Genomic DNA, 125,075 nt, shown 5'->3' with positions numbered 1-125,075 from the left:
AAGTGTTTGCTCTTTCATTATTATTATTATTATCATCATTAATATTATGAATATTATTATTATTATTATTAATACTATTATTATAAAATCTTATTATTTCTCTCAGTGCAGGCGTCAACGTTCGGGTAGAGCGTTTGAGAAGCTATTATTCGTCCATGCACATTTAACGCTATTGCCTTCTTCAATTTTATTGAATATTACATACTTGGTATTCATCATTGCCTCAATTTCACGTCATTCACTCATTCGACTTCATTAACTTTTTAATTACTGCGATATTTTTCGCCATTATCTTTATCGAGTTTGGTTCTTATCGTTGGCTCATTTAAAACTACATATAGTGACATTTACATTATTACTATATTACTGTATTTTATGCAATGTTAAACGCATTACTATATTTAACGTATTACTATATTCAACGCCATCAACCTTACCGCAATTCGACGCTCATCACTACATTTTTATTAGCTTAAATTATTGCGCGTCTATTTGCCCATTATTGTGTTCAAAACGCCGTAACTCTCAATCATCTTACATATGTCCCACTATTGATAAATATCCATGAAAAGATGATAACAAATTCACTCTATACGGCCGAGTTATTTCACAAATCAATTATGAACTCTACTACTCTTATCTCGTGTCAATATTGCTGCAATGAATTCCGTATCAATTTACGTAGCGAGCACGGCAGCATGAGCTGGCCACTGCAAGTTACACTAACGCTGCTTGCTATCTTGCAGTTTTCGCGTCTAGTTTTCACAATAATATAAAGAAATTCTGAGTAAGGATTCGTGCTGTGGATAGTTTTATTGTCCAAATTATTTTTTCTATTTACTATTATTTATTTTTTCACGAAATAGAGCAGTCATTATATTCCTTACTTTGATCGAAATGTTTGGACAACAATTGGACGCCTCAAGACAAGGTTAGTGAGAATCATTGAATATGAATTCATTGTGAAATTATCGTGGCAAAATTAAGGTGGCAGTGTCTCAAATATCCTTCATTTTATACGTTTTGGTGATTGTTGAACGTTTTTAACGTTTTTCGTTCATCATCAATGCTACTACGAAGCCTCAGACATATAAAAACAATTCGCAGGATTTCCTTTTTACCTGGAGGCTAGAATCCGAAAAATTGAATGGATGGAACTAGACCAAATCATACTGTCGCATTTTTTTACAGTGAAATCACTAGGATGACATCTAATTTTTGTGGGAACATGCTAAATAAATCAGTTATCTTTTCATTGAATGATTATTCAAAATTAGATCATATTGGTTTATGTATAACGTACGTGGCTAACACTCAAAGTAGCCAAAAAGAAAATTAAGCGTAAAACTTTATTTTGATTTATTTATTCACTGATACTTTTCAGCTACTTTGTGTATTTTAATCTTAAGCGCTTACCCACAACGTCCTTCCTTCCTTCAGACGCCATTTCTTTTTCTATTCTCCGGAGATAATATCCTCCTTCAGTTCCTTTCTTTTGGAAATCGAGTAACCTCTCCGCAGTCGTCATGTTCACTATTTCTTAAGCTTTTTATAGATTTCTAGCTTATATAACTATGACCATATACTTCAATGTTATTTCTATGTATGTCACGAGTGGTAAACTTTTCGCTTGAATGTTCCGCGGATATATTTTTGGGTCTCAGCTGTTTCATCAAAATATGCAACTTGACCGCATATTTTAATTCATTCCATGGGCCAATCTGAGACTAATTCTATAGATGGAAAACACAGAGCCGCGCCTTACATAGACGCAGTAATTTTGAATTAGCCCAAATAAATCCTTACTTTTGTACGACTATTCACTCACTCCATTTGAACTGAATACGTGAGCAAAATTATTGTCTTTAACCAAGATAGCCGTATTCAAGACTAGAATTACCAGAGATTGTTTATGTACGAAAATCGTGTTCAACGTTAGCAACTGTTGAGGTAGCTGTGAAATCACTAAGCTCTGCAATGATTCACAGCAGTTTTTCATCGTTTAATTGAGTCAGACGTGTATGACGACACATCACTCATCTCTCAGGATAAAACTGTAGACAACACTTCACTCAGCTGTTGGCATGAACAATGATCATCAGTATTCATTAGATGCAGTATTAGCAACACATTCTCATAAATACAAAATCAGGAACCTGGTGTCACGAAAACAGTTGCAGTGATTCGGTGTCGGCAATACAGTTAGTCACTGATGCAGTCAGGTAAGCTGTGTCGCTCATGCTGTGTTGGGAATAGAGTGCCGGTGATTTCGTTTCTGCAATGTACCATTTCTGACACAGTTTTCTTAATATATTGTCAGCTATGTACGCAATATAAAATTCACTGCCATTCTTTCAGTATCAGCGGCTACTTGAACGCTACGCAGGTTACTGAGCTCTGAAGCTTCACTGCAGAGTTCGAGGCTGTGGAACGCAAAACAGCTCTGCACGCCTGAGGTTTCTCGACCCTGCAGGATTACTGCGAGGTCGATGGCAGTAAGTGCATGTCTTGTGTTTCTTTTATGACGGCTGCTTTGAATCATTCATTATATTGCCCTGTTCTTATTGTTCTCTTGAATATAGTATAGAAATTTCGGCGTTGAAGAATTGGCCAAGTTTGGTCTGTTGCTGAAATTTATTATGCTCGTGACTTGTCTCCTCGAGATCTGAGAACTGGTCCTTTGACCAGATCTACCCAAAACTGACGTTGACGCTACGTAGCTGTTGAACATCCACCAATTTGTGAAGCGGGAGGCGTTTCTAGTCGAAACATATATAATTATACATTTGTCTGCATGGCAATGAACAAAAACAAAAAAAAAATGAACAAAAAAAAGTGAACTGTTAACTGTGATCGCAAACGAGAGTATAGACATTATTTGTATTACAGAAACACTTCCTAAAAATCACGGGGGGAAAATTGTACACGGTGGAAGTCTAGTAGCTTCTTCAAACTATCGCCAGTCATGAAAAGATCCGGTCAAATGACACGAGTTTAGATCTATGAACAAGGCACGAAATGGAAAAGAATCGGCGACAGGCCACATCAGGCCTACACTTCAGAGCCGACATCACTATGTTATGTTATGTTATGTTATGGCATTGTCAAGCCTGTTCTTGAACGCATTCGTACTCTGAGCGTCATATGCCATTTTCAAGTTTTTGGGAGTGTTTTATTCTCGTACTCAGTCGGCCTTTTAAGTCGATATTTTACCTTATAAAACAACTCCCATTTAAGCCTAATTTTATAATAAACTATTGAATTTCGTAATTATTTGAATTGCCGTTTTATTCCCCGTAGCTCTAAATTATCATTATGAAGGCTCTATTGAAAATCTCGACATACGAGGAATTCTGTCTGTGTAATTATGACTCATTAATTGATTGCAATTATTTGTGTTGAATTGCAAACTATTAACAGGAGCTTTCAGTTTGTTTTTGAACATGCAGAAGGAAGACCACAATTATATTTTTATTGATGCTACTAAAGTGGTCGATGACGGGATTGAATAATTGCGATTTTATATTTTTTATTTCTCTCAATAATCCAGCACTCTCGCCGACGTGGTATTTCTTATGTTTATGTTTTTAATATCCACGCGAAATACTAATAAAATTTAGATTTAATCTCAACACATTTTTATGCCGAAAAATAAAGACATTGGACATCTTACCTGAGGCTGGAGAATCCAGAAAACACGAATCATCATCATGTATCCTACGTTCCATGGTGGCCAACGATAAGAAAGTTTGAGTTTAATAAAAATCCATTAACACTAAGTGCACATGAATTTCTCTCCACGTCATACTCTGATGATTTCACATAGGCTTGTAAACATCGAACAACTGAAATTTAACGAGGAAAAATCCATTTGTTTCATTTTTTAAGGTTATTAGCGCATGTTCATACCTCACGAAGCAGTGCACTTGACCGAAGAATGTAATTATTTAGATCACTCTCGATCGAAGCTGGTTTGTCTAGCTCAAGCTCACAAATTCGGTTGATTTACCAAATTTCATTATTGCTGGTGCTGATGGCGGACGACGTGTAAAAATAAAATGTTTAAAATACGAGCTGAACTACTACGTTTGCGGTGGGAATGATTTGAAGTTTCTTGACTCCAATAAAATTTCATAAAGCATTAGCTCCTTGAAAATGGGTTTTCACGACTTCTTGATTGGATCACTTAACGGCAAAATTACTAGCTTCAACTTGACTCATTTTGCTTGACTCACTTAGGATCCAAGCCTGACGCTTCACAGCTAACGAGTGCCACGCGGCTTGTCAAGACTATGGCGTCTGAGAGCATGCGAACTGGAAGCCATACTATGTACTCTGTCATGGCTATGTCTAATAGCAGGTTATCGGTCAGAACATGCATTGCCCATTCGACAAATAGATTATTTTAGCGATATTAAATTTCAAGCCTTAGAATGAGTTTTATTTTTGAATTGTTATATGAATATGCGAAGTTTATTTTATTTTTGAACAAGGTTTCATCTCAGATTTGTTCTGTCAATCATTCAATAATTATAAAGGGCAAGAGACATTTTTCAGTAACCAAAAAAGTTTCAATATTGCTTTTTCTACTGGAAATTTTGAGCATACAAATTTTATAAGCGGTTGCGTCTGAGCAATAAGTTTGTACATGAGCCCCAATGAATTTTTATTATGATCACTGACGAAAAAGATCTGCTGATATAAATACGCCAGGGGATGATAAATTGATTTATGGTTATTTTTCAACAAAATTATTCCGGGCACATCTTATTGTTGCTCGAACATGTCCTCCGCAAAAATTTCCGCAATACCGTAACTCCGCGTTGTCATGGCAACGCCCAATGTAAACAATGGAATCTGAAGAGGAAGACGCATGCTGGGTTGCAGATGCCATTAAGACTATATCTATACTGTATACTGGCTGGAACAGTGGCTGCAGGCACACAGTGATTTTGGCTAATAGCTGTTGCTAATTGGTATGGCTTGTGGTGTTTCTAGCTTGGTCTCCAACTTTGTAGCTCCAAGTCAAACTGCCAAAGTAGCTGAGCATCTTTATACAGAGCTACAAGGCTTCTTTAAGAGTTAAATTTCTGACCGAAGGCTGTACACTTGTGAAATGACTAAAATTATTTCTGGATTTAAACAAGTAAGAGATTTATTTGCTCAGTATCAGGGTTTGGTATTCTTGTCTCCGATGCTCATTGTGGTAATTTATTTGATTTTGATGTAGAAAATGAGTAGAATTAGATCTTTAATTCAATAAAATAAAAAAATCAATTCAAATGCTTGAGAGTTAATGAGAAGATTGAAAACATGGGAATGTCTAAATTTTAAATTTTGAAGAGCCTACTCAATAGTTAGTACTCTGGACTTTGAGCCTGTAGAGTAGGTAGTTTAGTTTAGAGTACCTACTAAGGAGTAAAGACTACCTGAAGTACACTATGGCCTACCTAGCTAAAAATTTAATCCATTAATGAGATTGAAAAATTTTACTGAAACCTACAATCTATCAATTCCTAAAATATTTACCAAATTGTTTTGACATTTTTCAAGCAGTATCTTGTCATTAATCTTTTTACAGAAATTTTTAATTTGTGGCTCAGAGAAACTGAGTCACTGAGACGGTAGATGTTTTCTATACTATTTTAATTTTGAATATATAAGGGATAAGCCTTGTCTATGTCTAATAGAACAGTAGAACTGCAGGAAAGCTTGAAATAATTGATCTTGTTTTATTACAACTTGTATAAATGTTAAATTATATTCTTATAATGCACTAAGTAGTGCTTGTATGAAGTGATTGCATTAGTTTTGCAAAAACCAAACAAGATATCAGTCTTTATGTTAAACACAAAGAGCTTAGTTTTTGTAGCAAATTCAGCCTGAAAATATATTACCCTGTTACTGTATACTGTACTTGTAGGTACATGCAGTTTCTAGGAAGTAGGAAGAGAAAGCAGTTACTAAGGCCTACTACATTGATTTAAGAAGTTAGCATCTTTCAATAGAATTTCTTTCAATTGAATAGTGCTCTTTGTACTTATTGCTAATAGCTTGGTACCTAAAAGCTAATTCCCAAAGAATTGAGCTAATTTCATTGGCTGTGTCCATATATTGATTGACATTTATTTCTATCTCTTGGTTTTGAAATTGACTGAAATTTTTAATCAAAATTCAACTAACTTTCTCATGTAAAAATAATTGCTCATCACTAGGTACCATAAATTTTGACATATTATTCATCACCTACCAGAAATTTTGACATCTTATTCATCAGTAATGTGATTTTTACAACTCAATTAAATTATTTTCTTTTGGCTACCTAAATTTTTGAAAATTCTTTTGGTGGATATATTCATATTCTGTGATAAATCTGGCCCCATAAGAACTATCAATAGATAGCTGAAGGTCATTTCCAAATTGAAGTGTTATCAAGCCTAAATTTTGAAAACCTTACTTGCTCAGCATTTATTTTTAGAATGCTTGCCTTGAACTCCCTACTATGTTACTAATAATTGAATAATTATGTTCTTGAATGTCTCAGTATTAAGAAAGGCTTAAAAAGCCCTGAATTAAATACTTTTTCGGGGGACATTGTGTATTGTACAATGATATGTTTTGTTTGGTAATGGCAACAGTTAATGAAAATTGCCATCAAAATAATCATACGTAATTCAAAGTTGCAGTGTAAAAGATCTTGAGCGCTTTAAAGTTTTTCCTCATTCAAATTATTGAAGCCAGCATGCCACTGCGTTGGTTTGGTCGAAGTTTTTCACCAGGCAAGGGTCCTCCTCAACGCAGCAGCTCCCTCAGTGCTCTTAATAGAAGCCCTGCCCAGTTGCCTGCTACACTTGCTCAGGATTATAACAGGTATATGGAAATTACAGTCATTTAAACTGATGAAATTTTTAAGCTGTATTTCTCCCTTCATTTTTTCTTTGTTTTTCAAATTTGTGCACATTACAATCATACTACAAATATTTCCGTTGCAATTCACTCAAATTCTAAGTGCAAATTACTCTAATGTATTTAGGTATTTAGTTTGCGAGGCAAGAAATGAGCAACATACATATATATATATATATGTTCTAACACGTTGACTCTGATTGCTTCATATTGTACAATTATTAAATTTTTTGGTACTATTGTGGAACTATCACTGCGTCCTGGAGAAATACATTTCGTGGTACACATATGTACCACTTTGGAGTCACCATGTTAAGTATCCCATAGATTGCCAATACTATTGCGCAAGAATTTAGTTTGAGCAATCATTTCTGACATATGAAGGCGATATTGAGAATTGTGCAGTATACTGCACATTGCACAAGTTTCTCAAAATATCACCTCATGTGCACATTGCGCCTGAAATTGTAACATGCAAATAAATCACACACCTAATGTTGTGATTATTTTTGAGAATACGTTAGTAAGTTGTGATTGAGATCTATATTATTCGTTTCAAATTATGATAGAATGAAAATTTTCTTTGGGTCATGGTGCACTTGAGTAGAAACTTTTTCTCGATGTTGATTGCGCATCTGAATATGGTTTAACTCGTCTGGTGTGAAGCATCTCTGCATTGGAATTTTTTGCTTGAAATGACGCTTTCCAATCCCAATTTTTCAAATGATTGACAGCGCTATTACATTAAAAAGTTTTTTTATGGAATTATCTCCCGATTTGTCGCATTATGTGCGTACAATCCGTAGACTATTTTAAGCATAAGTTTGAAAGAACCCCTATGGGATTTTAATCTATTTGCGAATTTTCTACCGAAAGCTATACTGTGTGTCTCGAATCTATCGTTTGCCGTTTTTATCAGTTATTCTGTTCGAGCGATTGCCACGTATATAATTTGGACAGCCGAAATTTTGAATTTTTTCACCATTTTTTTCAACAGTACGCGCGATGAGTACTAATACAGCAAATAACGATTAATTAATTGTGGCATCTTGGTATTTTGCATTCAATTTGTCTTTAGAGTGACTTAAACGAACTGAAATCACACGAGTTCGGAACTTCAGCCGAAGACCACACAATACGGTATTGTATTAAATCTTGTATAATCCCATATGATTTTATTGTTCAATATGTTTGCATTAATTTAATTTACTTCATCATATGCTTTTATTATTCTACTCCAGAATAGACATGCGACTGTCCAAGGACCAGTTGGCAACTTTCGAGGACGGGACTTGGAGGTTGTCAGGTTCGTGAAGAGTTTTCAGCTCTTCATATCGCTTTTCTCTTGGTAAATCCCTAGAGTTTTGCATGATTGGCAAGATGGAGGCAATAATCAAACATTTACTGGGCATTATTCTCGCTCAAGTTTCCACGTTAAGAAGGAAATTCACAGTTTACTTACCATTGATGAACTGCATATTATCTGAAAAGCTGCTTATGTATGATTTCTGTAATTTTTAATTTATTTTAAAAGATCGATTGTGTAAGATTGTATACATAGGTCTTCAAATATATGTATAGATCCCAATGTGACCCAAAGCCCCGACGGGTTCCCAACCCTTTCTCCAACCATAAACAAACCCCAATCACATATAACCGACCGAATCATGCGTAATGCGCCTTTTCATCTCCTGCTGTCTTTCCCATTTCTCCTTCCTCTTTCCATGGCCACTCAGCGCCACCTCTTGTTTGTTCTCTTCCACTCTTTCCTAGTGGCACCGCAACAACAACAACGGGCTGATGACAAAAACAATCTAGCTTTCTATACCATAAGGAGCTTTTGCTGTCGTAATTGCCCATACTGGTAGTGACGACCAGGGAGAGGTGATAGGTCAGTTATTCAGAGCACTAAGGCCACACTACAACCATCGCTGGGCCGCTTACCAGCCATAACCATTTTGTTTGCATTACACAGCACACTGGACAAGCCAGGTATTCTTTATCAACCAGAATTAGATGAATAACTGAGTTGGCCATGAGCTAAACTCGTCACAACTTATTATTATTATATTGTGTTCATGTGTATTAATTGTTTAATAGCGGCCGCGCAAAGTTCATTAGCTTCTAAACGACATTTCGAGCGCCATTCTCCAGTTGCCGAAATTCTCAGCTGAAGCAAAAAATGAAAATAAGTCTTCTAATCACACCGAGTTTGTCCTGGAACAGATTAGCCACATTTGACATTTGATTTGCCCTTGCCAAGGATGATTTTTTCGAAATTGTGGTGAAAATTTTCGAATGCAGTGAAATTCATGTGTTGACTTAAATATCTTTTTAAAATAACATGAACTCAGTTCAACAATTTTTAAGGACCTTTTTGGGTCAAGTTTCATAAAATTTAATGCCATTTTTCAAAAATTGCCTCATTTTCTCACTTTAACAACTTGAAGTAGCATTCATATGAAATGATGAACTAAACGAATGATCGTAAAAAGAAGCAAAAATGGGCTGCTTCCTGGAAACAAAACCTATTCAGAAAACAAGCAATCAAACTAAGAACTAACCAAGTATACTCATTTAACAAGTCGAATCTGACATTTTAATTTTGTTCTTTAACAACTGTTCTAGTTTAATTATGTTCTTTAACGACGGTTCTCACTGAAGGCGTAACTGTTGTAACAGGACGAGGAGATGTCGCGGACCGGATCGTGCACCGCGCCGACCAGAAGCTACTCGACACCATAGAAAAACTCCAGGCAGAAAACAGAGAATTGAAACTGAAAACCGAGCTGCTTCTCGACATGGTAAGTCGTACGGAAAACTTTATTTCAGTTCAGGTATATGTTGCCAAGTGCAACGTTGGAACACTGCCTTGTTTTGACCTCTGAAATGCTCGCTGCCTAAGATTTTCCCAGCATTTTATGACCCTACAAATTCAGGATAAACAAAATTTTATCAACAATACTATGAATAGTACCGAATTTTTCCTAATATTCTCTGAGAATATCAGAGTATATATAATTTTCTAGATAAACTTGTGGATTAGAAATAATTGATGGTTCCTGTTTGTTTGGCGTGATCAAAGTGTGAACAAATTTGTAGCCTGTAATTATTCACTACGTACGTAATTTCAGCTGCGTTCTTGCTGTTCACTTGCTCTCAAGTAGGAAGTAATCTCAGGAATATATTTGCCTCTCAGCTAACAGAGAAATCTGCTGAGCATCAGATAGCGGAACAAGCTTTGAAGAAACTGCAGGCCAAGACCAGAAGTTAAGGAAGCGACGATGGGGAGCTCGACCCTCGTTGGGGTCCGCTGATTGGGGGCTTGACTCCCGATTACCCAATGGGTAGCTCGGCCCAGTATTGGCATGATGGCTATCTCGTCATCTATTTATTGGCATGATGGCTATCTCGCCATCTATTTATTGGCATGATGGCTATCTCGCCATCTATTTATTGGCATGATGGCTATCTTGCCATCTATTTATTGGCATGATGACTATCTCGCCATCTATTTATTGGCATGATGACTATCTCGCCATCTATTTATTGGCATGATGGCTATCTCACCATCTATTTATTGGCATGATGGATATCTCGCCATCTATTTATTGGTATGATGGCTATCTCGCCATCTATTTATTGGCATGATGACTATCTCGCCATCTGATTATTGACATGAAGGCTATCTCGCCATATTAGCATGATGGCTTTCTTGCCCCGCTTCAGCTCTCAATTCTCGAGACGTTTACACTTCGTATGATAGGTAAAAAGATCGAGCAATTTACAATGTTTTACTATTTATTCAATCTTGAATCGTAGGACGTCCGCAGTAAGTAACAAAGTTCACATGATATAACCCTTAACCACGAGTCTGTTCTAGAGCGCTAAATATAATACATCTTATTGTCGAGACAGAATCTAAGTAGAAGTGTACAACCAAATATTCATAGGTCGGAACTACAGAAGAATATGTTCAAGGACCATCGCTGGAAACTTCCATAAAGAGAAATAAATAGCTATCGTTTAGAGGTGCTAATGACAGTACAAGTAATCTAAAATTTTTTATCATTAGATTAACCGTTCCCTCACAAATAACTTCAACTTAGGCGTTTGAGATTAAAAAAGTGAACTACTTTTTCACATCCTATGAAAGTACAAAAGGTTAATCGTGTCGTCCATACACCAACATATTTACCTCTACGCAATTCAACAGGACGGCTCTCCCGCCAGTGAGCAAAAAATAGTAATATAAACTGCAACATTATTTCGTTTGATGAGACACTGCCAGATAATCCTAATGAAAATACGGTTTACAAGATATCGTTAAAGAACGACGAAAACTTCCAGTGTGACGAACGTCAGGCAGATGTGTCTGCACAAACAGGGGGCAACTAAACAGCGAAGAGCACATCCGTTGTACAGAGAAGAGGTTGACTGAGAGACTTGACTCAAATGTCACGGAGAGCATAAACTTCTATGTACAAACAATTCTAAGCAACTAATGACTTGACTGTTTTGGTCTAGATTTGCTACTCTAAGTAGTCAACATCTGCAGCTGTAAATAAATTAATCAACTGTACAACCATAAAGTAACAAGTCCTTTGCAATAAAGCGAAACTCTTGTTTTATGCATAGGCGCATACGTTTGAGAAAATATAAAACTGCAAGGAAAAGGAGGCAAAGTTAAGTTTGCCAACCGTTTGAATTTAGAACGAAACGAATACGTATAATGGACCGTCTCTATACACTGATGATAATCTCAACATTGTATTACCGAAGATATTAATCTAGTCACCGATATGAAAATAAACCAGCATGTCTGTTTTTTTACGACATTTGCCTTCAATGCAACGTGAATATCTTCACAATACCGGACAAGCTTTCTATAGCCGTGGAGGGAGCAGATAACAGCAAGGGTTACAAGCTAAAATAATACACATGCTCCGGTAACAGAGGAAACGGTGGCACGTATCTAGTAGATACTATACAGCAATATGTACACATGATTCATTGGAAGGATAGCTCATCACCCATGTCACAATGGAGGAAAGTTCACAAGTTCCACTACTTTGATTTTGGTCAGAGACTCATTATATTTTTTATTCATTGAATTAATCAAGGTTTCAAAGTTCAGGAAAAATTGAACTGTGAAGTCTAAGTGCTGTTCACCAATGACAATTACTGAACAACTGTGCGACAGGTCATGTTTTTGTCGTGTTATACGAGCCACTACATTGCACTTATATTCAATAAAGCGATTTAATTCAAAGAAGCGCCGGAATGATGTGAAGAAGCTCAAGGCAGCAACGCATTATTTCATACGTGAACAGACACTCGCGCAACGCAACTTAAGTAAGAAGGCACTAACATTTTTCTGGATCGGCAAGCAAAGCATGAAAGAAGCCCTTAATACAAGTTTAAGGCTAATTAGGCTATAATATTATCACTAATTACAAGAGGTTAGCAGAAAAATTTCGGGTCTCTAAGATATGTAAGCTATAACGTGGATAAACGGGAACGCTGCACTGTTCTCAATAGTATTCAAACAGGAACGGTTTGCAATAAAACTATGGCTCCAGTGTTGGTTTTGATTAGAATTCGATTTATTATGTAAATTTTGACTGATTGGCGTAATGTTAAGTGAATTCAACAGCAAGTACTTAGTTTCGCCAGAGATTCTGTAAAGGTGCTGCCGCTTATCGTCCAACAATGAAACATTGAATTTGTTCTGACGATTTGAGATCAATTCATCACTTTAAGATACAACTATGCAGCTAGTGAGCTCTAATTATGCTTAAGCGAGAGACGTATTCCGTCAACGTGTACACAATCTATTAGTCCTTGTGCTGAAGCCTTAACCACTCCTGATCCCTAAGCCACAACTTCAATATACATTATTGCAGAAGTTCGATCATTCGGTGATAGATAAGGTAGAAACACAGAGCGGCAAGACATCACAAAAGCATACAAATATCAGCTAATCTCAAGTCTCGATTCACTGGAACAGAAGCAAATAGTCCATTAACTGTATTTGTTCATGATCAAAGATCCATTAGAAGCAACAGAAGTAGGCACCAGCTAGGTTAAGAAAGGAGTTTGCCCAACACGCGCACACAGCAACAATAAAAAACATACAACTGACTTTGATGCGCCAGCTAAATATTGGTCACCACTAGTTTCCTCTATTATTCTCCGTTACTAGAATGTTAAAGAGACCCGCAACGATTACTGTGCAATATAGGTACTGTGTTGGACAAAGATTGACCTAACAATTTCCCCGTTTAAGGGAATTTTTTCTTCATTTTACCGGTTATGTGAACGTTACTTTGAGCAACCTTTATAAATGTTCTTTTTTCTTCATAAAGTATGCGTGTTTCCGGCTTAGAAATTGCTGATATATTGCAGAATAAATCGAAAAAAAAACATTGACGCATGTATAAAGAATAAATGAATTCACTTCTGTGAACTGCAAATAACGTCTACCTTCTGTAACAATTAAGAAAATATAGTACATAAAATTTCGTTACAGTAGAAAACACTAATTTTCTACAATATTCTAACTAGTAATCTACTCCTGAGAATTGAGCGGAGAACAATGATCGGGGAATCACACATGATAAGTAAAAGACGGCAAAGATGCTCGGAAATATTATTCAAAAGATCCTACTCACGCGAGCTCGGAGCAATCAGCCAGACAAAATCATTTCAAAATCGAGTAAGTCACTTCGATAATTAGGTCATTGGTTGACAGGTACTGACAATGTTGCCACAATGGCGATCAGTAAAAAAGTTCGGGATGAAAGTTGAGGACTCCCTGAGAAGTTGTGTACAGTTTAGAACAAGATTATCTTGGAAGTCACTTACAATGTTTTCTAGTCAACATGAATTCAGTCTCACGTAAACAAGTGTTAGATGATAGACAGTCTCATCATTCAGGATAAACACGAGTAATAAAAAATCAAACGCAATATTCTGTCATTTTCCAACGCAATGGCTCAACTCTTCCAATCTTTGGACTAGAACGGGCGGAACTTTTCCTCTATATTTTGTACAGGTTCACAGTAAATCAGTTTAGTACTGCAAGCCAAGGAATCTCGAAGTCTAGCAGTAATTTACTTGTGGAAAATGAACGTAAATCGTTATAGGTAATGACATCGAAAAGCGAACACAGCAGAGCTCGGACGGAGTATTGTAAGCAACAATGTAATGCAAAAAAAAACACACATAAAAGCAATCAGAGCTTGGCTGTGAAACTGTGTTAATATTGAATTTGTCGCATTAGCTTCCGCGAATTTCAATCTATCCCAGAAAACGTGGGTGAAAAGCAAAATGAGAAAAGAAAAAGAATCTGTATAGATAGCAGGAAATTAGACTTTTTTCAATAAGAATATATGAGAAAACACGCAATAGTAGATAGAGCGCTCGTAAACAATCGGTTTACCGCAGTCAAACCGATGATACTGCGTCCTGCGCCTGCTAAACTCTTGCATGGCTTATGCCGGTTATATTACAAACCAAAAGCGAGCAAGAAAAACTTTTGTATGATCAAAGTAATAACGTATTAAGTAGCGAAAATAAAACATTTAGTCCCGTTACATAGACAACAGTAAATAAATCAGTTGAAATTAATCCGAAAATATCTCAAACGTTGATATCGCGAACGTCCCTTTTCCAAACAGTTACACAGATAACATAAACTGATCTCATAATTTCTGGAACAAAAATAATAATATTACGAGGATATAATCTTTGAGAAAAAAAACATAGTCCCGGAAAAGAAATAAAGAAAGTGACTTGTGAAAGTGGTAATGAAACACAAAAGCAGGAGTGTAAAGAAGTATTAGATAATATAACCTCGAATAATCATATTCAAAATACAAGCAGCGCAGATAAGTTTATAAGCCACAAAGAAACAAACACGAAATTCGTGGATTCGGCAGCAGTCAGAAAATTGAGTGCGGCAATGCCCTCAATAAAAATAAATATTCAAGACATTCCGGAGGTGGTAAAGAGCTACAGTTAGTGAACACGAGGTGCCGATCTGTCGTCAATTTGTTTGGTTTGCCTAAGCTTTGCGCCTTTCCTGATTTGTTCCATTAAACCCTCGCGCAACTGATCGTTGACGGGAACGATAGAGACCCTGGCAGAGGCATCATCTAGAGCGACGCCAAAATGGTTACTATTAGGAGTAATAGCCGACTTAGGTTTGGACGAGGCCAGAGAAAGAACTGCAGTCTCTCGAGATTGGCCGTTGCTGGACGTATTACGACTGTTAGATATCAACTGACGGAACTTAAACTTATCACTTGACGATGATCCCGTACGTGACAACCGCGACATAGGTTGGGAGCTGCTGCTCAAGTTTGGCTGAGGAATCGACGACGCGCCTGCAGGTGAGTTCGTTCGCGAAGCTGTGCCCATGACAATTGAACGTTTGGGTTTATTAACTTTAGGGCCAGACTGAGAGGTTCGTAAGGGAGTCTTATTGGAGCCTATCAGGCGACTGGATGGGGAGGGAGTGGAGAGCTGGGTCTTGAGCTGAGGTTTTGGGACTGGAGAATTGGCTGCGTTAGCTCTGAGTTGTTGGCTCTTCTGGGGCGGTGACGGACGTTGCGATAAAGCAGAATTGAGCGTGGCTAAAAATGCTCGAGATTCCGGTTTTGTTATGAGAGGTTGGGCAGTTGCTGCGGGTGGCTGTTGCTGCAGTTGCTTAAAATGTTTCTCATGCAGTAATTGCTGCTGGTGCAGAAGATGTTGCTGCTGTTGTTGAAGCTGCTCCAGATGCTGGTCTTGCGATAAAGTGTGTGTGTTCGCGTTAGGACTGCTGTTAGGATGCATAACTTGAGTGTTATGATTAGGAGAATTTAAACAGAGCTGGCGCGATTCGGTTTGCTGCTGCAGGACTTGCTGCATCACCTCTTCTTGATGGAGTTTCATAGGTAAAGGCTGAGTGTACGGGTCGTACTGGCTGTTGGTCCTTGCTGCGTTGGATGCTTTGTTGTTCACAGATTCAGGTTGCGAATTCATTTTCGAGTTCAAAGTTGAAATAATTGAAGCACGAGCTGCATCCATCCGGTTGTTGTGTGACGCGTCGTTACTAGTACGGTTGTCAGGATTTGTAACTTCGTCAATTCTATTCGCTTCGTGAACTTCGGAATTGTTGCCCCGTGCAGTAGCTTGTGACACGACTTTTCTCGTAGCTCCTGGGCTGGGGGGCTGATGTTTGGTCTCCTGTAAGCTGCGTACCGCCTCGCTGACGCTTACACGTCGCTTCGAAAGCCCTTCGTCTTGTATGGGATCAGGAGGACCAAACAATGAGTAACCCTTCACCAGCTCCTGGGGTGACGTGTGAGGAGATGGAGAGGAGGTGGAGGAAAAGTTAACAGGAGGGCAGGGGGAAGGAGGACATGGCGAGGGAGGTGACGGGTGATCATCGTCAAGTAAAGGAGACAGTTGGTCTAATGAAGAAGGGGACGAATTTTGGCTTGTCTGACTTGAACTTGTATTGCCTCCCAAGTTCAGTTGAGTTGACGGTGCCCGCAGCTTATTTTGGTAGAGAGGAGCCAGCTGCTTCGCGACCTCCAAACATAACTCTTCAGGGGACAACGATGAGTTCGTCCCGTCCCCGCCTCCCGAGATCACAGGTAAGCCAGGGTTAGGAGGTACCGTCCCACTACCGACAAGTATGTCGTGGCCAGCGGGTGGAGGTTCGACATCTTCGCTACCATCACCAACGCTGTGTTTGCCTTCAGTAAAGCTCCTCGAAAAGTCGTCCTGCAACAGAAAATCTGGTGGAGGTGGGAAATTTTCCAAAGAGCCACGCGGTGTGTTAGTATCTCCATCACTGTCTGCCGCGCCGTCACCATTACAACGGACGGACGAAGGAGGCACGTCGGTAACAGGCGGTGCCAAGTCTGGAGAAACAGATGCATCACCATTCAGAGTCATGACGCTGCCACTGCACCCATTGTCTCCGCCGCTGAGTGTCATGACACTGCCATTGTTGCTGCTGCTGTTACTGTAGTCGTGATTCTGTAAACTGGGACCAGCGGCACCGTTCCCTAAACTTATTGAGGACGTGGAGCTGTGGAAGTTGTTTTGGAGGCTGCTGGTAGAGTTAGACGAATTATGTAGATGAGTTAAACTAGAAGATGATGGATTCTGTGGCAAGCTGGTTGATGAAGCAGCGTGACATAATTCAGCGGATGACAGATGTTGAGGTAAGCTCGAAGAAGAGGAAGAATGGATGAGACCAGCTGTAGGGGTATTTCTGAGACTAGATGATGAGAGCGTGTGCTGGAGAGGCGGAGGAGCAGCACTGGAGCGACCATTGCTTGGATCCTCAGTGCTACTTGTCGCAATAGGCGCCGAGTTCAGCGAAGAAGATGACGTGGAGATGGAGGCGGTGCGACGGATGGGAGGTGGAGGTTTACCATTCAGGGCTCGACGTAAAGACCCTGTACTACGAACGCCTGCGCAGATATGGGTTACTTCAAGCGATGCACATAAATTTCACTGTTACTTCATGTTTAAATGCAATGTATTGAAACTAAACCAAGCTCACGTACAAATGCGACGTATTAGAACTAATCGTATTTAAAGGGAATTTAAGCATAAAGAAATTAATAGCATTCTTGAAATGAAATGTTCTGTTTAGAGACCAGATTGTTTTAAAATTATCATCGATTTATCACCAGGTAAATCAAAGAAGAGCCTCAATTCATTCTAAAAAAATTCTGCTATCTAATTTTTTGATAAATTATTCAATAAATGAAACACCGATTCTAGAACAACCCTATAATATAATTTAGAATTGACCGCAGTCATGGTAGGTATAGTACGTATATCGTTGTCATGCGTTAAGAAGAACTGCATCTCAATATGCACTAACTCACCTGATCATGCAAAACGTCATGCAACGATCCACTCCACGAGGGCGTGCATAATCGAAACATAATAAAAGTGATGCAGAAAAGAGATATTCTCGAGATCTGAAAGTCCAACGCTAGTACCAAGATGTCATTCTGTTAAGGATGCTAAAATGTGTGGGACAAACTTGGTGCCAAACTGAAGTCATGCATCATCTCATTCGTGATGATAGAAAACGTGCACATTAAAGACCAGAACTCACTTTTGCATGTTCAATTTAATGGTGAAAAAAGAAAGTAAAGAATTGCGTAGTGCAGAAAGGAACACAAAGAAAAAGATAAGCTATAAATGCAACGTGAAGAAGAAGAGACGAGATTCAAGAGTTACTATTTGACAAATGAAGACCGCAGGTCGCTGTGATGAAGTGCATTGTTAGGGGGGATGAGAACTGTTGAGTGTTAGTATGGACGAGGTAAGCTGGCATGTCAAGAGCTACGTGAATTTGAAAAAAATGGAAGATATTTATATTGAATTTGATAACGGGTGAGAAAATTTAAAACCAAGAACCAACAATGTTAAAAAATGTTAGTGGCACGCAACAAAGCCAGCGATGTTAGGTTCTAAACGATTTCAGTTAATGCAAAATTGCAAGGCATAACATGCAATTTAAAAAGCCTTAACATTTTCACGCATGGTAAATAATGTTTTAGTGAAAGCGATTGAACACATTACATTAATTATAATTTTGACGCATAATAAAACAATTAAGAGCACCACCACGACATGCTCGTCCATAATTGTACAAAGTGCATGTGTAATATGTTACGACGAAACCAAATCCAGATCAAACTCCAGCCCAAGTGTAGTTAGTCGAGTTGCACGAACAGAGAAAATGAAGACTTGACACGAGTTATTGTGCACGTGCTACAACCTCCGCGGCGGATAAGTCGTGTTCCACACCGTACCTTGAGACGCTCTCCTTAGTTCCACTCCTGGGAAACTCTGCCCATCGACGCCAGGCAGTTTCGCTGCCTCAGGGGGCGCGGGGTGCGCAGGGTGCTGACGCTGTTGCTGCAGCAGCAACTCGTGCTGATGAGCCTGTAGCTGTTGCTGCATTTCATACGACATCGAGGGCATTGACAAGCGTCCAGAACGATATTGCGATGAATGTTGTACTTGATGTTGAGGGTAATAATGTTGCTGTTGCTGGTGTTCAGTTTGTTGCTGCTGTTGATGCTGATAGTACTGTTGATAATAATGCTGTTGTTGCTGTTGTACTTGGTAAGCAGAGAGCGAGTGGGGGATGAGGCTCCTGTGAGCGCCGTCTGTTGGGGTGCTGGGCGCAGTGAGGGACCCACGTAAGGGCATGTGACTCCTGCCGAAGTGGCTGCAGTCCTCAGCCAAGTCTTCGCCGCGGTGCTCTAAGATTGTGGACACGGGCGTCCTTAGTCTGTATCCATCCGCGTTGACGGAATGTCGGAGGTGCAGGTGAGTTGGCACTTCAGGAACAACTGGCACGTAGCGAGAACAGTGGGATGCAGAGGGAGGAGGACATTCTAAACAAAAAGAAAATACAAAACTAAAAAACTGGGAATTTGGAACTCGGGCATTTAGCTCCGAGTTTGCTCGTAGATGAAAAGTAAATATGAACAATGACAAAGACTAGTTAACTAAGTAACACAAAATAGGGTCGGGGTTTTGAATTGAAGGGTTTGTGTAAAAAAATATTCGGATTCATCATGCTCACGAACATACAGAACATTTCCGAGATAAATACACTGAAAAAGAAAATTGTCTATCTGGGGTATAATTATGAGAAAATTCAGGGATGCAGCCAATGACTACTTAAGATCGTTGATGACACTGAAACTTTACTGCCTCGGTTTGCCATGAAAATGGCACTCGATTTTCGATAACATATTTGAACTGAAAATATCGTTTTCAAAAGGCTTTAGCTGAAGACTTCGAGAAATAAGAAGTAATTCTTTATTTCCGCTATTTCCGTGAGAGCAGAATTTTTTATTTATTTTTATCTGAGCAAAATAATTGTCTGTGTAATTTCAGTGGCAACAACGACTCCACGAACTAAGTAGCAACGCTGGCGACTAAGATGCCTAGCAAGAGATCGCTGAAAGCACCTAAAAATTATCACCTAAGTAAAAAGAACCACATTTGAAAAAGATCTTTATGCATTAACAAATAATTGATACCAGGTTCTCATTTTTTGACAAAAGTACGATCTTACATGCAAAATAAGTCAGGATGTTTTACTTATAAAAAATTACATCTTTAAAAAATTACTTAATTCTACTTCAATTCAAATTATTGTAACATTTGAACAAAATCAAGAGATCGCCTGATGGCCGATATTACACTTAACTGGCCAAGCCTTCAACTGGGATGAAGGCGTAGTGGCCATTTGCTTCTGAATTATGTTCCATAATGAAATCTTGAACGCTGGCAAGATATAGACTTATACTTTACGGGATGAACATCGAATTATGCGTCCATGCGTCCTAGAAGCCTAACACTAGGCGGTGTAGATCTAGAATGATCTAGATTCTAGAGGTATATTTATGCCATTCCTGCGTTCACAGAAATCATCTAGAGAGCACAGGAATGTTTTAACGTGCACAGGAATATCATAGCACATATGAGATACAAAAATTAAAGAAATGTTTACGGGATGAAGGTAAGTTTGAAGGGATGTTTCAGGGATGAAGTGAAGTCAACACCCACCTTCTAGAGTCGGCAGGTCATCGTTGGTGCGGACGTTGGGCTGAGAGCCGTAGCCACTAGACCCCAGAGAGCCGTGGGGGGAGTTTTCCCCCTCAATACAGTCACCCCCGCCATTCCCCAACTCCGACATGTTGCTGTAGACCGGCTGAGGCACGACTGTAGGAACAAACATAGTTAATTAAACAGATCAAACTTCAGACACAAAAATAAATAATGTTGTAGCAACGATAATCTGTACCACTCATGAAAAATTTTACGCATGTTAAAACTTTAAAAAGAAATCATAAATAATACTAGATTTACTCGGCTAATGAGGTCAAAATTTAATTTTCTGTTCCAAAATTCTGTTCTGTTCCACAAGCGAAGGTAGTAATTAGGTAACATTACATGATAAATTATCATATAAAAATTGAGCTGAGAAAATTAAAAATATTTCATAGGCGATATTAAGTTAAAAAGCTCAAAGATTGCAAAGGATGTAATTAAAGGCGTCAAGACATCGAGGCGCTCACTCATGTCGGGCGGCGCCTTGTTGAAGTCCGGCACCGACGGGGGCTCCAGAGGCTCGCTAGAGCCCTCCTGTCCGCTGCTCTTGTTCTGCGGCACAACAAAAATTAACGTGGAACCTAACGTTAAGTAAAAAGATCTTCTAGAAACTATTCATTTTGAAACAAATTCTAAAAGTTACTAGTACCTCTGCAGATACGAATCTGCGACACGTGAATTCCAGAACTAATTAATTTTAACTGATGAACTTATAGTAATGAGCACATCAGTAGTTTAAAAACTGTGGCACATGGAAATAACGGAAATGAAATAGCCGTACATGTGATGAGTGCACTAGTCTCGCACGTAGCTTGACCAAATTGAGTGCAGAAGCTGCAACATTACTGCTTTTGAGTCGCCATACAAATATTATTATTATTATTATAAACGACTTGGACGTTATGATAGTAAGCCAGAGGTGCAGGAGGTGGCGCAGAGATTAAAATTTCATTATTGTACAATTATTAACGGCCACATTGTACATGTAACATTGTTGGCCACATTGTATTGTTCAACGGCCACATGGCATCGCTGACCTGGTGGTGGTGATGAAGAAGATGGTGCAGAGGGAGACGTTGCCTGAAGCTGCTGCTGCTGCTGCTGGAGGGCTTCTTCTCGGGCAGCGCCGGACGTTCCAGCGACGAGCAGCGACTCGGCAGCGGAGGTTTGCTGCGCACGCCACTCGCGCAGCTCGACTGAAATAAAATTGACAATAACACACGGCACAAGAACACATTATAATAGGGCCCAATAACACACGGCACAATTACACAAGACACATTATAATAGGGCCCAATAACACACGGCACAAGAACACAAGACACATTATAATAGGGCCCAATAACACACGGCACAATTACACAAGACACATTATAATAGGGCCCAATAACACACGGCACAATTACACAGGTTACATTATAATAGGGCCCAATAACATGCAGCACAATAACATATAAAAAATTATAACAAGGCCTAATAACATACAGCACAACATATTATTACAGATAACAAGGACGGAATGTTACAAATGACACAAGACACAATAAGACAAAGTACACTATGGGTTCAGCTAGCAATTGATTTATATCAATGTCTGTATATTGGTACATGCAAATCCTAGTCACACGGTGTAATAAATCATGTGACAATGGTAGGAACCGATGGTCTTGGTGATTTTTTAGTTTTTAGAACCTTCATGACCTAATTTCAAGATGAAGAATTTGAAGTTATTTTAAAAACAAAAGGCTGACGAATTGCTCAATTGTTGATGTGAACAAACTTATTTACAAAGTATAAAAGCGCTCATTTGGGCAGAGCCTTGGGCTGAACAAAGAGATATTTCTTCGTATCAAGTCTGCATCAAGTCTCAGACAAATTGAGACTGGTGCATGATAAGAATCGGGTTGACGTGAAAACCTGCATGGCACCTGCAAGCAAGCTTATAGGCGCCTGTGAAGACTGTATGGCATACACGTTACCTATAAGCACCTCTTCAAATGAGTTCAAGTATAAGCACCAGTAAGGCACCTATGAGCACCAGTACAGCACCTATAAGCACCAGTACAGTACCTGTAAGTACCAGTACGTACGACAACAATTAGCACCAGTAAGGCATATGTACGCAAAAGTAAGGCACCTAAGCACCAGTAAGGCACCTAAAAGCACCACTAAGGCACCAATTAGCACCAGTAAGGCACCTATAAGCACCACTAAGGCACCTATAAGCACCAGTAGGGCACCTATAAGCACCAGTAAAGCACCTATGAGCACCAGTAAGGCACCTATTAGCACCAGTAAGGCACCTATAAGCACCACTAAGGCACCTATAAGCACCAGTAAGGCACCTATAAGCACCAGTAAGGCACCTATAAGCACCACTAAGGCGCCAATTAGCACCACTAAGGCACCTATAAGCACCAGTAAAACACCTATAAGCACCAGTAAAACACCTATAAGCACCAGTAAGGCACCAATAAGCACCAGTAAGGCACCATAAGTACCAGTAAGGCACCTATAAGCACCAGTAAGGCACCTATAAGCACCAGTAAGGCACCTATTAGCACCACTAAGGCACCTATAAGCACCAGTAAGGCACCAATTAGCACCAGTAGGGCACCTGACTGTTGATGCTCTCTTGGCTGTTGGAGTTGGAGTGATGGAAGTGGAGGAGGGACGAGCGAGACGACCTCCTGCTGATGGTGGCTGTGTGCTGCTGTGCCTGCTGACTGTTGCTGCTGCTGCTGACACCAGCGCTCACTGGACTTCTGTCTCCATTATTGTTGCCCCCATCAAGACCATCAACAGCCCCCACGTGTCCCCGGATGCCCCCCGTAGTCGACGGGTTTGGCAGGGTGAAGGTGTTGGGACCCAGGGCTGGACGCTCCCTTACGTGTGACTTCTCGTAAGCTGCACAGAGAATCTCTTAATCAATTCTTAAGCTCTTCTTAATTAATAAATCTAAATTATGGCCTAAAGATTAGAAAAATATACGCAATCAAACAACACAGCAATTATTACATACTGGTAAGTTATTGCTATGTTATTAACTTATTACTTAGTAACAACTATGTCAGTTGACTGTTACTGAGTACTAATCACGTGAAATGTAATAAATTAATTTTACAGAAACGCGCTGACAATTTTACCTGGCAAATAGCTCACCAGATGTCCGCAAATAATAAAAAATAGTCGACCCTTTCATTAACAAATCTCCATAGCATAAAAACAAATCCACTAGGTAATTCGTAGACAGTAGATTACGCGAGTTCGTCAGTAAACCTCGCCTAAATCGCAATTAAGTGAGGGTAAACATATTGAAATATACCCCTGAACAACGGGACAGTAAACCTCGCCTATTTCGCAATCAAGTGAGGTTAAACATATTGAAATATACCCCTGGACAACGGGACAGTAAACCTCGCCTATTTCGCAATCAAATGAGAGTAAACATATTGAAGTCCACCCCTGGACAACGGGACAGTAAACCTGGCCTATTTCGCAATCAAGTGAGGTTAAACATATTGAAATATACCCCTGGACANTCATAACTAAGATACAGAATAGTATGATGATCATAAAAACTAAGATACAGAATAGTATGATGATCATAACTAAGATACAGAATAGTATGATGATCATAACTAAGATACAGAATAGTATGATGATCATAATAACTAAGATAGGTACAGAATAGTATGATGATCATGATAACTAAGATAGGTACAGAATAGTATGATGATCATAATAAATAATTGCAGAACAAAAGCGGCAGATTAAAATATCAATTATTCAGTAAAAAATGATCTCAAATTCTCAACATGTGCCCGTAACACGCATTATTTGAAGAAAACTAGAACTTGTTAGCTTATTTGATAATGAATTAATGATTGAGCTTCTTTGACAATGATTTGTTAGAGAGGGCACGTAGCTTGAAAAGGATTCATTTACATTTATTAGGCAAGTATCAATTTTAATTTATCACATATTGATTTATTTTCATTTATTAGGCAATAATTAATTGTAATCAATGATATTTAAGAGGAGACTCGTAGCTTCTTACCAGCGAGGTGGTGGTGCTTGGGTGGGGGCGCATGTACCCCGTCGGTGGGGGGGGAGGACAGGTCCGTGGGGGCGGGGTGGGGAGGGAGGCTGGCTGGTCCGTCATTGCTGCTCAGGCTGGACGGCTGAGATAGGCTCGAGATATCTGACACCCGCGAGGCCTGTACATCACAAAAATTTTAATATTAAAAAGGAAAAATATTAAGCAATCCAGTAGGCAAAAATTAAAATAATGAAGTAAGTAGAAATAAAGTAAATGAAAACGAAATATAAGTAAGCAAAAATTAAGTAATCAGGGGAGTAACATTTGAGTAATCAAGTAAGCAAAAATTAAGAAGCCAAGAAGCGCATATTGAGTATATTATGAAACTTTTTTCTGGCGATTCCTTGTCTTCAGTTCCGTTTCAATCGGTCAAAGATGTAGTATATCTTTTCAAGTCAATTTGATATATTGCTTATCTTAAAAGAGCGACTATCTCGAGTGCTGAAGGCATGCATAAACGCATATTCAATTCAATTTGTCCTCGTTACATTTATTTCGAGTAAGATTACTCCATACTTCTTTCATGACAAAGCTACTTTGCCATAGCTCTCTCTTACCTGTTCTCAGATCTGTCAGAAACTTGAGATAACCTAAGCTTTTGTTCCTAACAACATTTTGGCATCTTACCCTTTGGACCTGTACGCAAAAGATACATTATGTGAAGCTTTGCGTCCTGTAGACATAAAAGACTCGAGTTTCGAGCTCAATAAAGCTCATTGAGTTGAAGAATCTGAACCTAAGTACTGATAGGTTCAAATCCCCGCGCGAGACAGCGAAATCAATCTGCGAAATGAGGTCTGACAATAAGGGGTATCTGAAGTAGATTCTAAGTGCCCTGAAGGGGGTCTAGTAGTAAGTGAAGGGGGTCTGCCAGTAACTGCAGGGAAGTCTTGCAGTGCCTGAAGGGGGCCTGGCATTAAGTAATTTGTGGTCTTGCAGTACCTGGAGGGGGTCTGGCAGCACCTGAAGGGGGTCTGACAGTTACTGCAAGGGGGTCTTGCAGTACCTGTAGGGGGTCTTGCAGTACCTGTAGGGAGGTGAGACGGTACCTGAAGGGCAGTAGCGAGGGAAGAACCCGAGATGGTGTGGCGGTGAAGAGCGTCTTGTGAAGTGAAGCCAGAGTCTTGAGAGCGAACGCTCACCAGACCACCGCTCTACACAACCATACACAACATCAACACAGGTGCGTACAACATCAACAAAGGTGGGTATAACTTCAAAACACGTGGGTACAACATCAACTAGGAATCACAGGTGGGCACAAAATAAATAAAAGTAGAGGTGGGCATAAAATTACTCAAGCCTGGATATATATGCATTTGCAAGAACATGCAAGAATGTGATAAGAACAGCTAAACATCAACCAAGTGACGTGCCTAAAAGATTTGGTGCAACAAATAAAAAAGGACAAAATTTAATCAAAATAATTTGGTACGAAACAAATACGAGTGCCGAATGAACTCAACCAGGCTTTCATGTCAAAAGTACACGAGAATTGAAATTATCAGGCATTTCTGAATAATAAATGCTTGAGTGCATTTATTTTGCAACTCAAGTTGACTAACTGTGTAACTAACTCTGTGAACCAAAATAAAAAGTAAGCAAGCAACATTTATGAAAACACAAAATTCTAAATGATGTCACTAAAACACAAACAAAAATAATAAAATAAATTGGTGGAGATAATTAAAAATGGACCAGTATATACAGAGGATAGACAAAATAAGGGAAACACTTGAGCAATCCTCAAAATATATTATACTTTCTGATTTAGCTCAACTTTTTGCGGCAATTACAGCCTCAATTCTCCGAGGTATTGATTCATACAATTTGTGAATTGTATTCGAAGGGATTTCAATCCATTCTTCCGATGAAATTCCCTCCAGCTCTTTTAAAGACTATGGCGGCAGGAATTGACTTCTGACTTGTATCTCCAAAATCAAAGATATATGCTCGATAATATTCAGGTTTTGTGATTGTGTTGGCCAAATGAGATGCTCAACTTCATTAAATTGTTCCTCGAGCCATTTTTTAACAATTCCAGCTGTATGGACCGGGGCATTATCATCTTGAAAGATGGCGTTCCCCTCCGTAAACAGAGCTTGAACCGTTGAATGAACTTGGTCCTCCAAAATTCCTAAATATTCACGGCTGTTGATTCTTCCGTAAAGAGAAATCATTGGCCCGCCGGATTTCCAAGAAATAGTACCCAGATTATTACAGATCCCTCGCCAGTTTTACGGTTGAGAGGAGGCAGTCGGGATTAAATGACTCCTTTGGCTGTCTCCGAGCGTAAACAAGCTTTTAAAGCTTGTTTACGGGTTGTGTTGTTTTAAGCTTTTAAACTATTTTCCTTCCTAGAACACATCAGTTCCTAATAAATGAAAAAAAAAATATTGAAAATAACATAAGCAAAACATATATTCGACATGTAATATAAACATAAGCGAACAAAAAATAACGATCATCTAAAGGCAAATTGTTTACTTGAAGGCATTCGTGCGAGTTGCGACAGACATCAATTGTGCAATACACTTACCATTCTCAGAGATCAGAAGCTGTCGGCCTAAATCTTGCTACCGTACACCTAAATTATTCATACGACAACATAAAAGTGAAGCTACAAATCAAGAACCTATCATAAACTGACTAGCGGCATTAAGTGATAATCAAAAACTTCATTTTCCCACCAGAATTTCGAGAGGGATTGGGATGCATATAAACAATTATTGTGCTGGGGGATGTATATAAACTTATGTAAAGAAACAATTAATTTTTCACTCGCTTCTTTTTACTAAACTTGACAAAGAAGCGCAAAAGCATGACGGACTTAGGTGATCTCACGTCAGCATTTGACGGGCGATAATTGAAAAAACAAATAACCAACAGCAAAAGCTTGACGAACTTTGGTTATCTCAAGTCAGCATTTGACGGGCGATAATTGAAAAACAATAACTAATAAATAAAATAATAATAACCAGTAAATAATTACCTGCAAAAAATAATTAAATAATTGCAAGCTGACCTGACTCGCTGAGCGACTGCGGCCGTGGTGAGACGGAGACCCCCCGAGACCGAGCAGACCTCCGGCGTGAGGGAGGTGAGAGGCGGCGGCGCTGGAGGTGATGGAGGTGAGGGAGGAGCGATGGGACCCAGACAGTGATGAGGGAGATGATGGCGGCGTCTGCCACGACACGCCTGCCTCAGATGACGCGTCTTTGGCACCCAGCAGCAGCTGCACGCACAAATATGCCTTTGACGCAAACAATTCATTCACTGCGATAAGAGAAAACACAACCTAATCAAGAGTTACATATCAAGAAAGTTCGACCCATAAGTTAGGAAGGAAAAAACTGTGCTTAATATTAATCAATTAATCAAACTAATCAATTGAGCTTAATTTAGTGACAATCCTTCACTAAAGCCTAACTCTTAAATTTCACGACTAGTTCACTGATTTCCCAATACCTACGTTAACGGTTAAGTAAACTGATCTTCAAATGACAATGCTGATGATGCATTTAGTGTAACGGCGCATTTTATTTAAACCCATGGTTTTAAACCATGAAAAATCCTTATATAATGGTTTTTAAATGGTTTAATGCATTTAACGAGTTTAAAGTATAGACTGTGTTACAGCTCTGATATTGGAGTCAGAGTGACACTGCATCACGCATCAGCGGCCTAACTGAAAAACCCCCAATTTGTCATAATATTGCACTGCAACACAGTTGATGCACAATATCACACAACATATAGACTAATAACAGTGAAGCCTGCGTTAAAAGTCTCAAAAAAAGTCTCACCTGTTCCGACGTCGGGGGCAAGACGCCGCGGTCGTCGACGTGTTTCTTGAGCTGCTGCAGCACGTCCTGCACCTGCGTCAGCACCCCCACCAGGCCCACCTCCTCCCGCTGGTGCATACATGATAGTGAAGAATACATTAGAATTAAATTGATGTAGGTACTTACTTAATAACTCAAGGAAATGAGAGTAAAACCGAATTTAGGAACTTTCATATTAAAAAAAAATAATTCTTATTACCACAATTCATGTACATATAATATTTGGGTGGAATTTGTTCTTCAAGTATCAAAAAATTATGAAATGAAGCGTTTAGGGAGCGCATGTGCAAGTACACCAGCAGCAGCACTCCACACAGCACCCTGGGCACCCTCCAGCAGCACCCTGGGCACCCTCCAGCAGCACCCTGGGCACCCTCCAGCAGCACCCTGGGAACCCTCCAGCAGCACCACCCTGGGCACCCTCCAGCACCCTGGGCACCCTCCAGCAGCACCCTGGGCACCCTCCAGCAGCACTCTGGGCACCCTCCAGCACCCTGGGCACCCTCCAGCAGCACCCTGGGCACCCTCCAGCACCCACCAGGACGGGCGTGATGGCAGCGGCCAAGAGGCAGTAGCGGCCCCGCTCCTCCAGCAGGACGCGCTTGAGGGCCGCGCGCTCTGCGTTCCTGAGGGCCGTGAAGCCCGACACGACCTCCTCCACCCCCGCCGCCAGGATCTGCGGCAACCGGCAGTGAGAATCTTCTAATATAATCTTAGGATCTTCTAATATAACATTAGGATTCTCTAATATAACCTCAGGACCATATAACATATCCCTATGATCATCTAACATAATCTTAGGATATTCTAACATAACCTAGGATATTCTAACATAACACTATTATCTTCAAACATATCCTAATGATCATCTAACATAATCCTACGGTCATCGAACATAATCCATCCATCCCTCTGATCATCTAACATAACCCTATTATCTTCTACCATAATTACCTTACAACAACAACATAACACTACATCCTAAAGGCCCACCGCCATGTTCCCACACACCGCCACCGGTGTTTGGAGACGCTAATTTTCCTATACAATTAATTATTAAGGAAATAACACGTCACCAGGACATCAAAAAATGCAAATTCTAGTCCTTTAAAGGGGCAGTTAGTGGGCACTCACTTTGTTTGTCTGAGGTTTGTTGGACTTCTTGGCCTTCTTGTGCAGACGGCTGACCATGTCCGTCTTCTTCTTGAGCTCCGACCTCACCTTCTTGTACTCTGCAACACAATAAAAATATTAATATAATATAATATAATAATAATAATACATTTCTTATATATATATGTATTTATATAATAATATATAAATAATTTATTATGTAAGCCTAAAGATGCATTGCAACTCATTAGAGATATACGTAGATAGAATGCATACACAATGAATATTGTGTGAACCAAAGTGCAACATTGTTGGTTCAAATGTGGTACCTTTAGTGTGGTCACGGTCCAGCACGGCTGTAGTACCTTTAGTGTGGTCACGGTCCAGCACGGCTGTGGTACCTTTAGTGTGGTCACGGTCCAGCACGGCTGTGCTACCTTTAGTGTGGTCACGGTCCAGCACGGCTGTGGTACCTTTAGTGTGGTCACGGTCCAGCACGGCTGTAGTCTTCTTCCAGTCGTCCAGCCGTGCCTGTAGAGGCTGGACCGTTGAGTCCAGGAGGCAGGCAGTGAGGGCCCAGACGCGCGCCATGAGCTCCTTGTGCCGCATGCAGAGCCGCGTCAGCGTCGCGCCGACGTCGCTGCTGGCGCCTGTAACACAAGTAAACAAGAACTTTAATCATCAATAACAGCATAACTGTCCTAAACAGCATAACTGTTATTGATAACAGTTATGCTGCTATTGATAACTTAGGATAACAGTTAATAACAGCAAAACTCCCATTAGATCTGTACACGTCGCTCTTAGCGCCTGTAACACCACAAAACCAGATCAGCCGCTAAACTTTTTTTTTACTTTTTTTTTCTTTTTCTCTCTTCTTCTTCTTGCCACACATTTCCTACGACACACAGCAATCCCCCAATTGTGGCCTTTTCCTGTGTGTATCATTAGTGTTACTATCTTACAAAACAATCTTACATTAGTAACAAATTACATTAGTCAAAACAATCTTACATTAGTAACAATCAAAACAATCTTAAATTAGTTTTACCTAGCCAAAAAACCCTAACCTAACCGAACTGAACACAGCCTAACATATCCTAACCTAACCGAACTGAACACAGCCTAACATATCCTAACCTAACCTATCCTAACCTAATCCTACCTCACCTAACCCTACTTCACCTAACCTTACCTTGCCTAACCTTACATAACCCAACAAGAACTAACCTAACTTAACCTATCCTAACCTTTCCTAACCTAACCTGAACTAACTTTGCCTTACCCTAATCAACCCTAACCTAACCACCCTATGTGATTGTCGCCATAGGAACTTGTTCCTGGCTTGAACCTAACCTCAGCAAATGACGTATAATAGCAGAAGTACCATTAGTTCTGTACACGGTGCTGCAAGCGCCTGTAACACCACAAGAAAAACTTTACTCATCAATAACAGCATAACGCATGTTCTAGTTCATCATTTAATGAGATGCAATCAGTTCTGTACACGTTGCTGCTAGTCCCTGTAAAACAACACAATAGGAACTTCACTCATCCTGAACTCTAGTTCCTAGTTCTAGTTCATCATTTAGAGAAAGGCTATCAGTTCTGCCAACGTTGTCTCTGCTCGCCTGCAGTGCAGACAGTCAGACACTAGGATTAGTACTTAACTTATCAAGACCAGTACGAACATACAAACATATTTGGACGGTAGAATTAGCTAGCTTAAACTAAAGAAATTAAAATTTAAATCGATGGATCCTATGGTCATTATTCGTCCTAGTAACAAGATAGGTACGTATGAATGATGCTTTGGTGTCAATTTTTGGAGACCCACTTGGTTCAAGCGTAACGTAGAGCGAATTGTTTAATACATGAATACACAAGTAACACAACATATACCATAAAAGAATTAATCATCATGTAATAAAACTCGTCCAGATACGCTTGCACTGCTCGTGCCTGGTATAGGTTTCAATATCATGGACTTTTTAATATTATTAATAATAAAGTAATAACAGATTCTCTAGCCTAATAACTAGTGATAGAACATCTGTCTATTAAGTTGATGTGTAGCGTCTCATTGCTCCATTAAAATGCACCGGTATAAATTCTTTGTAACTTAAGCATGGCGCTGCTGGTCAAGACAACTCAGCTGCTAGAATCAGCCGGGAGTTAACGTATCTGCTGATCGATTTAATCTAAAATTTAGAACAACATGGAACTATAAATAACTTTGAACCGAATGTAAACCACATTAAAAGGCGAGAAAGACATCGAACCAAAGCACGAGCACGTCACCACGTCTCAGCACGACTTTAAGGCACGGGAGACCCTGACTTTAAGGCACGGGAGGCCCTGACTTTAAGGCACGGGAGGCCCTGACTTTAAGGCACGGGAGGCCCTGACTTTAAGGCACGGGAGGCCCTGACTTTAAGGCACGCGAGGCCCTGACTCTACGGCACGGGAGGCCCTGACTTTAAGGTACGCGAGGCCCAGACTTTAAGGTACGCGAGGCCCTGACTTTAAGGCACGCGAGGCCCTGACTTTAATGCACAGGTGGCCCAGACTTTAAAGCACGCGAGGCCCTGACTCTACGGCACGGGAGGCCCTGACTTTGAGGCACGAGAGGCCCTGACTTCAAGGCACGGGAGGCCCTGACTTTAAGGCAAGAGAGGCCCTGACTTTAAGGCACGGGAGGCCCTGGCTTTAACGCACGGGAAGCGCACCATTACCGTGCGCACGCAATACGCATCGAGCGCACCATTGCCGTACACACGCAATCACGCACTTCGTCTCCACCGAGCACAGCATAATTGTTAATTATTTCCCTACTGCCAGTCGTCATACGAGCGAAGTCACCGCAGAACTCTCATCGGACTCTGTTGCACTTGCAAATAGCTAAGTCACAAATAAGTTAATTCCCTTTATAGGTAAACACTTGAATTGCCGCTGAATAACTCACAGTGTACAGAGTGTACTGGGATGCCATGAGGTAAGAATCATTCAAAATCTTTTGACAGCAAATGAAAAGAATGGAGATTACTTCGATCATGTTCGATGGTTTTTGTTTTAAGTTTTAATTCAATCGGCATCCAAAATGCTTTACGCTTGAGGCTTCCGCGGTACTAAAGGTGTAATTTCTTTGAGAATCTTGAAAAATCCCATGAAAACTATTCGCAAAGAGAAGTTACGCCTAGCTTGTTTTGCATTAAGCACTAATTGTAACAGAGATATTGGGTTCACAGTATAGATTTAGAAGTTGCTATAAACGCGATCGCTCTACAGAATATTTATGTGTTCACTGGGAAGCACATCCCGTTGTTTAGAGAACAGGCTGAACAGCCAACAACCTTAAAGCGCAACCAATAAATTAAATCAAGAGTGTTTTTCTCACAACGAACAGAAGCAAGGAGTGGAAGAGAGAGAGAGAGGTAGTTGGATGATGAGGGGGGCGGTAAGAAAACAGTGTAAGGGGAGGAGGGTGGATGACAGTCTGCCTGATATAGTCGCACTTGACTATAAGGGATGCGGCAGACAGCTCGGCGGCGATCGCAAGCGTTCGTCTAAGTAACAGCTGTCGCTTCTGCCGGCTTGGCTGCCGCTCTCCTTGCGACGTTCTAGTAAATTCTACTCATAAACCCCCTCCTCCTCCTCCCCCTCCTTCTCCTCCTCCTCCTCTACTTAGCTTCAACTACCCGTTTCTTTTATTAGATTGGCAGCGCTCGTGTCGGAGCAAGAAGGCAAGGCGACGCAGAATGAATCCCAGAAATGGGGCATTTGGTGTCGTCATTCTCATATCTCCATTCCATCTCTGTGAGTTATTGCTGCGACAAGGCTACTTCGTTTATTGGAGTTGTTTTTTTCTGGTTATTGTTCATTAGGTTATTTACGCTGCTGATGTTGATACTCGAGCAGTTTGTGCGCGGCAGATGCTGCTGTTTCTATGGCGGTCGCGGTTCTTGTTGCTAGGCAACAGAGAACAGGCATACACAACGCGCTTATAACGGCAGTCAATAGATTGCGTCGTCCATTCATTCACTACAGAGTACTGCCTACCAAAATAAATAATGAATGAAGCAACTATGACTGGTACCCAAAGCACACACCCTAATGACAAATATTTTCCGTTGTTGCTCTTTATTGTTTTAAAATGCGTTATTGAAATTCTTTCAAGAATTAAACTTTGAGCTTAATAATGTAGTTAATGTCCCGGATTTATCTGGATTTTGACGTAACAGTGAACCGCCGCAGCAATTGAGACGACGAATCGACGAATCAAAAAAGGCCTGCGACGAATCAAAAAGGGCACATCAAAGGCCTGCTCACTAAATATTGCAAAACAATAATTATCCATGGATAGGGAAAAGGCAATGCATCATTAAGCGTTTGTTGATGTCGAATGAAGTCCAAACAACAGAACCTGAAATTCTGTGTAATGTCTTATGATGATTCAAGTACATTTTACAGCCGCGAAAACGAAGTGAATTAGGCGGCCGCAAAAATTTTATAGCATTCGAATCAATACGTAGCAAATTTCTATCAGCATGAATACTCGTAGTTACAAATTCACGCGAAAGTATATACTTCGCGGTTGCTGGTGAAGAAAATGTTTACATTTATTTCGTCCAATATTAACTTCACAGTCTTCACTCTTATTAAATATTATAGATTAAAGTGCACTCTTTTTAGCGCATTTTCTCATTCATGGAAAAATGCACTATTGTGCTCGCCATGTCCGTCTGTCTGTCTGTCTGTCCGTCCGTGACCTCAAGTTTTCGTCGACGAGAAAATGCGCTCTCTGTCACTCACTGCGCAGTGAGTACTGAGTTATATTTTTATAATATATTTTGGGTTAAAGAAGGTTTAGAATGGCTTATGATGCTCGAAATCCCTCGAAACAAATGACGATAAATATGATATAAATCACATTAGTAAGTGTGACGTGTGATATCGAAAGTGAACGGCTGACCAATGGTCTATTGGTCAGCCTCGATCGTAAAGAGAACTAATTTTCTCACACATCAGTTAACTATTGTTCAATATTTCTCAACGTCAGACATTACCACAGCAATGCCATTCTAAGGTGAGAATAGACATTAAATTAAAGGTCAATTTCCTACCGTTGCACAGAGTAGGCCGCAATTGTAAGGCGGCGATATTAAGCGCCACCTGACTGATTAATTATAGTTTATATCTGAGGACAGGAATTCCTTGACTAATGGAGTGAGGGATAAGTAAGACACCATCTGTCAAGAGTTATCTTGACAGATGGCTATCGTGTATCAACACCGTCAAGAGTTATCTTGATACGGGGTGTTGATACACGAGAGATACAGTACAGGTATATATATATAGTTAAGTCGCCGACCGTTAGGTCGGAGTAACTCAATTGTTACATGGCGACGTGCTAGTTAGTTACTGGGGGCCTTACGAAGGTTCCCAGCCCTTTTATAGAATCACGACTTCCGCCCACTACTGAGGTCTTGATTGGATGATGTGTCACGTGTTGTCCATGCTGGCTCAGGGTCTAGTACTTTTCCATCAATCTCTACCACGTCTAGTGAATAAAACGTCTCAATTGCAGATTATCTAATCTTAGAATATAATTATAATGAATAGAATGAGACGCCTGATTGGCACCGGACACAATAAAACAATTTGAGATTCGTAGGTTCTATGGTCATTAACATCGCACGCTCCTAGGTCATCATGAGTAGCTGCATGCAATTGATTTGACTCAAGTGCATGCATTCTTTACGAAGTTGAAGCCGTTTTAGGTCGACCTTCAACAAGTTACGTGTTCCCATGAGCATCCTGTTGAACAACGTACGGGGCAGCAACTGCAGTGTATGGGTGTGTGGGAACCCGAGACTCGAGTATAATTTTTGCATCGAATTATCGACGGAGATAAGTGACTCAACCGTGGCTTGACCTTCACTCATCTCTCTTCCTCTTGTGACTATCGATGAATTGGCATGTTTCTTCTTGTTTGCATGCTGTATTATTTTCATGTACCTCAAAGACTCGTGCACTGCAGGACTTAGTTAAACTTCCTTTGTCAGTAGCCCAACTTGGGGCCATACTTTCAAAATTCGCTAAGTGAACGTAAGTACTTGCGCTCTATTTTCTTGTCTATTATTGGTGGATTTTGCTTGAAAGGCCGTCAATGATTGGCTGATGAACTTACGATCTCTTTTGGAGCGTAAAAATTAGAGCAAGAAGAATATAACAAAATTAACAATTAAATTCAAAAGCTTTTATTATTCCCACTATTATTAAGGTAAAAAAAATCAAGCAAATGATCGAATGCTGGAACTTACGATCACTGTACCTCTGAGCACTGGGCCTTCTAAAGTTTTGGGCCGTACGCCGCCGCATCTAAAATAAGGCTTCATCGCGAGCTTCGATGAGCAAAAATGGCGTGATCTCGTGCCCTCCGTCGATGATTGCAGCTTTTGGTTCAGTTTTTGCCGTTAAATCGCAATAACGCGAGACGAGGCGGAGGAAACTGAGAGCGAGCCATGAGAAGGTTTTACGTCTAGAGACCCGTTCACGTCGTGGACTAAATACTTTTAAAGATTGCAAAAACTCAATAGCAATTAGCGGATCTATGGAATAGCAATAGAATTAGTTGCAGATTTTAACGGTTCATAGATCTGTTAAATAGAAATTAAAGATTCATGCTGCCAAAAAAATTAGGAAAATAATATTGATAGAAGAAAAAAAACACACATAACACTTGACACTGATACATTAACATTTTTCACAAGTATTTAGTAGGTAAGAAATTTAAAGGTGGAAGGAATTAATTAAAAAAGAAAGAAAGCATGACCCATTTCAATAACTATAAAATTCACTAGTAAACACGTTGTAGGAGAACTACCTAAAGCCTGGCTTCTTGTGAGCTAAGTTCGCGTGCTCGCCTGGCGTGGGTTGCTCCGTAGCCGCATTGCCCGGCAACACGATGCGACTTCACACGACATGGCAGCACGATGCGGCGATAAAACATAACAAGACGCGGTTAAGAAACATGGCAGCATAATTCGGGTACGAAACGTAACAAGCGACGTTTCTTAAAAACGAGACATGGCAGCACGATGCGGCTATAAAACACAAGACGCAGTTACGAAACATGGCAGCATAATTCGGGACAAAACAAAACACGACGTGGTTACGAAACACGAGACAGCAGCACAATTCAGACACGAAAAAAAAACACGATGCGATTTCGTTTACGGTAACACGACGGCTATGAGGCGCGGTTACTAAACATGGCAGCACGATTCGGCTACACGACGTGGCTGCAAAATACGGCAACACAAAGCGGCTAAAAAAGACCCGGCTACGCGAGCACGCACTACACGACGTGGCTGCAAAATACAGCAACACAAAGCGGCTAAAAAATACCAGGCTACGCAAGCACGCTCTGAGCGAGCGCAATCTTCACGCGTATTCGTTGCGTTCAAGTTTGCGGCGGGCGAATAAAAAGGGAAGGCGGCCGAGCCTCGCATGCACAAGCGTGGTACCGCCAACCTCAACGGCAAACAGAGCTCAATTCAACCGAGTGTTTCTACCCTCTCCTTCTACACTCTACTCTTTCTAACCTGTATATTTTCTCTCGGCACTTTTTAGTTCTTCTTTCATTCTTTACCACTTCTTTCTGCACATTAATCGTCCTTCTTCATCCTTATCTCTTTCCTCAATGCTATTTACATCGTCCTTCTACATACCGTCCTTCTTTGTCCTTTATCTTTTCTCTCTGCACCTCTTAACCACTCTCTTTCGTCATTTTTTTTTGCTCCTCAATTATCGCATCCACTTCCAAGTCTACAAATATTTCATACAATATTAAGGAAACTCAAAATATTGCAAATTGTTTCTTATTTTGGAATACTGTGCGAGAACCTCAATTTCCGAGACCTTCTAAGGACAAAAACATAACGGTAGATATGAAATAAAACTGTCCCTCTGAACTTGATATCAAAATGAAAAATCTTTCACAATTTACACGCTGGATTTGCCACCAAGAATGTAGTCTAAACATCACAAGGGCGGTGAAAGCATTCTTCCTGCCCAGCTCTTTCCTCACGAACGAACGCCTGTTACGCAGCCATGTCAGTGGCTCGTTCGCAACAGCTGTTGCCGTTCTCGGCTGGGCTAGCGCCGGTAAAAAGCAACACAAAATAAAGAGGAACAGAGCGTCGCTACATGTGTCGGTAATACGAGGGGCGCCAAAACTAACACAACAACCGGGCCCCGCGAGCACAACTTACTGAGATAAGAAAAACAATTGTACGGAGCCTCAACTAGGGAGCACTCTTGACGCGCGTCTGCTTTGCATCTAGAGTCGAATCAAGGAAATAGAACGTTAATCTTAGTTGAAAATGTAGCATAAGGCTCGTATTTTGATCAAGATAGTAGCTGTACTAAAAACCCTTTCCGGGTTTACACTAAAAGCTGAATTAATTAGAGCAGCATACAAAGGCGAGAAAGAGGCAGAGTCGAGCAATACCGCTGCGTATAGGACGTTGAAAGCGAAGTAATTTGTAGAGGAGGCGAGTAATGGAGAGCGGCGCTGTAAAATGTATGCTGAATGGACGATTCACGCGGCGCATGCTGCTGCCGAGTTAGAGGATTGGAGAGATGGCAGGCCAAGGGAGAGTTGGGAAGCGAAATGAGATATTACAGGCGAGGGGAAATGGGCCAGGCAAGATAGAGGGAGAAAGCAGACGAGAGCGAAGGTGGCAGACGAGAGTATGGGCTGAAGGCGAAAGAGATACTGTTAGACCAGATAGGAGATAACAGGGGAAGGATGAAATTCCGGTGAAAATGATAGAAGATAGCAGGCGTGACGATATACTGCAGCTTCCTGACAGGTAGATGGTTCTGATGTTGTCTGATGTTCATGCAGGTTCTAATGTTGTCGCTGCGTGACCATATCACAATACATGCACGTCATGAACGTATGCATGATAACTTATATACGAAAGTAAGTAAGAAAATATTAAAGAAAGTTATAATTTTACGAGCCTTGCAAGCATCAAAGCATTCGCAACAATAAACGTTTATTGACGATTTTAATTCATTTCTACAACGTTTGTTAAAATCATGACATTTGATAACTTGACGGTAGGAAAGAAGATTTGTAAACCTCTAGAAACATTTGTGACATATTTCTTCAAATATTAGGAACATGTAGCATAGTAGTGATGGCAGATATATCTGATGCGATGTAAGAAGTATCACGAAAAATTACATTCCAAGTCAATAAAGCGCTCCTGTTTCTCAACGCTATGCGATTTAAGAAATATCACCAAAAATTACATTCCAAGTCAATAAAGCGCTCTTGTTTCTCAACGCTATGCGATGTAAGAAGTATCACCAAAAATTATATTCCAAGTCAATAAAGCGCTCTTGTTTCTCAACGCTATAATCGATGCCTGCTGCTCATGGTTCCGTTGTGCGGGATTCGGGGGATTTTGTATGCATTTGACATGCACAATATACGGTATACGCAACGATGGGCTGCAATGATGTGACCAATAATCAAATAATGATACTATACGTGAAACCTTGTAACGAATTTGGTAATCGATACCGACAGACATAATACGAGACATAATACGGTAGCACAACTACTCAAATATGTGTCGTTTGAACACGGTGTTGATGGGATTGGCAGGGTCGATTTCGAGAAATTAATAAAAGTTGTTCTTTCTTCGTCAGTTGGAAAATGAAACGGTGCTATAGCGTCTTCCAAATTACCAAAATATTCTTACAGGTTTTTAATAATTTAACGATCAGGATATCTTCCATGAATAACCTAATATTGGAATGCATGGAATAAAATCACAACTTGATGAATTAAACGCACCGACATGAAGTTCGTTCCTCCGATCTAAGTTCCAAAACCGATGTGAATAATTATTTCGTCTTGAATACGTGATTATATGTTAACGTGTACGCATTATATGTGAAGTTCATTGCTAAAACGATGGACTACGTTCGTGGTATTTTAATTAAGCGAAAAGAGCGGCTAATTCTCTACTTTATGAAGGGATTTTCGAAAAGCGCGAGGCTGCACGGCTCACTTCAGAGCGCCCATGCGCGTTTAATTTATCGAATACAAAATTAAATGGTTTTCGTCGTGATATTTGAATCATGGAAACATAGTACAATAGAAATGCTAAATAGTGAACTATAAGCAATTAGTTGCACATTAATAGCATAGTGCTATATTGCTGAATCCCATCAGCAAAAATAGAGGCCGAGTCGAGTCATTTCGTCAACTTGGCGAGTTTTACAACCGCCGCGGCACGAAGGGATATTTCGGGAGCCCGCGAAGCCAGGGCAAGCGCACCCCTTTAAAGCTTCCCGCCCCACCGTGTCTAACTGTGGCAAGACCCGAGCTCGGGACAAGGGGCGCAGGTCTGAGGCCCGGGACAAAGGTACAGGATCTTTAGCCCAAACAAGGGGTCCAGGATCCGTGTCCCGAAAAAAAGGTTGCAGAATCCGTCACCAAAACATGGGATGCAAGGTCTGCGTACCGTAGTTTGGTGAATGCCAGGAATTCCTTAGACGAAATAAATATGAAATAAAACATACGACAAAGAGAGGGATGCAAGCATGAAGCATCAGTAATGAAACCTCGCTATAACCTCTTAAGAGTCAAAAGATACGTAAGATAGTCCCGCAATCGCCAATCAAAATGCATTCATCCCAGGCGCTCGTCTTGCATTAACAAAAACATTACCAGCCTCCTGACCCAAATGCAGAATAAATATGCCAGGCTTAACGGTGCTTGCATTATAAAACTTAACCCTCCTCCTGACCGAGGCAAACTTCGTGCGCCTGCAGGCTCAGGCCCCAAGCAGTCTACAAAACAAGACTTGCCTCCTGGCATCGCAGGCAGTCCACAGCGGACATGTGTCGCCACGTCGCCGCCACGTCGCCCGGTTTGTTTTGGTGCAGCAGCCTCGGTAGGACCTGTTAGTGCCTCACTGTAAACAAACGTCTTCTGCACCGGCATCTTCGTTTAGGGAGCACGCCTCCTACACCGGCACCTAAAGGATTAGCTGCAAATCTCGGCTCCGAAAAATAACAATTTAGAAAATTATTTTTCACGGATACACTGCTACAGTAAAATGCGTACCTACACTGTAGGATTAGCTCTATTCTCGGTTCAGTAAAATAACAATTTGGAACGTTATTTTTCACGGATAAACGTCCTTCGTTCAGTTTTGTGAGCATACATTTCCATGCCCAAACCCAAAAATTTAATCCGTAGACAACGTTTTGCTGTTTTTTTTATTTATCGAGCGAGTTACATTAAAACGGAAACCATAGAAATGAGACAAGTCTCAGTGCTGCCCTAACAATTTTATAAATGAACCCATCCCTGCCTAAGCAAACGATATTTGCAGGATCGCTAGAATGCCACGGTATTATAAATTAAATTACCCAACAACCATATATCAATTCACGCCGCACGTTATGGATCACAAATTCACGTTTAGCCGCTACACAGCTCCTTTTGTAATAGGAGTGGCCGCGAAGAGATGTTGCATGATAACATTAGCGAAGCTATGTTTATATGAATAGAATCTCAACCATTTCAATCAAGAAGAATCCATTGAATTATCCAGTATAATGAAGCATTGCGTCTGCATCACGCATCGCTCGAATTTATGGGAAACTGCAATACTGATACATGAATCCAACTTCCAATTAAGATAAGCTTATTTACGTGGCCTAATTTTCCTCTTGAACTGATGTAGTTGTTCACCACCCCGTTTTGTAGGCTCTATACTTCCGCCGGCGACACCAGCCTCTTAAAATACGAGCCTAACTTCAGGACTTGGCCGGGAAGGAGTTAAGCTGAAAGGACTTTCGGCCTCGCTAGGAGCTCGGGATATAAGATAGGCTAAGTTGTGCCATCTGCGTCCGCAATTATGAAGTGGATCAAAGTATAGGAGGAAACAACCGTCAACAAATTGATATAAATTGTGTGTTGTAATGCGGTTACTACCGTAGTAACCGCGTAGTGCTGCTGCCGAGCGCCGGAGAGAAAAGAAAGTCAACAAGAATAATGGCAGCAATAGGATATGTGATACGACACTCGCGCAGTGCCGCTGTCCCTGAGCTACACGCTAATTAAAACACTCGAGGTGTTAACTACATCATTCGCTCGCCATGGCGCCACACGCTCGCCACTGTGGAGTGTGTCACAATTGTTATCATGAATTATTAATATGGTTAGTGGGGACTCTATAACTTTGCTCAAAGTTTTGTTACCAATACTTTTAGGAAATACAAATGCGAGTCCCGCTCGTAAAAGTCAAGGCCAGACCAGCATTAATATGGATTAATGCTGGCATTCAGTTAAGTTAAGCATACGACGCAGGCTGAATATTATGAGAAGTTATCGAGGCAAATATCCACTAGGCGAATAAAAGAGGCAAATGCGGCTCTCAGCAAACGTGCTTTATTCCAAAGCGAACGCACGACTGTCGTTCATACGCGAGTGGTGTGAGACTTAGTGCGCAGGCTTCAATAATGGCAGACGGCAGTGATTCTCTCCTGCAACATTAATTCTTTCAATGATCTTCTAGCCGATTTTGGCTTCTGATCTGTAACTGATAACGGGATCCAACAAATATAAAAGTGTATAATAGCCGAGTTATTCCTTGAATCCGAACCGCCATTCTCTGACTAAAATTTCACAACGACAATTTTTCACCAGAGCCAAGCTCTGGCATGGAACAAACCTCGTCTGCTGCGAACGCCGTTTTTCGAAAATACATAATTTCGTTAGCAGCGAGCGTCCGTCATGGCCTACAATTGACAGACTCGGAACAAGCACTGCGTCCACTGCAGAAGAAAAGCGGTCGACGCCTGGGCAGAGCAAAGGTCCATCAAGTTGTTATCGCTCTCTGCACGGCCTCGAAAATCTCATGAGCGTAAAATATAGCAATATTACGGGAACGTTTTAGGTTATATTAGACAAGTTGACGTTCACTAAAGAATTTGTGTTTACGAAAATTTTCGATGACCAAATTTTATTCACTCGAATGTTCTATTTGTTACAATTTTTTTATGCAATGTCAAAGGCCTAATGCAAATATCGTTGACATCATGTACATGAACGAAAGCAAAATGTACAGGAACGGAAGCAACATGAACAGGAACGAAGGAATCATGTACGGTTATACAGGGTCTGACGAACAGGATCTTAGGATCAGAGTTACGAGCTAAAGGATCAAGGAAGCACGGATATAACAGCAAGACAGCCGACGGCGCGGGTCAAAATAGCCCTGCATCCTTGGTATCCTCGGTATTTGTTTCGGACGTAGCAGTCCCAGGCCACGATGGATCGCCGCCTCCGAATCTCTGAGCATCTCCAGCCGGGAACTAGCAGAGTAAGTAATTTAAAATAAAACATGTCTATCAAATAGACTAGAGGTGAGGGCAACTATTCCCGAGCCACGGTAGGAGTAGGAAATGAAACGTGGAATAGATGATGTAACTGATCATCTTCAAAGTCAGAAAACACCGAGGAAATTTGATAAAATAAAAAATCTCCATCATTACAGAAAATATATCAGCTTTCGTACTTATTCATCCAACATAAAAAAACAGACAAAAAAATAAGGAAAAGTGAATTAAGCTGAGCCACACTGGACAGTTATGTCAGGCACGAGACGTTGAATGATTTCCTCCATTGCGAAACAGTGCGGCTTAAAATCCTCAGAATAACACTCAAGGGATTGTTAGCTTGACTACAGGCATTCATAAGCATACAGCTCTATACCAACCTCTCGGTATATTATAGTTCTGCATAAAGGGAATATTCTGAAACTTCCTCAAACTTGCGATGCAAATAATATACTGAAATATACAGTGCTACAGTAAAATGCGTACACCGTAGTGTACTATATACATTACACACACATTGGCATGGCAGCTGAGCGTCCTTGACACAGTAAACCTTAGCCGCAATGCAAGAGTTTTGCACCCCACGTAACATTAAACGGGCGACATAGACAGGAACAGAGCATTCAAATCGACATTTATATCGTCAAAGAATAATGTTGTTAAGTTTTCCGAATGCCGCCTTCCTACATCACAGTTGCGCACTCGAGCCTAAATAAATGAATAATGTTGTAAAATGTTTCAATTGCCGGCTTCCTACAACACGATTCAGTTTCGCACTTGAGCCTAAATAAGCGTAAAAGTCCAGAAGGGAAGAACATGAAAGACCGAATGGCATCAATCTTATACGAACTCTACAGCGATGAGTTGTAGGATTCACGGCAGGACTCCTACGCACGGAGGATGCCACAACAAAGGGCAGCGTGGGCTGGTGTTACGGTACTAGCGTCCTAACCCCAACACGCCTCAGCTCAGGTTGCCTGCTTACATGTCTGCTCTATCATGACCACCACAACACTTTGGTGAAGAGCCACCATTATCACACGACATCACTATACAAAGACAAATTTTCTGTCTACGCTCTCGCGACTATCATAGCACTGTGGTAAAGAGCCACCATCATCACACGGCGATATTACAATAACAATCACATCGATGTGGCGATGACCACTACACACCATCACGTCACAATCAATATGTATTGCCAATAAAATCACCAGATAGAAAGATCGCCTAGCATGGAAAATACCCTCGACTTATGCACGCTAGGTTGGCTGAGTGTGCGTGAAGCTCAATATTTCCTCCAAAAAACTCTTTAGCGTTGGAATGCGACTAAATTACATGAACAAATTTGTACGGAGTAAACTGGTCATCAGTGAAGTAACAAATTCAGCACACTTAAAGATTTGCGACAGACAAATCAAACTCCATAGATAATTCGTATTTATTATCGAAATGGACAACGAGAAGATAGATTACTTGATGCTGCGGTCTAGTAAATTTACTCCACAATCTACGTTCTGGCGTCCAGATAAATCGTAGATTGGAGACCCTTATTCAAGATTACACGTACTAAAGATAATATTATTATAGTTCAGTGCAGCAGAGAAAAACAACAGAAACAGCATCAGAGAAGCGGCAACAACTATAGAAAAAGCATCAGAGAAGCAGCAGCAACAACAGAACCAGCAACAGCACATCAACAACAGCAACAGAAACAGCATCAGCGAAGCAGCAACAGAAACAGCTTCAGCAAAACAACAATCAGCAACAGCAGCAGCCCAACAGCAACTAGAGAAACAGCATTAGAGAAGCAACAACAGCAACAGAACCAGCAACAACTACAGAAACAGCAGCAGCCCAACAACACGAACAGAAACAGCATCAGCGAAGCAACAACAATCAGCAACAGCGAAGCAGTAACAACAACCAGTAACACAAAAGCATCAACAACAACAACTATCAACAGCAGCAGCCCAATAGCAACAAGAGAAACAGCAGCAGCAGCCCAACAACAACAAGCAGCAAAGCAACAGCACAGCACTAACAGCAACACCATCAGCTTAGCAACAGCAACAAAAACAGCAGCAGCTCAACAACACAAACAGAAACAGCAAAGCAACAACAACAATCAACAGCAGCAGCCCAACAACAACAAGAGCAACAGCAGCAGCAGCAGCAGCGGCGGCGTGAGGGTGGAGTAGCCAGGAAACGGTTGGCCGAGTGCCGGGGTCACCGAGTACGCAGAGTCTCGTGCTGTGTAGGCGCGTCTTATCGCTGTCAGGTGACCAACTAATGACAAGCACTGATATGGAAAGCCCATATAGGTCAGCTCACGGGGTATGGGCACAGAGCAAACATGTCCAAGAAATGCAAGTTTGAATACTGACCGAAGTTATTGGGAATTACGGACCTAAGTTAGTAATTCGCGAGGCCTGTATATTCTTCACAAGAAGTGAAGAAGTTTACTCATGTACGATAACATGCTATCATGAAACGTGCATAGCAGGAGCTGGTCAGATATTGGTCAAGCTTCTGTCAAAAAAAATAAAAAAAAAATACGAGATAAAACTTGGCAAGAGCACAGCAAAATAAAACCACCATAGACTGAACAGCACGTGTAAAATGTAAGCTATAGGCAAGACGACATTACCTAGAGCGGAAATTTAGAATACTCTGAAAATTTATAAGAATAAATCACACGCCGAATATTTTCGTCGTGGGAAGCTATGCCACATTTGTTTTCCGTCAGTTTTTTTATTGGCAGTACAATGTAACTCGAATGTTTTATATTCAGGTATTTAGTCACACAGCGTGGCATATTTTACAAACGAGAGCTAAAAAACAAACAAAGAACGGACTTCAAAGTGACAGTTTTATTACAAAAAAAACTTCACGTTAACAAGGAGCATTATTACGTTTTTCATCTTAACATGAGTTATTCAGAACCTACCTACCAGAAAAATCTGTCTAACTGGTCTATCAATTTCATCATTGTAAGAAGGCTAGAAAATACTGCGTTAAAAGAATTGCTGACGATGCCATAGTTTCTGAACAGATTTTCTGCAAGAAACAACATCAGACGCGATGGGTCATGCAGCACTGCGGCTCTCACTTCGTGTTCCAGTCAGCGCTCTGCGCCCATCAAACTTAAAGGCTTCCAGACTCGCTGAGACAAAGAAAACGCTCGTCGCAGTTGCTTTAAGGTTCGATAAACTGAACCGCTGTTCCGTGGTTCATTTGGGCAACGATGCAACTAAAGAGGATCGCGAAGAAAAAAAACCACGACACCGAAACTACTTTCCAGTGACGAAGGATTTCTCTGCAGTTTTTGGGCAATTTGGGAAGTGCGCTTGCAGAACGCGTCGCGGGAAATACTCCCAAGGCGATGACGAGAAACCGTCCGATGGAGACTAATTGGTGAAAATTTTATCTTCTATGCCGGCATTGAATGAAAAAAACTACCCTCGTTAAACATATGGCTTCTGCACCATAAAATATGGGACCGAACAACCCGTTTTTTTACATAAAAAACAATTGTGAGTATCCCCAGCAAAAGTTTCATTCGTCTTAGGTGATGACGAAGGTTGCGTTGACTCCGACAACATCAACAATTTCCGACATCATAGGGAATTCACTATTGAGGGGAAGAATTATTAAGGGTGTTTTACAAAAGAAAAAGTTACTAACCTTTTAATTCGTCATGTTCTTGTGACAAAACAAGTTTTACATCCATGGATAAAATGCAAGACACCACAGCTCCAGGCAAATGACATTGAAAAAATCTTGATTTCGACTAGATTTCGTTGAAACAACATTTAATCAAGGTCAGATGCTTTGTGGGATGGAAATGTCAGCAACAATTACGAAGGGCGGCAGTGCAGCAGGTCTGCGCATCATAACATTATAGCGGTACAACAACAGCGAGACTTCATGGCGTGGACAAAGGTCAGCGACAAGCGTCCGAGTTGCCAACTCTTCATCCATCGCTGCAAGCGCGTCTCATTTGGTGAGGGACAAACGTCAATATTGGCAAATTATAAACGAATAAAAGTTTACCGTTGCTCGAGGAGTGTAAACAATTCTTTAGAGGATTAGGTTTAAATCTAAATCAATATGTTGGTAACATGAAATGCAATATCTTGGTAACACGACTGACGCTGAACGAAACGAGCTCCAAGAGTGCCGCAGTGAAGACAAGCCTGCACACTTCGCCTCGCACACTGGGCGCTTCCTCGGGTCTCAAGAGGGACCATAGCGCTTTAAATTTCCAATAGGCTGCGTAGCATCAAACAATACATCTCTCTTGGATGCCAAATGGCTACAGTGACGATTATATTGCAATATAATAACAATCACGTATTGTACCTATAAGGAGCTTATAATTGCCGGACTGTACATGGAGTTAACAATTGCCAGATTGTACGTGGGTTTAAAAATTGCCGGATTATACTTGAAAGACCAGCGTTACTGACAGGTTTTACTGGCGATAAATAAATTATTTTGTGAGGCTTTCCTGAATGTCAACACGCGGTTATAAGAGGAATGATCGAACGACATATAAACAATTATATCGCTATAAGATACTTATTTAACATTAGAGATAAAATGTTCACATCAAACAGCTGCGAGGTGCACGCTCGAGAAAGAGATGGTGCCCGCCCGTTTATTGTCGTATATAAAGCAACAAAATAACTTCTCTACTTTTATATAATTGCTGTAAGGTAAACTGCGACGATACCTAGCTTTCGTTTCGGAATTTTCGCTAAATACTGGATTTTACAACCAGTGAGAATTAGCTACACATAATAGTCTTGACACAATGCTGCCGCCGTGCATGTCAACAAGGACAAAAAAAAACATTACACAAGTGCACACACATAATTATAAGACAACGCAAGCATAGTAGCAATATACGTGCAGGAATCGATTAAACGTATCCAGCACATATCCAGAAATCGACAAAGCGTATCCAGCACACGTACAGAAATCGACTAAGCGTATCCAGCACACGTGCAGAAATCGACTACACGTATCCAGCAAACGTCCAGAAATCTACTAAACGTATCCAGCACACGTCCAGAAATCGACTAAACGTATCCAGCACACGTCCAGAAATCGACTAAACGTATCCAGCACACGTCCAGAAATCGACTAAGCGTATCCAGCACACGTACAGAAATCGACTAAACGTTTCCAGCACACAGTCAGACACAAGAGGTGTCACGGCGAGCGCCCAGGTCAAAGATCCCACGCCTGCAACAAAAGATCTTTGTGCGATCCTCAGGATGAGCTAAGGATGCCAGTCACGCTCCTGTGCACCACCTGGGTTCTCAGGGCACCCGATGGCAACACTCTCGTAATGACTTGCACAAAATCCTGAGGGCAGGGAGTCAGCGCAAGATAAATTCAGGCGGAGCGTGATGTCATGATAAGTTTGTGCCTATTAATTAAGTGTATCATTTGTTTTACTCAAGTTTTCTTCATGCTGCTCTAAGATTTGAACCCATACTTCGAGCTTAAGTTGCCGATTTGATAGCTGGTCAAGTAGAAAACGATGGGTAAAGGACGCGGTGTGGGATCTGAGCTCAATTTATTCCAAAGACTGTTTCAAGTATCGCGACGCATTAAAAAATGTTTCTAAAATAAGCCGTCAATACGAAAAAGCTGTTGCCAGGTCACAAAAAATCTTTGAATAATTCAAAACTTCCCTCTTAGAACAAAATCTAGGGTTTAATTGAGTGAGAGAACAGTCGCTAAAGACCATAACAGCAATGCGGAGTCTGTTCAGACAGACGTGGTTTGCTCTCCTGTTCAAATACTAACATCAACCATAGAAAGGGAGCTGAGTAAACTGGGAACTTTTACCCGCCTAGATTACAATCTGGTTTGAAGGTTACTGTTTCGTTAGTAACCTCGAGTCCTCAATCTCGAAGGACCGACGTAAACAATTGAAAGCGAGCTTGGGAAGTAACAAGACATATCAGCACGGCTCATGTAAACGGTGACTATGACACTTCTTTTAATGCATGTCAATTGATGCAAAAGAATATGCGAGCAGGATTACACTAATTACGTCAAGCTATACGTACGAGCTTCAGTGTTTTATTTCCACTAGGTACCCTCGTGTCAAGGGTTTAAGGTTCCCTCGTGTCAAGGGTTGGAGGTTCCCTCGTGTCAAGGGTTGGAGGTTCCCTCGAGTCAAGGGTTGGAGGTTCCCTCGAGTCAAGGGTTGGAGGTTCCCTCGAGTCAAGGGTTGGAGGTTCCCTCGAGTAGCCCAAATGAGGGCAAATAGACGGAACACGTCCAACGTTACATCCGACGACGACTCGGAGACGGAGGACGACGAAGGCGGCGCATCAGCGTGACCTTGGACTACGACGTCCTAAACTCATCATAAGGTCATAAGGTCATAAGGTAAGGTGCCCTCGAGTCCAAGATTAGAGGTTCCCTCATGTCAAGGAACCAGCAACACCAGCGGCGTAGCGAGATCACCAACACTAGCGGCGTGGCTGGATCAACAACACCAGCTTCAACCACATCAGCTTAACGGAGTACACAACAATAAAGGTTATTGGCCGCCATGAGGAGTTGATTGTTGCTCAAGACCGCTACGCTCGCAGAGAAGAGCGAGGTGGCTGACGAGCGAGTACCGCCAGTGACTGGCACTATATAAGCTCGAAGTCTTGCAAGCAAAAACTCAGTTTATTTCCTCATTCAATTTGGAGATGCACTTATATTCCAATATTAAGCAGAGAAATTCGTCGGCAACTATTACAAACCGTCCATTATAAATTAGAAATTAAATTAGATTGGAAATAACTCTTTATTTTTCGGGTCATTATTACAAATACTTATCAGTAGAGAATTTGTCAAGCTTTTTTTACACCCGGTAAATGGTTTCTTAGTTCATGATTATTGGCATGATAGAAAATTCTTATGGCTGCTGTGAACTTTAATTATTCATGATCTCTAAAAATACGATAACGTAGATAACGTTTTTATTTTATAATATTATTTATTTCATTCATTAGGATGAGATAGAGCTGACAAATCAAATGTTAAAAATAAGAACTTTTTGTTTGTCACGCTTGCTATTATCTTGTGTATTGTTACTTATCAAAGGAAGACTGTTACTCGTAAAGGTAAGGAAGGCAGGCGGGATAAGGCGCTGCCATATATGCATGTGTCTGAGCCAGATAATGTGCCATGATATTCGCTGAACTCGTGCATCCCAATTATAGCGCTTCAGCCGCTGCACACAACTGTTAACAATTTCTTGTGTTCTATTGTTTACAACTCAAAACTTCAGCACATTTATTTTCTTGTTGTTTGATGGGGTCTTCTAACGACGTACACAATTGCATGTATCATTATACAAACAACATCCAGATTGAGATCAATTCTACAAACAAATAAATAACATATTCCATTTCATACATAATCCTTTGTTAAAAATGAAAGACCATTGCACTTGAATGCGTTTGAAGCGTTCATGTTATGCGGAAGCCAAGCAGGAGGTAATTCGTATCTTTTTGTAATCACAAGCAAAATATTCTATAACAAATAGTGCTATTTAATTGAAAAAAGTACATGAAATTTAATGCACGGCTGAATTTCCTTCAGATCAGGTGAATCGTGTTCATGGTCGCTGATGATGCAGTTTGCCTTTAACATATAGCCGAGCTGAATCCAAGAGAACACTCAGAAAATTGAAGCCGAAATTGTCCAAAAATTTATGCATTCTTTCTTCGAAAATTAATGCACTCTTTTCCCAAAAACTTATGCAATGTTTGTCCAAAAATTGATACACTTTTCCTCTCTGCGTAGGTCATCGCATCCTGACCCAGTTTGGCTCCGAAAAAAAGACGTATGAACACTATACGCACAGAACCAGTCTGACTATTCGGACAATATGACCAACTAATTTATACGAGTAAACCTATCTAAAAAATTCTTGATTCATCCTTAAGGAATACTTCAATATGGTTCAGATGATCACAATTAAACAATCGATTAGTATTATAGAGACAAACAATTGATGACACAGAATAATTGCGTCCCATAAATAATGAGTAAAAAAATAATTAGTAATTTATTGAACACAAGTTTCTGCAAGCAAGAAGTGAATTATGTTCAAAAGTGAGTCAAGCTCAGCAACAGCAGACGATGAGCGATCACGATAAATCAGGTTTGTAGCGTGGTCAATTAATATAGAGAATAAAATTCGACACAAGATTAGAAGCGATAGCTTATTCAACGACTTCGATTTGTTCGACTTGAGATAATAAGAGATTGGTCAATAGGTGGATATTGGTTTGAGTAATCTAACCGATTCTCACAATTCAGACATAATACGCATTCGGGGCTGAAATTAACTCATATATAAATACATGGAGATTACGCGGACACGAAGAACAATAATATAAATGAAATAAGAGGCAACAACGATCGCATAACAATAAAGTAACAAGAATAGACGCAGCCATCAACAACAATTTGCATCGGATGCTTAAAATGCTTAGATGCTTCCGTGCACTTCGAATGAAATGCGAAAATATATCAATGCACACGAGTTTATAAACATTTTGTTCAAGTAACTAAATCTTTTTCCATTCAAGTTGGGTCTACCTCACAACTAAGCGTCCTGAAAAAGACTTCTTGAACAATTTGCTCCTATTCACATTGAAATCTGTTATCGTATTTTTATTTGCCGTTTGAAGACTACAAGGTTTTGAAACGAATAATCACTACAGTCACAATTAGTATTTTAGACGAGATATCAATAAATAAAATGTCATCACAACTTGTCTCGACGGCAGCGTCTGAGCGGTCGTTCAGCTCGCTAAAAGCAATTCTAGTGGCCAGCAGCAGCAGCAGCAGCAGCAGCAGCAGCAGCCGCAGCAGCGAGGCCATAGATCACGGTTCTCTTTATCACCAGAGCCCATAACTTTAGACTACTTGACGTGCCCACACAACGCCGTGCACGACGCGCTTTATGGGGTACTTTACACACCAGAAAACTTGCAAGCAACTCGACACAGCGTTCGTCCCCCGCTCCCAAGATCTCAGTTCTAAAAGTTTATGCGACTTATGGGCCTTTTAATCCATACGACGTTTTGGGCCTTTTAAACCATACGACTGAGCCTTTTAACCGATGCGACTTATGGGCCTTTTAATCCATTAGACGCTTTGGGCCTTATAACCCATACGACTGAGCCTTTTAACCGATGCGACTTATGGGCCTTTTAATCCATTAGACGCTTTGGGCCTTATAACCCATACGACTGAGCCTTTTAACCGATGCGACTTATGGGCCTTTTAATCCATTAGACGCTTTGGGCCTTATAACCCATACGACTGAGCCTTCTAACCCATGCGACTTATGGGGCTTTTAATCCCTACGACTTATGAGCCTTTTAACCCATGCGACTTATGAACCTTTTAATCCATTCGACTAATGAGCCTTTTAATCCGTACGTTTTAAGTCTTATATAACCCATACGACTTATGAGCCTTTTAATCCCTACGACTTATGAGCCTTTTAACCAATACGTTTTATGAATCTTTTAACCCATGCGACTTGTGAGCCTTTTAACGCATAAAACTTGTGAGCCTTTTAACCCATACGACTAATGAGCCTTTTAATCCGTACGTTTTGGGTCTTATATAACCCATACGACTGAGCCTTTTAAAAAATATCACTTATAGGGCCTTGAACCAATAGTTTAATAAGAATTTTTGTTTTTTCTCGTGCAGTGTGAAGGAATGACATTGGAAATTGTTACCAAAACATGAGCATTATACTACCGCAGGCATATGCTCAAGAAGATTGCAGGCTTGCATTACAATTATTCTGAACTGGCATGAGAGATACAAAAAATCTATACGATGTTTTCGTGAAGACAACCAACTGAGTAAAAGCAATAAAAAAACATGATTAAAATATTCTCCGAGTTCATTACTCAGTTAAAATTAATGTGCAACAAGAGGGATTACCTCATTTTTTAATTGCCAGAAAAAAACATAGAAAAAATTGTTATAAGACGAATAGGTATGTTTTTTTTATAATGCACTTCCATGCAGTTTACATGGGACTGTCATGAAATAGCTGCTTCGCACCGCCGTGAAGAATTTTTTTCTCCAACAGTCGTTAAAAAACATAAAAAAATGCTTCCAATAATTTTGGCAGAATCGCAAAAATCCTAATACGGACCTTGGTTCGAAGGAGATATACGTTGTTATCTTTTTTATATTTCGCCGCATGTGAAATTTGCCCTGCATAAATGCAGAGCAAGGACTTTGTAGAGAATATTTATAATACTCATGATGTGTGTTTTTTTTTTCAAAGCAAAATTTGAGCATTTTTTCAAGGCCTGAAATTTATAGGATGACTGTCGCTTATTACAGGTTTGAAACGTTTAATTCAGGTACTTCACACAAGTTACCACAGCCATCAATGTAAGAATTGAAACAGGTTTGGAGGGCGTTTGACGTGTTAAAAAAAGTCACAAAAAGCACTTGAGGTGAAAAAACATCGCAAAATCGGGACTTCACTTACCGGTATACGTTTTAGGAGTACAAAAATTCTAGAAATGAATTTTTTTACAGGTAAGAAGCTACCTTTGAAGAATAGCTTCACCCGATGGATAGCTCTAGCTAGAATATAGCCTTAGTTCAGTAATAGACGCAGATAGCTCCAAAATGTAAATAGCTCCAGTTTGGAGTTGGAAGACAGCTCAAGTTGGGCTACTCAAGCCAATATTGGAGCGCTCCAACACCTCATTACCGCAACGCTTTCGTCCCTGAATCCTTGCTGTACTTTTTGCCGTGTCCAAAAAATTGATGACGCAAATGAGCGCCGGCAGAACGCGTAATTGAGGCTCTATTTCCAACTCCTGCTGCTGGTGATCCTGCAAGATTAGCATCTTATGATCAATACCACGAGTATTTTTTTTATTAATACTTAGTTTTTGTGGAAACATACTTCGAATGCATATGAAAACAAACTTTTTTTCTTCTTTACATAAAATAATTTGAAAGGGATTGTGTTTTGCGTGTTTTGCCTAGAACATACGTACTTTAAACGCCCCCCGGTCAGGGGTGGAGGCCCCTATCTAAGCTCCTTGAATACTGCCATGCACGGGCATAGCGCCCGGAGCAATGCGTATTATCCATGCAAACACTGCATATTTTCCCCACATAGTAGGCGAACTTCTGATAATTTTACGGCTAAGCTATTTTCCACTGTACTGGAAAATTCGAACAAGGCGCAGCTGCACAATGCAAACACTGCAATTCGTATTATCCATGCAAACACTGCATATTTTCCGCACATAGTAGGATAGCCTCTGATAATTTTACGGCTAAGCTATTCCACTGTACTGGAAAATTCGAACAAGGCGCAGCTGCACGCAACTCATCATGTGCCGTCACTGCACTCAGAGAGATCAAGGAGATTTTGTCCAAATAACAATACACATTATGTCCTTGTGTAGGGCACCCTGACACAGTTGGGCCCGACAGGTCTGCTTTTTGCTCGTACTGTGGTAAAGAATGGGTGTCACTATTTGGACAATATAATCCACTGATTTTGCTGAGTGTGGAAATACGTGAATCTTGTTCAGACTGGATTACCGACGGCCGAGCGCCGGCCAACCATCGGTTATTTATAAACCGACAGCACTAAGAAAAATTAATGGGTCACATTGTCCAACTAGTGCCTCACTTTCTCACACAAGCAGAGAGCACTGATACGGGTCAAACTGGACCAGGATTGGCCCACACAAGCGCAAAAAGTTGATAGCAATTTGGACAAATTCTCGCTCATTTCATTCAGTGCATATGGGCCAAAGATCACGCCAAATGCTCAGCTTGCACCCATTTCTGATTCCTCCAGGAAATGCATCATTAAAATTCCAGAACAGGTATAATGGAGGGAAGAAATAAATCATTATGGATGGCCTTGCACGCTCCAGAGGGCGATTCTGTACAGCTTGGAACGAAACGCTGCCAACTTCCTTATGACGAATTATCAAAAAACGTCGCTAATATCACACTCGTGGACAAAAATTATTATCCAATTAAATACACCAGTCTTCTTCGCAGAAATTGGATCTGATGTTTAATCAGGATCACATAAGGATTGATCAAATGTTACGCATTGATGACGTACAACCGAGTTCAATCAAGGCGTTAACCACTGTTGTTTTAAATGCATCAGTCAATTAACACAATCTGCACGTCAAGATGCAATCAGAATTGCAACGTCCTGAGCAGATTGTCCACGAGCTCAAAACCGTTCCCATGTCCACGTAACAGAGCCATCTGACTTAAGCGGATAAGAGTTTTAATCCCGCACGTCGCCTGTCCGAGAGCTTTAGAGTCTACATTGGAGACCTGCACCGAGTCCATTGGAAAATATATTGCCATTAACGGGCTAGCTAACGGTTAAGGATGAGAAACATATGTTGGGAACAGACCTTGAGTTAATTACTTAAATAATATAATATTATACGTAATAATAATTGAATAATATCAAAGACACAAAAGGAATGTGTATCTTAAGAACGTAGTGTCATCATTCATTTGTCACGCAAGCCGCACGGAATCCTTATCACGACTAAGATTAGAATCGCGATACGTCAAGATTAGAATGCAGTTAAAAAGATTAGAAAAGTCAGGCGACGCCAGCCCATAGGGCTCAGCGCCAGATCTCGCCTGAACGCAGGGTCTAACATCAACCCCGGCAGACCGCTGGGCTCAGTGTCAGACCTCGCCTGCTCGCAGGGTCTAACATCAACCCCGGCAGACCGCTGGGTGTCAGACCTCGCCTGCTCGCAGGGTCCAACGTCAACCCCGGCAGACCGCTGGGCTCAGTGTCAGACCTCGCCTGCTCGCAGGGTCTAACATCAACCCCGGCAGACCGCTGGGCTCAGTGTCAGACCTCGCCTGCTCGCAGGGTCCAACGTCAACCCCGGCAGACCGCTGGACTAAGTGCCAGACCTCGCCTGCTCGCAAGGTCTAACATCAACAGCGGCAGACCGCTGAACGTAACATTAGACCCCGGCAGACCGCTGGGCTTAGTGTCAGACCCCTGGGCTCTGTCAGACCCCGCCAGACCGCTGGGCTTAGTGTCAGACCCCGGCAGCCCGTAGGGTCCTCCAAGCAAGGGAAGTCATGCCATATCAGGAGTTTTACTCGCACGCACAGCAGGTCGAGGACGCTAAATTGCTGTAGAGATTCCCTCGCACGGACAGCTGGTGTCTGACCCAGCAAAAAAGGTCACATGGATTAGCGACGACCAAAAGTACTGGCCAGAGATAAACTATCTTTAATTTGACTATGAATGCAGATAATAAAATGGATAATGAAGCCACGAATCTTTTAATTCACGCTGATGTTTTCAGAAGCTGTTTAAGAGCAAACATGTGACAGGTTTCGATTGCAGAGCCTAATTCAAGTACTAGTACCCGATAGTAGCCAGAATGTTCAGGGACCTTCAGGCGCAGACTTGATGTTACAAATACAGTTATTTGTTAGCTTTTATGGAGATATTATATAATATAAGCCATAACTAAGCACGGTGGCAATTAACGGAGCTGCAACGACTAACAGTTAAGCTTGGTTGCTTCAGCTTTACGGGTGACCTCTAAGAGCTTGATATTAATTTCCCATATCCAGGTAAGAAAAAATTTATCTGGGATGAAGATTAAACTGCAGACGAGAACAGTAAACTGGCGAGAATTGTTAACTGTTACTCGATATAAATCATGAGCATCTGGTAAATTATCACCCGAAGCAGGCGAACAGAACGTCAATTATTGCGCTCAGCGACAGTTATAGACGATTAATGAACCAAAGATTAACCCATAATGATTACGATCAATCACTTGTACATAAATACAATTTAACGGAAAAGAATCGCCCGTAATAATGCCGATTAATCACCTGTATAAAAATAAAATACAATTTAATGGAAAAAGAATCAATGTTTTTCTTGGTGAACGGATACGAGGAAGAGCGTGACGACTGTAGCATGAGCCGACACGACGTAAATGAGCCGAGATACAATAGAGAAAAACAGAAGACGGCCGCGCACGGACGCGCACGCGACGTTAACTGCGAACCGCGCCGCGCGAACTGCAACGTTGGTGATAAGTGTGAGCATCAGGGCCTATACTTTAAAAAAAATAAGAGATCGTAAGTTCATCAGCCAATCATTGACGGCCTTTCAAGCAAAATCCACCAATCATAGACAAGAAAATAGAGCGTAAGTACTTACCTTCACTAAGCGAATTTTGACAATATGGCCCCAGGCTTCTTTTGAGTGTTAGGAGAAGAGAGTGAGAAGAGGCATGGCAGGAGGAGAGGATGAGAAGAGGCATGGCAGGAGGAGAGAGTGTGAGAAGAGGCGTGGCAGGAGGAGAGGGTGAGAAGAGGCATGGCAGGAGGAGAGGGTGAGAAGAGGCATGGCAGGAGAGGGTGAGAAGAGGCATGGCAGGAGGAGAGGGTGAGAAGAGGCATGGCAGGAGGAGAGGGTGAGAAGAGGCATGGCAGGAGGAGAGGGTGAGAAGAGGCGTGGTAGGAGGAGAGAATGAGAAGAGGCATGGCAGGAGGAGAGGGTGAGAAGAAGCATGGCAGGAGGAGAGTAAGAAGGATTAGCGAGATGCAGTAACGACTGCCGTTACGTTGGAGCCGCTACAATGAAAGGCTGCATCTTCAGCTTCGTTCCCATATAAACCGTTACTATTAAACCGTTACGGCAGCAGGCAAATAAACCGTTTTCCAACAGAAGTCAAGCAACTGGTTTTAGTTGCAGTGATGACCAGCTATAAATCCACCCCCACAGACCGTGAGTCGAAGAAATTTTATCATTCTGTTTTCAGTCTTATTCACTAGCACATTATTTACTATTATACGTTTCTTCTTCTTTCAACCAACATCCAATTTAAATTTCATGTTTCAAATGCAATCAACATAAATATCATTAAGATTACCCGTTCGTTCTCAAAGATTTTAATTTTTAATTTGAGATCCGGCAAGGGAGAACATATGTGGCAGTTGAAATTTTTTTTTTTTACTTATTTTTCAATTTGGGATTTTATTATTATTAGCGAATTGTAGAAACATGGACTTCAGGAATTAGGTCTGACGTCTACAGAGACAAATTGGAATTTTCGAGAAAAAAAATTAAAAAATCATTCATAGCATCACTCAAGTGAAGCAACATATTTGCCATCACAAACGAAATTGGACAAAACCACGAATGCTAATCATTTCGAGTGTCCGATAATTTTGAAAATAAATGTTTTAAATGTTAAATACCAGTTTTAATTTGATGCGGAGACGCACTAATTGTTAATTACATGGTAAAGGAGCCATGATGCATGTTCCAGGAGGCATGAGCATGATGTTAGAGGAGGCATGATATTACAGGAGGCATGATATTACAGGAGGCATGATGTTACAAGAGCCATGATGCATGATACAGGAGGCACGAGCATGATGTTACAGTAGACTCGATACACGAAGTTACAGGAGGCATGATGCATGCCATGATGTTACTGTACATGATGTAACAGGAGGCACGATATACGATGTTCTAGACGACACATAGCAGGCATGGTGTTCCAGGAGCCTGACGTTGCGACTACATTTCCCTCCCTGCAGCAGGTCTCTGCATAAAAGCCCTGGCATAATACAAGGGATTACAGCGCCACCGGAAGCTCGGTCCTCAATAGAAGCTCATCTTCCAGATCGGCAAGGAATGAGATTGGCCGTTCAAGAGCGCAGCGTTCAGCTGCAGGAATGTGATCGTTGTGATGTCATTGCTCATACCGTTCATACCTCAGATTACATTTCGATGGCGTTTCTCTAGCGTGCATAAATCGTATCAAATTTGTAAGCATGCATTGGGGGTATCTAAAATTCGGCACACTAAAGGACTGTTAAAATTAATTTTTTTTTACATACACGGAGGCATTAGTTCACCAGAGGTATGTTAAGTAATGCGGTCACTTAGAGAGTAACTTTTTTTAACTTATTGCGCCGTATTTCGATCTATTTACGCGGCTTATTTTTTTTTTTGTTCTGATTACGAAAAATCGTAGAATTGAAACACGCTCTCAAAGAATGGAACAATTATAAAGAATTATAATGGAACGCCCATTATAGGATCATTATTCATTATAACAACAACTGCTGTTCCAAGTTTGGCATAAGAATGATATTTACTTCCCACATCGATTAAATTATTTTGCAACTATTATTACTTCATTAAAAGACGAGATTGACATATTTCTTACATCGTAATGTCATGCAACGTTATTACAAACAGAACTTTTGTACTCACGACGCAACGCGCTTAGGTTGCACAGCACTAAACCTATTACCTTGAAGCTAGCAGAACAAACGAGCGACTTCCCCTTCCTAATTTAAACCGTAAATATTTAAGACAATAATAACTGAGACCACGCATTTGTGTCGTAAAAATAAGGAAAAAACGTTGGCGCTTCCCAACCATAACACCTGGAGGAATGGATTCACAGTACGTACATCAGATACAAACGACTAAAAAATCAACGATTTATTATGTGTCTGAATTTATTTTCCGTTTCCGTATTTCGTGGCGAAGAACTAATTTGTTAACTACCACATTTGTTTGATAATACATCCCTTTTCAGTTATTCTATAAATTTACAAGCACGGTCATCAATACCTATATTTAGAATATTTTGATCATCGCCATGACAGCTTAATGGCTGAATTAAAAAAAAAAAACATAGAAAACGTAAGATTTGGAGGGAAATTTCCAGACTGAAACGATGGCTATTTCCAGCAGCGCTCCAGAACCTAAAGGCCCCGTAGGGCCCTCCTTGTAAACCATAAAAGCTTCTCACTTTATACGACGAGCTCAGCTATTCCTGGGGCCATACTTTCAAAACTCCCTAAGTGAACGTAAATACTTACGCTATATTTTCTTGTCTATGATTGGTGGATTTTGCTTGAAAGGCCGTCTATGATTGGCTGATGAACTTGCGATCGCATAACTTTTTTTGAAAGTATAGGCCCAGGACACCCGAGAACCGCGGCACTTGGAGAAACGAATAACTCAATTTGTCCATATTCTGACACACTTTCTGCACGTAGCAATGATACGCAGTTTTACAGGGCAAAACAGGGTCAGAATGGCCCACTCATGGGCAAGAATTGTACCGCTATTGGAGAAACGAATAACTCATTTTGTCCATATTCTGACACACATTCTCCACGTAGCAATGATACGCAGTTTTGCCGACCAAAACAGGGTCAGAATGGCCCAGTCATGGGCAAGAATTGTCCCGCTATTTAATTGAAGTCTCTATTTTTCTAAGAGGCAGGTTGCCCGTCTCCCTTTTATGGAGCGCGACGCCGTTGCTTGTGCCATTTTCCCTGCGCTTGGTTCTGCTTGCTCGGGTGAGCAGATTGCTTCCTCGAGCTCATCGCTTCATTATAGCTCATTTTTGCTAGTTTTTTTTTAACCTGTGCCTCGTAACGGGCACCAATTCTGCTGGCATGTGATTAACCCATAACATCCGAGAAAAAAATGGTTTGGATTTACTTAAAATTTATATTATCTAATCTTAAGGATGTATTTAAATTTTTTATGGAGGCACAAAAAAATTTGAGACACGAGGCTAGGAGGATGCGACTAAAAATCTGACTTATTCAATATTGAAAGATACCAATTTAAAAATCGAAGAACTTTGACACTCCGACACATATGTAACCACGTGATGGATTTTGTCTCCAAGTGACCGGCTGAACATTATTATCAAATGTATACTACAATATAAAAAAAAATCGTTAAACGTTTCCTCGGAACATACCATTTCCGCAAAGCCAAAGCTTCTGCTATGTCAAGGGCTTCAAGTCACGGCGCCCATGCATATATAAGCAGAGCCAACATCTGCTTCGTATACACACCCTGAGACGATATCAAAAGGGACAATGGGAGGCACAGCAAAGCTAGTACACGAGTTGATTAACATGCGAGGTCTCGGTTATAAAGCAATTGTGGTTGAGCGAAGAATGACATTAAATCGGGGCAATGCAACGTCAGTCTCAATGGCAACTGGCAGAGCACAAGCGAGTGTACCACAATGCACAACACATTACATCACGACGGGAAGTTAGCTTTAATAAGTCACTGCTTTCGTTCCCCCTTGTCATAGCACCAAGCCTGCTACAACCATAGCTACTTTTGTTCCCACTTGTCGGAGCACCAAGTCTGCTACAACCATAGCTATACTTTTGTTCTCACTTGTTAGAGCAACAAGCTATTAGCACGACAGCTTCTGTTCACAGTGTGTGCAGAGAGGGGAGTGAAAACATTGGCTGTGACATCAGCAGAGCAGTTCGGGTATTGGATGCCACCACTGCAGAGCAGTTCAGGCATTAGATGCCGGCACTGCAGAGCAGTTCAGGCATTGGATGCCGGCAGTGCAGAGCAGTTCAGGCATTAGATGCCGCCACTGCAGAGGCAGCAGAGCAGTTCAGGCATTAGATGAGCACTGCAGAGCAGTTCAGGCATTGGATGCCGGCACTGCAGAGCAGTTCAGGCATTGGATGCCACCACTGCAGAGCAGTGAAGCACTTGACACCAGACGGTCGCGATAACGGAGCGGTGCAAGTAGCAGCACCAGCACGCTGTCATACATCAGTGTTTGTGCATACGTGAGATTTTGTTTGCTACTGGTTCTTGTAAATGTATTCGAATTGGCATTGGTTTCTGAGACTTTTAAGAGTATAGGTTTCTTCATCGTCGCTGTTGATGATTACTCGAGATTGTTTAGAGTTCCCATGAGTTATGATTCTTCTTTTCACTCCATGTTCAACACTCCACACGTCCCCCACTCCGCATTGCCCACTCCACGTCCCCCACTTCGCATCGCCCACTCCACGTCCCCCACTCCGCATTGCCCACTCCACGTCCCCCACTCCGTATATCCCACTCCACACTCCCCAGACATGGGCGCGAGATTGGGTGCGACGGTAGCAGGTTTACGAGAAGGTCGAGGCGCGTGATAAGCTCGCGTTCTACGCACTTGAAATTCAGCCCGTAGTTCCCGCCCTCTCACGCTAGGCTTGAGAGTCCTAAATTCTACTTTAACTTATACTGCTCTAAACTTGAGCCGTGCTAGGGGCGGTTTATAGACATTCATTGAGTGGCCACCGATACACCGCGCAATATTTTTATCCCAGTCTTCCCTGTTGAAATTTATGTACGAAAAAGCTTCGGCCGATCGCTGGTTATCCATAAAGTAAATGCATTTTTTAAAAGGGTTGCCGAAGCCTATAGTCAGCACTTCGGTAACACATAAACTGCCAGCGATAGACTATACTTAATCTTGAAGTTGATATTGAGTAAAAATTTCTGGGCTGAACTTGGTTTTAAATTTCAGGCGAGACTGCCATAACTTTGATTAAAAAAAAACACGTATAACCAAATTTGATATCCTAGTCAAAATTTGTCGCCGAGTTTGCGCGTAAGTTTGCTCGTGAATTTCTTGGTTGCTCTCGGTTATCTCGCTAAAATATTCGGCGCAAGTTTGAAGATGATTTGTCTTGTGCCACGGCGGATCGCATGGTATTCTCTACGCAAATTTAACGTTGAGGAAGAGTCTCTAGGTTTCGATAGAATGAAATATTCGCGGCAAGGAAGAAGCGTGTGTAGTGGGTTCAAATGCACCGAAAACTAAAACTACTAATTTATTGTAAATTGAGTAGCTTATAGACACAATAGATTAGAGATTGCGTTCAAACATGCATTGATGTTGATAAGAAACAAAAGGTGCTAGCGATAACTTACCATGAAAAAATCGGTAAAATATGTCTTAAGTCCAAAATTTGTTGTCGTATCATAGCAAATACCTTATGCTTAAAACTGCGCTCTGCATTGTTATTCAAGTAATTTGATCCTTGCGCACTCAGTTCAATATGGCAGAAATCTATCAACATCGCAACGCTTATTGTCGAGGTTTTCCCTGCCTATAATTTGAGGTGAATGAACCAAAAGAATCCTCAAGCTGCACAATAATAATATATAGTTTACTTTACCTTCATAGTTTATTATACCGTACCTAATTAATTCAGCGTGAACTGGATGCTAAAGTACGCACCAGGCAAAGGGAGTTGAAACAACGTTGGATTTAGGTCGATTCAACACAACGTTCATTTCAACGTTGATTCAATGTCTGATGTCTGGTGGGTTAATCAGCTATCAGTATACGGCATCAGTGGCATGCTTCTCATCATCCTGCTCTCTCTAGACTGTATGATAACTACAGTGTCGGCAACAACGTACGAATGACAGTACCTAGCGAGCCGTCAGTATATTGTGAACGTCAGTGTATGTCATATACATGATCGAACGTCAAAGTGTATTGTGAACGTATGTATATGTCATATACCGGTACATATAATCGGGATCCTTGAATTATTTCTGGCATCACAATTCAGGCGTTTGGCCTGCGCAACGTTACTATGTTCACCAAATCGTGAGCATTGTTCAATATTGGTACCTTTAGTGTACATAAAAATTTAATCACGTGATATATTCGTACGTGGAGAACGGCTTTGGCATAAACGGGTTAGACATTTATGATGCGTTGACATCAAGAGCAAGTCTGTATACCTGACAATTCACCAAGTATGTAATCCATCTTAGATTTATTTACGAATAGCGCAGTAAGGGATATTGGCGAGTCTGACTGAACTATAATGTCTAAGTTCAGTGCCCTTATCAATCCCAAGTTTTAGAGGTCATGAGAATTTAGGGACGGAAGTGAAGCTCTGGTCGTCATTATTGCCAGGACCGCTTTGCGGTAATGAGGTAAAAAATATTCAAATACTATAATATAATAACTGATCTTAGGAAAATAAGGTCAAAGGTTGTAGCCTTGATTGCAGTTACGATTGAAAAATAATGAAAGATAGTGGCAGCGATTTCGAGCAACAATTAAAATATTTAGGTCACTAACTTGCAGCGCGCAAGCCGCGCAGCCAGCATACTCAGTGTTAATTAATTGACACCTAATTAATTAGTCGTATAAAGTTAATTAATGGCCTTAAAAATGTAAATGTTGGTGCTGGCTCCAGTATCGATGAATTTAATCAATTCAAGCCACATAATAAATTATTTATTAAAAATCGCTACCAATTTCAGGCAGGTGATGAAGGAAACGCTTCACTGTTAGAAAAAACTGTGAAAAAACGGTCCCACCGGCGTTCTATAGTGGCCGGTCGCCCCGTGAAAATAAACTGTTTCGCCGTTTTTATCGATGTGTTACGGACTTCTAGTGTTAAATTAGAATAAAAACGGCAACACGGTGTTTCTTTTCACGTGCCGACCGGCCACTGAAACGCCGGTAATACCGTTAACGGTTAGTTTTCTAACAGTGTTGTGTTGACTCAACTGCAGTGAAAATCTCGTCACACTAACATCAATCATACTTGATTAATGATAATTAATGCCCAGGGGGACCAGAGCACAGGTGCATCATCGTGCAAGCGCATAAGCATACAGATGCTCAGGTGCAGTAGAATACACACGCACAGGTGTATTAGCGTCCACTGGATCCATCAAATTAGGTGCAGTGCTGGGTGAATCCAAGGGCGTAGTGCTGGGACCATTAAATAAAAAAACGGGGCAGCGATGGGTGAATTAAATCAATTGGTGCAGTGATGGGACCATTAAATAAAAAAACCGGGCAGTGATGGGTGAATTAAATCAATTGGTGCAGTGCTGGGACCATTCAATCAAAAAACGGGGCAGTGATGGGTGAATTAAATCAATTGGTGCAGTGCTGGGACCATTCAATCAAAAAACGGGGCAGTGATGTGTGAATTGAATCAATTGCCGCAGTGCTGGGACCATTAAATAAAAAACGGGGCAGTGATGGGTGAATCTAATCAATGGTTCCAGTGCTGACTCGTAGCCGCATTAACATACAAGTGCATTAGCGTACAGACGCCACGTAAGAAGTCCAGGTGAAGCTCTGACGCAGCGATGCGAGTGGCCCGCACGACGGTATATAATGAATATATCAGTGCGTTGTTCTCTTGTCATGCAAAACTCTCGTGATGTCGCGGTACTTCTTTGCAAACGCAAGTGTTCGAAGCAACAGTCAACAGTGTTCGATGCCTCGATCTCGTGAAGAGATCAAGGACGTTTTTACAGTCAATATAATGGGTTAAAAAATCAATAAAGTTTAATACGAATTAGGCGAGAAATAAAAGGAGTTAAACAATAAGAATGAAATTCTTAAAATTTAATAAAGCTTGAAACAAATTAAGCGATGTGTTGAATTGAGGTTACTCTACAAGGGCTACGAATGAAGGTTTTAAAGAGCGGGAGCTGCAGATCAATGATGGCAGTACGCAGTATACAGTATATTGTCGACATATAGGAGTATGACAACACTTTATTGCTGTTAATTAACATCGCTAACGTATGAGCCTTGATGCTATATAGTGCCTCGTTGATTTCAGTACACAAATACCAGTAAATCGCGCGCCTTTCACAGAATATAAAAGCCCGGGGCCATACTTTCAAAACTCGCTAAGTGAACGTAAGTACTTACGCTCTATTTTCTTGTCTATGATTGGTGGGTTTTGCTCGAAAGGCCGTCAATGATTGGCGGATGAACTTACGATCTCTTAACTTTTTTTGAAAGTATGGCCCCAGACCAACAAGGCTGGACAGAATATCAACAGTGTAAAATCGCAGGTGAAAATTCGAGGACAATATTAATGGGTCGAGGACAAGGTCGCTTTGTAATGTAATGACGGCAATTAATTATAAACTTCTTTACCGCTCGATAGCTCAGACAATAAGAGTAGGAATAGCATTAAAGAAAAGAGGTCAAATGCATTTATGGATAGACAACAGCTAGGGTATTCATATTCAAATAGAACGCCAATAAAGTGCTTCTGAACGATACATGCATGAAGCATTCATAACATTCGCTAAGAGAATGTTAATGCTGCGAACGATATTCAACACGATGAATGGCATACAGACAATGTTTCATATAACAAACTGAACGAATAACATTGCAAGAAGAGCTCAATCAAAGCGAAAAAACGTACACAAATGAAAATAGTACTAGTCACGAGAACAGAGTGTTATAGGGAAAAATAGTAAAATTATACAAGAAGTGCATTATTGACAAAGGGGCCAAAATAGAAGAAGCAGCTGAACGAAGAGGGTAGAACGAGGGTGACCACGTCGCCCAGACTCGTTCAAGAAACAATTCAATTTTGGCCGCGAAACAATTTTGTAAGAAACAATTCAATTTTGGCGGCGAAACAATTTTGTAAGAAACAATTCAATTTTGGCCGCGAAACAATTTTGTAAGAAACAATTCAATTTTGGCCGCGAAACAATTTTGAAAGAAACAATTCAATTTTGGCCGCGAAACAATTATGTTAGAAACAATTCAATTTTGGCGGCGCCCCTTCGTCCGCGAGATGATGAGGCGTGCATTTGTTAAACACATTTTTTTGTCACATTTGTTGAACGCAGGGTAGCGTTTAACACATGCTTAGCGATGCGTTATACGCATAAGGGGCCATACTTTCAAAGTGCATGAACGTATATAAGTACTTACGCTCTATTTTCTTGTCTATGATTGGTGGATTTTGCTTGAAAGGCCGTCAACGATTGGCTGATGAACTTGTGATATATTAACTTTTTTTGAAATTATAGGCCCAGATATGCAAGGAAATCGGAGACCAAATCAACTGCACAGCGGTGGTGTATCCAAGCCTTGCAAGGCCATCCACAGGCCAGGATAGCAAGGACATATCGATAACAAACTCAGCTGCATGCGGGAAGACTTTGGGTGAAATTGCATACCGTTAGAACACAAGGAAGTGATCATATATTTATACGTTGTAAATTATCTTATTTCATTGACTAAAAAGAAACCTGAGAAAATTAGCAGGGCTATTAGTCAAGTTCACACAACAAATTTTGCATTCAGGTAACGAATATTTAACAATATCTTTCCTCATTGCATGATATCTCGTCTGAATGAGAGTCGAATGCCCGCCTTCATTCGTGAAAATAGGAATATGTCCATAAAGTTCAGGAGTTGCACAGAACGGGCTAGGGCGAAAATTCTTTATGTACGTGCATTACATTACAGAATATTAGGTTCTGGTGGTTACAGGCATTGCGTTTTTCAGTGACGATTGAATATTAGAAAAAACAGCAAAAATAGATCACAATATTGATTAAATTGAACACAATAATTCGTATACACGTGTCACACAACGTCGTCTAAAACTGACATCAGAGTACAGGTGCAGATAGAAATATTCATGACCTGGCCTGGCCCACAATGGGGCAGACATGTGAAGAATGACAGGAATGACGGAGTATTCGAGACGTGAGAGTGCAGGGGAATGAGTGGTATGTGGTTATGATCGGGGAACGCAGTTCCCCGAACAAGGTTCAGGTCGCGTGTCCTCACATCGCCAGCCAGACATTATTATTGAAATGTTCACTATTATTACCTATTGAACCATATGTAAGAAACTTTCATTGGCCGCCAGACATTATTATTGCGATGTTATTCCCTATTATTACCAATTGAACTATATGTAAGAAACTTTCATCGGCAGCCAGACATTATTATTGCAAGGTTATTCACTATTATTACTAATTAAGTATATGTAAGAAACTTACATCAGCAGCTAGACATTAATATTGAGAGGTCATTCGCTATTATTATCAATTGGCGCGTAAGAAAAATACGTCCAATGGATGACCAATAGCGTACTACTTAAATCAAAACGGCCACAATCAAGATAAATAAAAATTATTTGAAAAATAACTTAATGACGACGTAATGGAAATGCTTCCTACAAAGAAGCAAAACAGCTCCATAACACGCATCGCATGAACAACACACTATAACACGCATCGCATGAACAACACACCATAACACGCAGCAGATAAACACCACACAATAATCCGAAGCGCGTAAACAACACACCATAACACGTCTTATTTGTAACACCGTTCGACTCAGGGCCAAATAAAAAAAACTAATAGCATTTTTTGCAGAAAAACTAGAAAAATCAGAGCAGACATAACAACGAAGAGAAAACTCTCGAGTCAAGCGTCGTCGAATCCAAGCGCACGAGCGACGTTGCGGAGACGCGCTCATCCACTGAGACCAAAGCATCAAACGAAAAACAAAAATTAAAGCAAAAAAAATCTTAGTCGATGAAAAAAAGGTCATGGGAGTTGCGCGACACTAACAAAAAACTTCACTGAAGGGCCAGAAAAAAATTGTGCAGTAAATCATGCATGGGAAAGCGAAACAAAGTAATAATTCCTGTGTGACTAACAACCAAAAACTGCACACGAAGCAAAACAAAATCGTCAAGGCTGAACGATGCTGCAAGCTGGGCAGAGGCAGGAGACTCGATCATGGACTATGACTCATGGACAGTCATGGTCGCTATGTGACAAAGAGTTTTCACGCATACAAAAATGTTTATTTAGCAAGCAAAATAAGGTTATTCCACTTGTAAAATATGGTTATTCCGCATGCAAAATAGGTTTAAATTATCGTAGTGAGTGTTGCACTCCCGCATAAAAAAAGGTCTATTTAGCAAGCAAAATATGGTTATTCCGCATGCAAATTAGGTTTAGATTATCGTACTGAGTGTAGCACTCCCGCATACAGAAAAGGCCTATTAACCAAGCAAAATATGGTTATTCCGCATGCAAAATAGGTTTAAATTATCGTACTGAGTGTTGCACTCCCGCATACAAAAAAGGTCTATTTAAAAAGCAAAATATGGTTATTCCGCATGCAAATTAGGTTTAAATTATTGTACTGAGTGTTGCACTTCAGTTATCTTAGAAATACGTGGCTAACAGACGAAGCCAGAAAGAAGAGCTAGTAAAACCTGTGATAACAAAAGTAGTCGACTTTTCTAAGTCCATTTTCTGAAACGCGGGCATCCGAACATCACGTTATGCATCATGAATACTGCAAGGGCGCGCAGGTCGAACTTGCGCAGGCGCTCTACTGCCTGCTTCACCGCCGAATATGAGTGCAGATGTGGCGGCACAGTGCGTTTAATTTAGCTCAAATAACAGAGCAGATGTGGCGGCACAGTGCGTTCAATTTCAACCAAATAACAGAGCAGATGTGGCGGCACAATGCGTTAAATTTTGCCCAAATAACAGTGCAGATGTGGCGGCACTCCTCCGTATATTAGTGCATAACAATATAGATAAAACAGCTATATATGTGCTCTACTGCTGCAGGAATGCAGATGTGGCGGCACTCCTCCGTATATTAGTGCATAACAATATAGATAAAACAGCTATATATGTGCTCTACTGCTGCAGGAATGCAGATGTGGCGGCACTCCTCCGTATATTAGTGCATAACATTATAGATAAAACAGCTATAAATATGCTCTACTGCTGCAGGAGTGCAGATGTGGCGGCACTCTACGCCTTATCGCTGCATAGCAGGTCAGATGTCACGGCTTATCGCTGTCGCAGGATGTGTGTCGAGGCTGTGCAGCTTAGCACGTGTCACATGCATACAGCTGCATTCTTACCAGCGGCATGTGTATATACAGCAGTTGATAAGGCCACACAACATAATGAACCATCAACAAAATTTTTGAGTCGACTACGTCACGCAACTTCACAACATTTCATCGCAGCTAAAAAAATCTGAGTACAGATTAAATGGCCGCACAATTCATAAACCATCAACAAAATTTTTGAGTCGACTACGTCACGCAACTTCACACAATTTCACACCAGCTATATATACAAAAATCTGAGTACAGATTAAATGCCCGAATACAACATTGTGCCGTGCATTGTACAACGAAAAAAAACTTGTGAGCGGAAGATCCTCCCTCTGCACTGCAGGTAAGTTCTGCTGAACTCCAGTTTGTTTGGCTCATTATATCGACCTCGTATATGCAGTATAAATGTATAATATGCTTTACCGCACAAAAGCTTACTAGAACACAGCAGCTGCGAGGGAACTCGTACCGTATACGGATTGCTGCAGAGCAGAGGTCAAATCATGCAATTTCACGTTATAAGATGCGCGTCACGAACAGGAATTAAGGGTATCACTTCATGATTGTTAATACAGGCATCAGATGACATCAATTAATGGTTCAGATATTACAGAACAATTGATACTACGAGCAACACACGGAAATAATCCTGCAGACATTACACGCAATTAATGCAACAGACACCATTAGCCAATTGATGCCACAGCATCACAGAACAGCAATCAATACAGCAGACATAAGACGATGTTGCAATTGCAGATGACGATCCCTGTAACAATTGATGATACAGGCATCGCCCGAAAGCTATAGGTCCTGCCAGCATCCCACAATTGATAGTACAGGCATTACAAATCTGCCATCATGGCTGTGGTGTAAATTCTGGTTCAAATATAGCACGAGTGTGAGGTTGATTTGACATCTGTATAGGAGAGTGAATGGTAATAATCGGAAATGTTTTTTGTTAAATAATTATCGGTCGCGGAGGTTGATCATCATTGTTCACCGCTCAGCAATTAGTGGATCAAAGCTCGACAGAATGGGGCTGAGGTATTAAAATCCTTTTTATCCTTAATAGCGTTACTAACGTAGCAGTCATAGGCCACTCTGGGGCACCTCATCACAAATACGGCGTGTATAAGTACATAAATACGGCGTATAAATTCACAAATACGGCGTATATCTTCACACGTAGTTTCTCCTGTAAATTTTGGTATACGGTGTATGCTGCACACATAAAGCTTGTAGCAGTTGCCAATGACATCGTCCGCATGTTTGTGCCAGAAACGAAGCTTGGTAACATATTTTGAGATACGCATCAGTTCCGTTATCAACATCTGTCGTCAGAGATTGCCATATACACCGCAGTGTAAGCGATGCCAGTTTTCACCCACAGTACTCAATATCAACAGCACCGCGGTAGCAGGATAAAACATCCGCGTTGGAAGAACCGTATTGAGGACAAACGCAATGATATTCCTACCAAAATTGTTAGATTGGTTGAAGGCTATAATTTAAGTGGAAATACTTACCGTTAACGACCATCAAGTCTCAGCTTAAACGGCAAAAATCTTACATTTTCGAGAAATTTTTATAAAACCATATATCCCAGTAAAATTATTATATACCGATAATTTCAACTAAAAAGAGCCGAGAAGGTAAAGCTCGAGGCCAGCAGAGAAGTTGTTTGGAATGCAGCAATACATTGGCTACAATATCTCTGTTAGCAGCATTTTTATTATTGAGAGTTGGAGTGAATAAATTTTAGAATAGAGTTGAGGTTAAGGTCAAATTTTGTAGAATTTCAGATTCGGCGTCGGGTGGTGAACTCGACAGCGTTGAGTGGAAAGCGTCCTCGCATTTATCTACTTATAAACAAGCGATGTATTAAACCATCAAGAAAACCTTCAAATTCATTAATTCCATGGATGAGAACAAATAGATGGCTGGATCTTTTTTCAACGGCAGCCTAGGAGCTTTTGTTAACAAATGTTCATGATATTAGAAATTCCCTTCATGAACAGAATTCAACACATTAATAGGGACCATTTTGTCAGCAGCAATTATGGAAGGAGTATCTGTTCAGCTTCCTGTGTGGTGGATGGCAGGGCACAGTGCTCTTCAATATTCTAGTAGTCGTATCTTCAGGACGACATTATAGAAGGCCGCGTCTAAATTAGGCTTCATAACATATATCTTCATTGACGCCCGTGGTGACATTAGCAACCAGTCTATCTGCATTAATAACAAAGAACGAGCACGAAAAAAGCAAACAAATGCATGGATCTCAGAACACTTCAAGGCTGAAATCAAATAACCCGATGACTACACGAGGTTGAAAATATTTATTTTACGAGTTGAGAATAACCGTGCACAACAGCTGGGCATGCTCATGGTTTTTATAGGTGGATTACAGTAAAGATAATAGTTTGAGATCATTGCTTAAGGCCGCACCTCAGTGAATCTAAACAACAACCAGTGCATGGTAGCACAGATGAGGCGCAGATCAATGATTTTACTGCAACTCATCGCTGCATGCACAACATATTACGTCATGATCGAAGTATGCGCAAAATATTACGTCACTATCGAAGAAAGGAAATGACGACATGAACGCAAGCACAATAGAAGCAGTAACGAAACATCTCATGATAGAAGTTATTGCTTTAGTTCAGGTGTGTAGAAATTCTATCGACATGATAATATTAGAATCGAAGCAGAATGGATTAATATGGAAAATGAATCTCTTGTCTACACGGTGAATGCGAATCGACAGACGATTTTTTTTGCAAAATTATCTTCGTCGAGTATTTTATGTCACAGCTTCTATGTCACTAGATTCTATAGAAGAAACGGCACAAAATTTCATACAATATACTTTCCATGTTCAGCATTTCGATTTTTTTTGCGTTATAAATGCCACAAATTTGCTAGCATGGATGCACCGGAATACAATGCAATTTCTATCGACAAAAACATGAGTATTTGAAGTTCGACGTCAGAATTCAACAGGAAATGCGGACACAAATGGTATTCACCACGTGACAAAATATTTGAAATAAGGAAAAGTGCTTTAGTTGGGGTCGACATGGCTTGGCGTGGCGGGGATTGGAAAGCAGATTGACTTGCTTCCTCAGCCGGAAATTGCACGGCCGGCAAATTGAACGGTTGGTTGCGCTCGTGTGCAGTGAAGACGAATTCAAGTCGTGACGCCACACTTCTTCAAGAATTACAAATTAAAATAAAAAAGTTAAGTAGTGAAAAGTAAAATAAAATATTCATGTCCTAATGCGCTTTCAGAATGTAATCGAGTTCAGAGATAGCGCAGCAAAAGTGTGAAATTAAATAAATGTGGTAGAGATGATGCTAAAGCAGAGCAACATTGAATTCAAAAGTGTTTATTTAAGGAATTTGCAATACTAATCTTAGAGCAGAAAAAGAAATAGCGTCGGAGACAACAAAAATAACAAACAAAGCCAAGTTAACAGACAAATAGTCAAAACAAAAAGGAATTGGCGTGTCTAAGGAAGGTAGGAGGACGGAAGCTGTAGCCTGTTCTCTCGAGGGCTGCTAATCCGTTTGAGGGAAGGACTCCTTAGGAGGCCGAGCGCTGAAAGGAAAATTCAAGTTCCGTAATGACTTCGACCAGGCGGAAGTTTAATGAAAACTTTCCTAAACTTGACAGGTCACAGTCTTGTCTGACTCTGGGTTACACGTTGCAATCCTCGTCTTATGGTTTACAGACAATGTAAATATTAAATCACTTTTGGACTCACATCTAAAATTGAGACCGGCTCACCAGGGGCTAGTCAAAAGAAATATAAGGGAACGGCTATTATCTCATCAATGTTATTATTATGAAAAATAAAGGAAATAAATCGCTAGATATCTATTATTATTAGCGAACTAAATAAGAGCACATTCAATAGCAAGAGTCAGGACCAATGTGAAACTTTGTCCTTCAGCTGGCAGTTTGATTGCGACAAAGCCTTTCCTTCATAACTGTCATCAAACAACATCATTAGTACTATAGGGATTTTTTTTTAATTTTTCACAAATAAATATTATTTCTCTGTGAACTATTCTTATCGAGCTGCAAATATTCCCATATACCTACACTCGGTCCGATTATAACGTTGCAAAATTATGCAGTCTGACAAAGGCTAATCCGAAAACATATACTAATTATTTAGCCTCATAGAAAATAATCCATCTAACTTTAGTTCTAGCGAGTTACAGAACCTCGGACGTCTCGGGCTCTCCACTGTAAGAACTCAATCTAGAATCTGAGGTTCAAAGTCGACGTCAAGTGATGCAAGTCGTAGCAGGTGAGAGGGGAGGGAGATGGTAGTAGCAATTGGACGTACGCATGCTTGGGGTTAAAAATAAAATTAGTTCAGGTTATAAATAGGAAGATCTTTAAAATTGGGCACGAGGAAAATTTGTTAAGGGCAGCACTTGAGGGTGGGGACGGGTATGGTGGTGACAGTGCAGTGCCAAAGCGAGCATGAGTTGACATACCGTACAGCATGAGCGTCAGCATTATGTACAGTAGCAGCACACGCATCATGCAGCACCACACGCATCATCGTCGCACGCATAAGAATCTCGAACGTCAGCATCACACGCGTCAGATTTATAGGCATAAGCACGGACAACTTGAGCACCACGCACAAAAGCATCATTGCCAAAAAATCGCATATCAGCACCACACGCCGTAAATAACAGCATCACACGCGTCAGCATCACGCGCGTCAGCATCACGCGCGCATCCTGATCGATCGTCACGAGCGCAAACGGGAAGCTAGGCCTAGCACTACGGAGGGGGGGGCAGAGGGGAGGGGGCAGAGGGGAGGGGCAGAGGGGAGGGGGAAGGAATTGTGGTTCAGGTAGTGAAGCGGACGTGAAGGGCGGAATATCAAGTGAGAAATAGAGGGTAGGGTAGAATCCAGAAACAAAAAGGAATGATGAAAGATGGTAGGAATGAGACGAGTAATTATGAAGATAGTAGACAGTAGCAGGAAGAAATAGTGATGAAACGTCCATATAGTTACAGCTCGGTATCTCTGATCCGGGCGTGTATAACAGGGCGAGTACTATATAGAGGAGCTTGCTGAAGCCGGGCGCTTGCAGAAACCAGGTGCTTGCTGAAGCCGGGATTTTGCTGAAGCCGGGACTTTGCTGAAGCCGGGACTTTGCTGAAGCCGAAATCTTGCTGAAGCTCATTTCTTGCTGACATGTGAGCTTACGATGCCGTGAGCTGGCTGAAGTTTTAGGCTTGTTGAAGACGCGAGGTTGTTCAGGCCGCGAGTTTATGAAGTCGATGGCGTACTAATGATGTCAGATAGCCGAACTTGACAGACGTGGCTTAGGAATGCATGCCCGGGGTGACTTAGGAGTGCCCGGGGTGGCTTAGGAGTGCCTGGGGTGGTTTAGGAGAGCTATAGGGTGGCTTAGGAGTGCCCGGGATGACATAGGAGTGCCCGAGGTGGCTTAAGAGTGCGCGGGGTGGCTTAGGAGTGCCTGGAGTGGCTTAGGAGCGCCCGGGGTGACTTAGAAGTGCCCGGGGGTGGCTTAGGAGTGCCCGTGGCGACTTAGGAGTGCCCGAGGTGGCCTAAAAGTGCTCGGGGTGGCTTAGTAGTGCCTGAAGTGGCTTAAGAGTGCCCAGGGTGGCTTAGGATTGTCCGAGGTGGCTTAGGAGGGCCCGAGGTGGCTTAGGAGTGCCCGGGATGACTTAGAAGTGCCCGGGGTGACTAGAAGTGTCCGAGGTGGCTTAAGAGTGTCCGAGGTGGCTTAGGAGTGTCCGAGGTGACTAGAAGTGTCCGAGGTGGCTTAGGAGTTCCCGGGGTGGCTGAGGTACTACGATGCGATAAGACATTAACAAGAACAAAGCAGCGACAACGAGAGCTGAGATAGCGGTTATCGCTGTCGATAGCAAGACCAGCCTAATTATTTAGAAAAAGCACAGCCATGACGCGGGTAACAACAGCGATCAGCAAAGTCGTAAAACACAAATAAGTTATTAAAATTAATTAATTTTGTATAATTATATTCGGGATTAACAAAAGATAAGTTCAATTGATAACTTGTCATGATAGAGTAGACCAAACAGCAAACGGCAACGTACTATATTTTACTAAAATAGACAGTAAATATGCCTTATTCAACTGTAACTAAAATTAAACGTACTGCAATACTTTCAAACGGACATTTTCCTTAATATTTTATATATTACCGAAAAGCCATTTGAAAGGACAGTGAATCCATGTGAATGCAATCCATCTGTGCCCCTACTTCAATGGGAAATAGAGACGATGGCTTGTCTACGTGAAACCAGAATGAATGAACGATCCATCACTGCAAAGATGTACATAACCACAGCATATGCACGCGTAACCACAGCATATGCACGCGTAACCACAGCATATGCACGCGTAACCACAGCATATGCACGCGTCATCACAGCATATGCACGCGTCATCACAGCATATGCACCGACGCGTAATCACAGCATAATAACAGCATATGCACTCTTAACCACAGTGTATGCAAGCATGATTACAGCATATGCACGCATATTCACAGCATATGCAAGCATAATCACAGCATATGCACGCGCATGCTTATGAGAGGAGAAATAATTCAAGATTGAACGTATAACAGAAAAAATCATAGAAAACAACACGCAGATTCGTCAGGGTATACAGGGGCAGAGAGCGCGTCTGTTGCTGCGGAAGTCGAGGCTGTCATCTCCGGGGCTGCCGCCGGTCCGGACGGAACTGCTCTGCAAACTTCGTCCGGCGAGGCATGCAAACGAGCATCTCGACTACTTTCCGGTTTTCGACACAACAAAGGAGTTTTGGCAAGCATCTAAGACGATTTCCCGTCCTTGAAGCACACAAAAAAAAGTTTTTGCAAGTGCAAGCCCCTCGGCTAATTTCCAGCTCTCGATACAACAAAGAAATTCTTGCGAACATTCAGCAATGTTCCGAGTAGCGAGCATAAAATTCCTCTATGCAACCTGATAAGCTAAGAAAAGGGTGGCGATCATGAGCAACAGAATGACATCATTACTTTTTTGTATTAATTGTGGTGATAGAAAACGAGGAATGGAACGGTGTGAGTATCTATTGGACACAAATCCATGCGACCGATTCCTTCGGCACAACCTGAAAAATTCATTCATTTGAATTTTCGTGGAGTTTTCTTTGCTTTTAAATTTCTACTGAAAAATTTGTTTGAGGTACAAGCAAAGTTTGCGATCATTTTTACGCTTACATAAAACGGACACATGAATAGTTTTACTAAAATAGTTTTTAGCAGTTGGCGGACGTGGTTCCCATCAACGACTATCACTTGAGATCAACCATGAATTTATTAATCGCTGAATTGGGTAACCGGAATTTAGTACGTTAAGTCTATTTTCATTCTAACGAAAATTTATGAAACAAAATAAAACATATAGATAAAAAGGAGACAACGTCTACTTTTTTTTTATTTAACGTCTCCGTCACCAACCAATTAACATTAAAAATGTCTTGCAAACAGTTATCGCAGCCGTAGTAAGAAAACTGTTTGAGCTGTCCAAAATAAAGGATTTTTATTTATATTTTATGTATATTTTATGTTTATTGACGATAAATTTAATTATTGTCAGTGAATTTAGAGGCTTTTTATTTATATTTTGTGTTTATTTAAGACCAAGGTAATTATTTTCAGTGAATTTAAAGGCTTTTTATTTATATTTTGTGTTTATTTAAGACCAAGGTAATTATTGTCAGTGAATTTAAAGGCTTTTTATTTATATTTTGTGTTTATTTAAGATTAAGGTAATTATTGTCAGTGAATTTAAAGGCTTTTCATTTATATTTTATGGTTATTGATGATTAAGGTAATTATTGTCAGTGAATTTAAAGGCTTTCTATTTATATTTTATGGTTATTGAAGATTAAGGTAATTATTGTCAGTGAATTTACACTGAGGTTTAGCTAGCCTGATAGAGCCAGAAACTCCAGTGATATGGCGCAGGTGTAGAACAGGTGCAGCATAAGTCGCAGGTGTATCTCAAAAAAGGCTATAACTTACTCGGCCAAACCATCACCAAAATCACCAACATCACCAGCATTATAGTACGCATACATTTCCGTCAGCATCAGCACGCACTACTACCGTGAAATTAACTTCGGGTTTGCGATACCGCGACTCACAATCGCTTCCTCTTACGAGACCAGCCGAGACCCGTACAACTTTCAAATACGAGATCATTAGTTGGCTTGAGTTGGAAGTTAACCAAGAATTTGTCTGGCCTTTTATTTGCTTTAATTCTTTGTCAACTTTCAAATACTACCAGCCGGTATTTACTAAGCTGTTGGTTTCGTGTAAGGGCACTACTGGTCACGGGAAGACCCAGTAATCATTTACATAAGGTCAGGCACAGTAAATAATGGCGGTCAACATTTCATAGAGGTACTGGCCGCCACTACTGGTCCCGTGTACAAGCACCGGCTGTGCAGCAGAGACTTGCAGTTCTACTCCCCACGCGCTGAACCATAATTAAAAAAATATATAAATTATTTTCCGGCTGTTTCGAGACCGCCTTGCCATTCTTACTACGTAAAATCAAGCTCGCTCGAACATATTGTTAAGTAAAAAGTTCAAGCAAGCTGCGACAGTAAAAAACTTGAACTAAACATATATTTCAATAAAATTTGACGGAATTTTGAAGGCAATTGGTGCATATGAAATATAAATAAAACTGGCATTATTATAAAACTGACGCAGCGCTTCTGAAATCGCAGGCAACATCAGAGACAATTCGTGACTACTCGCATGAATTTTAGTGAAGGAATTAAAATAGTGAGAACCCTAAACGATAACCGAAATTACTGATATGACATTAACGACATATTAACTTTTCTTTGAACAAGCGATTGCGCGGTGTGCGCGTAAATTCAATGTAGGCGCGAGAAATTCAGCGCACATTAATTAGAGCGAACCTCAACTACACGCAAATCTATTGTTGAATTAGCGGGATTCTTTTTTTTTAGAAATAATGGTAGGGGCAAAATAAACTTGCCCGCCGAATTATCAGTCTTATCATACACACCCAGTAATTATATATCGTTCACTCAAACTAACGAATTAAATACCCCATCAGCAGTCACATAAAAGGCTTACATATGCCCATCAAATTTGTGATAAATTAACGAATAAAAAATATTTATATCGCCGAAAATCCCACACCTGAGAGATAAGTAAGACTTAGTCCAAAAAATGAAGCACTTTTGGCCCTCGCATGCGTCGTTCTGGCCAAATTAGGCCCGGCAACAGGGCGTATCAGTGATACGTTCACTCTCTGCTCGTGCTGCGGGAAAAATATGTGTCACTATTTGGACAAAATGACGACCCATTCATTTGCCCCATCATTCACGACCTTCATCATGACGACCCATTCATTTGACCCATCATTCACGACCCAGGGCGGCGCGACTCATAATTATTAATTATTAATTATTCACCTCTGCTGTTGGTGGCGTGGTCGGCGATGCGCTGTAGGGAGTCCAGGAAGCTGCTGATGCTGCCCAGGGCTCCCCTGTAAGGTGACAAAACTCTTTTATATTCCTTGGAAATTTATAAATATACACGAAATGAAATTAATTTCTACTAAAAAATATCAAGTTATACACACGAAATGAAAATAATTCTTATCGATAAGAAAATAATAAACTTACTGGCAGATATACACAATTGTCAAAATATTCTCTTTAGCGATAATTGTCAACTTATCTTGTTAAACAAAATACTTTAATGCTGGGCACGAAATACAAAAGCAGCTCTGATCAACTCCAAATTGTCGGGCCAAACTGAGTCAAGATAACCCACACAAGGGCAAAAAATGCATCGCTATTAGGACAACGTCTCAAATTTCTCTGAGTGGATCTACACTAGGACAGGCTAATTAAAACTCAGGCGATTTTCCTTCTTTGCTTTGGTTGATCCTGGTAAAGCTTTCGATACACTGTCAGCGTCTTAATTAATGCCAGTAAACATCTATAAATTTGGCAGGAATGGCATGCTGAATTACTCCAGTGTATGCCGGAGTTTATTTGGTGCGTTGCAGTTATTGCGAGCAATATAGGACAAAATAACGAAAATGCAGTGGAATAGGAAGCATGATCTAAATGCTTCCTAAATGCAGTGGAATAGGAAGCATGATCTAAACCAAGTAACGTTTCAAATAACCAAGTAACGTTTCAAATAACCAAGTGACGTTTCAAATAACCAAGTGACGTTTCAAATAACATAGTAACGTTTCAGATAATCAAGTAAAGTTTTAAATAATCGAGTAACGTTTCAAATAATCAAGTAAAGTTTTAAATAATTAAGTAACGTTGCAAATAATCAAGTAACGTTTCAAATAATCAGGTAACGAAATAATGTTTCCTTTTCCAGTAATGACAAATAAGTCAATTATTTTACGTGATACATCACAAAATATCTTGCTTATTTTAGCACACAGAAGTCGAGGTGTAAGCGCATATAAATAAACTGTTCCCACGATAAAGCACGGCTTTGTTTAGAAACAAAGCAGTGTCCGTGGCAGCAACACGAGACTCTCACACTTTCAGCACAACGAGAGCAACACATGCGACACACTTTCGGTGCACTTGCAAGACGAAACAACGAATGACAAGCTCGAATAATCTTATATTTGTCACTGTTTGTGAGTGTTGGAGAACTGACACTGGAAATAAACATGCATGCTCTATGATATTTTTCGTGTCGGTATATTACACCTTACCGGTAATACAATTTTATAGAATTATGACAGTGGAATCACGAGATATTGAAGTGAAAGACAGCAGAATAATCTTATATTTGTCACTGTTTGTGAGTGTTGGAGAACTGACACTAGAAATAAACGTGCATGCTTTATAATATTTTTCGTGTTAGTATATTGCCTTACCAGTAATACAATTTTTATATTGTGACGGTGGAATCACGAGACATTGAAGGGCGAGGAAGGATTTGGATTATGAAAAACTTGTTATTTTTACCATGGTATGTATGGTAACTTTTATTGAAATGAAAAAAATTAACATTCATTCAAATTTCAAACTGGGAGTAAAATGTTCAAGATGAACGTGTTTTGGAGCGGGTCGTACTCTAATTAACGCACTCTAATTAAAATTGATTGACTGGGTTCGGGATGATGATTGCGGGATTCGGGATTGCAGTATCTTCGGTGCAGTTGCAAGAATTCTCTATCTCGCGCAACGCCACGCTAACTTACTAGCTAAGAATAAAGCATTGTAAATTTCTGTTTAAAATCGTGTAATTGTAAATACGATTGTTAATTCACCCCCATGAATCATACTAATATTTTAAGATTTATCTATTGTCCTTTTGGGCGAAAATTGGTACTGGAGCATTCTAGGCATATATAATTGGAAGAGGGCATTTCATTTATACTAATATTGCCTTAGCATACTTCGACAATTAATATGAATGAACTGACAAGCCCCAAAACAAGTTCGTACCGACACTTATCACATTACCCAAATAAGGCGATATCATTTATTAATGTGCTTGAAGTGATCACATCAACAGCCAGGATTTCATTGACACTGAAGGATAGTTAGGATACTTGAGTCAGTAATGGTGAGGCGGACTCGTTAGGTTTAGGCCTACGTTGCGCCACACGACAACAATAGCGTCATTGTGACACTAACGCTCCAAGACTTCGCACAAACATGTGCTTAGCAAGCACAAACTTCATGTGGGGCATAAGTCCACAGGCTGCTTATTCACAGGATCTTAATTAGCGGTCGTGTGTGTTCATCTTTATTTTACTTAAAACAAAAATAGCGAAATTTCATATCACTTCTTCCTTAGTTTCCTTAGTATTTGTACGGGACGTAGCAGTCCCAGGCCACGATGCATCGCTGCCTCTTCGTCTATGTACACAAATAAATGATGGTTCGGTATGGGCCTATACTTTAAAAAAGTTAAGATATCGTAAGTTCATCAGCCAATCATAGACGGCCTTTCAAGCAAAATCCACCAATCATAGACAAGAAAATAGAGCGTCAGTACTTACGCTCACTTAGCGAGTTTTGAAAGTATGGCCCCTGCTCCCAAACTGAAATGAATCTTCTTTGGTTGTTTATTTTCGCATCCAAGATGCCACCCAGAACTATACTGGGCGAGAACATGCCAACTTTGAAGGATAAATCACACGCGTTCTGCATGCACTAACTTCCAGAGCGTAGCTCATGAATAATCAGAGGATAAACCACCAAGCCAGATACATAGCATGCATATGCATGATATTATAATAGCTCATGCAGTGTGAATACAAGGTGCCACGGGAATGAATACAAAAGAAAGTATGCGTTTATTTACAATGCAATACTATATAGATATGCTAATAACTGCTTTAATTATATACCTATAACGCATTTAGTGGCAGCTCATGCAGCTCGGAAATTTCCCACGCAGCTTCTTATACAGCCATAAATACGACCGGAACTTAATCCGGGACTCACGCAGCTTCGTGTTCTAAGATTGCCGGAAAGCTAATCTCATATTTACCAACATTAGGCAAGCACTCGAGTGTTTACCACCCAAGACTCATTAGCGGCAGGGGCTTACTTCCCAAACTTCCAGTTTTGGCGACAATTCTTAATTAGCACTCGATTCCGAAAAGGTAGGCTTTGAATCATAATAAGTCATAAGGTGTTGTTGGCATTATGAATCTAAATTAAAATTTGACAAATGACTGTTGTAATCACAACAATTGGTTTCTAGATTAGGATAATCCAATGTTTTCTAGCTAAAAAATACGGGGAACATAAACAAAGAGTAAACAGAGCGCGACGATGTTATAACCGGCAACCACAATGAGGCAAAGCTAGGTCTATCCCCACAGTGAATCGAAGGTAGGTAGGTTACAAGCGTCAGAGCCCACTTTTGTGTCTTCTAGACGCATGGATCACAATGCCGAGAACAGGCACAATAAGTCGTCTTAGGTATGGGAAGCTGCCACTATAGTCAGTCGCCTAAATCTTCCTTTTTGCCGCATCAGAACACGACGCGGGACCATATTAGCCTTGGACGCTGACGCCGTGTAAAAAAAAAACATTACGACGTTAATAACGAGGCCAGCGAGTGCCATGTGACACTATTTTTAGCGCATTTTCTCATTTATGGGAAAATGCGCTATTGTGCTGGTCATGTCCGTCTGTCTGCCCGTCTGTCTGTCCGTGACTTCACGTTTTCCTCGACGAGAAAATGCGCTCTCTGTCATTCACTGCAGTGAGTACTGAGTTATATTTTTTCCAAGAGGTGGCTATAATATCAGGGTTACGCAGAGAAAATTATCAAGATGGCAATGGCAAACGTGACACGTCATTAACAACAGAATAAAAGTAATTTCCTGGAGCCGAAAATTGGTTTTATTTCGAATTTGAATCATTTTTATATGCATTTCCAGACTAGATTTGATCGAAATAAGAACAAAAATGATCTGGTATTCTCAAGTTGGAAACAGGAAATTATTAACCGGTCAGATGATTGCTGAAATCAAAAATGGCCAAGAAACAGGAAAATAAGAAAATATATATATTAAACAATCTAACAATCTATGACATTCCTGTTAAATAGCTACAGCTACATAAAAAAAATAACTCAGTACTCACTGCAGTGAGTGACAGAGAAAGCCTTTTCTCGTCGACGAAAACGTGAAGTCACGGACGGACAGACAGACAGACAGACGGACGGACGGACGGACATGACGAGCACAATAGCGCTTTTCTTCCATAAAGGAGAAAATGCGCTAAAAATACTTCTGGATGAAGTTTATCATCAACATTTAAGAGGAATGAATTTCAGTAATGTTTGTCCAGTGCCGGTTCTCTGGACAGCGAGGGCCATGTCCAGGTTCTTGTCCCGAGTGTGCAGCAAAGCGAGCGCAATATTTGCGTACAATGCGCAGCTGTGACGACAATCATCAGGCCGAAACTCATGCGCAGCCGCGACCGTACAGCAGCAAGCACGATGCTTCTCTGCCATCAGGAGTGGTGGCAAGCAAGGGAGTGGTGCGAGTGATAGTGGCAAGCAAGGGAGTGGTGCGAGTGGTGGTGGCAAGCAAGGGAGTGGTGCGAGTTTTGGTGGCAAGCAGGGGAGTGGTTCGAGTGGTGGTGGCAAGCAGGGGAGTGGTGCGAGTGGTGGTGGCAAGCAGGGGAGTGGTGCGAGTGGTGGTGGCAAGCAGGGGAGTGGTGCGAGTGGTGGTGGCAAGCAGAGGAGTGGTATGAGTGACGGTGGCGGTCCGGGAGTGATATAAATGATTGTTTCGAACATTATAATCTGGAAAGTAATGAGATGGCCAACAAAATAATCATGCAGGTAATGGAGTAATGGCAAATAAGAGAATATGGACGTATTGATTTGAAGGTACCTATATAAATATTGTGGATGATGAAATAATGGCAAGTAGGAAAACGTCACGAGTGTAGCACTGATGCAAAGATTTGTGCAATTGCTAGTTTCATGAATAAGATGAGTTGGAAAAGAAGACACTCTGAGCCATGTCTCCTAGCTGCACTAGGGTATTTGCAGGTTATAGCAATTTTACCATAATATATAAGGCTTCGAAAATTTCATACTTGGCAGCACCTAAAGTTTGTACTTCATCCATACACATTTCTTTTCGCACACAAAACCTGTTCAGAAATGGACAGAAAATTGTAATTAAATCTGGCTTCACTTAATATATTTCTGTGGAAAAAATAAAGGGCATTTCATATTTCACTCTGTTGCACTAATTAAAGTCAGTGACACTTGGACCATGAACTCCAACTAAAAGAAATAGAAAATAAGTTCCTGACGTGACATAACCTTGCACCCACGCACCGCTCAGAATATCGATCACACTCTCCAACACAACGAAGCCTCGTGTAATTTATCACGTCCGAGTCCAACCAACACAATGGGATACCATGGCGAAACGATCATTTTTGGTCTATAAACTGCCATAGAATAAAGTTACATAACTACTTCACGCTATAACAACCACACAGTAATCTCCCGGAGAACACAACTCTGTCATACGCACCGATACTTGTTGAAACTTAGAAGTGTATAGCGATAGCCACAGAAACGGAAATATTGGTTATGATTGGGTTTGCGTTTCAGCGGTTTCATCTTCCGACTCGGGACAAAAAATTATAACTTTGCGTCCGATGAGGACGAAAGAAAACCTTGGAGTACTGACAGTAATAAAGCCGACACCTCATAGATGGTCAAGGCTCTTGAAGGTAGTGACCGCAAGAAGATCGTCCACACCGCGAAGCGAATGTCTTACCTAAACATTACAGGCTCTCGCCATGGAATTTTGGACTTCAATAATAGAAAACGGCTTAGGAGGAACCCGCGACACATCTAATCCATTTACCAAGAAATAAAACTTAACTACAAGTGGGATTGAAGAACTTTTCAAATATTGAGACAAGCAATGAAAGAAAATGATGAAAGAAATTAAATATCAAAAAATTCCACATGCAACTGAATCAGCATTCTGTTGGCGTAGAAAACACATTTCACTAAGTGAAAAAAAACTGTGAAGATAAGATTGCTTTGATACGAATTGCGATGATCATGCAAGCTAATTGAAGGATGAGATAAAGATAACTCGAAAAATGGGAGATATGAATACAGATAAGAGCCTCAACATACACATTAAGGCTGCTTTGAATTTAATCATTTTTTAACGTTAATAGAAGAAAAAAGTAAACCAATAGTAATTTCTTGGGTACTTTTTTTGGAACTTCGCAATTTTCTGAATAACAATATAATAGTCTCTCAATTGACAACGTAAACTAGAAGACATTGCGCGATCGCGCAATGTCTCTCAATTGAAAACTTTAAGACATCGCGTCATTTTTGTAATATTGAACACTAGATCACAAGAAGATTAAGTTCGCTTAATACTACTGGCATTCTTTATCACGTTCATGAAATAATCAACAAGCACAATTAAGTTCTGTATCACTACCATTTGCGTACGGTTCCCTGGCAACGGCATCGATCTTATGGTTACTGACTGATCCATCGAATACGACACAATACCAATGCACGTATGTATTTCAAAAACAAGCGACGAATGAACCTTTTGATGAAGTGTCCTTTAGAACCGCATCGTCTGATACGTTATTGGGTTACATTAGTACATCAAGTATTAGAATCACTTGTTTGCTTGAATCGCAAGTTAACCAGGAATCTAAAAGTAAAGAAAATACCACAAAAATTCGCCATATCTTTATAAGAGAAAACGTTTCGGAGTCCAGCTCCATCGTCAGTTCATAACACAAAATTCTGTTCAGAAAAACTTCAGTCCTAGAAACACAAATAAATCAATTAGCTGACAATTCACTAATTCGATAAACCTTACAAAAAATCCCACATGAGGCATAAGCATAAAGTTAATTCTAGCGAGCGAGTTTTCACGCAAAGGAACAATTTTGCTCAGGCTTGTATCAGTTAAAATGCTTTAAATGCAACAACACTTCAAGTCAAACTATGTTAAATAAATAAAATAACAAAAATCTAACTATTTCAAATAAATAAAACAACAAAAATCAAACTATGTGAAATGTTAAACGGCCTCAAGCGTATTACAAATGTTCGTCCACGCTTGTTAAAAAAAAGATGCGCACAGATGCGAGACCGGCGATGTGATCCACAGGCAACTCGAACCCAAACTAAAAATTGTATTTACGAGGGGTTTTTCCTCCAAAATTAAAGCACGAAAATATTAAACTGTATTAACTACATAAATCAGGAAGTCAAGATGGATGAAAAACCAAGTCGGAAATCCACAATTAGGTACTCTATAGGCTCTTCTATAAATCACCTAAATGCCGTCTCGCTACCTCAACCCGAGAACAAACTTTTGGTTAGATGTACACAACAGCCAAGATAAATTACTGTCTCAACAGAACGCAAAAAAAGTCGTCAAAAAATACTTTTTTGCCGGCACCTTGAGGGTCTGGGAAGCTTTCCCATCAAACGGCCTCATTCCGCCGCAACAGTTATAATCTTTATGAGGCGAAGCTCAACGCCAGACATAACAAGCGATTCTAGGTGAACCCGGTGTATATCTTCTTAATAATAGAACCATTTTATTATTCCGTTTTGAATGAATTGATGAGAGTAAATAATTTAGTCACAATTACATATACTAAATTTTAGCGCAAACTGAAGATCATTTGAAATTTAAAAAGAGAAAAACACTCACCTAATGCAAGTCCAGCGATCTTTCAAGTCCATGAAGTGGCAAAATATTTTTCACAGCTAATCAAATCATTATAAACACGTCCATTTTTTAATCTAACATTTAATAGAGAACTGTGCGATTCTCAATAGAGACTTTTGTAACTTACGGCCTAATGAAAGTAGGGAAATTCAGAAAGCTCAAATCAAATAACATTTAAAAAAACTCGTTTAAACGCGATGACGTCCAACCAACGAGCTAGAGGCATCATTAGAAATAATGAAGTACAGACCGTTAGCGACTTTAAACTCGCACCATACACCGGTATGTGGCTTTACAATTAGTCGAGTCATACGACAACCACAGTAAATGGTTTTACAGGACGTCTTGCTATGCTAAATCCACAGTAAATGTTTTTACAGGGAGTCATGCTATGCTAAATCCACAGTAAATGTCTTTTCAAAGAGTCTTGTCATACGACATCTACAGAAAATGGCCTAAAACGTCTTATCAGACAACACTAAAAAGCCTTAGAAATGCGTTGTCATACGACATTCATAGTGAATGGCATAACGAAAGCGTTGTCATACGACATCCACAGTAAAAGGCGTTGTCGGAGTCCAAATAAAATGACATACGTAACTTGTTAGGTCATAAGGTAGAAAATGTTTAAATCATTTTAAAAATATTTTAAAAACGTGTAAGTAGAAGTTAGCACGAGTTACTTCGTAGCAATGTTGCATGTTATGATTATTATGCAAGCGCCACTAAATACGCTAATCATAACACAGTCTTCTAATTATCGTTTAGCAAACGTAAACCCGATGAAGGTATCACTTGTGTGCACTGAAAATCTTACTGAATAATCTTCTAAAGAAGTTATCAGTATTCGTCCCGCAAGTGCACTAGTGTAACCGTCGCATCTTCAGCAAAAAGGCAAGAACCTTACTCTTCAGTCAATGTGAGGCAAGGGGAGCGCAAACTGGGTAGTAAAAGCGAGGCAGGAGGAGCGCAAACTGGGTAGTAAATGCGAGGCAGGGGGAGCGCAACTGAGTAGTAAATGCGAGGCGGGGAGAGCGAACTGGGTAGTAAATGCGAGACAAGGGGAGAGCAAACTGGGTAGTAAATGCGAGGCAGGGGGAGCGCAAACTGGGTAGTAAATGCGAGGCAGGGGGAGCGCAAACTGGGTAGTAAATGCGAGGCGGGGGGAGCGCAAACTGGGTAGTAAATGCAAGGCAGGGGGAGCGCAAACTGGTAGTAAATACGAGGCAGGGGGAGCGCAAACTGGGTAGTAAATGCGAGGCAAGGGGAGCGCAAACTGGGTAGTAAATGCGAGGCAGGGGGAGCGCAAACTGGGTAGTAAATACGAGGCAGGGGGAGCGCAAACTTGGTAGTAAATACGAGGCAGGGGGAGCGCAAACTGGGTAGTAAATGCGAGGCAGGGGGAGCGCAAACTGGTAGTAAATACGAGGCAGGGGGAGCGCAAACTGGGGAGTAAATGCGAGGCAGGGGAAGCGCAAACTGGGTAGTAAATATGAGGCAGGGGGAGCGCAAACTCGATGGTAAAAACGGCGACAAATTGGCTGGTTGGTGACAGCGTAGCAAACACAGCATAAGCAGTAGCGTCAAGCGAGCTCTGACTGATGATTCAAAACTCCGTGGCATTTCGCATGCCAGACCAACCAAACATTCAACACTAATGCTGCGCACGCACAACTTCAGGCCTAGCCAGAGCTATTGCAATCAACTATTGATCCTGAAGTTTTTCAATTACAATCTTACTACATCATTATGAACATTTGTGAAAAGAAACTATCGGTGACGTTATCATAGAGGCTAGAGCTCAGGGTAAGACATAACTAAGAGGAGTTAAAACCGGCATTGGCAGCAATGAATGGGACCATAACGTGTATAATATATTTAGTAACACGTACATACATATAAGTATGCAAGTAATGTAATCAATAATCATGCACTCACTTGAGAGTAGAGTGCATCTTGATGGTTCTGCTCAGAAAATCTTCCCACAGAGGACTGCAGTTCTGTAACAAATTAAATTCAGCATTAACAACGGGTAAGCCAAGCAGCCGCATCGTTTGACAAATTCAAATAACCATTATAACTGTAATTATTAAAGTTATCAATCGTCAGTATATTGTAGTAGGTACTTAGAATTGTGCGTAGACTTCACAAGTAGATTGAAGCAATAGATATTCAGTATAGGTAAACTTAATCAATTAACGTCTGCGGTCTGCCGACTGTGTCTACGAGACTACGAGAATAAAAAGTTTATGAAAACGTAACATTGTTCAACTTGAATTAGGGGTTAGGGACTTGAGTATAAATGTATATACATGATCTCAATGGGATTCTTCACCGTAAGCAATTCCACGCAAGATTAAAATTAACGTGAGAAATTATAGTCTTGTCTGACGTGACTGCCCGGCACTACGGTACTTTTTTTACTTCCGGTTTTGTCTTTAACCTAAATAACCCTGGACGTATCAACATACAATTCAAGTAAAAATGCATAACCTGTTAATAACTTACTTTCATGTCCCTGATAGTTAGCTGGAAGTGACCAGCTAGTGTCGAACACTCTTCATCCAGGATAGAGAAGCTCTCCATGTTGACAGAAACGCCAGCACCGTTACCAATGTCAAATCTTCAGTGAAGTTCAACTTGGTTTATCGGTGAACTCAAACACAATTAAGACATTTTATCACAAAAAACACTGACCATCACTACCAAAAAACACAAATTTATCACACAATTACACTTGGTGGCTTAGAAGATTAGCATATCGATTTCAGGAACCATCAGTCGGAGGGATAAGTCTCGCACCTAACTTGCACAGAGCCAACTGAACACTGAGGAGACTGGAGAGCGTCAGTAACTGACTCTTCGTACGGTCCTCCATCAGGCAAATCCATATAGCTTCGGAGTAGAAGCCCAAAAAATACGTCTAAAATGTGTAGAACTTATTTGTTGTTAATTCTTCTCTATCAATTAGCTTAGGCACATTGACATCAATAGTGAAATATGGCTCATACAAGTTTTCAGTTATCGTATCTAGATTGAGATTTCGAATTCTGACCGATTCGACACTTCAGCGAACTCGAATTCTGAAATATTTTTTGTTCGAATGCCAATAATCGGATGTTAAAATAAGCCAAATTATTCGCTAAAGAACAAATTGAGGTCGAGTTTAAGTTAATTGAGATGGCTGTTGGTAATTACGGGAGGTTATATTAATGTCATTTATCCTGAAAATCATTCAAACCATTTCAAGCAACTTTCCAAGAAGCAATGAAGCGTTTTTAGAAGTAAGATGTCGAAGAAATTTTGTTACAAGCGTGTTACCTAAGTCACACACAATTCATCAGTCGGACAAAATCCATGAATTCTGCATCTGTAACTTGGATAATTTCGACTTAGTTAAGAAATTTCTCCACATCGTTTCGCAGGCGGGTCTGCATAAGTGTCGATTCAGTCAGTTAATCATACGAAGATTTTTACAGAAATTTTGAATGATTGCACCCAATACTAGATAATGGAAAAGTATTAGTCTAATAATTTATTTCCTGATTTTATAGCATTGCTCAACTGGTTTTAAATAAACTTGAAGCTATTTATACGTCAACGTCAGGTATTGTCACACGCTTCACTGCCGGTTCTGTTTAGGATCGTAATGTGGCAACATCTGAGGTTTGTCAGTGTGTATTATTTTTGCACGAAGAGTGGATGGAGTGTGTGATCGATTATAAATCTTACAAATTTTCTAATTTACTGTTGTTAATGTATTTAAATACAGCAAGATTCTGAAAATGTCGCGTGCTTACCGTCCTGAAAATGCCGAAAAACGTGCTAAAGGTGAGAATAACTGGAATTCATCGCCATTTTGGAACAGTGGGTACCGCCTCGAATTACTATAATATGCCATCAAGAATTTCAAGCTTTGTAGTGTCAGCAGACCAAATGAACCCATCTTACGTCAAACAATGAAATCAGATATTGGTTTTACTTTAAAGCCTTATATGAATTTTTACAATCTTAAGTCTAAACTCTAAACTACCTAGATTGAAAAGTGAACCAAGATGTTGCCATTCCACTTGCTCTTTGAAGGCTTTGCTATCTCAAGTCTTAATATTACCATTTGGGAAAAAATTTATAGGTACACGTTTGAAAACAATCTACTGCACAGGTTATAGTAGGCTAATTTGGCAAACAAATGGAAAATGAAATAGCAATTTTGTTTCATTTTTAAATAATTTTGCTCATAAGATTTAAGGTAGGGTAAACGCGGTATATTCCGTCATCGTGGGTAATTCCGTCACCTCTCTAGTTTTTCCTTTATAGCCTATTAAGCTTTGTTTTAGTTCCATGCTTTCGTTGATGGTTGAAATGGTGACGTCATACATTTGCGCATCGAACTAATGCCAAACACTAGGTCTTGGCCATCTAGCGGAAAAATATTGAGATCCAAAGAGAGACAATGCACGCTACCGGGGGTATGCGACTATGCGCTACCCAGTGAGATCATCGAAAAGTGTGTAAAATTTGACAGTTGACCTTGCTCTACCAAATAGTGAATAACTGTTTGTACCTATAGGAAGAATATTATGGTTTGAGACTTTTAAATATGTCTGTGAATATATTAGGAATCCTTTAAGTATACTTGTATTTGCTGATTTCAAGTGGTAAATAAATTAATAGATGATTAAGTTGAGAAATGGATTTAGACACATGAAAACTAATTCCGTCACAACTTGAATTGGACACACACAGATCGTTCCAAGCTATGTACAAAAATTAAAATTTGCTTAATTAAAAGCTTAATAGTTGTTAATTAAAAGCGTAATTAAGTAGTGTTCAATATTCATTAGTGTTCTAATTCAAAGCCGTGTTGTATTCCAATACAGCTCACAGTCTTACACAGCGAACGGAATTCGAACACGTGGATGACGGCATTACGTATCAGTAGAATTTGAAGCGCGGACGGAATGCGCCTCACCACGTGCCGAATATTGCCACACACAGTGACGGAATATAGGGATTTGGTAGGTTTGCATTCTAAAGGCTTTTACATAAATATGGCAACATTTTGTGATGTTTCATCATTGCCAACGCGTACTACGGTGTTTTGAGAGTCACCTAAAGCAAACAGAACTTGAGTAACGCATACGGTTATTTTTTTTATAGTTTTTCATTTCTCGATGCGTCCTTAATGTGACGGAATATACCGCGTTTACCCTAGGCCTACTTATAAAGATAGAGGTAGACGAATTCGTAGGTACAACTCTTGAAGCACACATTTCTTCCTATGATTGCCCAACCTTCTGAAGTGAATAGCTAGGTATTTTGAGTCCAGAGTCCTCATATTTATAGCATTAAAGATATGCCAAATGACAATTATTTACATGTTATTTTACAAATAGGATTTGATTTGGAGTAGCAGTGCACTCCTAATTGGAAAAATTTTCTACACACTTCATTGAAAAATACCATGATTGACAACTTAATTTGCTCCTTACTCATCAATGATGAGTTGACAACTTAATTTGCTCCTTACTCATCAATGATGAGTAAGGAGCAAATTAAGTTGTCAATCATGGTATTTTTCAATGAAGTGTGTAGAAAACCACTGTGCAGAGAGTGGATGAATATTGCAAGATCTTTGGCGACGCTTCAGTAGCAAAATTTATGCCTTCAGAAGATCTTGCCCACACATTTAGATTGAAATTCTTTCATTTAATATATTTGTCACTTTGTCAGTCTTCGGCCAACTATTTTAAAAAAGTAAGGTTTCCGCCTTTCTGTATGTTGGATTGATCAGTATGCAGTGAACTGAGTGAAGCTTGTCCGGAAATCAGTTGCGATGAGTTCCCACCAAAAAAATGTAAACATCAAGTTTACGATTATGTAGTTGCGGTCACATTAGAGTGGTCAGACTGCATTATCACATGTTCAGTTGACACTTGCTGTCATAGTGGCAAAGCAGAGAGTTTTTTAGACTCTCCCTCGAGTTCATTTTTGAGTCCTATAAGTAGACCAGTACAGTATCATGGATACCAGCATTATCTTACATAAGAAATTGGTTAAAGGGGACCGGCTACCCTCCGGAAAAATTTCTACAGTTATTATCCGATCATCATGAAACTTCACATACATACATATGAATTTTTCGCAAAAAATTGATAGAAAATGTGAAATTCATAGAAAACGGCTAAAAAGGGGTACCTTAGAAAATCTATCTCCTCCTACAAATATCATCCTACAACATCGAGACACGTATCATTCGGTTCGTAAGGACCATACCTGAAAATTTGATGATCACTTTTCTCATTTTCCCCTTAGTTTTTTTTATGTGTGTTTTATCCCATTTTTCTCATTTTTCCCCCCTCCCCCCCCTTCTCCCCCATATAAAAAACAAACCAGACAGAAATTCAAAAAAATTATCATCAAATTTTTAGGTAATTTCCTTACGAATCAAATGGTGTATGTCTCATTGCTGTAGCTTGAAAACTGTAGGAGGAGATAGGTTTTCTGTGACAATAAGTTGAACTTTTCAAACTTTTCAGGACGGTGCAACAAAGTCCCGTGCGCCTCGAAATAGGCACTCAATGTAGCATGGATACCAAACTACAGGCTTCTGTAGCTTAATCCACTCAAGGATGCTAGCAGCAACTTGTAGCGCACCTCTATGTACAATGTTGAGAGGGTAACTGAGCTCAGATGCCAGATACACCAAGATATGTAGTCTTGCCGCTCTAATTTTCTTAGGTCTATTTAGTGAAGGAACTCCACCCCCCGCCCCCCCATTAAAGCCCGGCCGTCTGCATCAATATTGCCGTACATGGATCACAGTAGTATCGTTGGAAAGCTCAGAATGTCAGCTTTGAGATGAGACTAAGCATGTAACTGCAGCACAACTCGAGTAGAAACTATATTCAAAGATTTCAGCAGCTAATTACTTTATATCTAATTACTTAAAGAACTCTCACCCGCTTCCCTTTAAAGACACGTCATGAACGTAAATATTGGCGTACAGCGATGGCAGTGGTACCATTGGAAAGAGCAGAATTCCAGCTTTCAGATGAGCACAAAAACCGAAAAACGCCAAAATTGAAAATTTTAGAGTAGCCGGTCCCCTTAAGTCTTGAATAAATAAGGAAATTAGAAATGAACTGATTTTAAAAAATCTGTGGTTTGTCACTATGCTTGCTGTACAATCAGACTGTTTTTAGGGTAAAATTAGTTATTTGGGGTAACACGTGCATGCAACCTTGTAAATAAGTTTGTGGCTTGTAAATAGTTTTTCACTACCGTAAAATGGGGTTACTTTGACCGGCGGGGTAACTTTGACCACTTTTCGTTTTTTTAACAAAAACCCCCCAAAACTCAAAAACGATTTGACATAGAAAAATTTTGTCAATGGCCATCAAAGGCCTAATACTGAGGCTACGTAACACAATAGAAAGATTTGAAAAGTTTGCATATCTAATAGGTTATAAATTAAAAATGTGACCCTCAAAAAAGAGCTATTATTTAAAGCCTGTCAGAGTACCCCCTTCAATTTTTTTATTTTTTTGGTAAAATAACTCAAGGTTTTGATGCATTGTAGTAGAACTCTTCTAGTTACATATGCAAAAGACAAATTTTAGGAAAGTGTCATAGTTTGCAAATGGGGGGTGCTGCCCCCCAATGGGGTAACTTTGACCACCTAATGGCAGCCGTGACGGGGTAACATTGACCGGCTTGGAAATTAAGTTAAAATTACCATAGGTACCTATATAACATATTTTATGTTTGATATACCTATTAATGTTTTTTCTTTATGTTTCAGACTCTACAGAGTCTTATATATGGTAATTTTAACTTAATTTCCAAACCGGTCTATGTTACCCCATCACGGCTGCCATTAGGTGGTCACATTTTGCCCATTTGGGGGCGGCGCCCCCCATTTGCAAACTATGACACTTTCCTAAAATCTGTCTTTTGTATATGTAACTAGAATAGTTTTACTACAATGCACCACAACCTGGAGTTATTTGGAGTTATTTTACTAAAAAATAAAATTGATTTTACCACCTGGTCAAAGAAACCCCAAGAGCTGGGGTAACAAAGACCATCACTTTTTTTTAAATTACATCAAAACTATGAGAGGCAGTAGCCAGCAATTTTTGGTGAGTAAAGCTAGAGTATAGACCTGTATTTTGCATGTTTCAATTTAAGTTTAAGTTATCTAGTAAAAAAGGCATCATTTTGAAAAAAAAGTGGTCAAAGTTACCCCATTTTACGGTACTCAGTGTAAATGGCTTTTCATTAAAAATTACCCGGCGACACTTAGGGCGTAAAAACCCATATATTGGCGACGCTGCACCCACCCTCTGCACCATGGCTTATCAGTAGTGCCAAATGCCATTATTCAATGAAACACAAAAAAGATTATAATTTATAAATTCCCTACTTGACTGAATGGCCTATGTAGGCTTACTGCCTATGCCCCTACTAGCTACTGCACTGGTGACTGGGCAAGTCAACATCTGTGGTCATTTAAACTTGCCTCACACAGTCACACTTCCAATAAATGTCCACTTTTGACCTTATGACTTTATGATGTGTTTGGGACTACCTAGTTCCTGGTCACACTGATGCGCCGCCTACATTGTCCTCCGTCTCTGAGTTGTTGCTAGGCAGGATTGGAATTTTCCTGCTTGTTTCTGAAATCTCGTGGCTTCAACGTGACAAATTTTTAATACATTTGGAAATTGGAATCTTGTGCCCTGATCATGCACTTTAGTTAACAATTGGATAGGAGGTAATTCATCTGGCAGAAATCTTTCGGTTCCGGAAATGGCAGGAAACCTCTAGTTGCTGGCACTAAAGTTAGATGTTTTCCATGCTTGTCGCTAGGCATGTCACCCTGCCCTTGGGTCCCCATTAGCCCATTTGTATCGTTTCATACATAACTAGAAAATTTTGCAGAAGCTACCCCTGAATTGGATAAAAAGACTGTAAATTTGGCTAATTTCACCCATTCCTATGGCATATTTCTAATTCCATTGGTATAAATAAGAAAAAAATCCTATTTTAACAAGTAAATTTTAAAAATTACCATTGAAGCAATCAATTTTATGTGCAATTTTCCAAAACTTATGCCCGATATTGCTAATTGGGCTCCACACAGGCATGGAATATGTTGTCTACCTTTTGAAGGGCAACTAGTACTTCTGCAATTTTTGGAGTGCATGATTTCTATTAGATGAATCATCTTCTATTAACAAAAGTACCGTCAACTGGGGTGACTTTGGCCATACGTACAACAGAAACAAATGGTAGCAAAAGAAAATAATAAACATTGGCCAAAGTCACCCCAGACACATTGGCCAACGTTTATTATTTTGTTTTGCTGCCATTTTTTTCTGTCATAGGTGTTGCTGAAGTCACCTCAGTTGACGGTACATCATTGTGCTGTCAGTTTTCGAATGTATTTAAGGTTTGTCATTTGTAGTCATAAGATTTTGGTAATAACAGGAAAATTCTAATCCTGTATACATATATATATATTTTCTCTGTATATCCATCCTATCATGCAGAGTAGCCTCACCGCATCTGAGTCATCACTCACCTCAGATTCCCTTCCCTCATTTCAATAATGATCCAGCATATTTATAAACCATATTGCAAATTGCAAAAAGACTTGATGCAGATTACAGACTTACAGGCACTAGTATAAATTACCTCTAGACAACACTCATATCCTAGCCACCACATTAAATACTGCACACATAATAAAAGAGCTCAAACCTCTTTTGGGTTGTGATAGCAGTTCAAAATTCAAATCAAACACTTTGGTCCACATGGCATAACAACAGTTTCAATCAGTCAAAATTATTACTTTTAAACTAACCATCCACTGAAGCAACTTTATTTCCACATATGACAGTCATTCCAATCCTTGGCATGCCATCATAATTATGGAAGCCTCTTACTCTCCAAAAATACACCGCAAATACACTACATCTCTTTTTCCACACAGTGCTTGCTACAATGCCCATCATAGTGTGTCATATCAGAACTCAGGATATTGTTGTATATACAGCAATCCCTTGATTAACGCGGTTAATAAATCCCCGAGTTTTACCGTGTTAAGCAAAACCGTGCTAATCAAACTTAAGAATATATGGGAATAATTATAATGAATCCTCAAAAATAGCAAAGTTACATAATAATTTTGTTTTCCACTAAAATTCACCATATTTTTTTTCTGAATAATAGGAGAAATAAATAAAAAAAATGTGAATGAATTAACGTATTGTTTCCCGTGCGTATTGTTGACTCGGGGAAACCCTAGGTCTTCACCAATCTTTGTTTTTGTTTCACCATTATCAAAATGCTTAATTATTTCAAGCTTAGTCTCCAAAGTGATATTTTTACATTTAAGCGTTCCCTTTTTGTCCATAATTATGACGGTAATTTATCAAGGAAAATTATATAGTTTGATTAAAATGAGCAGTAGATATGGCAGCGATCTTGACCAGTTGAAGGCTAACGAGTAACTAGAGTACCGGCATGGCGCACTTACCGGCAAACGTTGCCGAACTCGACCATTCGAGTTATGAACGAGAATGAACGAGACAAAGCGCGGTTAAACCGACTCTGTAGTCAGCACAAGTGCCTACGGAACGGGACCTTATTTAAAGAATTATTGGCTAAAATTCATAAAGTAACAACATTCGGCGAATTTTTCCAAAAGTCGTAACAAAAGTAACAACATAAGATCTAATAAGCAAAAAGTAACACTTTTGTTACGAACGTAACACCTCTGGCTAGAGGCGGGAAAATGATGCGTTGTGAAAAAAAGTCGCGCTAATCAAAACTGGCATCGCGTAGATTAAGGGTAGGTCGCAAATTTTTTTTCTGCGGTATTCAAAACCGTGCTAATCAAGGGATTGCTGTATGTATTCATTTTATGTGATATCATCTTGTGCAGTTATATCACATGAGCTCACATATAAAAAATTCACCTGTGTTTAGAATATACCCATATTAAATGGCAGTGGGTAACACTTGAGATGAGCATGTATGTATATTCAATTCAGATTTATTACCCAATTCTGACCATAAGTATACTCATAATATTAATTATTATCTTTCCCATTTCAGAATTCCTTGATGTGGGGAAGCCTAGCCGTGCGCTTGATGTCCTCTATGAGGTCATCAGGCGTGGCAAGATGCGCAACAACCCTTGTGAAGTGCTGCAGCCCATCATGTTCATGTACCTGAGGCTCTGTGTTGAGCTCAAGAAGAGCCATCTTGCCAAGGAAGGCTTGTATCAGTACAGAAACATCTTCCAAAGTGTGAGTTTTGTTAGCCTTGTTTAAATCTGAATTTTGTATTTATTTGTGTTGGCCTTTACTTTTCTGGGGATGCAGTTGAATCTTTATTACTGGTAAAAGCCCATATTTTATGTTTGTTAATGTGACAAATTTTTATCAGTTATTGCATAATAGGGGTTTTGTTTATCTTCAAGAGCATTCAATATTGCTGTCAAATTTGGCATGTATTTTACCTCTGACGCTTTTGCAAGGAATCAAGTGCTTTTTAAGTGTGTGAACTCAGATGGAAGTAGATGGTGGTCTTCCAACTTTGAAATTAGATTACTTTCTTGTAGATTGATGTGAATACCTTGGAGACTGTGGTGCGGTTTTACCTGACACTTGCGGAAGAACGTACTGAGGCAGCACGCAAGGAGAGCCACGAGGCTGTGTCAGCTGTTGATGACCTGGACAACCTGGCTTCTCCTGAAGAGATGCTCCTCAGTGCAGTCTCTGGTGAAGATGCTCAAGATAGAAGTGACAGGTGAGTGATCTCCTTGTGTTAGTTGATATGTAAAACTGCTCAATATTCTAGGTATATCTAAGTGATAGCTAAATATGGTCTTGGCAGATTTCAATATCAATAGATAAATGAAAATCCCCCCTTTTCTTTGAAAGAAATTGTGGTAGCAGTTAGAGATCATAATTTTCAAGAAGTATTTTTTTAAGTGCATGTTAATTTCTCTGTAAGAATGACTACTGGAACTACTGAGACTCACTGAAACTCAACTCACTACTGAAAATTATCTCAATAGCCAAGCACTACCTCATACAAAAACACTTCACCTTTTATAAATCTTTCTTGTTGTGATTTAAAATAAAATCACAAGTTTCAGAGAAATAATTGTTAGAAATTAATTGATCGAGTCTTCATTTCTATGTTCAGAACTTCAGGTCTGAATAATTCTGAAACTAAGCTTCTAGAATTGAAAAGAAAAAGTTGAATTGGTGCACTTGTATTATTTTTTAGAACTGATGCATATGTGTTATTTTTGAGTTTGTCACTCAGGTGTTTGGCTGCTCTTGTATCTTGCATAATTTCACTCTAAATATAGAGGATAGGTAGTAGCCAATAATTTGTTGCCCCTGTTAGCCGCCTTGGTGCAAAATATCTTGAAAATTACACGTTGTTGACAGTAGGGGGTGATTTACTCAAGTGGAAAAATTGGAATGAATAATAATTTTTCTTGTATATGCTAATTAAAGAAAGATTGCAATCTTTTTGGTTAAATTCAGAATCTTATTCTTATGTAGTAATATTGGTCCATCAGATATTTGATGCTCTGTCAATGTACCATTTAGGTATAAGAAAAATAGTGAATTGGAAAACTTCAAGGGGGTAATGTATTATCTTCCAGATATATTAATACAAATAGATACAAGATATAAAATATTATTAATATAAGCCTTCACTTAGAGGCTTTCTTATGGGAAAACTATTGATATCTTTTATTAAACTTTTTTATGGACTTCTGTGCTATGTTCTGAGAGAAATTTTAATTGCATGCCTAAACTGAAAATGTTATAGTATGATTACAATATTCATTGATTAACCAGGACCATCCTGACTCCTTGGGTGAAGTTTCTGTGGGAAAGTTACCGCCAATGTCTGGAGCTGCTCCGCAATAACTCTCGCGTTGAGAAGCTCTACCATGACATCACCAAGAAAGTAAGTTTCCTGCCTCACACCACATGATTCCTCTGCTGAGACATCAGCATCTAATATCGTTTGCATTTTGCCTGTTTACCTATGGTGCTACTTTTTTTAGTGAAATGTCAGTCATGTGATATTCCATTGGAAAGCCAGAAACATTATTTGTTATATACTAGTTACACATTTTTGTCTTGAACTTTTTTGCTGTCTGCAAAATTCTTGCATTTCCTGTGACTTTATTCTTCCCATATTTACTTGACCATTCTAAAAGTTTATTTCAGACATCAATTTTAATTATTGTTATTCTAGTCATCACTTCAAATATTATCATTTGTCAGCGAATCGCCCAGTCGATGGGTAATATGCCTTACACAAAACAATTATTGTGAATGAAATGGTGCAAAAATTTCCTAAACGAATCTCTTCAGTAAAGAATTTATTGATAGTTTAGTTTCCGGTTGAATAAAATTGGTGTCTTGATTAAAAGAGTGCAGTAGATAGCATTCTGCAGAGAATCAATGGAGTTAAAACTCCTTTCATTAACAACTTCATTATAAAGAACAGTGTTTCGTTTTCAAGGTTTTAACTAGTTAGCTAAACCAGATACCATTAGGGCCACTAGACCACCGCAGCAAAAGTAGTTTTTCTCCATTCTCATATTCGTGTTCCGTTTCAACTGAATCTACTACAATTACTAATGGTAGCACATATATATGTTTATAAATACTCGCACTGCATGTTTAGCAGGATATTCAAATGCATTTTTATTTTTTCAGGCATTCAATTTCTGTGAGCGTTATCAGCGGAGGACGGAATTCCGCAAGCTCTGTGACTACCTCCTGAAACACCTTGAGCATCTGCAGAAGCCTCCCACCTCGGCCACGTCAGTGTCTCTCTCCAACCCTGAGACCCAACAGGTAATTAGGGTTTGACGTCTTTTTTTAGGTCACTCTGATGAATTTTAAGAATGCTTGTTAATTTTTCCAGACTTAAATGGAAGAGATTGATTAACATATAAGAAATTGATTAGCATATAACAACATAACAAATGTTCCATGAAATATAAGTTCTTTATTTACCATTGAGTAAGTAGCTAGAATTTCTCAGTTTCCATATCATATTATTTTGGTGAAACTGCTCTACGTGAAAAAATTTCTAAATTCGTTTAATCGCGTTCCATATAACTTGATATTACATGAGAAAGTGTGATGATCTTGATTTTTCTCACGAGCTCAAACTGATGATGTCTTGACAGATGAACCTGGAGACGCGTCTTGTTCAGTTGGACCATGCGATTCGAATGGAATTATGGCAGGAGGCTTATCGCGCTATTGAGTATGTGTCAGACCTCATGGGCAAGAGCAAGAAAAGTCCAAAACCTCAGATCATGGCCACATATTATCAGAAGCTGGCTCTTGTTTTCTGGAAGGCTGGAAACCAACTGTTCCACGCCGCAGCTTTGCTCAAGCTTTTTCAACTGAATAGAGAGCAGAAGAAGAACATTACAGCTGAGGAAGTTACCAAGAAGGCGTCTGTTGTGCTGGTTGCCACCATGGCCATCCCTTTGCCCTCTGCTCATCCTGAGTTTGATCGGTTCATTGAAACCGAAAAAAGTGCTATGGAAAAAGTAGCCAAGCTTGCAGCCCTTCTCAACATGCCCAAGCCTCCAACCAGGATTTCGCTATTCCGGGAGCTTGTAAGGTGCGGAGTAATAGCTGCTGTGCCTGTGGAGTTACAGAATTTGTACCGTCTGCTGGAGGTGTCTTTTGACCCCCTAAACTTGTGCTCCTCTATGAAGCAGCAGCTAGTGTGGGTGTCGCAGCAGCCTGACCTCGAACAATATTGCACGGCTATCCAAGAAATGACAGTTACACGACTCATCAAGCAGCTATCACAAGTCTACAGCACTGTCACCTTCAAGTGGCTTGTTGAAGTGTCGGTTTTCATGGCACCTTTTGAACTGGAAAGGATTCTGGTGGACTTGGTACGGCACAACGACCTGCAGATCCGTATTGATCATCGTAATAGTTGCGTCCACTTTGGGTCTGCACTGAGCGAATGTCAGAGAGAAGACTTGCCTGAAGGTCCCACTCTACAACCCATGCCGTCTGAAAGCATTCGCTGTCAACTCGTGCACATGAATAACGTACTCAATAACTGCCTTTCGCTTATAGTTCCCAATGCGCGTTCAGAAGAAATGCAAAGCGTTCGGGCGGCATGCATTCAACTCTATAAAGAGACAAGGAAACGTGACCACGATAAGATTCTTGCTCGTCAGAACACAATTGAGATAAGGAAAGAACGCCTTGAAAACCAGACTCTGGAGCGAGAGGAAAGTATAAGGAAAGCTCAGGAACTGCAACAGCAAAAGCAGAAGATTGAAGAGCAAGACAGGCTGAAACGAGAAGCCACTGAGCGCGAAAAGTTGCGACAAGAAGAGCAGCTTAAGCAGATCCATACAAAGCAAATCAAGGACAAGCTAATGCAGATCAGTCAAACTTCTTATGGACAGAAAATGATTGAAAAGTTCAATGAAGAAGAGCTGCTCAGCTTGGATGCTGATGAAATATTGCAAAGACAGGTTGAGGAGCTCGAGAAAGAGAGGAAAGAGTTGCAACAGAGGCTCAAGACTCAAGAGAAAAAAATTGATTATCATGAACGAGCTAAGCGTCTTGTTGAGATTCCTAAGTTCAACGAGATGTACGAAAAGCAGAAAGAGCAAGACAAAGAGTTCTGGAAGGTGGAAGAAGAGAAGCGTGTGGCGAAGCTTATAGAAGAGCATCGCCAGGCCTTGGAGATGTGCAAGCGCTTTAACCACATGAAGTCCGACCTCAACCAGTTCCTTGACGGCATAAAGTCGGCACGTCGGTCTGAAATGGAAAAGAAATTGAACGATTTTAATGCACGGCTTGACGTGGAGCGCAAAAAGCGACTGCTTGAGAGGAAGGAGCAGCGACGAAGAGAACGTGAAGAAACTCACTTGCGTCGTGAACGTGAGGAGCAGCAGAGACGACATGACGAGGAAATGAAAAAGATGAAGGAAATGAAGGAGAAGGAAGAAATGGAGCGACAGAGGCAAGAAGAGGAAGAATATCAAAGAAAGAGACAAGAACTGGATAGACAAGAAAAAATGCGCAGGGAGAAGGAAATGGAAGTGGAGCGTCAGTTGCGGGAAAAAGAGGCCAAGCAACAGCAAGCTTGGCGAGCAAGTAGAGACGAAAGAAATGATGGACCTCGTCGCGGAGATGATGATGGTAAATCTGGTATATATCGACCTGCGGCGGGAACTTGGAACGATAGGCATGAGGAAAATTTGAATGTGTGGCGCAAGAAAGAAAATATGGAGCCGCCTCCTGAGCCATCACGCAGGGAACCGCCGCGGGATATTAGACTCGACGAAGGCTTCAAAGAAGAACAGCGTCGTCGGGAGGAGGAACGTGAACGCGGTCTTGCTCGAGACGATGACAGACGCCCACTTCGTCGAGATGGCGCTGCTCCACGACGTGACGATGATAAGTTTGGTAGACGTGACGGCGATAGGTTCGGTGGGAGTCGTGGCTTCGGCGACAAAGATCGTGGTCGCTGGAACGATGATGACCGACGGGGCGGTGGGTTCAGTGACAGGAGGGGAGGTGATCCTGATGACAGCCGTCGAGGAGGTGGTTACCGTCGTGGTGGTGATGGAGTCAGAAATGATTTTCACAGAGGGGAAGAACGAGGCGACTTCCGTCGCGGCGACCGAGAAAATGCCGGCGATTTCCGCCGAGGCGACCGAGAAAGCGCAGGTGATTTCCGCCGAGACCGAGATAATGCCGGCGATTTCCGTCGTGGTGACCGGGAAAATGCCGGAGAGTGGCGCAAGGATGGCGGCGGCCCTCCGCCCCGCGGTGGGGGTCGGGACATTGACCGGCGACCGCCTCCTGGAGGCCGAGGCCTGGACGACGACGAACGTAATTGGCGAAACAAACCTGCCGAGCAACGCCCCCCTCCACGGTATGACTGCTAGGGTACTCATATATTTTATTTACTCATGATAATTTGAATGCAATTAAACCATAAGGATTGGTGAGTATCGCTTATGACCGGCTACCGCACGTGTGTTTTGGTTTATATTTTGCGCTGCTGTCGTCCATAGAATAAGCTGCACATGAAGACTAAAATTTGTTTGGTCGCAAAAAATCACACATATGACATTTAAGTGCAAATAGGCAAGGACCTGAAGAGGCTCTTATTGCTCGCATTTACTTTTCCAATGTTCGCTGTTGTCGCACCCTCTATATTTAACACAACTGCGATGCAATAAATTTATTGCAAATTGGCAGTTGTTTCGTGGTAATGAAATGGTATTGTAATTGAGCAAAATATTTTCTATAACTTTTACACTGAATGGGGACTTCCAAAACATACGGGGTAAATGGCCAGCAACAAATTAGAATGATAACAATTCTTGATCAAAATCCAAAGTTTCATCCATCTTTTTTGAACTGTAAATAATTTCTATTCTCATAAATCGCCGCTAAACGAAGGAAGATCTTGCTACAATTGGAGGCATATACATGGCACATGAAGACACTAGGGAATTGAAGTAAAGTCGATGATCGAGCCTTCTGCTAGAATTTACCTTTTGCCTTCATTGCCACCATTTCTTAGTAATTTTGTCAGTTTTCGTTTGTCGGGAAATAATAGAGCCTAAGGTAAATCTTCTAAAATTTTGCAGGCGTGAAGAAGAGGAAGGGGTACGTGGTGGTGGCGGCGGCCGTGGTGGTGGTGGAAATGTGTGGCGACGCGGTGGAGGCGGCGGTGGCGGTGGTGGCGGCGGCGAAACTGGTAGTGGTGGCCGAGATGCCCATCCACCTGCGCCACGTAAGGAGAAGCAAGTACAAGAACCTGACGCTGAAGGCTGGATGAAAGTGCGCAAATAGTGACGAAAGTTGAACACAAGTTTTGCTTGCTGCTGAAGCCTTCGAAGTTCTTCTGCAGCGAGCTACCGCCTGGGATCTTTTCGCGCCCGCACACCGACGTGCGTTGCTAGATGAGATTGCTCCCAGGTTTTTCTAACGTGAATCCTGGTGTGTTAACTGCTGTTCTTCAACGACTAAGCGTTACTCCGTGCATTCTGGAACGCGAAGCGTTTGTGTTTTTGGACTTTTGCTGTGCTCTTCAAAGCAAGTCATGCATGTTACAATGAAATTGACGATTCATAGTCGAATTATATTCGTGTTTATTATCCTAGGATTTTTGTACCTCTTCAATCTTATGAACTCTTCGGTACTTGTTAAATTTTTTTTTCGAATTTTCCGTGTTCTCATGAATAATACCGTTTGTAGTGACATGGATTTAAATTCTTTCGTTCTCGAAACACTATCAATGCCATGTGAAGAGTCGTGTCTTCCACATGTACGTCGCGGAGAATTATTCGGCGTCTATTTGGTATTAAGACTTATACTTGTGAATTTCATTGTGTATTTGATGCTATTTGGAGACTTATTGTTTACTATCGTTTACTTGATGGATTATCATAAAGTATTATACTTTGTTTCGTGTTGAGGAGGGGAGAGTAGCCGAGTCGCGTAACAGCAGTATTTGGTCACAAGTTTCATATTTGCTTTCAAGTTTCATGCTTGCTCTATTTTTTTCTCGCATTATGTGATACACATCAATGAATAAGGCTTTTTTCTAATATTTTCTTTGATAATTTGATCACCCTACTGCCATGCACGATATGGAGAGAAAAGTATTAATTTATGTATGTTATCTAATAAATCACTTACACATATATCACACTTTCATTCATTTTTCTGATGCAGATGTACGTTTAAACCTTTACGAGATCTCAATTTCTGCAAGGCAGTTCTGATTTCAATACGTTTTCGCTCAGTTACTGGCTTGATTTAATTTATCATCAGTACCTACCGAGAACCAGTTGTCACTGACAAATTAAATTCAACAATTTTGAAGTTCTCTGATATCGTTCATTATCATTCGCTCAAGAAAAGGGTACCAATTGATAAACTGGCATGCGTCTCGCCTGCTCTCCCCTCCCTAACCATCGAGTTTTTCAAGGTAAAAATCCACTCTGAAGCTGATTTCAACTGATTGGTCTCTCCATAGTACTCGTGGATCTTTTTATTTGCAGTTGTTGATAATGCCAATTTGGGATATTGTGTGCTTGTATATATTTAACCGCGATTTTTCGTAGTTACAGGCTGGGGTTTTTGGTGCACGGTGGCACATTATATTCGGTGCTTCAAAGACTGGTGTATAGACGTAATAAAACAATTTCTCCCACCAATGGTGTGTAAACTATATAAGAGTGAAGCTCAACTTATGTTGGGGTTGGTGCTCATTTAATTCGCCTATCATTTTTTCTAATTATTTATGCACAAGGTGAAGATGAATAGAATGGGTAAAGGGATTTTTGTTAGACATTAAAAGCTTTGATGTTAATGCGAAATGAACGTTAATGAACGAATATTGATTACGTGCTTCATACAAGACGTAATATGCTTGACACTTACGATTACGTCATCGGCTGAAATGAATTTCTTTCTTGTAATTTGAACGAGGAATGCAGCGTGTAAGCTATCGCTATGTTGTCATTTTCCTTCATACATAGTCAAGTCTGTTACCTGTAGACGAGGACTAAACGGCAAGGTACGGATCAATTAGATTTCCTGATTTGCTCCGATTCTAAATTTGAGACCTACACAGTGCAAGTTAGATGGAATCGAAACATTTCTTTATCAAAATGAATATGTCGCTTAGACGATTCAGAGACATAGATGGATATTCAAATATCGCAGTGGTCTCAAAATGTATTAAATTACTGCACGCAGTGGTGAGTCATTCAGGCGGTGCTAGAACGGTTACAATATATTGAGCGTCGATCAAGTATATAATTACCCTGTCCCAGTAACATCACGCGTCAGAGGCAATTTCAGACTGGGCCTTTGCAAACTTTTCCTTGAAGTCAGCGAGCGTCTCTTTTGCTAGTTGTATTTTGGCTCGTAGATCCGTGAGTTCTTGACTAACTTTCTCTTTACCAATGGCGATGTTTTCCAAAGTCTTCCTCTTCTTAGATTCGACTGTAAAAATAAAAATCTAGTGAACAATCGTTATTATATAAAAATCAAATGTAAAACGATTACTTTCAATTGGCAAGGATCTTGGTGAATTCTGCTCATAATATTCTGGAAGTTCTGCTTCTGGAATATCATTCTATTCTACTCAACATCCTCGATACTACTTAACGCTCAACGAATTGATAAATTAGTACACGCTGATTTAGCATCACGATTGTGAGAACTAGACGACGCCATTACGCTTACCCGTGACAAACTATATTAACATTTATCTTGAAAGGAGGAGTCAGTTCAGCTAATCCGGTCAAGGTTAAACGCTGCTTGAACACGCAACTTGAATGTCGTTACACGTTTCAATCGCACTCTGTAGTAACTGAACTCACATACATACTTATTGAATAACACAAACTGAGTTCTCTGTCGTCATTACCTTCGTTTTGTTAAATAGCTTAGGAAACATCGGTTGCTCAATGAAAGGTAACGAAGTTCTGATTTGAAAAGTACACCATAATGAGTATAATTAATAATTAGTATTAATATGAATGAAAGGTTTAACTCCCCTTCAAATGGGGCTCTGGTGGGCTCCCTCAACACCCAAACAACATTTCATTTAAGGGCGATGATGCCTTTTACACACAAGCAGTAGATTGAGGGTTAGCTATGGAATGCAAATGAATTTTTTCAAATAGTCAAGAGAACATCACAGAAATCCGTTCCGGGCGAATTAATGCACTGACTTCTGCATATTGGAAGTAAGCCACGGATGTTTTGAGTTCGACGGAAGGGTTACTCCTACAGTGGCTAAAGCAAGAAAGAGCAAAGAAGCTTTTCAATACCATTCAAGCTCTCTTGCTGAAGAGGTAAACGAGCCCCTTAACCCAAGAATAGACGCTATGGAGATTGCGGGTCCAAGGTGAGTTATATATTACTATGCTTCATTATTCAGAAAATTCGCGTGCCCGCAAACTGGGAATGCAATGGAACTCACCCTCGAGTGACGTCATTGGGTCAAGTAATATTTGGGAAGAGTCTGTCTCGCTCACTTTTATACTGTATCGTATTCGTTCCTGTCAGAAACTATGACTCACAATCAGTGTAGTGGCGGTGATCGGAGAGCGACAGCTGTGAACAGTTCTGCAGCAGCTGCTGCATCAGCGCCGATGGCTCCTGAAAATTTTCTTATTTTAGAACCAAGTGGGATGTATAAAAAGATATTCATCATCTACTACATATTTTATAAAGAAATTGATTGGGCCGAGTAGCATGGCTCTGAAACATTTTAATTGCATTCCAGCTTCAGTGTACGAAAAGGAGAACTCACAAGTTCAACCGCTCGATTGCACTCGTTACTGTTCACTTTAAATTTTGATGTTAAATTCAATTAGATCTCTAATTTAAGGCATTATTACTCATAATAATGCATATAAAAGATATTTTTTCACGCACAACTAGCCTGCTGAGAGTACTAGAAGGTTGGTATACGGTACAACCAAACTGCATGTAATTCAAGAAAGTAGGTGTACAGCTAAGGACGAGTTAGCTAGTCGTTGCTACCACTAGCCTGGAAGACGAGCTCTTCATAATTTAACGAATTATTACTCATAATAATGCAAATAAAAGATTTTTTTACAGCTGGTGACAAGTTAGTCGTTGCTCCCACTAGCCTGGAAGACGAGCTCTTCATAATTTAAGGCATTATTACTCATAATAATGCATATAAAAGATTTTTCTACAGCTGGTGACAAGTTAGTCGTTGCTCCCACTAGCCTGGAAGACGAGCTCTTCATAATTTAAGGCATTATTACTCATAATAATGCATATAAAAGATTTTTCTACAGCTGGTGACAAGTTAGTCGTTGCTCCCACTAGCCTGGAAGACGAGCTCTTAATAATTTAACTAATTATTACTCATAATAATGCATATAAAAGATTTTTTATACAGCTAAGGATAAGTTAGTCGTTGCTCCCACTAGCCTGGAAGACGAGCTCTTCATACGACTCTGCCACCAGGATTTTCCTGCTGGGGACGACGCTCCCGTCTGAGGCGGTGGAAGGGGCGGCGGGAGAGGATAGAGCAGGAGATGGAGGAGTGGATGAGAGTGGAGCAGTGGCAGGCAATATGGAAGTGATGGTGGAGCAAGTGCCCGGGCTTGATTGGAATAACTTGAGTATGTGGTATATAGTCACCTGGAATGAAGAGATGAGTCATGATTCATATCTATTATGCATAGCTGGAATTATTTAATTACCTCTGATTTAAATTTTCATTTGATACTAACGATTAGGTTATGGTGAAACATTTGCAATGGTACAAACTAAAATGGTGTACAAATTAAATGGATATTAAAAAAAATTAGTTGATCAACTGATTTAGTTTCAAACAAAGGAATACTTGATCTGATCGTGTTGATATGTTAATTAGATGACAAATACAATGCACAAGTCAATAAATAACAGTGATATACATAGAAATATTTTTTCACAAGACACGTAGTCAGTCTAAAGTAAAGAAAGTAAACTATTTAAAGAAACAAAACCAATTAACTAATAGGAATGGCCAATGCAAACAGGAGGATGAATAGCTATACATTTCAGAATGAGGTGAATCGTTGGATTATAAAGTAACTATGATAATTGCCAGCTTTAACGTGTTCAAATATCACATAACATAACCGTGTATTATCCGACCATCAAAGATACCAGGACACCTGCTAGCGCATAATGGGACATATTGGGTTATGGTGGCCTATGCAAGAGCAGTTCTTATTTATACAATAATGCTTTATTTACAGCAATTCCCCAAAAAAATATAAAAGATTAAAATCAAAATTTACCATTGGTATATTTTTGAAATCTTGATTGATATCTTCCTGAGAATTTTTTCATTGTGAATGAAGCATGGCAATAGTAGGAATAGTAGGAAACTTTGGCTTCTCACAAGTATGAACAACAAACATATGGTTTAAGGCTTTATATGCACTCATTTCATCTCAAGCTTCTACTTCTTATTTCACATTCAGTAGCCAACATCAATGACTACAATCAGATGCCCTTAAGTAAAACTAACAGAAAACTTGTGGAAATGCCACACACAAACACCTCCTCTGCTCCCTCAAGAAACCAATGTGTACCTACATCACAAATACCTTAACTGACTGCTCAAGAAAAAATACAATAACTCACTGGTCGCTCATTTGGATCTTGGAAATGAATTTTGATGACAATTTCAAACTCTCCCCAGCCAGTTTCTGTTACTTCATATGGAGGACGAGTCACTACCCTAGTTTGATTTGCGTAGCTGTCATGTAGTTTGAATTGTACCTGCAGCACATTGTAATCTATTACTTATTAGATTCTTAAATTATTAATGTAAACAGAGTGATTTGGACTTGGACTGTTTTGACATTTAAGGAAAGAAAACCCTACACTGAAAAATTATTTACCTTAGAAAAATTGTATTGATGGCTTCTTAAAGTACCATGAGATAACCTACAAATGCAATTAAGAGATATATTTTATATATATACTACTATGTGACTATTTGCATCACAAAAAGGTGGCGCTAAAAATGGTCCAAGTCAGCCTGTCGATAGTCCAAGTCACCTCGTTTCATGGTACATAGTTAGCCTTATTCAAGAATTGTTGCACATGACAGTTATCATATATTCAAGGTGAAAAGAATCATAAGCATTGAAATGTCCTAAAACTTTCATTCAAGTGCTAACATAGTCTTAAATCAAAAAATTTGAAATGGCAAAACCTTCATTGACAAACTTGAATTCAGGCATAAACAAATCAATGTACACAAACTATGAAGTACATTATATTCATTTCAGAATCTCAAAATTCTAAGCAGTAAGCACAGAACCCCACTTTACATTTTCCAAAATCCAAGCTGAAAATATAATGGAAGCAATGTTAATTGTATTAATAAATACCAGACTTTTTTGACATAAGTAGACATATCTTCATTGAGGTAAGGCTTCAGGTACACAGTCCACTCATGTGTGTGTCCATCTTCTTCTCGCTTCTTACCAAAATAACGAGCAATGTTTCCATACACAATGGGTTTCATAATGCTCACACCCTGCACAAAAAGGATCCAAATGATCAAATGTCTTAGTAAACAAAAATTACTATCAAAAACATTTTAAAATATGAAATTAAAATTTAACATTCAATATGATTTTCAAACAAATTGTAATTTCTAGATGAGGTCAATGTCATTAATAGGCCATCATGAAGCACTGATTAATATGGGTGCCAGGAACAGGATGATCAATCGTCTTCTAGCATTGTAATCAAAACATGCTCTATGTGAATCTTTTGGATGATGGTCTCAGTCTGCACCTTGTACAACCAGAAAAATATTTCAAATTTACTGTTTGGGATGATTGGCAAATTAGCTTTTCTCTTCACATTGCTATCATGAATGCTTACCTTCAACCTTCCACCACAGTCTGGCCCATAATCACTTGACTGTGATTGGGATAACACTGAAGTCATTTTTGTAAAGCCTTGTCTGTCTCTGTAACAATCACAAAACATGTTATAAATGTAGTTATAAGTAAATAAAGTCAGTCATTTTGAATGAAAACATTAAAATTTTCCCTATTTCCATGATAGATGTTAATTAGGCAAGGGTACAAATGAAATTGCCCACATACATCACATCACATGGTCACACAAGTTGCATACCGTAAACTGGGGTAACTTAGACTCCCGGGGTAACTTAGACCACTTTTGGTTTTTTTAACAAACACCCCCAAAACTCATAAACTATTTGACATAGAAAAATTCTGTCAATGGGCATTAAAGGCCTAATACTGAGGCTACATAACACAATAGAAAGATTAAAAAAGTTTGCATATCTAATTGGTTAAAAAATTAAAAATGTGACCCATGAAAAAAAGCTATTTTTTAAAGCCTCTCAGAGTACCCCCTCCAATTTATCAAAACTATGAGAGGCAGGAGCCAGCAATTTATGGTGAGTGAAGCTAGAGTATAGATCTGTATTTTGCATGTTTCAATTTAAGTTTAACTTATCTAGTAAAAAAATGGCATCATTTAAAAAAAAAAAGTGGTCTAAGTTACCCCAGGGCCCAGTTTACGGTATGCTATGTCAAATTTCAAATGAGTAAGTTTTTTGTCAACCTTCCCTATGAGTTGTCTTCCCTTTCTCCAGTATTTACCTCTATTTAATTGGTTATCATACAAAATTTTAAACCAAGCCTAAAAAAACCCTCATTTGCCACCATGAGGACATAAGCAAACTGCAAACAGGAGATGGATAAATCAAAATGATATTATGCTACTTTGAAGGGGCCAGGAATGACTGCTCCCATGAATAACTGCAATTGCACTAAAGGTAAGATTAGGAAGACAATAATGATGATGATGAATTTAAGAAAGAGCCTTTTTCCTAATCCAAGCTAATAAATGATGCCATGTAGACATGTACCAAAAAACATTTAGAAATAAATACACCATGTGACTATTTGTTTATTAAATATTAACAATGAGACAATTGAACTATTTGCTATAAACAATTTTCTGCCTCAAAGCCTGCATCTTCCTTAACTGAATTTGGAGAGTCAAAATCAATATTTGGAGAATGTGTGGACTATGCAGGAACAGGATAAACTCATGAAGGAGCGAGGAAAGTCAACTAGGTAGGCCGTGATGCAGATTTTGGCAATTGTTTTGCCAAGATCATGTTCTTATTCTTTAGCCCAAAACTTAGCCAGTATTATTGAGGATTAGTTACCAGTACTACCAAAATCATCAAGATATATTGTCATAAATACATGTAACAAAAGATTAAAAGAAAAATATCTTGGCAAAGTCTTCTTTTGAAGTTTTGATGATTATTAAAGATATTTTGTTGCTCACTACAGGCATCATGGCTTGGAATATAAATAATCTACCAAGTATCTAAATAATCTACCAAGTAGGGCAAGTACCATTTACTGATTTAGTCATTTACCATTGCATTAGACTGATTAGAGCTGCAACCAGAAATTCCCTTATATTTTTGAGCTGCTAGATTCCCGCAACCGCAAGATGAATTACCCCCAGGCTCCATCTAATTGTTAACACAAGTGCCCATTGCCCAATTAGGCTGCAAATCGCGCAAGATTCCAGCAAATGTATAAAAAATTAGTCACTTTGGTTGCGAGGCACAAGATTCTATTCACAAGAATGTAAATTCTAATCCTTGCACACTCTCTTCCAATGCAACCAGCACTGACCAGCGCCGAGTACTGACAACCTAAAGACATACGGCCCACCAGCCAGTGCCAGCCACGCCGCTCAGTAGCGGCCCGGCCGTCATACCGAGTTCAGCTGCGTCGTTCTCTCTCTCGCCCACTGCTGTCGTGCCCTCGCATGCCTCCACCGTGCAAAACCTTTACACGTTGCACTGTCGCGGGCGCAGTGTACCGAAAACACTATACTCGTGTATAGGATCTCGGCCTGCAAAACTGTAGTAGACGCAACTAATAGCCCCGTGTATAAGCACCTATGCGCTGACTAGGAGAGTTAGAGAAGGCATTGTAGGTTGGATAAGTGAAGCACAGTGGCCTGAAATTCATTTATACATTGTCCTGGCCTGGAGCTACAAGAGTTCGACTTTGATAGTAGCAAACTGTAAGTTCAACTAACGTTAGTTAGCTTGGAGCAGTTCTCGCCGGTGTTGGATAATTGAAGCACAGTTGCTTGAAGTTCATTTTTATATTATCCTGGCCTGGAGCTTGAGCTACAAGAGTTAATGCGTAAAGAGGAGCAGCATAATCTAAACGACTGAGGATGAGAGTCCTGTACAGTTGGATGAGCAGTGTGCGATCAGCACCCCATTCTCTGTGCGAGATGGATCGGAGTAAATTGATGATTGGTAAGCATGAAGTCATCAAGGATTCAACTTGTGCACTCCACCGCAGTCTAGGTGCATCCAAGACTGCACCAAGATATTTGTATTTTGATACTATCTCAATTGGTTGTCCATCAATGTGTAAGGGCAGAGGAGTAACATTTCTATTTGTGAAAAACATGCATTTAGTTTTAAGAAGATTCAGTTTCAGTCCCCACTGTTGAGACCAGGTATAAAAAGCTGAAAGTTGTGTCTGGAGTCGTGCTGTTGCTTGGGCAATGTCAACATCAGAGGAAAAGAAGGCTACATCATCTGCATACTCTGTACAGTGCACACCTGGGACGGAAGGGATGTCACTCATTACAACATTAAAAAGAAGCGGAGACAAAATGGCTCCCTGCGGGACACCAGCCTTAATCCTGTGCAATGTAGAATACTCACCTTCAAAGAAGACTTTGAAAGTTCTGTCTGACAAGTAATCTCTGAGCCAGCGCAGCAACCTTCCCTGTACTCCACATCTACTCAGCTTGTACAAAAGGCCATTGTGCCAGATTGTGTCAAATGCATTACTGAAATCACAGAAGACAACAGCGAGTACAGACTTTGTCCTGAGGCTATTCCGAATTGCAGTGTCTAGACGGGCTATTTGGTCAATTGCAGCTAAGCGAGGTCTGAAGCCTCCCTGACTAGACCTAAATGAATTATTTTGCTCAAGAAAGAATTGCAAGCGTTTATTTATCAACTGTTCCATTAGTTTGGCGACACAGGATAGCAAGGAGATTGGACGGTAAGAGTTGGTAGAAGTAAGTGCCTTGTTGGGCTTGGGAATGGGAATTATTAATGCTGTCTTCCACTCGTGTGGAACTGTCCCAGACTCAAAGCTCTTATTAAAGAGCCTCAGCAACCATAACTTATAGTCAGGAGGAAGGTGGGAGAGATGTTTATTATGTATGCGATCAAGACCAGGAGATGTATTCTTAAGATAAGTCAGGCATGTTTCCAATTCATACAGTGTGAATGGGTCATTGAGAGGAGAACAAAGTTCAGAATTCAAAGCAAAAGCCAGAGGGAGTATAATATGGTTAGGATAAGGTGTGGGGGTTGGTGAGGAGAGTACCTGCTCATAATGTTCTGCCAAGGCTTCCACCTTGGAAGCAGGGTCAGAGAGAATTAAATTAGGCTTCAGAAAAGGATGTGACTTGCATGTAAATGGAGTCTGGAGTTTTCTTATCCTATTCCACAAAATGGTAATTGGGGTGTCAGAGGTTATGGTGTTACAAAACTTCTTCCATGAGGCCTTCTTGGCTGCCTTAACCTCCCACTTGACTTTTGCCTGGGATCGCTTGAAATTAATAAGATTCTCCTGTGAAGGCTGGGAAATAAGTAGTGACTTTGCTGCTCTACTTGTATTAACTGCATCAGCACATGCTTGGGTCCACCAGACCTTATTATACTTGGCAGTTATGGCTTCTTTGCTTTGTGGGAATGCTTCAGTGCTAGCTGAGACTATATTTTCCACAAAGCTCTTGAGACTAAGGGGAAGATCATGGGGAAGGTCATCATTAGCCTGAGGCAGTGCAGAATACCAGGTCGCCCAAGATCCTGCTTCAAACAACCATGCAGGGCGGCGCCTGTACTGGATAGTGGTAGGTTCCACTCCGACAGAGGTGAGGACAGGGTAATGGTCACTGCCCATATCAGGTTCAGTAGAGGTAAAGGAAAGAGGCTGCAGGTTTGATGAAATGATGGTAAGATCGAGAGTAGAGAATGAGTTATGATAGGTATTGAAATATGTGGGCAGGTCAGGAGGTGTAAGCAGGGCTAGCATTGGGTTACGTAGTAGGACCTCCATCAAGTTTCTACCAGTAGTGTTAGGCACCTTGGTTGGCTCCCACATGGGGTGGTGAGCATTGAAGTCTCCAACAACAATAGCTGAATGACCTAATTGTTGGAAAAAGTGTTGGAATTCATTAAAAGTAATAGGTTGATTAGGATTGTATATATTCAGGATAGAGAGAGATGAGTTATTCTTCAGGAACACCTTCAAACCCTGAACTTCCAGGGCACCAGCCGGGAAAGGTTGAAGAGGTATTTCAAGAAATGGGATGTCATTACGGATTAGCATGGCCAAACCTCCACCTCCCTGGCCTCCATCTCTATGCTTGAATACTGCTGAGTAACCTATGAAATGAGGTTCTGCATTCTGATCCAGCCAAGTTTCGCATAAGCAAATTACATGGGGTTTGGTAGTGTATATATGCAGCTTAAAGTTACTTAGTTTATTTGTTAGGCTATGGCAGTTCCATTGTTCAATTTTTATTTCTTTTTGGATAGGCATTTGAGATTATCTTCCTGTGTTGATGAGCCTTTGTATTTCCCCCCTTGGTTTTTACCTCTTGCAGCATATAATTTACCATCATGAAATGGAACAGAGTCAGGTTTCTTCACCATGGCATCCCTCCGCTGCAGAAACTGGCCTCCAATGATAGGGGAGGGTTGGATAATAGTATTGTCATCCAAGGATGACAGAGCTGCATTCCTGAGGCCAGAACTGACAGAGACACATGCTGTTGGACGTTTGGTGACCTTACCACTGTGTGTTGCGGTGAGCTGGGGTTTACTGAGTTGTTTGGTCTTTCTTAGCAGGTACTGTCCACCTATTATGGGTGACTGCTCTGGCTCAGAGTCCATAATCTCAGGGCTTGTCTCCACAGGTTCCAGCTCGCAAGGTGTAATAGCATGCAATTCAGGAGCTGGTTCATCAAAGGCATCAGACTCGTGTAGAGGAAGAGTGGGCAGGTTTGTGGTTTTGAATGTCTCTTCAGCAATCCTTGTTACTGCCTCAACAATATCAATATTGGCAGTATTGCCACACAAGCATAAAACCTTTGAGAGCAGCTCTATTAATTTTGCAACAGAAATATCTCCACATGGAGCTGAAAGAGGCTCATGGCTGTCCAAAGTTTGGGTGGCAACTGACCTTGTTGGAGTTTCCTGGCCCCGCACATGCCCGGCTTTGTTAAGTACATTATATGCGTCAGAAGACTGTTGGTTAGTTGAAGAAATCTGTAAAGGAGGACTCAGTAGTTCTGACTGTCTCTGAGCAGCTTTAGAAGGCTGTGTCCTGTTAACCTCCTTGACAGCATCTCGGTAGGACATTTTTTTGACTGTCCGGGTCTGCTCAACCAGAGTCTCAAATTTCATTCGAGGGCATCCACCATAGTTGGCTGTGTGAGGACCTCCACAGTTGCAGCATTTTGGGACTGAATTACCAGCATTCGGACAATTCTTGACATTGTGTGGACCACTACATCCAACACATCGTGGTGGATTTTTACATTCAGCCGCATTATGACAGAAGCGCTGGCATTTGAAGCATTGCCATGGCTTCCCAACATAAGTGTCTACTCTGAAGCGCTGATAGCCCAGGTAGATATATGGAGGCAGAGTATCAGTGGCAAAATTGACCTTGAACATTGCCGTTTTAGTCCTGTCCTTGCCCTTACAGATTCTCTCTGCAGTGGCTTCAGGGTAGCCAGCAGAACTCAGCTCCGAAGATAGATCAGCATCAGATAAATCTTCACCAAAAGGACCAATCACTCCAACACTGTGAGTTTGATTATGTGGAAGTCTGCACTTCACACTCCAGGAACCTATTTTTGTCACAGACAGGAGCTCAGGCAAACAAGTTACAGTTGCTTCCAGGATGACAACAAGAAGGTTGCGGGCTAAGTTTTTCTTAATCTGAAAAATGCCAGCTTGTCCAAAAGGTGAGGTGGCTAGAGCTTTGCTCAGCACCAAATCATTTGAAAAGAATTTTGAGGATGGTTGGTCATTAGAACTAGGTTCAATTAACACTACAGGTCTATCAGTTTCAATTTCATCATATTCATAGGTCTGGATCTGGGTTGTGTTTTTGCTAGTAGTAGTAGTAGATGGAGTTAAATCAACAATTCCGGGAGTTTCATCTAGCATACAAGCAGCACTAATGACTGTGTCTGGGGCTGGAACCTCTTCCATCCGGAGTTCCATGTCTGCAATTGACTGGAAACCCTCAAAATTGGCGTTTGTTTTCCCCTTTTTGCGTCTTTTAACAGTACTGAAACTTGATGCTGATGACTGTCCCACACTGTCAACTAAACGGTCTAAACCGCTAGCTAAGGGGGCTGTAGAGCTTGTAATTTGAGACAAGGAAGGAAGTTGATCACTCATTCCAGGGTGATTGTCCTGGATGATTTTGGTACTACTACCAGTATCTATTAAGGATATCGCTTTTCCGTCAGCATGATGATCGGTTTTGTTATCACGAGCAGAATGTTTTCTTACCGGTTGTCCAGAAGATAAAGGTTCCGATGCAACGCTTTCATCGTCGGAAGAGCGGGAGGACCAGGATGTATTGCCTTCTTTTTTGCGACGCTTGCTGGTTTTCATTTCGCCAGTTATAGATCATAAATCTTGCGAGAGCGACACCAGAGATGTTTACTCGATGTTCGCCGGCAATGGAATCCCACACATGAGATCATTATGCTAACAACGTCAATCATCAATTCGTACCCTGACTTTAGCTCGAAATGTAACTTGCGGACAACGGACCAACCAGCCCAGCTGCTGGTCGCGGGTACGCAGCCGTGCACCACCAAATATATCGCATCCGTTTTCAGACCGCAGAGATAATCTCTATCAGTAGAATAAACTATAAAAATATTAGCTGTTTCAATTGTTCAACGGTAGATTGTGCGCCAGGGCAAAGAGTTCAGCTCGCGATAGTTGCTGACTTGGCAAAAATTGAAGCCATGAGCTTATCATGCCAGAATGCTTAAACTTGCGTAATATTCGAAATCTAATTAATACTGGTTAATTTTAAATGACGAAATTTAATTTTTAAAGACATTTTGGATCAATCTTGTTTGAACTCATCTGGCTATTTGTTAAAATATTTGACACAAATAAAAACGGTATGGCTTCTTTCTATTACTAAACGGACTGGTGGCAAGTTAAATCGAATGCGGTTTTGTAAAAATGTTGGGGAACAAGAGGGGCGAAAGCAGATTTAAAAAGCCATTTATCATGACAAAGTGCTATATTCATGACTTTTCAAAGTTGTAATCCGAACATATGGTCAAGTTTTAAATTTTCGACTGCCTATATAACTCGCTAGTGCATGTCAAGGGACTTATTATCAACATACCTAACCCTAAGCATAGAACGCAACGATTTATCAAGTAATGTGATGTCCCGTTTTTTTTATATTGAAAGTTACATCACTCCAGATTACTAAAGTGCTTGATAGTTTTGATAAGACAATGCATATAAAATCGTTCTTAATGAAGAGAAAGGTGAAACATTTGATAAAGCTACAGGGTGGCACAGTGGTTGGGCAGGGTGGCCCAGTGGTTAAAGTTCAGAGTACTAGAATTAGCGCAGAGAGACGCGGGTTCGATCCCAGCTCTGTGCGCCAGTTTCTGGTCAGAATCGGCAAGGAGGCCGGGCGGTTAAGCACAGCAGAATTGTAGCAGTGAGTTGCGAGTTCGAGACCGCAAAATGCTGTGAGTGTTCTGCGATGTTAAGAATCGGCGACAGGCCTACGGCCTACTAAACGCTGAAACCGCTATTATTATTATTTATTATAAAGCTCGCAAATCTCGAGCGAAAGAACACGGCGTCGTCGGCAAAAAGCTTACAGTTCACATTGAAAGAGGAGGCGATATCATTAATGAAAAGATTAAATAAATATTATTAAAATTATTATATTGAAATTTTTATTAAAATTCTTATTGAATTTATTATTAAAATTATTATTTAAATACATGTAAAAATTATTATTGTATAAAGCATTAAAATTATTAGTGAACTTTTTATTGAAATGATTATTAAAATTATTATCGTAATTAATGTTAAAAATATCATTTAAATTATTTCAATTATATTATTAATAATATTGTTAATAATAATGTTGTTAAGAATTTCAATAATATTTTAAATAATAAATGTAATAATAATATGTCTAATAAAAATTCAACGATTATATTCCAATTATAATAATATTAAATATTATATTCATACTTTCAATATTTCCAATAATAATTTTTATAATAATTTCTATAATACTGTCAATATGGGTTTTAATAGTAGTTTAATACTAATTTTTATCAACATTTTAATAATAGAAATTCAGAAAAAATTCGATAGAAAATGTTATGAAACGTCCAGGGAACATAAAACATTTATAGAAAATTTTGCGTCCTTTTACCTAATGAAATTTCATGCCTGATCTTGGGAACTCCATACAAAGTCATTAAAACCAGACCCTGACTAGTGAAAAATAGGTATCGCTTCACTTATCGTTAAATAGGTGTCGCTAAAATCAATTGCAGAATAAATGATTTTTTGTAATCTGAATACGTTCTAAGCAATAAGCTCTCAGCAAACATGTCGAATTTTAGGTAAACGTTTGCAAACGCTTATGCTGTAGAGTAGTAATAGCCTGAACTCAGATATTATTCGCAAACAATACTCAGCTTTTAAGGGGAGCGTCTGCCCCAAAAAAGATCTGGGATATCAACAGACGGATCGATTCAAAATTTGGTACACGTATGTAACACGGAATTCTGTTTTTTTTTTTTTTTTTTTTTGCTCATGTGAATTTTTCGAAAAAATGAAAGAAAACGTGAAATTCCTAGAAAACGGCCAAAAAGGGGGTACTGTAAAAATCTATCTCCTCCTAGGATTTTCAACCTACAACATCGAGACACAGATCATTCGATGCGTAAAGACCATATCTACAACTGGAGGAAAGGGTTTTTTGAATTTCTCATTTTTGTGAGTGTGGGGGCATTTTTTCTGAAATGTTTCGAAATTTTCCAATTTCACCCCCGCCGGCTCCTTTTTGCAAAATAAAATCCGAACTATAACGAAATTGGAAAAAAAATACTCCCTCCAGTTTTAGATATTTTATTTACAAATCGAACGGTATATGTCTCATTGATGTAGCTTGAAAACTCTAGGAGGAAATAAGTTTGCAGTGACAATAAGTTAACTTTTCAGTAGGGCCCGACAAAGTCGCGCGCGCCTCGAAAAAGACATTCAAGGGTGCAGGGTTGCAAGACTAGACGATATTTGAGCTCAATTTCTGTCAAGGATGGTGTGAACGACGGCACAAGAACCATCCCATACTACTGCAGACGGATAACTTGAGCACAGCGTGTTCAGACTAGCTATTTAAGTGTGCTACCGGTAATTTCGGCCTATATTTAATGTTGAAGAACTTCACCACCCCTAACCCTTTCGCGCTCTGTCGTAAACGCATAAATCACCGTACAGAGATGGTTTTGGTACCGTTAGGTGCGTCAGAATGTAAGCTTTAAGATGAGTATAAAAAAATAAAAAGTCAAAATTTTTTATTTTGGGGCAGACGCTCCCCTTAATGCATCAACTTCAAGACGAATTCCACGCTTTTCAATGCCACTGATCTCACAGTATTAGCTTTGTACGAACGAACATGTCGATGTCGGAAATTGCTGTTCTGACTCGAACAAGACTGATTGCAGCAGCAAACGTTGCCGGTCAGAAAATGGATATAATGGCGGTCAGAATAATGAAATGTCGGTCAGAAAATGCATTATAATATGATACCTCCATGTCGATATACGTAACTCTACAAAAGATTTCAATTTGTCATATATTTATTTATATTTAAAATGTCTTAATTGTCTTCGTCTTGTTTACTGTTGTTATGGCAAATATGAACGATAAATAATTAGCAACGTAAAGCGTTCTATAATACTGAACGTATCTCACTATTATTAAATATTCTCAGGAATGTTACCACCTCATGCTGACTGTGTTCCCCGCACTCGACCAAAAGATTGATTTATGACACAAGCTTGAGAGCGATAAACTGGCGTGTGCTTCTTCATGTGGTCGCCAAAACAACCTCTCTATAAAAGCAATTTTTGCTTCCTGGGGCAAACACTTTGAGTGCAACTTGCTGACACGCCATTAACGAAACTTTATTTGAAAAAATTCAATTGTACTGCAAATATTATTTTGTTGCAGTATGTCGGAGTGAGGCAAGGATCGCAACATTTTTCAATGTACTGAATACATATTGGCCTGAGTTTTAATGAAATGTCTTCAGTGTTGATATATGAAGCTTACTTTTGTATTCGAGTATTGAGCGAATTAATGAACTGATGGCAAATGGCAACTCATTATATTCTTGATTGCGTCCTAGCCGAAATTAGCATGAAGGAGGCTCGGTATAATTATGATGGCAGTTTAACAAAGTTTTGATTTAATTAATATCATCTCGTGACTAATTTCAGTATTCGTGTGAATTTTCGTCGACCAAAGCTATAACAGTTACGAAGTCTCAACAAACGCTCAAAATCGTCTTGCCGCTAGATATGTTGGTGCTATTGAGTTAAAAGACAAAATGACGAAAACATCTCTTACTTGTGTCCATCGTTCGATTAAATAATTCTTCACCTATAATTAAACTGATCAATAACGTACGTATATATTCGCCTACATTGTTACGTAGTAAGTGACCGCACCACTTAATGGTTAAAATTATTTTGTAATTGATTTCGAAAAGGTCAAATGTGCCCCAATGAATAATTATTTGTGCCCTAATGAACAACTTTCTTTGTTCACGTTATATCTGATTTTTAAATATTATGTTTTACTTTTAGCTCATAATACCGTCAGTGTAAATGATTGAACTGGTTAGAAATGAAGTTCTAAAGATTCAATGCTTATTTAAAGAATCAAAGTTCATAATAATCATATTTATCAAGCGCCAATGTTTAATAGGAATAAAAGTCATGTGATATTTGATATCTATATTCTATGCATGAATGGACTTGTCTAAGAATGATCATAGCAATTGTGTAATCAACTGTGATTAAGTTAATGTGAAACTATTTCGAAGTCATTTGGTATATGACGTTTGTAAATTTGAATTTTTAAGTTTGGCATTCAATTCAATTGTCGCTCGGATCAATTTTTCTGCTTTCATGTCCGAATTTCACACTCACAACCTATAGTAGTTTCTCATTCTTCCGCTTAAACTCCTAATAAAGTTTTTAGCATTTGTAGATACATATATAGTTAAAACAGTCGCTTTTTGTTTTATTTTCACATATTTAATTGTTTAAATGAATGAAAATCCATTTATACACTATATAAATGGAGTTTCATTTCAGAAAATAATCGACGATTTTCTCCTTATACCTAGACCTAGTAGGCTACCCTAATATTATTGACCTTGGAATCGGTCTATCTTGAAACGAATGAAGCTAAATAAATATTGATTACCAATATTAATTTGTTCGAAGGATCTGAGGTAGGGGCAAGTTGGTTACAAGAGGACAAATAAAAATGTAATGAGAAATAAAAAGATTGCTTTTTTTTAGAACACGAAATGCTAGATAAAACTAAGCATTATGTACTGAAAGCTAAGCATTGCTAACTAACAATATTTAAGGTAGTGCAATTCCTATCATAAAGCGAACACGTTCGCAAAATTTCACCTAAAGTTGGACATGTTTTGTAAAAGCGCGTAAAGTTCAAGGAATGAGAGGAAAAATTAGGCCCATAATCAGTCAAAAGCAGCCGAACTTATCTTAATTAATTGACTTTGTCGAAAGATTTATACGAAAAAATACTTATTCAGAATAATTACCTATTAATTAGGTAATTAATTCGATACAACAAGTCGGGGTTGAGTTTTAGCCGCTTGGTCACATGGGTCCGGGTTTTACTCACATGGTCCGGGGCTCCCCGGACCTGAAGTGAAATTTTTCTAAGTAAATTTTCAAAAATTCGTTAAAAAGTTTTATGTTTTCTGGACGTTTCAGAACATTCTCTATCGATTAGTTCGATCGAGAAATGAACTTTTCTGTGACCCTCATATGTTGGTGCGACGAAATTTTTCCAAGTAAATATCAAAATTTTATATGTAAAATTAAAAGTTTTCTCGACGTTTCAGATGATTTGCAGCCTTTTATTTTTTTGAACCTGGTCCGCCGGACCGGTCCGGGTTCGGGTTTTAGTCACTCGGTCCGGGTCCGGCGGACCGGTCCGGGTCCGGGTTTTAGTCAGTACCTCTCCGGACCTACACCAATCAGCCGTGCGCCACTCGGCTTTGTCCTCTTCAGGTCTTGACCACCACCTGCCGTGCACCACCAGGCCGCGGATCGAATATGACTTCCGGGCAGAGCTGGGCAGTAGCGCGCTACACGTAGCGGCCGCTACATTTAAGCAATTGTAGCAGTAGCGCCCGCTACATATTTAAGTAGCAATACGAGGTTTTGCCGCTACAGCGCTACCGCTATATTTATTGATAAAGCCTTTAGATTTTACTTGATAGTATTAAATATTATTTAAAAACCAGAATGATACATACTATAACATACATAAAATAAATTACAGAATAAAACTGTACGAAAGATTTCGGTGTAATGTTGTCACCCACAGCCTGTTACTAGTGTCAACATGTTAGTTGTTACTTGTTAAGTTGTTACCATTTACAGGTATTTTTTCATGTTTCAGTTTGCTCACAGTTATTTTTATGTTTCACCTTCCCTACATGGATGTCTACTTTAATCTACCAATCTCAAAAATAATACACATATATATACAAATAAAAGACTTATTTTTTATATGTACGTATATGTGGATAATTTTTGAGATTGATGGATTAAAGTAGACATCCCAGCAGGGAAGGTAAAACATAAAAAGTAAATAACTAACTTTTATTTACTGTATCTAACCAGTACTAGTTTGGTTAGGTTAATTGCAATAAAGTTGCATTGATATGTTTTGTAAATGTTTTATTATCATAAAATGTTTATGAGTAAACCCCAATAGCAGAACAATAAATATTTATAGATTTCCAATAATTTTGGCCATTATAGCGGCTAATGTAGCGGCGCTACATTTTACTGTAGCGGTAGCGGTAACGCCCGCTACAATCTAGTGGGTGTAGCGGTAGCAGTAGCGTCCGCTACATTTAGAGCATGTAGCGGTAGCGGTAGCGGCGCTACATTTCAAAGTAGCGCTGCCCAGCTCTGCAGTTCCGGGCACCGTTAAATTACGTAATTTTACGTTCACCGCATCTGAGATTAGGTTTCAGATAGCATAGTTC

The 125,075-nt window shown here is 40.1% G+C and overlaps 4 protein-coding genes across 4 annotated transcripts; 2 read left to right on the top strand and 2 right to left on the bottom strand.

Annotated features, from left to right (window-relative positions):
• The first annotated feature begins 6,544 nt into the window (after positions 1–6,544).
• LOC108678336 (protein chibby homolog 1-like) lies at positions 6,545–10,205 on the top strand. Its single transcript, XM_018166717.2, has 4 exons — positions 6,545–6,870; positions 8,148–8,212; positions 9,589–9,710; positions 10,106–10,205. The coding sequence occupies exons 1-4, from the start codon at positions 6,743–6,745 to the stop codon at positions 10,178–10,180; spliced, it is 390 nt and encodes a 129-aa protein (XP_018022206.1). The 5' UTR covers positions 6,545–6,742; the 3' UTR covers positions 10,181–10,205.
• Positions 10,206–10,689: 484 nt separating this feature from the next.
• Positions 10,690–89,799, bottom strand: LOC108678333. The gene is made up of 16 exons (XM_018166713.2): positions 89,492–89,799; positions 88,922–88,983; positions 79,188–79,261; positions 30,096–30,272; positions 29,644–29,741; positions 29,048–29,185; positions 28,471–28,578; positions 27,690–27,899; positions 25,714–25,818; positions 24,623–24,782; positions 23,180–23,469; positions 21,600–21,758; positions 21,030–21,114; positions 20,518–20,673; positions 18,744–19,334; positions 10,690–17,381 (listed from the first exon to the last, which is right to left on the bottom strand). Exons 1-16 carry the CDS (start codon positions 89,567–89,569, stop codon positions 14,929–14,931), a joined length of 4,944 nt encoding a protein of 1,647 aa, XP_018022202.1. The 5' UTR covers positions 89,570–89,799; the 3' UTR covers positions 10,690–14,928.
• An 837-nt stretch (positions 89,800–90,636) lies between these two features.
• On the top strand, positions 90,637–106,562 carry LOC108678331 (eukaryotic translation initiation factor 3 subunit A). The gene is made up of 7 exons (XM_018166712.2): positions 90,637–90,814; positions 98,111–98,304; positions 98,619–98,806; positions 99,880–99,991; positions 100,753–100,893; positions 101,232–103,969; positions 104,694–106,562. The coding sequence occupies exons 1-7, from the start codon at positions 90,769–90,771 to the stop codon at positions 104,896–104,898; spliced, it is 3,624 nt and encodes a 1,207-aa protein (XP_018022201.1). The 5' UTR covers positions 90,637–90,768; the 3' UTR covers positions 104,899–106,562.
• A 216-nt stretch (positions 106,563–106,778) lies between these two features.
• LOC108678335 (YEATS domain-containing protein 4) lies at positions 106,779–111,782 on the bottom strand. Its single transcript, XM_018166715.2, has 6 exons — positions 111,499–111,782; positions 111,002–111,145; positions 110,242–110,379; positions 109,033–109,245; positions 108,147–108,225; positions 106,779–107,061 (listed from the first exon to the last, which is right to left on the bottom strand). The coding sequence occupies exons 1-6, from the start codon at positions 111,604–111,606 to the stop codon at positions 106,895–106,897; spliced, it is 849 nt and encodes a 282-aa protein (XP_018022204.1). The 5' UTR covers positions 111,607–111,782; the 3' UTR covers positions 106,779–106,894.
• Positions 111,783–125,075: the final 13,293 nt, after the last annotated feature.

The sequence above is a fragment of the Hyalella azteca genome, unplaced genomic scaffold, assembly GCF_000764305.2.
Source record: "Hyalella azteca isolate HAZT.00-mixed unplaced genomic scaffold, Hazt_2.0.2 contig12479, whole genome shotgun sequence".
In the NCBI taxonomy this organism is placed as follows: Eukaryota; Metazoa; Arthropoda; class Malacostraca; order Amphipoda; family Hyalellidae; genus Hyalella; species Hyalella azteca.
The sequence above is the reverse complement of the archived record's forward strand: the minus strand, read 5'-3'. Positions and strand labels throughout refer to the sequence as shown.

Coding starts and splice junctions, on each gene's coding strand:
- LOC108678336 (XM_018166717.2), top strand. CDS start 6,743: ATGCCACTGCGTTGGTTTGGTCGAAGTTTTTCACCAGGCAAGGGTCCT. Junction 8,213..9,588: donor CGGGACTTGGAGGTTGTCAG/GTTCGTGAAGAG, acceptor CTGTTGTAACAG/GACGAGGAGATGTCGCGGAC. Junction 9,711..10,105: donor CCGAGCTGCTTCTCGACATG/GTAAGTCGTACG, acceptor TTTGCCTCTCAG/CTAACAGAGAAATCTGCTGA.
- LOC108678333 (XM_018166713.2), bottom strand. CDS start 89,569: ATGGAGAGCTTCTCTATCCTGGATGAAGAGTGTTCGACACTAGCTGGT. Junction 19,335..20,517: donor TGACCTGCCGACTCTAGAAG/GTGGGTGTTGAC, acceptor CTTTTTGTTTAG/AATGTCCTCCTCCCTCTGCA. Junction 17,382..18,743: donor ACTAAGGAGAGCGTCTCAAG/GTACGGTGTGGA, acceptor ATATCTGCGCAG/GCGTTCGTAGTACAGGGTCT.
- LOC108678331 (XM_018166712.2), top strand. CDS start 90,769: ATGTCGCGTGCTTACCGTCCTGAAAATGCCGAAAAACGTGCTAAAG. Junction 90,815..98,110: donor TGCCGAAAAACGTGCTAAAG/GTGAGAATAACT, acceptor TTCCCATTTCAG/AATTCCTTGATGTGGGGAAG. Junction 100,894..101,231: donor CCAACCCTGAGACCCAACAG/GTAATTAGGGTT, acceptor ATGTCTTGACAG/ATGAACCTGGAGACGCGTCT.
- LOC108678335 (XM_018166715.2), bottom strand. CDS start 111,606: ATGTTTTGTGATTGTTACAGAGACAGACAAGGCTTTACAAAAATGACT. Junction 111,146..111,498: donor ACTGTGGTGGAAGGTTGAAG/GTAAGCATTCAT, acceptor CTTTTTGTGCAG/GGTGTGAGCATTATGAAACC. Junction 109,246..110,241: donor AAGATCCAAATGAGCGACCA/GTGAGTTATTGT, acceptor TCTTCATTCCAG/GTGACTATATACCACATACT.